Source organism: Pan paniscus, chromosome 21 (assembly GCF_029289425.2).
Source record: "Pan paniscus chromosome 21, NHGRI_mPanPan1-v2.0_pri, whole genome shotgun sequence".
Lineage (NCBI taxonomy): Eukaryota > Metazoa > Chordata > Mammalia > Primates > Hominidae > Pan > Pan paniscus.
In genome coordinates, this window is record NC_073270.2 from 44,687,159 (window position 1) to 44,831,337 (window position 144,179).

General features: G+C 44.6%; 1 protein-coding gene and 1 pseudogene across 4 annotated transcripts; one reads left to right on the plus strand and one right to left on the minus strand.

Annotated features, from left to right (window-relative positions):
- The first annotated feature begins 318 nt into the window (after positions 1 to 318).
- DHX35 (DEAH-box helicase 35) lies at positions 319 to 77,911 on the plus strand. Of its 4 annotated transcripts, XM_003825890.4 has the most exons (22): positions 319 to 491; positions 7,166 to 7,299; positions 10,606 to 10,698; positions 21,931 to 22,008; positions 27,039 to 27,143; positions 29,673 to 29,734; positions 30,575 to 30,644; positions 33,030 to 33,089; positions 39,923 to 40,035; positions 40,965 to 41,061; positions 41,941 to 42,099; positions 44,357 to 44,567; positions 48,492 to 48,616; positions 53,093 to 53,147; positions 57,014 to 57,109; positions 60,061 to 60,155; positions 61,909 to 61,986; positions 63,450 to 63,579; positions 66,617 to 66,698; positions 68,906 to 68,977; positions 72,417 to 72,528; positions 76,689 to 77,911. In XM_003825890.4, exons 1-22 carry the CDS (start codon positions 323 to 325, stop codon positions 76,731 to 76,733), a joined length of 2,241 nt encoding a protein of 746 aa, XP_003825938.2. In that variant the 5' UTR covers positions 319 to 322; the 3' UTR covers positions 76,734 to 77,911. The 4 variants fall into 4 exon arrangements, with proteins under 4 accessions (XP_003825938.2, XP_008949524.1, XP_063457308.1 ...); XM_008951276.4 differs by lacking the exon at positions 61,909 to 61,986 and having other exon boundaries at positions 378 to 491; XM_063601238.1 differs by lacking the exon at positions 41,941 to 42,099 and having other exon boundaries at positions 394 to 491.
- LOC134729707 (nucleophosmin-like) lies at positions 15,604 to 21,913 on the minus strand (annotated as a pseudogene).
- Positions 77,912 to 144,179: the final 66,268 nt, after the last annotated feature.

Below are 144,179 nucleotides of genomic sequence, written 5' to 3' on the forward strand. Positions count from 1 at the left end.
AGTTGAGGTAGCTTGTGACATCAGTATTTCGTATTTAATCCAGAAAGCACTGCTTCAACGCCCAGTGCGTGCAAGGTTCCACTCTCGGGCCAGCGGTCCTCTCCCAAAGCCCGTTCTTCCTAAGTGTGCGGCCGCCATCCAGGAAACGCCACGCTCCTAAAATGTCACCTGAAGCATATACCCTCCACGCTCAAGAGGCAGGCGGAGGAGCGCGCCCTTCTCTCCAAAATGGCTGAGCAGGGTCACGTGGGCTCGGGGGCGGGGCCGGTGCGCTCGCCGGAGCCTGGCAGTGGGTCACGTGGCTCAGACGGGGGCGGTAGCTATGGGGGCGTGGCCGTCACACGGCGCGATCCGTCTGGGCAGCGGCTCTTCGGGGGCCACGCCCTCCGGGCCCTGGGGGCCTAGTGCGCGACGGTGGGGTGGAGCTAGCCTCGTGACCTTTTACCCCAACATGGCTGCGCCCGTGGGACCGGTGAAGTTCTGGCGACCCGGTAAGGCCCTTGGTGGAACGCTGGGCAGATGCGGCGGCCTGACTTCGGTCTTGGCGCCGCGGCCGGCGCCCTGGGGCCAGCAGACCTGCTCGCAGGCCTGACCTCGGCGAGCTGGGCGCTGCCGCCTCTGTGCGGGGGAACTCTGGCTCAGGCTCCCTAGTGGTCCCGAGGGATTTGAGGGTGCTCCCCTAGCGTGAGCAGAAACTCTGTGTGACCTTGTTAAAGTGGTCCAGCCTCCTCAGGCCTCGTCTTCCTCGTTACTGATGCTTGTCCTGCCCACCCCGCGAGGTGGGGAATCCTAAAGCTCCCCCTCGTGTCTCGTTACCGCCCTGGGGTTGCGTTGTGGCCCGACAGACAATGCTGCTCGCTGCTGGAGGCTTGCAAGCCCAAGTTATGGAGTCAGACTGTCCGGGTTCGAATTTTCGTCTCTGCCTTGTAGTAAGGTGACCTTGGGCGAGTCACTTAATGTCTCTGAGCCATGACTTCTTTACCTGTAAAGTGGGCAGAACAATAGCTTCTATCCTGTGGGCTTAAATGACAAGCACAACGCGTTGTCAGACTTAGAATAAATGCTCAAAAAAAGGGAAAGTGTGTTATTTTCTTTTAGGATAATTGTTGTCCACTCCGAATGTCTACTAGAAAAGGGAACAGTCCTTCATATTGGCTGCCAGCCACTTCCTCTCTTACAGACTAACACGAATCACAATCACAAAATGCTTTACTTGTTTTGTCTTGATATTTACTAATTAATCAGGTTTTTACTGAATGTGTATATGCCAGACCGTACTAGATGCATTACTTCCTCTCTGCAAACAGTTTCTTGTAAAAAACAAAAGTTTTTAGATTACAGCTACCAGCTTGATTTTTTTTCTACCACCTGCACCCCTGCAGGTCTGGATGTGCAAAGTATATTGCAGCAAAAATGAAATGACACCAACAATGTAATATAAGCAAAGCTTTTAATTTTTCAGTGGTTCCCTGAAATTCTGACCATGCATATAAGTGATGTGAGAGATAAACCCAAGCAAGAGATGTGTTTAATGCTTTTTAAAAATTTGTAGTTTGTCACTTGACAGTTTTATGATTCAGCATTTCAAGTCATCAGCCAATTATCCATCCTGAGTTTTATTTGCATCCCAAACTAGGAACTTACTAAGTAATGAATACTTTTAATTTATTCACGCTTTTAGTAACAGGTGAAAGTGTTAGGTATAATAAACAGCTGAATGAATTGTTTGAAATCAGACCAGGGTACTATTTTGGTTAAAGAACGTGGAATTACTCTAAGAGTTCTATTTCATTATTTAGTTCATCCATTGAGGGTACACTTATTGAAAACCTAATCCTGTGTTCAGGAGACAAATATAGATGCTCAGGGCTCTGCTCTCAAGTTACCGTCTCTCTCTTAATTGAATATAAAGTTAGATGTCCTCTAGAAGAGATTTTACAATGAGGCAGAGTAAGGTGGTGGTAAAGAAGATGAGCTCTAGAGTCAGACTGCAGTGCCCATCATGTCTACCACTTACTAAGTTGATGACTTGATAGTCACTTAAATTCTCAAAGTCTCAGTTACTCCATCTGTAAATTGGGTATAATACCTACCCTACCCAAAGTATTGTTGTGAGGTTTAAATGAGAATAACACACAACAGGATCTTGGCACTAGATAGGTTACTATTATAATTATATGGAAGTATGGAAGAGGGAGGGAAAGTTGAATGTATGGATAAGAAATACTTCATTAAGGTGGTATTTTTGGAGTGAACATTAAAGGATGAATAAGGTTTTGTTTTATAGAGAAATGGAACTCGAAGCAAAGGGTGCAGCATGAACAAAGGCAGAATGGGATTTGTGCCTTTAGAATGTCCAGAAAGCCAAAATAACAGAGCAGTGTGATGGTGTTAAGTGCTAGGGTATATTTTGGGGTATGACAGGAGATGAAGCTAGAAAAGTAGGTAAGGGCCTCATTGTGAAAGGTCTTCATGACAAGTTAAAAAATTTAGACTTCACTGTTTTTTTGTTTTCTTTTTTTTTTTTGAGACGGAGTCTGGCTCAGCCGCCCAGGCAGGAGTGCAGTGGCGCAATCTCGGCTCACTGGAACTTCCACCTCCCAGGTTCAAGCAATTCTCCTGCCTCAGCCTCCTGAGTAGCTGGGACTACAGGTGTGTGCCACCACACCTAGCTAATTTTTGTGTTTTTAGTAGAGATGGAGTTTCACCATGGTGGCCAGGATGATCTCAATCTTTTGATCCCGTGATCCGCCCACCTCGGCCTCCCAAAGTGTTGGGATTACAGGCGTGAGCCACTGGGCCTGGCCTGACTTCAGTGTTTTTAAGCAGGAACAAATCAGGTTTACTTTAGAAAGATAACACTGGCAGTGGAGTAGAGAGTGGATGGAGGAGGAAATTAGAGAAGGTACTACTGAAATCCAGGAGGGATGTTAAAAACCTTAATTCTGACCTGGGAGCTTAGAGGAGGTGCCTCTTGGAGAGACATTTTAGAGGAAGATGTGGGAGAAGATGAAGTCAGTAATAACTCAGATTTCTGGGCTGGGTGACTGTCTAGGTTAGTGATTCTCTAATTTTGCTTTATAGTTGAATCACTTGGGAAGCTCTGAAGAGTCCTGATGTGCACTTGCACCTCACAGCAATAAATTAGAACTTTGGAGGCCTAGGAGCCAGGCATCAGTGTTTTTTAAAGTCTCTAAGGAATTCCAGCATGCATCAAAATTTGGGAACCACTGGTCTAGGTAAATTGTGTTGTCATTAGTTGACATGGGAATAGCTTTAGTACACAGTTATTGGGCCCTTGCTTTGTGTTAGTCACTTTCATTTACACATCTTATTAAACAGTCACAGTATCTCTGTGATGACAATAATACTCTTATTTTAGTGAGGAAATTCAAGATATGAAGTAGGTTGTGGGAAATGCAAGGTGAAAGTCAGGGAAGCTGATATAAGGCTAGACATTCAAATCATGAACATCCTGTAGGCCTGAGCCTGTGATTACAGAGGTCTTTCAGACAGTCTAAGTGAGTGAAGTTGCTTACTGGAGGTAATAGGGAGTGGTGGGGACTGTGGCAGAGTGTGCATACACTGGATAGATATGTACAGTGGAGATCTACAGTAGAGCTTACATATGCTTTCTAAAATAGGGAGCTGTACTCAGGTCCACCTAATTGTTATCATATGGGTTCAGAGTTGCCCAATTTTTTTTTAAAGAAGCCTAATATCCAGATCTGAATGGGAAAATTTTATGTGTTGTTTTAAATGAATGATTTAAAACATTTTAACAATAGCATGTCCGGGTACCTTAAGATACCCATTTGTGGTGTCTACCTTAGGAGTGTGACTTAAGGGCCTTGTATGACCTGCCTGAGAGTTTTCTACAAAAATATTTTACTTAATTTGCAAGTACACGTGGATCAGAAGGGCCTGCCCATTTTCGTTTGCTCATTTGATAAATATTTCATGATTGTTGACCATGTGCATGACGAAAACTTTACAATAGCTTTTAAGCTTTTTTTGACTTGACCCACAGTAAGATATAGCACACATACGCAACTGAAGAAAAAGTTGTTCATAAACAGTATTGCTTTCTGGAATGTGCTCTGATGCTTTCTATTCTATTTCATTATTTAAAAAGTGCTGGTATGACATACTACATTGATTTCATAACCCACTAATGGGTCACCAGTCAAATTTTTAAAAACCGAGTTAAAGGGAATGAGGAATTAGGGATATCAGCCTTGTTAAGATAGGGAAATGAAGATGTTCATAGTTTGCAAAAGTTATAAAGTTGTTACTCCCTTAAGCATAGAGCATACGCTCAAGGAAAATCAATCATAGGCAGCCACAGAGGGGTGTTTATAGAGGGAAAGCAGCCCTGATGTTCTGGTTTGGTTGAAGGAAGTCTTTTATGAGGAGAAGGTATACTGTTTATCAACTGACATAGCTGTTCTTATAAAAGAGCTCAGCTGGGCGTGGTGGCTCATGCCTATAATCCTAGCACTTCGGGAGGTCGAGGTGGGTGGATCACCAGAGGTCAGAAGTTCGAGACCAGCCTGGCTAACATGGTGTGACCCTGTCTCTACTAAAAATACAAAATCAGCTGGGCGCGGTGGTGCGTGCCTGTAATCCCAGCTACTCGGGATGCCCAGGCAGGAGAATCGCTTGAACCCGGAAGGTGGAGGTTGCAGTGAGCTGGCATCTCGCCACTGCACTCCAGCCTGAGCGACAGAGACTCCATCTCCAAAAAAAAAAAAGCTGATAATAGAAGAGATAGATTGGGGCTGTAGGTTAGAGACAAGGGAGGAATGCGGTAGTACAAAAGACATGTTAAAATATTCCAGAGAGGATATGAAGGTTTAAAACATGATTTGAAAAGGCAGGAATTAAGGACAAAAACACAGCAGAAGAGGATAAGGTATTCTTTGTCATTGTTTTCTTGGGTAACAATTACAAGGAATTATTAAGATGTAGTGACAAGAAGGGAAGAAAAGAAAGGAAAGAAAGCCTGTCTCTTTGAGGACAGGCATGGTTCCAGGTCCTGTTCCATCTTTTATCTTGTTGAAAGGAAGGTCAACATTTTGGCAAAAGCAACATAACAGTGCCCCACTTACCTGATTTTTGGCCATCTTGAACCTCTGAAACACAACTCTGTTCCTGGAAGTAAATGGAAAAGGGTCAGAGATCTAAAGCAGTGATTCTAAACTTAGCTCTAGGGGGTCTATGGACCCCCCAAATTTTATATTCTGGTAAATTCTGATGTGTTTTTTAGGAGAGGGAGTTCATAGCCTTTATCAGATTGTTGAAGCAATCTGAGAACCCTAAAAAGTGTAAAAGTAAGGCACTGAGCTGAATATTCTTGTTACAAAGCTCCTGTGCTTTCACATAGCATCACAGATTCTGAGTTCAGAAGACCTAGGAGATGATGGTTATTGGTTATTATCACTGTAGTGCCCCAGCAGGAGGCTGTATAGCATGTGTTTGATCTAGGGAGGATTTTTATTCATTTACAAGGCAGCAAACTCCAGTGCTGAAAAGTGTGACCTTTTGGAAATAACTTCCTTACATTGAGTTGAATTCTGAACCCTGTGTCATTTACTTATTACTCCTAGTTCTGTCCTAGAGTTACAGCAGCAAATCAGCATGAAAAGTTATGGAAGCTGCTCACAAAATTTAAAGTTATGTTTCTCCTGAGTTGTTTTTCTGTTTGAGCTAAAACTGTATGGAACCTTCAACAGGTTTTCATGATGGGATATGGCTTCCCTATTCTTCACCATCATGAGCACCAGTTTGTCATTGTTCTTAGCAAGAAGCCGGGGTGAAGATCTCTTGTTTAATCTGCCCAGCATGGCAGTTTCTAAGAATAGCATTTCCCATCTATCCACTCCCGATTCCATGGTTCCAATGGGGACTGTCATTTACCTCATCCCATTCCACTGGCCATGGTTGATTGTATTGGGGTGGGGATTGGACCTAAGCTGGGAGAAGTCAGTCCCTGTCTGTCCAGTATAAAAGAGCCTCCCCCACCCCCCATTACAACACATACCTGGGACTCCCAGTCCCTCTTACGGTGTCTTTATTTCTCTCCATAGCACTTATGACCACTTCATGCACCAAGTTACTTTCCACTGAGAGGAAGAATTAAAAAAGCAAGTGAGCTCCGTGAGGGTAGGGCTGGCATCTGTATTGTTCACTGCAGTGTTTCTAGTGCTTAGAGTGGTGCGTGACATGGAGTGGGCCTTTGGTCCATCCTTACTGGTCCTTGCTGGACCATGATGAATGATTGGTAGAGGAGTTGTAAGCGTGAACCCTGGCACTGCCGGCAGCCGTGTTTCCAGCTCCTGTACAGTAGCCAACCTAAGGGGCTGGAAGGAACCTGCAAGACGTGCCAAGATGAGAGAAGGAGAAAGCCATGGCTGCTTCGAGTGCCCAGTTTCTGTCATCTCTGAGCCTTATTGCCATCCTACAGTAACAAGATTCATCCTTTTACCTCAGCTAATTCCCACTGGGTTTCTTTCACTTCTGTTAAGAATTCAGTAATAACATGGACATGGAGGCCAGAAGTAAAGACACTGTGCTCTGTAATACACAGTTCTGAGTGGCCAATTTGGAGCCCAGTGGGACTGCCATCTCGTTTCTTTTTTCTGTTTTTTGGAGACAGAGTCTTGCTCTGTCGCCCAGGCTGGAGTGCAGGGGCCCGATCTTGGCTCACTGCAACCCCTGCCTCCTGGATTCAAGCAATTCTCCTGCCTCAGCCTCCCGAGTAGCTGGGACTACAGACACACACCGCCATGCACGCCTGGCTAATTTTTTGTATTTTAGTACAGGTGGGGTTTCACCTTGTTGCCCAGACTGGTCTCGAACCCCTGAGCTCAGGCAATCCGCCCTCCTCGGCCTCCCAAAGTGCTGGGATTACAGGCGTGAGCCACTGCACCTAACCCTGTCTTGTTTGTTTTTGACACTGCAGTGAAGCTTTTAGGGAAGATTTTTAGTTCCTCGTAGGCACTTTTCTGGATTCTTTCCTAAAGTTAAGGTTGAATACCTTTGAGTAGTTTGAGATAAAAAGTATTGCTTCTCCTGTATATCTTCATCTTTGAAAGTTTATAACCTTAACACCTTTTTCTGTTCATTGTATCAGAGAATCTGAAAAAAAACATTTCTGCTGCAGGTACAGAGGGGCCAGGTGTAAGCATCTCTGAAGAGAGACAAAGTCTGGCTGAAAACTCTGGGACAACGGTTGTTTACAACCCTTATGCTGCCCTTTCCATAGAGCAGCAGAGGCAGAAGTTGCCGGTATTCAAGGTACGTCAAATAATCATGTTCAACCTGTGGGCTTGAATCGTGTGTCTGCATTAGCTTTATGCTCAGCACTGAAGGGAATGATGTCCTCTTTCTAGAACACAGTGAGCTCAGAGAAACCCTTATTGTAAGGGATGACTTTTCATACTGTGTATTTTTTAGTTAACCGTATAAATCTTGAAAGTCCTTAAGATTTTTTCAATTGCATCGTACATACTGGAAAACTGGAAGAATTAGAATGACTTTTGTTTTCCCCTTTATTCCTTTCAGCTATGGACAATTTCAGACATACAGAAAAGTAGAGAAAATAGCAGTTAATTTCTATACAACAGATTACCAACATATGGCCCATTTTTGCTTTATTTTTTAAAGTCACTCCTTTAAACAAGTTTAATTGGGAATATGAAGTTGTTTCTGCTGAAGATACCAGTTAATACTCTGACTTCCTCTGAGACAGTGACAGGATTTTGGTATGGTTACTACTTACCAAGTGCACATCCAGACCCTCAGTTTTATTAGCGCTCACGAAATAGATGCGTGCTCAGCTACAAGAGACCAAAGTGCAAACTAGAATTCATTCAGAACTGTTCATTTATGGCTAGCGATAATTCTCCAGTACAGATGGACACAGTTGACATATACACTTTCTCCCTGTTGGCACATCCACATGGGAAGCCAAATTGTAATCAGGAAGTACAGAGCCAAGACAGGTTACGGAAATGTCATACAGCCCCTGATGAGGGGTGAATTCTCCCTGCTCCACAGGATGCCCCTGGAATGACCCGAGTAGGTGTGGCCACCAGCATCTGTGTCTCTTTCTTTCTCCTGGACGGTGCTGGGTGAAAGTCACCGTGTTCTATCTGTCTGTCTGTCTGTCTATCAGATAGGGTCTTCCTATATTGTTCAGGCTGGTCACGAACCCCTGAGCTCAAGCAGTTCTCCTGCCTCGGCCTCCCAAAGTGCTGGGATTACAGGTGTGAGCAGCCAAAAGGTGCCAAGTTCTTATACTCATGGAGTTCTTTTGACTAGACTGTCCTGATAATTCCTCTTCTATTAATGTGTTCTTTCTCCAAATAGATAGGCAACAGCAGCCTTCTTAATTTAGCCAGATTGCCTTACTTGGAGTTTTATGTGGCTCCCAGTATTTTAGTCACAAGTGAACTGACTGTCTCTGTGTTTCTTCCTCAAGTGACTAACACATTCACTATGTATGAATGTTAGCAAGTTTGACTTTCAGGAGATGAGATGGTAGGTTTACTATTGCTTTCTCACCACTGAGGGACAGTTTGAGCTGTGATGAAGTCTCCGGACTCTGGAGCTAGACTTCAGGGTTCAAACCCAAGCTTCACCGTTTGTGTGCTGTGTGACCTCACTTCTCCATTCTGAGCTTCTTTTCTTTATCTGTGATGTAGGACTACAGGAGGACCTACCTCATAGGACTGTTATGAGGACCAGATGAGATCATCCATGCAGAGCATTTAGCAAGATACCTGACATGTAGTAAATGCTCAAGTACAAGGGAAATTACTGTTTACTCAAGTATTTAAATTTTGGCCTTTTCTTGACTATTCTTTGTCTCCCAACTGTACTTATAAGATAACATAAATGAAACAGCAAATGAAGAAAAAAAAAAAGAAAAGCAACAAGAAGTTGAGAAATGTTTATGAAATTAAAATGGTAAGAAGAAGGGTGTAAGTTACTGATATAAAGCAAAGCAGAGTTTAAGTACAGTTGAGATCTTATAAGATGTTAAAGATAAATTGAGACAAAAAGGAAAACAAGTTACCTCTACACCATCCTTTTTCCCTTTCAAACAAAAAGTAAAAGTAGCTTTAAAAACAGAAATTGGAGGCTCGGTGTGGTGGCTTACGGCTGTAATCCTATAGGCTTTGGGAGGCTGAGGCGGGTGGATCACTTGAGACAAGGAGTTCGAGACCAACCTGGCAAACATGGTGAAACCCCATCTCTACTAAAAATATAAAAAATTAGCCGGGCGTGGTGACACATGTTTGTAATCCCAGCTACTTGGGAGGCTGAGGCAGGAGAACTCTTGAACCCGGGAGGTGGAGGTTGCAGTGAGCCAAGATTGCACCACTGCACTTCTGCCTGGGCAACAGAGTGAGACTCCATCTCAAAAAACAAAACAAAACAAAACAATGTTGGAACTAAAGCAGCAACAGATTGTTAAAGATCACTGCCTCTTCCCCAGCACCATTATGAGGCCACCTGTTCCCTTGTCTGCCTTCTTTAGGCTGCTGTATAGACAATAGTGACTCTATCTTGGATGCAAGTCTGCCGTGTTCACTTCTGATTAGACCCAGTCTTATAAATGCCTCCTGATTTCTGCTTTGTATATTGTCCTTAGTGTAAGAACATGTCAACCTCTCTGGGGGCAGCACTATTGACAGCTTCTTGTTTTGTTTTGTTTTTCCCCAAAAACAATCTACGCATAAACAAGTAGATACGTGTTTGCCCTTAGAAAAATGCAGTTACTAGTGTATTATTCACACTGTTCTACATCTTACTTCCTTTTCTTAACATATCTTATAGATCATTCCATATCAGTACAAGTAGATATTTCCTCTTCTTAATAACTACAAATTATTCCATTATTGGAATATTTTATAACTGATTTAACCAAACTTTTGTTGATCAACATTTAGGCTGTTTGAATTTTTGGCTATTATAAACAACTCTGCAATGAGTATGCTTGTATTTATGTCTTTGTACACATATAGTATGTAGCAGTATGTCTATAATTTCTTGTTTTTTTTTGAGACACAGTCTCACCCTGTTGCTCAGGCTGAAGTGCAGTGGCATGGTCTCGCCTCACTGCAGCCTCCCCCCGCCTGGGTTCAAGCAATTCTGCTGCCTTAGCATCCTGAGTAGCTAGTATTACAGGCACTTTCCACTGCGCCCAGCTAATTTTTGTATTTTTAGTAGAGACGGGGTTTCACCATGTTGGCCAGGCTGGTCTTGAACTCCTGACCTCGTGATCCACCCCTGGCCCTGGCCTCCCAAAGTGCTGGGATTGCAGGCGTAAGCCACCCCACCCGGCCTATAATTTCTTATAAGTGAAAATCGTAAAGGGCGTATGCATTATGTATTTTGATAAGTGTTAGCACTTTATTGCAGTTGTATTCGCTCATACTGAGAGGAACAGTACCTGAGGGTTAGAAATACATTTTAATGTTCTACTTAAAATTTACTTTCCTTTGAAAACAGCTCATTTCACAATGTTTAAATATTGTTGTTTAGGTCTTTTGAGACAATGTATGGCTATTTGCAAGGTGTGTTATTCTTTTTCAGCTTAGGAATCATATTTTATACTTGATAGAAAATTATCAGACAGTGGTGATTGTTGGTGAAACGGGATGTGGGAAGAGCACACAGATTCCGCAGGTGAGTACGTATTTAATAAGTGTCTTTACACTTCAATTTGGCTGGAAGAATTTTGTAACTTGAGAACTCTCTTTACTATCATTTACATTTTTAAGGTCTCTTTTCAGGAAATGTTCACTTCAACTAGATATTTTTTATTAAACTTTTAGGGCTTATAATTTCTTTGGTGAGTACTAAAGTAACAGTTTGTCTTTGATTTATTATAATTCCAAAATAGTAATGGAATAGCCATCCTCTGAAAGTTACAATGGAGATTTATTCAAAGATGTGAATATAGAGTTTTTATCCTTAAATAGTTACAGTTGAAGAGGTGGGGTAAAATGAATTTTGCTGTAGTTGTAAATAAAAATTGGCTGTTATAGTATTATGCAGTGCTATGGAAGAACCCTTTCTTACTAGGAAAAATCCTATGTGATGTGGATAGGAGTAGAAAGAAGGATCAAGAAAGGCCTTGTAAAGGAATTGGCGTTTGAAATTGACCTTGACTGGGAGCTGACTGAGAAGATATTCCAAGCCAGTGAATATTGTGGTTAGAAATACTGGGGTGGAGAAGTGTAGGGTGAGTTCAGAGTGTGTCTTAAGAACCTTAACCTGAAGAGTGAAGACTGACTGAGCTTGAGAGACCTTGCAGGTTCTTAACTTCCTTTTTTAATGTTAATTTTCTTGAGGTATGACATATATGTAGGAAAGTACCTATATCATAATTGTACACCTTGATACATTTCTGCAAGTGGAATACATCTGTGTTACCAGCACCCAGATCAAGAAACAGAACATTACCAAAACCTCAAGAACTCTTCTTCTGTGTTCTGTTCTCATCTCTAACTGCCATGTCTGTTTACCCCTACAATCATGAACACAAGGGTAGCTCTTATTCTGGCTACTAACCTCATAAATTAGTTTTGCGTATATTTGGAATTTTATAAAGGAGTAATATAGCTGCTTTTGTCCAACGTTATGTGTGAGTCTTCCTTGGTGTTGAATTAGTTGCAGTTTGTTCATTCTCATTACTGCATAGCAGGGTTCGGCAAGTCACAGCCAGTGGGCCAGATGCAGCCCACTGCCTGTTTTGTAGAGAAATCTTTGCTGGCACACAGCCACTCCTACTTGTTGATATATTGCCGGTGGCTCCTTTCAGGCTACCACACAGGGTTGAACAGTTTTGACAGAGACCCTACGATCCTCAAAACCTAAAAATTACCATCTGGCCCTTTACAGAAATGTAAAATGTAATGCTAACCCCTGCTAGTTAGTATTCCACTCTATGAGTATTCTGTGGTTTGTTTATTTTTCCTATTGTTACTGACATTTGAGTCATTCCTAGTTTTTAGTTATGGATAGTGCTGCTGTGAACATTCATGTGCTTGTCTTTGGTGAATGTATGTGCACATTCTCCTGCTGGGCTCTACCTAAGAGTAGCATTGGATCCTGTGTTCAACTTTAGTAAATAATGTCTAAGATATTCAAAGTGGTTGTGTCCTTGTAGGGTTTGCAAGCAAGTAAACAATATGGCAAGCTGAGCTTTAGATAAATGATTATATTGAGATATAAGGTGACTTAGAAACTGGAGGAGACAGGCCATAGAAAGTTATTGCAGTGGTGTGGAGAAGGATGGCGTAACGGGGTCCTCAACCAAGAGGTGATAGTGGGATAATCTGGTGAGGATAGGAAGGAGAACAATTTACAATTTTAGCGTTAGGGTCTGTAGACATTAGAAACTTAGGTTGGTGCTTTTGCACCAATCTAATAGATGGATATTTGTGATGACAAAGGGGAAGGGACAAAGGTGCACAGTGACTGATCACGACTTACTGCCTTGGTGAACAGTGCTAGTATTAAATGTGATAGAAAAGTAAAGATTGTTTTTTTGAGGGGAAATTAATGTGTTTGTTTTTAAACATATTTATTTTTTCCTATATTATTGATGGCCTTTGATGACATTATTAGCAGGAAGTTTGGAATGGGAATCTGAAGCTTGGCAGAGGTCAGACGTAGAAGGTGTGGACATAGGGATTGAACATCCTGATACATGCAGGAAGGAGATGGAACAGAAATAACTGAGAAGAGGATTAAGGACAAAGTCCATGGAGCATCAACATTCAGGAGTCAGGAGCAGAAAGGAGATAGAATGGCAGCCAGGGAAATGACAGAGGAACCAGGAGACTCTTCATGGTTAGAGAAAGCAAAGACAGAGTGAGGTTTCTGGAGAGGTGGGTAGGTGGCAGTTTCAGCCAACAGAGCGGCCAGGGAGCAGGAGAACTGGTTCAGTCCTGGGTTGTTCATCTTGGAGATAGCATGTCCAGTGGTAGGGTTTTAGGGTTAAGGGTGTCTAAGGGAAAGATGATAAAAATCCCTTTGCATATTTGAATATGTTAACGATGTGTTGTTGACTGTTTGGTCCAGACTTGTGGTCATGCCAGGATCTGTGTAGATCTTTTTTTTTGTCTGCTCCCCAACTCCATTTTGAATAATGGGTTTATTAATAGGTTGGGACCCAGATGTAGGTATTTTTTTAAAGTTTCCCAATAGACAGCTAGGGAAAGGTAGACAGACCTAGTAAAGGTAGATGACCTAGTAAAGGACAATTTGAAATGCATGCAGCAGAGGAAATGGTGGCCTGGAGGAAAAAGATAACCGTATATGCAGATGGAATTGAGAGCCTAGTAAGTTACTCATTTCTTACAGGAAGAAACAGGAGAAAGGTTAAATTACTGTGTGATTGTCATTTAGAGAGTAATATAACGATAGTATAACAAGTAATAACAGTAATAAGTGCTACATAAAGTGATTTTACACATGTTGATCTGTTTAATCCTCAATGACCCTATGAAGCAAATACCATTATTATCTTCATTTTATAGGTGAGGACACTGTAGAGAGTAATGAGGTTATGGAATATAGAACAGAGGTAAAAGACCACATGATGTTCCAGAATTGTTTGGGAATTAGTCTGTGACGTTATGTAGTCAGCTTAGGATAAACTATGTTCTGGTAACAGAACCTGAAAATCTCAGTGGCTTAAAAACACAAAGGTTTATTTCTTGCTCATACTGTGTGGTTATCTTGGGTTGGCTTTGAGATTCTATCACATCATCATTGGGCCTTAGGCTGATGGTACTGCTCTTATGAGGCACTTGTTGATCTTGTGGTAGATGGCAGAATCATGAGACAGCTCTTAAAACTTCTGACCAAAAGTGGGCCTTCTGCTCACATTTCATTGGTCAAAGCAAGTTATATGGCCAGGCCTGATAGCAACGGGGTGACAGTGTATATAATCCTCCCGTAGGGATGGGTGGCAGGTATTTGGAACAGTGATAAATATATCACAGTGATTTGGCCATTTACTCCTGCAAGGCTTAGCTGCCAGGGAACAGAGAGGGCCTGCTGTGTTACTAAGTCCAGGGAAAGCTGGTGGGAAGGATAAAGAGCAGAGGCTGAGGATCTCGGCTGGGTAATGTGGGCAAACAAAGGTAGTTTTTTTTTCTTTTAATTTTAAGATTTGAATATTTTTAATATTTTTGAACATTAATAGGTTCACATGATTTAAAATTCAAAAGGCACAAAGGGACATACAAAGATTTCCTTCTGCCCTGTCTTCCTGGTACTCATTTCCTTTGTGCAGTTATAATCAGTATTATGAGTTTCTTGGTAGAAATTTTTTCATGCATTTACAGAGAAGTGTCTGTGTGTGTGTGTGTGTGTGTGTGTGTGTATGCACATATATGCCCTATTTTAAACATGAAACATCTATACATGTTTTAGTATCCCTTGACTTTTTTTTGTTTTTACTTATTCTTTCATTTTTAAAAAAAACTGTTTTGAATTGACACAATAACTGTGCATATTTATGGGATTTAGTGTAATGTTTTGATATATATATATGTTGTATAATGATCAAATCTGGGTCATTATCATATCCATCACCTCAAACATTTATCATTTCTTTGTGGTGAGAACCTTCAAAATCTCCCTTAGCTATTTTGAAGTCTATGGCACATTATTGTTAACTATAGTCACTCTGCTGTGCAGTAGAACACCAGAACTTATTCCTCCTATATAATTATAACTCTGTGCTTGTTGACCAACCTTTTATTCTCCCTACTCCCTGTTTCCATCTTCCCTCTGCAGCCCCTAGTATCCACTGTTCTAGTCTCTACTTTTGTAAGATCAACTTTTTTAGATTCCACATGTGAGTGAGCTCATGCAGTATTTGTCCTGTGCTTGGCTTATTTCACTTAACATCATGTCCTCTAGGTTCATCTGTGTTGGCGCAAATGACAGGATTTCATTCTTTTTTATGACTGAATAGTATTCTATTGTGTATATATATCACATTTTAAAAACCATTTCATCTGTTGTTGGACACCTAGGCTGATTCCATGTCTTGGCTGTTGTGAATAGTGATGGGAGTGCACATGTCTCTTTGATGTTCTGGTTTCCTTTCCTGGGAATAAATACCCAGTAGTGGGATTGCTGCATCATATGGTAGTTCTGTTTTTAATTTTTCGAGAAACCTCTATATTGTTGTCCATAGTGGCTGTACTAGTTTACATTGTCACCAACAGTGTGCAAGAGTTCCCTTTTCTCCACATTCTTGTCAACATTTGCTGTCGTTCATCTTTTTGATAGTAGCCATTCTAACTGGGGTCAGGTGGTATCTCATTGTGGTTTTGATTTGCATTTTCCTGATGATTAGTGATGTTGAGCATTATTTCGTATATATGAAATAATACACTGTTTGTGCATCTTCTTTTGAGAAATGTCTATTCAGGTCTTTTGCCCATCTTTTTCTTAACTTTGTTAAAATACTGAGTTTTATTTCACATTTATTTTCCATATTTTTGTCTCCCCACCATTTCCATGTCTGACCACCACTACTATTATGTACTATCATGACATTCCATACATACCTAAAACCAAGCAAAGGGTGGAGTTCCATCTTTAAAAATGAAACAGGCATTTTGGACAACGCAGTCTTGGCAATGGAACCTGGACAACATTTATCAAACACGGTAGGGAAAGTTCTAACTCTGCATTATAAAAAGAACAGCCAGATATCAACTGTTGCAGAAAAGAAATAAGATGGAAAATTTTAAACATATTGTTTAAACTATTTTCTTAAAGAGACTTCCTCCACTACCAGAGATCTTGAATAGCCTCCTGGTCAATCATCCGGAAGCAATTCTTCACATAATTGATGAACTCGGCTTCCACTTTGGGAAGAGAACCACCTTTTTCTATACTTGCTTGCATTTTTGCTTTAGTGTTTTCTACAGAACTTTTGATATTTTAGGAATTTTTTTCCTGTTTTTTGAAGGATTCTTGTCCTTTTGATCTTGGTGTTGGTGGTATTGAGTCTTTTCCATTCTGATTTGACTTTTGTGCATTTTTTGGCTGGAGTATCTTGTATAGCTTTCTTTACTGGGGCTTTTTCTTCAGTTTCCTCATCATCAAAATCATCATCATTAGCAGCAGCAGCAAGTTTTACTTTTTTCTCTGGAACGTTGCTACCACCTCCAGGGGCAGATCACCTTCCAGATATACTTAAGAGTTTCACATCTTCTTCCTCTTCATCTTCTGACTCTGCATCTTCCTCTACAGCTACTAAGTGCTGTCCACTAATATGCACTGGCCCTGAGCCACACTTCAACTGTAAGACCACCGGTGGTATTATTTCAAAGCCCCTAAGGGAAATCATTGGCTGTACAGACATTTTCAAAGTTGCCAGTGTTACTTTAATTGGACTGCCTTCGTAATTCATTGCCTCTGCTTCAACAATGTGCAATTCATCCTTTGCACCAGCCCCTGAGCTGACCATTCTTAAAGATAACTGGTGCTCATCTTCATCATTATCCACCTTAAAGTGATGATCTTTGATGGCCTTTAGTTCACAACCAAAAAGATAGTTCTGGGGCCTCAGAGGGCTCATGTCCGTGTCCATCGAATCTTTCATGGGGTGGTGGCACGTACTTAGGTGGGAGAGAAGGCGGATGGAGATAAATGACTCCTGCTCCAGAGAACAGCTGTGCAGGGCGGAATCACACCCTTTTGCTCATTTTAAATTGGATTTTCAGTTTTTTGCTATTGAATTGTTTGAGCACCTTATATATTCTAGATATTAACTCTTTATCAGATAATAGTTTGCATTTATTTTCTCCCATTCTGTAGGTTTTCTCTTCACTCTGTTGATTGTTTTTGTTGCTGAACAGAAGCTTTTTAATTTGATGCAATCCCGTTTGTCTATTTTTGCTTTTTGTTGCCTGTGTTTTTGAGGTCATATCCAAAAAATCCTTGCCCAGACCAGTGTCATGAAGTGTTTCCCTTCTCTTTTGTTCTGGTAGTTTCATAACTTTGGTCCTTTCATTTAAGTCTTTTATCCATTTTGATTTGATTTTTATATGTGGTGAGAGTTAGGGAACTGATTTCATTTTTCTGCATGTGATTATCTAGTTTTCCCAGCACCATTTATTAAATAGATTGTCCTTTCCCTAAGATGTGTTCTTGGTGCTTTTGTTGAAAATCACTTGACTTTAAATGTGTGGATTTATTTCTGGATTTTCTGTTCTGTTCCTTTGGTCTGTGTGTCTGTTTTTATGTGAGGACCATGCTGTTTTGTTTATAGCTTTGTAGCGTTTTTTGAAGTCAGGTAATGCCTTCACACTTGGTCTTTTTTTTCACATAATGTATTATTGGTTTTTTTTTCCAGTAACATAGATGCTAGTATGTGAACATAATTTACCGATCCCCAATTGATAGACATTTAGGTTGTTTACAGTTTTGTATTATCACAATGATGCAGTGGAGTCAGTTTGCACATAAATCATTTTGCACACATATAGATTTTTTATAGAATAAATAAAATACTTATGGGGTTGCTGGCTCAAAACACACGTGCATTTGAATTGAATTATTTTAAGGAATTGCATTTTATTATAAACCTTTTAAAAATAGGAAATACATTTACATAGTACAAAATTCAAAAAGAACAAAGGAATAAATGGTGAAAAGTTAATCTCCTAAGCTTTGCTGTTGAAAATGACTAGATCATTGTAATAGATTGTATTATTGGTCCAAATATCTGCTACCCCTCCTATGGAGTATTCCCTTTTCTCCTAGCCACTCAGTTCCCCGTCCCTGAGACAGTCACTGTTTCCAACTTATTGTGAAGCTAAATTTGGGCTATGACCTAGGAAAATTGGAATGGCTGAGGAACTAAAGGTTACAGCAAGGATACAGAGCAGGTTTTTCTCTCTTGTTAGATTTATATAGTACCTTTCCTTGGGAAAAAACAACGTGCAAAAGCACTAGATACTTAATAATTTTGAAATTCTACAAACTATATGTAGAACCTAGATGATTTTTTTTTTTACTAGAGTTCTGTAAAAAAAAAAAAAAATAAGGGCTATGAACACAAGCTCTTCTTAAGTACAGTTTTTATTAGTACTGTTATTGGTGGAGTTCTTCCTAATTCTGTCCTTTAGCCAGAAGCCCAGATTTGGTGATCCTTAAAAAGAGTGGAGAACTCAGATGGACTTCAGCTACGTTTTAGTGATCTCCCTCCGTGACTCTCCACTGCCTCTTGACGTCAGCACTACACCTGCTTTTTCAGTAGCTTTAAATTTCCACCTCTCAGCAATCATAAGCATGCCATAGAAGTCTGAATCACACAGGGTATTGAGGTGACTAGCTTTATGAACAGGCTTATTTTTATGGAAATTGTTTTTCTTTCACTTAACACTACTGCTAAGAGATTGGCTATGTGTGTTTGAAGTTGGATAATATGTTGTGTTCTGTTTATGTGTCATGACTTTGGTTTGCTGAGCTTGAAGTCCAGGACACAGATTTTTATTTGTTTCCTTGGACAAATTATGTGGCCTCTTTGTTTCCTCATCTGTGTATTGTTGATGATGATGTTACCTTCCTTATAGAATTTGTTTTGAGGATTAAATGGGTTAATGCATATAAGGCACTCAGCACAGTTCCTGGCACTTAATAAGGTACTCATTGACTTTTAGCTATTATTCTTATAGTTCTGTTTTTTTTTTTTTTTTTTTGTATTTGTGTTGATTGGGGTGGTTGGTAGTATTTTGTGTATGTATTTAATACAAGATAAAGTTTATAGTTTTTATAGCAAAAACCCTACGTTATCTTCAACCCTTTGTTTCTTACAGTCATTTTCTAAACTTTATTTTTAACTACTTTTAGACTAATAGAAAAATTGCAAAAAAAAATACAGAATTCCCTTATACTCTTCACTACTAGTGCAGAGATTGAAAGCAGGACATTAACATTGGTACAATAATAGTAATTAGACTATAGGTCTTATTTAAATCTCATCAGTTTTCTTACTAAGGTTCTTTTTTAGTTCTAGGATCCTACATTGCATTTAGTTGTTGTTTCTCCCTAATCTTTTCTAGGTTGTGCGAATTCCTCAATATGTCTTCATCTTTCATGAACTTGACACTTTAAAAGACTAATGGGATTTACTTTGTAGAATGTTCCTCAGTTTGGGTTTATGTCATGTTTTCTCATGATTAGAAGGAGCTTATGTATTTTTGGCAAGAATACTACAGAAATGATATTGTATCCTTAGTGCATCATTTCAAGGGTTCATAATGTTGATATGTCTTGTCACTGGTAATAGCAACTTTGGTCACTTGGTTAAGGTTCCAGCTTTTGCCTGTGAAACTACCGTCTTTCCCTTTTTAGTTGATATGTATCTTGGGGGACATATTTTCACACTGCAAATAGTCTGCTTTTCTTCCAACTCTCACCTACTAAGTTTAGTATCCCCCTCAGTGGATCTTGTCTGTAGCAGTGATGATTTTCTTTTCTCCTCTTTCCCTCTATCTTTATTAAATGTAATTTTCTGTAAGGAAGAACTGTGCTTTCTTCCTCACTTATTTCTTAGATTATTTGCGTATATCAATATGGATTCATAGATACTTATTTTTTTCTATGTGTTAAAGCCCAATACTGTCATTATTTATTGTGTTGCTCAAATTGTTTCGTCTTTGAACGTTAGAAGCTCCTTCATTTTGGCTCCTGTTTTCTTTCTAAAGCTTTCATTTTTTTGACCACTTCCTTACTTTCTAGTACTACAAGATGTTTCAGGCTTGTCTTATATTTTTCCTACACAAGCCCTGGTTCCTTTAATTGGAGAATGATGTTTAGAAATCATGATCTGGGGCCGGGCGTGGTGGCTCACACCTGTAATCCCAGCACTTTGGGAGGCCAAAGTGGGTGGATCACCTGAGGTCAGGAGTTTGAGACCAGCCTGGCCAACATGGCAAAACCTGGTCGCTACTAAAAATACAAAAAATTAGCCGGGCATGGTGTTGCATACTTGTAATCCCAGCTACTAGGGAGGCTGAGGCAGGAGAATTGCTTAAACCCAGGAGTCGGAGGTTGCAGTGAGCTGAGATCACGCCATTGCACTCCAGCCTGGGCAACAGAGCGAGACTCTGTCTCAAAAAAAAAAAAAAAAAAAGAGAAATCATGATCTGGATGCTAGAGGGCTCATTGCTACGAGATGTCATTGCTGAGTCTCAGTGAGCAGACTTAGGAAATATATGTATGAATATTAAGCCATACATTATAAAAACATCTAGCTATCTGTATCTGTCTATCCATCTATATCTTAAACACCATGAGTTTATGCAAATGCTTCTGATTCCAATCTAATACCATAGGGCTCTTTTGAGCCTTTGTTTATTTATAACTTCTCTGCAACAATGAGAAGCTTAGTCCTCATCATCTACAGTATATTTGTGGATTCATTAAAATAGTTTCAGAATTGCTAACTTGTAACCTTGTTTGGATATTTACTAACTAGATTACAGCATTTATGTACAGTTCTTTCTGTCTTTAGCCTTACAACATCCAGTCAAGATATATTTTTCCATCATTACTTAGATAATTTCTTTTCTTCTCCACCCCCTGCAGTGTGGTTATGTTATTCATTTGTAGTATAGAAAGGGTCATCTGTTAGTGTTTATATTTCCTTTAGGTTTCCCTCCACATCCTGGTTGGTTTTATTTGTCTTTTGGGTGTTTAAAAAGTACGTGAAACATGCATGGCTATGATTCTCAGAGTCAGAGCTACACAAAAAGATCTATTGAGAGCATTGACACGCCCTCTTTATCCCTGCTCCCCTCCCTCCATTTCCCCTTCTTTCTACACCTTTCCCACCCATTCCCTGTAGACAACCATTTCTTAGTATCTATATTATCCTTCCTTTATTTCTTTTGAACACATGAGAAGGTACACGCAATAACTTTTAAAATCTTTTTTCTATTGTAGAAGTAATACATGTTCATTGTAAAACTATTAGATGTTAGAAAAACATGTAACTGATAACCACTGTTATCCATATTGGATTTTAAGTGCATATAATCAAATAAATACATAGATATTAAATAAGTAGGTAACTCAGATAAATACAGTTAATCAAATTTTTTTTTTTTTTTTTTTTTTTTGAGACAGAGTCTCTCTCTGTCACCCAGGCTGGAGTGCAGTGGCAGGATCTTGGCTCACTGCAACCTCCACCTCCCAGGTTCAAGCGATTCTCCTGCCTCAGCCTCCTGAGTAGTCACGATTACAGGCATGTGCCACCACATCCACCTACGTTTTTATATTTTTGGTAGAGACGGGGTTTCACCTTGTTGGCCAGGCTGGTCTTGACGTCAAGTGATCTGCCTGCCTCAGCCTCCCAAAGTGCTGGGATTACCGGCATGAGCCGCCGTGCCTGTTCAATCAAATTTTATATATGTGTACTAATCTAATGGTGTATAGTCATATATATAAAATCCAGTTGTTTTATTTAATATGGCTGAAATGTGTTGTGTGGTTGATATTTATATTGAGCCATCTCTATATGTGTTAAAAATTCTTTGTTCTACAGATTTAGCACTGTTTTGAGTGACCTGTGGATAATTTTTTGTTCCCTGAGGCATCTGTAGTACATGGTGATTTTCCAGGACTGGGGTGTCAGAATGCTGGAATTGTGCCTTAGTTCTTCTGTTGATCAGCTTTGATGTGAACTTAAGTAAATTACCTAATATTACCAAGCCTCAGATCCTCCATCTGTAAAATAATTCCCAAAGTTCTGCTGGGACAAGAACTGTACTTTTTCCTTTCTTAGTGATTTTAACACAATACGGGAGCATCTTGGGGGAGATTGCTCTGGAAAAGTGGTATCATATGTATACTTAGATGTGATTTTGTTTGTAGTACCTTGCAGAAGCTGGCTGGACAGCTGAAGGAAGAGTGGTAGGAGTGACCCAGCCTCGAAGAGTGGCTGCTGTTACAGTGAGTTTCTTTTTGTGTTGGAAAGATTCTATCTGCGTTGTCTACATTTGTGATTTGTTTACATTTCCTAAAGGCTTTAAATGAATAGAAGTTGCTCCTTAAGAGTTTAGGTCTTCAGTTTTTATGTTTTTTTTATTTTTATTTTTTTCCTCAGACAGAGTCTCACTCTGTTGCCCAGGCTGGAGTGCAATGGAGCTATCTCAACTCACTGCAACCTCCACCTCCTGGGTTCAAGCAATTCTCCTGCCTCAGCCTCCCGAGTAGCTGGCATTACAGGCATCTGCCAGTTCGCCTGGCTAATTTTTTTATATTTTTAGTAGAGACGGGGTTTCACCATGTTGGCCAGGCTGTTCTCAAACTCCTGATCTTGTGATCTGCCTGCCTCAGCCTCCCAAAGTGCTGGGATTACAGGCATGAGCCACTGTGCCTGGCCAGGTCTTCTGTTTTAAAAGAATTATGATTTGAATATTTTTGTTAAATTGATCCTGCACATTATGAACGTTTTAAACAATAAAGTGCTGAGGAAATAAAAAAACAATATATTTTTTAAACCCCAAATTTCACCATCCAACATAAACAATGTGAACATTTGTGAACATCATTCCAAGCTTCTCCTAAAGATGAAGATGAATGGTTGACTGGCTGGATAGAAATAATTTTATAAAAATGAGATCATATTTAATATTTATTTTTTATTGAATTTAACAAAATAGGAAACTTTAGTGAAATAGGAGTAGCGACTGTACTTTGGATAAATGTTCACTGCAAGAGAATTTATTAAAGCTTGAAAAGTAAGAAAAAAGAGTACAAAAAAATTCAGGATGTTACCTATATTTCAAATTACGCCTTATAGTTTCCTGTTATGAAAGAAGAGGAAATTAGCACATGTACTCTTCTTTCCACCTTCCCTTTCTCCATTTGTTGTAGATACAGTCCTGTCATTTTCATTTCAAGATTTATAATGTACATGTTCTTAATCATAATTCTCACAGGTGTTTAACCTTAATTCTAGCTTGAATGGATTCAGTACTCATCATTAGTTATTTTCTGTGGTTTTGCTAACCTTGAATTGCTTGTTTTGCTTTTATTTCTTGTATTGGCTGAATTTTATCATTCAGCTTTTTTTTTTTTTTAATATGCTTGAGAATGTTCAGTTGTGGTTTTTGTTGATATAAAATTCTTGATTCACACTGTCCCTGTGAACTGTAGACTTTGCTCACTGCCTTTTGGCGTTGAGGATCACTGTGTAGAAGTCTGAGCCACCATAAGTTTTTTGTTGATAGTATGTTTGAATTCTTTTGTTGTTTTTAAATTAGCTCTGAGAGATTGGGTATGGTGGCTAATGCCTGTATTCCCAGCACATTGGGAGGCCGAGGATTGCTTGAGCCTAGGAGTTTGAGAACAGCCTGGGCAACATAGCAAGACCCTGTCTCTACAAAACAATTTTTAAAAAAATTAGCTGGGCATGCTGGCACCTGCCTGTGGTCCCAGCTACTTGGGAGGCTGAGCCAGAAGGATCTCTTAGCCCAGGAGTTAAGGTTGCGGTGAGTTATGATCGTGTCATTGTACTCCAACCTTTGCCCTATCTCCAAAAAAAAAAAAAAAAAAAAAAAAAAGCTTAAAGAAAAGGAAGTAGGGCCTTTAGTTTGCGGCCTTTACCTGGACAAACAATTAATTCTATTTCCCCAAGTTATTTTTGTTCTGTACTGAGTTTTAATTATTGTGTCGTCGTTTTGCCCAAAGTTCATTTTCTAATGGTGCTCAATTAAGAAGTTATACAGTTTTACAAGTTATGTGTGTGTGTGTTGTGTTTTTGTATGAAAATGGGGCTAACAGTTTGGAAACCAAGTTGCAAATGCTGCTGGAGTTAATCTTTTTTGTCACTAAAAGATGACTCAGTTACCTAAAATTAGAGCAGTTTTTCCTGTTTGTGGTTTGGAATCCCAGCTCTTAATCAGTTTGCATTTTAGTTCCAAATTTGTAGCCATGGATAACTTCCATGAAACCACAGCTTTCTCTTGAAAGAGCAAAGAGCATGTAATATATTAATAGAGCTGTCAAATTTGAAATGCTACATCTCAGAAAGTACTTTATGTGCAGACTAAAATCTGCAAACAATCTCAGAGCCTAAAAACAGATTGCATAAGCTGTTGCTTGATCTCTGTGAGAGGCAATTAGTAGTGAGTATGCTTGTTGAACTCATGTGGTCTGGGTTTGACTTCAAGACCAGGTAGGTCCTCCCTGACCTGTGATTCAGAATAAGCTCTAACACCTGTCTTATTTCAGTTTCCTCATTTGTAAATACAACAGTGTCTTGTCTACCTCATGGGCTGTGTGTCTATTTAATGAGATACAAATTTGTGAAAGCTTAGAGCACAGCACTTGCCAGTAGTAGGTGCTCAGTGATTTTTTTTTTTTTTTGGTCTTTTACCTCCCTTTCCTTTTGGTCTGTCAAAAAGATAGTATTTGTCCAGTCTAGTTGATGAGGTTATTGGGAGCAGAACTAAAGTGATAGAGATAAAAATCTATTAAAAAGCCAATAGAATATAACCTTGTGTGATTATAAATGATAAAAATTTAAAAATAGAGTTTGAAAATAAAAATACATACTTTTTATAGCAAATGTATTCAAATAGTGAAGGAGTAAGAATAAACAGGTTTGGCTTTTACCTTATAGACCCATAAAATGATTATATTTTTACAGAGATTTGTTAATTTATGCTCATTTTTTTAAATTTAAAATTTTTGTGGGTACATCGTAGGTGTATATATATTTATGTATGCTCATTCTTATAAGCCTATTTTCTCCATAAGTTCCTAGTATCTCTATGCACACATTCTCTACCTGTACCATATTCTGAGATTTATAATATAACGACATGTAGGGTTGAAATTGGAACAGTAACAATAACAAATCTGTCCTGGTGAAATGCTGATCATTGGGAAATACAACCACCAGAGGCAGAGCAGTGTAGATAACTTTCTGGTTTCATAAGATGTTTTGAAAGCCTACATGATATAGACCAGCTGCCGGATGATTGATTTGGTTTTGGCCTCCCCATTCTGTAATTTCAAGTCACCAGGCAGAGCTGCTTCTGATCCTCATCTGCTCTTCAGTGTCTTAAACACTGATGGGCAGGAAACGCCTGGGTGTGCCTAGCTCAGAAGCTGAGGGCAGGGAGCCTCTGCCCCCTGAGCCTGGGGCTGCTGGGGTGGAAAGGCTGGAGCAGTAAGCTCTGTCTCAGGACACCACATGTGCCAGCCATGTTCTAAAGTCAGGACTTGGGAACTGCGTGGGTGCTGGGGAGGTTGTCTCACCTGTGAAAGAGGGAGACTGAACTCGTTCCTTCTGTGGGGATTGGTGTGCTGGGCCCTGGGAAATCTCTATTAATATTGCTTCCCTTTGGTTCTTTTCATTTAGGTAGTTTATGTGGTGGTGAATACTAAACTTTCTTTTCTTTCTTTCTTTTTTTTTTTTGACACAGCCTCTTTGTCACCCAGGCTGGAGTGTAGTGGCGTGACCTCGGCTCATTGCAACCTCCACCTCCCCGGGTTCAAGCGATTCTCCTGCCTCAGCCTCCTGCGATTAGCTGGGATTACAGGCGCATGCCACCATGCCCAACTAACTTCTTGTATTTTTAGTAGAGATGGGGTTTCACCATGTTGGCCAGGCTGGTCTTGAACTCCTGACCTCAGGTGATTTGCCTTCCAAAGTGCTGGGATTATAGGTGTGAACCACCGCGTCCGGTCCTATTTTCTTTTAAATTAAACTTAATGATATTCATTATTGCTCTTCCACTTTTATGCTTGTTCATTCTTTTAAATATTTTCTATTAATAAGTTAACTTTTGAATAGCCTTCTTGGGGTAATGCAGAGATCTTGCTGTTGGATTCATTTTTCTCTTTCCTGCATTCATTTTTTATTTTTTATGTTTTGATGGGTGAAATTTTGTCTATAGTTTATGGTCTTCATAATGTATTACATATTTTGTCTTTCACTTTATTATGCTACCTTGGATTTTTTATTGATCTTCTCATCCACTCATCTGCCCCCTTTGTTTTAAACCTGAGTTCTTGTCTGTATTTCCCCTCTCAGTGGCTTTGGCAGCTGGGACACAGTTGTAAAGTGTTTCAGGTATCTCATTCTTGAAACTTACCTTTTTGCCTTCAATAAGAAAATGAAACTGGCCCAGCATTGAATATGGTAATTCCTGTTCTGCCTTCATGGTCTTGGGGGATGGGTTTTCTTTTCGAGCGTGGAGATGAAAAGTTGTCCCTGGTTAGTGTGCCCTTTGTTTAGGAACAGGGTGAATCTTGTCATTTCTTTTACTTTCCTTTTTGCTTTGGCCACCAAATTTAGAGCTGAATTTGTGGCTCAACTTGAATAATTTTGGCATATCTATGTTTAACATTTTCTCATTGGCTTTGATCTTTTGAAATTTTTTCTGTAATTTTTTGGATCTTGATCCGTAACATTTTTATGTGATTTGTTTTTCATTGTGTATGTTCTTATAAGTTGCCCCAAGACCATTATAGAATGAAGTGAGATATATAAGTTAATAATTGGCTGGGTGTGGTGGCTCACACCTGTAATCCCTATACTTTGAGAGGCTGAGGCGGGCAAATTGCTTGAGGTCAGGAGTTTAAGACCAGCCTGGCCAACAAGACGAAACCCCATCTCCACTAAAAATACAAAAATTAGCTGGGCCTGATGGCGCTTGCCTGTAATCCCAGCTACTTAGGAGGTTGAGGCAGGAGGATTGCTTGAACTTGGGAGGTGGAGGTTGCAGTGAGCCAAGATTGTGCCACTGCCCTCCAGCCTGGGTGACAGAGTGAGACTCTGTCTCAATAATAATAATAATAAAAATTGCAAAAGTTATTATGCTTGTTCTCTAATAACTTGCCTCTTTTCATTTTTCATTGTGTTCACATACTATTTAAAATATAAATGACCTTTAGATTTTCCATAGTATGTGCGCTGTGCAGTAATTTCTGTGTCTCTATTTTCAGCATGATCTTTCTTCCCAAAGGTTGCAGGGAGAGTAGCTGAAGAAAGGGGTGCAGTGCTGGGCCACGAGGTGGGCTACTGCATCCGCTTTGATGACTGCACCGACCCGCTGGCCACGAGAATTAAGGTAAAGTGCTCAAGCTGCTTTTCCTAGTGGAAATAAGGAAGAAGGTTATTTCGGGAGAATTAAAAACATGTAGTCCTTGCTGCTGTACACGACATTGATACCATGGCAGAAAGTGAAGAAAAGTATCCTGACATTCAGAGACTTTAGTCAGCTAGAAGACACAGAGCTCTTTCTTTTTTCTTTTTTTTGAGACAGAGTCTCGCTCTGTCACCCAGGCTGGAGTGCGGTGGCACGATCTCTGCTCGCTGCAAGCTCTGCCTCCTGGGTTCACGCCATTCTCCTTCCTCAGCCTCCCGAGTAGCTGGGACTACAGGCGACCGTCACCACACCCGGCTAAGTTTTTTTTTTTTTTTTGTATTTTTAGTAGAGACGGAGTTTCTCTGTGTTAGCCAGGATGGTCTCAATCTCCTGACCTCGTGATCCACCTGCCTCGGCCTCCCAAAGTGCTGGGATTACAGGCGTGAGCCACTGCACCCGGCTGACACAGAGCTCTTTCAAAGAGTCCTGCAATCTTAGCCCAGAAAGGAGCTTGGAAGTCAGGTTTAGTCCTTGGTTCCAAAGATGAAGAGGTTAAGGGCTTGGAAGGTTGAATGACTTGCCTGATATTATATGCCAATCAGTGATAGGACCAAGACTCAAAGCTGTCTTTTCTTATGTGTATTTTATTGTATTTTCACTGACTCAAATAGCTATCGAAATATAGAAACAAGCCTGTAAAAGGCTTAAAAATAGAGTAGTATAAGTTGATGAAGTGTAGAATTCATGAATCTTGTTTCACTAATTAGTACTTTTCCATTTTCATATGAAAATGGATTTTACATGTGTGTTCTTTGGCCTTGTTGCTAATATTAAAATAATTAGTATCAATAGTAATCAGTGTATAATCAACTCAACAGGGTGTGTACTACCTACCACTGTGCTAGAATCAAAGTCTAATCAGACAGTGCAATAAAACAGTGAATGAAAATAATCTGATGAAATGAAAATTGATTATTAGAATCTCAGTTACCTCTTAATTTGCAACAGAGGAAAATTGAAAATCAGATGAGCTGAATGACCAATGTAGTGATTTGTAAAAATATGGACCTTATTTTCCAGATTGCCATATTTTGTTATATTCATTTTGCTAGGTGAAGGGAATATTTTTCTGTACCATCAAATATATTTGAACTAGCTAATTTTCAGTGGTTTGCATAACCATAAAAACCTTTGAGCCGTCCATAAAAACCTTTTGTATTCCATTTGGTCACAATTTCAAGGTGCTCAGTTCTCGACTGGTGATTTGTCATTGGTGGAAGTTCTCACTTTCACTCTTACGTATGTATGTGGCAGCTAGTACCAGGTCCAAGAAAAATATGATGGCAATGCATCCTGCTCTTAAAACAAAAAAAGTAAAAAACACCTAAGATACAGCATGCAAGGGAGATGGTTTAACCTGAAAACAAATTCAGTACGTTAAGAAGGCTGTTACTGTATGTGTCTGAAGCATTTTATAAAGATTCATTAATCTGAAATAATATTAGCTGACTTTTCTTAAACACTGCTCTGTCCTAGGTCGTATGCTAAACGCTTTACATGTACAGTCAGTCCTCCGCATCCTGCGGGTTCTGCATCCGTGGATTCAACCAACCTTGAATTGCTAATATTACAAAATAAAAATAAAAAATAATGTAAATTTTAAAAAATACAGTATAACAACTATTTACATAACATTTACATTGTTTTAGGCATTCTAAATAATCTAGAGATGATTTAAAGTATATGGGAGGGTATGCATAGGTTACATGCAAATACTATGCCATCTTATGTAATGGACTTGAGCATCTGTAGATTTTGGTGTGGGTTGGGGGGTTTCTAGAACCAACCCCACAAGGATATCAAGGAACTACTATACTATCTTATTTATTTTTCACATTAACTTGGTGAGGTAAATACTTTGATTACCTCATTTTACAAATGAGCAATCAGGGACAGAGAAGATGAGTAACTTGTCCAAGGTTCACACAGCTTAGTAAGAGGTAGAGCCAGGATCTGAACTCCCAGCAGTCTGACACCATAGCCCATGTGCTTAACCATGATCCTGTCTAGATTCTGTAAAATAATATTAATTGAAGTTTAAGTTAATAACCTCAAGAACTGCAATCTATAGTCTTTGGGACATTTGAAGAGCAATTATCTTACACTTAGGGTGTTTCTTTGGGCAGATACCAGTTGGTCTTCACTGCCTCTTTATCGATAGTACTGGTGGTGCAAGCCCAGAGGAAATGGGGCATAGCTGATGTTCCCATAATAAAGGCAAGTGAAATTCTGCTCAAAGATTTGCAACTCCAGCTGAGGACCCTGTGTTTAAAGCCTTTTTTGAACAATTACATTGCTTGATAATGAAAATATGGGGGCATTTTCTCACAGTCCTTTGTGGGAATTTACTTGTACACATGCTGGCAAAGAGGTTGCACTTGAACTTAAAAAATACCATTAATATATAGTGTAAGTGAATTATTTCTAAAGCTTTGTGTTTTTATTTTTTAGTTTCTTACTGATGGAATGCTGGTCAGGGAAATGATGGTTGATCCGTTGTTAACAAAATATAGGTAAATGTGTTTTTCTTATGATAGCTTTCCTAGTTTCCAAAGTCCCCAGGTAGATGGAGAAGCAGGTGTGTTAGTAGCTGGGATTCACGTCTGTGTTCAGCTGCCCCAAAGCTTTTCTCTTGACCTTGGCTGTTGGGACCCTTGTGTTTTTCTCAGAATTTAAATAGTATGGCCCTTTACAGACATTCAAAAATGGGCACATTAAAATTCCTATCATTACTTAGTCTGGTGACTTGTCCTTTTTATTTTGCCTTGTCACACTCTGGTATTGATGGTGACTGCAGAGAACTAACTGCCCTGTGTTAAATGTAATATACAGAGTCCAAATAATTTTTTATCACTTTCCCCCTCCTTGTATATCTGTCTGTCACTCACAGCATTAAAGCTGTCCTACCTAGGCTCTGGTGTTCTCGAGGAGGGTGTCACATTTGACTCCCTGGCCCACGTGTGTCACAACTGTAGTCAGCTACCTCTTTGACTGTTGTTATAGCTTAACAGTCTTCAGATGGTTGGGCTTTGTTCTGATTTTTATGTGTTCTGTGGGGTTATAGGTTGGTTATGTTTTCATTTAAAATCAGATATTAAATTCTGTCAGAATTCAGTGTGGATGGTAAAACGCTTAAAGATAACAATAGTACACTTTTTAAAATTCAGGTATGTTAATGTCACCATTTTTATTAACCTAAGAATTGCCTCATTGTCAAAGAAGAGTGACTTAGGTTTACTTTTGATTCAAAGTGATTGTATGAGGACTAAATACCCAGAAGCTCTTTGATGGTCTAGATGAGATGATGTGTGGCTTTTTTAGAGGCTCACTGAGAGCTTCTCTTTGATTCTTAGTGTCATCATGCTGGATGAAGCCCACGAGAGGACCTTGTACACTGACATTGCCATTGGCTTGCTAAAAAAGGTATGACTTCACTGCCAGCTTTTTATTGTGTGTGTTTATTTTATTGCCTGATTACAAAAGCAACTGTAGCAACTTGGAAAGTACAACAAAATACCAAGGAAGAAAATTAAAATCGTCCATAATCCTACCCATTCAGAGAATATCAGTGGTAGAATGTTGGTATATTTTCTTCTCTTTTCTGTGTGTGTGTGTGTGTGAGTGTGTGTGTACTTGAATCTGTTTTGGCATACTAGGGATTGATTGAATTATATATACTAATTTGTATCTTGCATATTTCCCTTAACATTACATTAGGATCATTTTTCTGTGTCATTTAAATATTCTCTGAAGATATTATTTTTAATGGCTATTTAATCACATCTCTATCATAAAGTATTTAACTTCCCCTACTGTTAGCAATTTATATGGCTTTCAGATTTTAAATATTATAAATACTGTTGTAGCAAGCACCCTTGTAATTGAATCTGCTGCATTTCTGTTTATTTTCTTTAACTTTTTATTATTAAGGTTTCAAACATATCCCAAAGAAGTGTATAATGACCCCCATGTACCCTTCATCTGGCTTCAACAATTACAACTCACAGCCAATCTTGTTTCAATCTTAACCTCCACTCTCTCCTCCCTTCCCATATTTTCTGATTGTTTTCTTTGGACAGATTCCCAATTAGAGTCTAGAAAGAAGTGGTAGAACAGGGTGATTAAGAGCATAGGCATTGAGTCAGACTACCTGGGTTCAAATTCTGGCTTTGCTGAGTTTACTTATCTCTAAAATGGGGAAAATAGTAGTCTCTATATCTGTGCTGGTATACTTTCCTTTATGGTAGCCACTAGCCACCTGTAGCTATTGAGATAAAAGTTAATTAAAATAGAAGAAAGTAAAAAAATTCAGGTTCTCAGTCACGTTGGCTATTTTTCTTTTCTTCTCTCTTTTTTTTTCTTTTTTTGAGACGGAGTTTTGCCCTTGTTGCCCAGGCGGGAATACAATGGCGCGATCTTGGCTCACCGCAACCTCCGCCTCCCAGGTTCAAGCGATTCTTCTGCCTCAGCCTTCCCGAGTAGTTGGGATTACAGGCATTTGCCACCATGCCTGGCTAATTTTGTATTTTTAGTAGAGATGGGGTTTGGTTCCTCCATGTTAGTCAGGCTGGTCTTGAACTCCCAACCTCAGGTGATCTGCCTGCCTCGGCCTCCCAAAGTGTTGGGATTACAGGCGTGAGCCACTGTGCCCGGCCACATTGGCTATTTTTCTTTTCTTTTTTTTTTTTTTTCTTTTCACATTGGCTATTTTTCAAGGGCTCTATAGCCACAGGTGGCTAGTGGCTTATGCATCGGACAGTACAAATAAGGAAAGTTTTCATCATTGCAGAGAGTTCTGTTAGACATAGGTGCTGTATATTGTGATTTGTTATGAAGCTTAAGTAAGATAGCAAAAAACTTTTAGGTTGGTGCCTGGCATAGGGTCACAGCTAGACTGTGAGGTTCTTTTGTGCAAATTAGAAAAAGATGTCCCCTCTGGGAGGATGTCTAGAGCTAGGTAGGAGGCAGGTAGGCTGGATTGCTGAAGCCCCTAGCCCCCTCAGCCAGGCATCTTTGCACAGTGGGTACACTGTGTACCTGTACGCAGGGCCTCTGGGCTAGCACATAAGTTAGTCTGTATTAGTTGTTATTGTTATTATTTTCATTGTTATTTTATTCCATTGCCAAAGATTTAGACTTTTTGATACTTTAAGGGAATTATTGTACCATGTTATTACCTTTTTCAGGAACGGTATAATAAGAGGGCCGATTTCACTGAATCTTTGCCAACACTGAGTATTAGCCTTAAAAAAATAAATCCTTGCCAATGGGATAGATGGGGAAAAAAAATCTCATTGTTATTATATATCTTAGCTGTAGCTCATTTGGTCACTTCTCCAATGCCTGTTGATTATGTGTTTCTTTGAGTAAATGTTAATATCTTTTATCTCTTTTTTTTGCCATATTTCTGTCTTGGTGTTATCATTTATTGTTTGTTTGCTTTTAATATACTTTTTCATACATAGATTCAAACTATCTTGAGACCCAGGTGTCAGGAAAAATTGGTTTTATTCTCAGTAAATTCAAATTTGGGTCTTAAAGCTTCTTTATAGTTTTTATAATTTAAAAAAATTTACTTTGGAAAATTGCATATTTACAAAATTGGAAGTAATAATGTAATGACCCCCCCCCTTTATTGACAATTATTAATTTGTAGTCAGTCCTTTCATCTGTAAGCTCCCTTACCTCCTCCTCAGGCAAAAAAGAAAAAAAAAGACACTGAATTTTTGAAATACATTTCAGATATCAAATGATCTCATCCATAAGTATTGCACTATTATCATTATTTCCAAATATCTTCTTTTTTAGATTCAGAAAAAGCGAGGGGATCTTCGATTGATTGTAGCTTCAGCCACTCTGGATGCAGACGTAAGAGCCTTGCCTCCCCTTTCCTCCTCTCCTCACAAACACTTTTGTCCTGTATATCCTTGGGAAGTTACCTCTAGCAAGAGCTTATCTTTGGCAGAATGCCCTGTCTTCTTTATGGGACCATCTGATGTCCTAGATTTCATATAATCAGAGGTTACTCCTTTTCAGCTTGTGAAATTAGACTGTAATTAATTGAGCTCATAATTACCTACCTGTCTTGTTTATCTACATACTGTCTTTCTCCCCACTTACGCAGCTTCTTTTTGTTGTTTTTTCAGTATAAGCCTGTATTTCTTGAATTTGTTTATTTATGACTATACTGTATAGATTTAGATTTTTCTGTGCAATTGAAGTTTCTCCTGGGCTGGGCACAGTGGCTCACACCTGTAATCCCAGCACTTTGGGAGGCTGAGGTGGGTGGATCACTTGAGGTCAGGAGTTTGAGGCCAGCCTGGCCAACATGGTGAAACTCCGTCTCTACTAAAAATGCAAAATTAGCTGGGCTTAGTGGTACATGCCTATAATCCCAGCTACTTGGGAGGCCGAGGCAGGAGAATCGCTTGAACCTGGGAGGCAGAGGTTGCAGTGAGCCAAGATCGCTCCATTGCACTCCAGCTTAGGCAACAAGAGCAAAACTTCATCTCAAAAAAAAAAAAAAAAGTTTCTCCTGTATATATAATAATTTCCATGTTAAAGTTTTCTATGGCTAGGTTTACATTATTTTTCTCTCTCGTGGACCGATAGTTTAAACAGCAGCTCAACTCAACAAATACTTTTGACCACTTACTATATTTACATGCAGAAATAGATGTTTGCAGTTCAGTGTGTTCAAAGTTCTGAGGCAGCTAAGGAGGGAGCCCTTAACTCCAGCCAGCTGGGGGGTGTCCAGAAACTTTCATAGAGGTGGTGACCTACCAGCTGTGCTTGAAAGATGGACAGCCGTTTTCCAGATGGATGAAGGTGGGGAAGGGCACCATAAATATAAGTGAAATCACAGGGACATGACCATGAGTTCACGGAGCTTCGAGTCTTATCTTACCTGCCAGGCCCTCATGGGTGAATTACCCTTGAACTCCCTCTCTAACTTTATCTTCTTCCACTTTCTCCAGTGCTCCCTACATTTCAGCCTCACTGGTCTCCTTGCTGTTCCTCAAAACAACCCAGGCATGCTTCTGCTCTGGAGGAACCCTCTTTTTAGACCATTCCTTCCCCGGACAGCCTAAGGTTCTCTCCTAATTTCATTCCAGTTTTGAGCATTTATTATCTCCTCAGAGAGGTGCTCTCTAAAACAGCACCCCAATTACTCTTTATTCCCTTATTCTGATTTTTTTTTTATGTTTCTCACTTGTCTATCACTACTTAACATTATATGCATTGTTTATTGTGTGTCTCCTGTCACTAAAATATAAGCTCCATGAAGATCAGGACTTTGTCTCATTTTATCTCTTCCACCTAAAACAATGTCTAGCACAGAGTAGGCACTTGGGTTGAATGAATTTTGACTGACTGGGAAGCAATGGAAGATTAAAATGGGGAGGTTGGGGTCAGATGACGGAAAGCCTTAGAGGCTCAGCCAGAGAGGATGAACTCCATCCTGTATCTGGTTGGGAGCCATGGGAACATGTGAGAGAGGGCAGTGACTTCATCATGTTTAGGCTCTATAAAGATCATTCTGAGTGCTGTGTATAGGAGATGAGAGTAGATATGGAGTCTCTAGTAAGGAGGCCAGTTCTGAAATCCAGGTGAGATGTGGTCCCTGGCTCCTGGCTCCTAGTCTCCCTGTGGCTTCTGGGATACACAACAACTTGGAGAGAGAGAAAGCTCACCATAGCGAAGGTAAATGTCCAATGTGTCCCGAGACTGGTTTCTCAGACCTTTCCACAGGCTGTAGGAGTCTGTTGTTTTAGGTCTGCCCATGGTAACTTTTGGGTTAAAGCTCCTCTGTTGCCCTGTTTAATTGTCATCTCCCTCACCCATGGTATCTGCTGGCATGCTATTTTGTGGACTGTGGCTGACTTCACCTCCAGTTAGCTCCTCTGTGGCTACATTACACAGAACATCTCTATCTCTTTTTCACCCTCCACCTTAAAAATTATTAAATTAAGTTAAAAATTATTCCAGTTTTTATTATGTTGAAAACTATAATGTCCAAGTCTTAGATTCATTTTATTTATTTATTTATTTATTTATTTATTTATTTTTTGAGACCAAGTCTCACTGTCTTGCCCAGGCTGGAGTACAGTGGTGTGATCTCAGCTCACTGCAACCTCTGCCTCCCAGGTTCAAGTGATTCTTGTGCCTCAGCCTCCCAAGTGGCTGGGACTACAGGCATGAGCCACCATGCCTGGTTAATTTTTGTGTTTTTAGTAGAGATGGGGTTTCATCATGTTGGCCAGGCTGGTCTCAAACTCCGGACCTCAGGTGATCCTCCTGCCTTGGACTCCCAAAGTGCTGGATTTACAGGCATGAACCACCACGCCTGCCAGATTCATTGTTAATTAATACTTACTAATTGTTCACAATTGCCTTTTATTGTCTTGGTGGAACACAGAGATGAAAAAAAATAGCTTCTTTCAGTTCTGTCTATGGTAGTTGATATAGATGACTTTCTGGAAGCAATTTTGTAAGCGGGAAGGCAGCATGTAGGAACTTTGTCATGCCTTGCTCTGCTGTGGTACAGGACATGCTGGACCTTTGGTGAGCTGGGCCATTCCTTCTTATCCTGTACTCGCTGCTCAGCCAGTGCCTCCTGTGTGAGGGGAACGGTGGTTTCTAAGTGTCTGAATGGGGGATCTGTGTGTGTGAGTCATCTCTGTGTGGGTTGTGGGTCCGTGTGTGAGGGGCCTACGTGAGGTATGGGATGTGAGTTCGTATGTGAGTGAAAGAAAGAGGATATAAGTGGGCGAAAGAGGGCAAGAATAAGGAGGACTGTGTGGGAGTGGCAGGGGGGTTGGGTGTGGCTTAGGAAACATTTTGATCTAGAGGCGTAGGGAAGTCCAGAACTCATCCCCTGTCCCCCAGCGGCTGGGTCTGTGGGTGACAGACTAATTTCAAACCTCCTAGAGCTAGGGCTGCTGATAGGCCACCTGCCGTGGTTTCTCTCAGGGACTGGGGTGGCCCAGCCTGCAGACAAAGACGGCAGTGGCTGCAGCCGGGAGGCAGAGACCTGCAGAGCATGATGGGGCTGATCAAATAGCTGCTTTGGTTGCTTTAGCTGCTTTCTTAATGTAAGCCCAATTAAATGAACAATTATATAACATGACTGGATATAATTATGAAGTATTTATTGATCCTGTATCACATGATGATATTGCTTTTCTTTTATTTGCGTCCAACTGCATGGCAGAATATATGGTTGCTGGTAGCTCCCATAGTTTTTTTGTCATAAGTCCAGCTACTTGAAGAGAGACTAATTTCTCTTTCCAGGTTCTTAGAGAAGGAACTTAGGATCAGCTGGGGTCAGGTCCCCACCCTGGACCAGTCTACATGGGCCAAGGGCTGTTGGCCAATCACGGGCGTGTTGGGTAGACATAGCTGCTTGGCAGCCACTCCAGTGGGTTAGGAAGGAGCAGGTACCAGGGAAGGAGCCTATGGTGAGCTAGAAGACAACCCTGCAGATGGCCATGTCATTTACATTCCTTTCATAGACTGTCCCCTGCCTTTATATGATGTATGCTTCTTACCGTGTCTGTATGTCAATGTGACCCCACCTCTTTCAAACCTGACTCAAACTCTTCTTTTCTGGGTGTGTTGAACTCATTTTACTCTTCTTGTTCCTTGATTCTGCCTCAAGATTCTTGCATTGTTGGTACTATATTTATTTACTTTTTTATGTATTTTGTATTTCCAAATAAAGATACAAGATAAAGATCTTAAAGGTCTTGTGCCTTCTCAGTAAATGCTGAGTCTTAATTCTTTTTGTTTTGAGACAGAGTTTCACTCTTGTTGCCCAGGCTGGTGTGCAATGGCGTGATCTCGGCTCACTGCAACCTCCGCCTCCCAGGTTCAAACGATTCTCCTGCCTCAGCCTTCCTAGTAGCTGGGATTACAGGTGCCTGCCACTACGCTCAGCCAATTTTTTTGTATTTTTAGTAGAGATGGGGTTTCACTATGTTGGCCAGGCTAGTTTTGAACTCCTGACCTCAGGCGATCCACCCGCCTTGGCCTCCCAAAGTGCCACCGCATGAGCCACCGCATCCGGCTGAGTCTTAATTCTTGAAAGAGTAACTCTTTACTTTTCAGTACCACATAGTCCTTAACGGTAAGGTTTAGGCATCTACTCTAATAAAATTGTCAAGGCATCATCTTCTTCCTTGTTCTGCTTGCTTTTTTGGTAACATTCACCCCTGTCCAAGTCCTTTGGTAAAATCTTCCTCCTCCTCCTCCCATAGCTCCTGGGGCCCTGCCGACTCCCCTCTCCTACCTCCTTGTTGGCTTCCTCTTGGGCCCCTTCTCTGTCTGCTCTTCCTCCTCGAGGCTGCACACCCCTGTGGTCCCTGGTTCAGCTGAGCCTTCGTGCTTGTGGCAGTCTTGACTGTGTGCTTGCACACCAGCCTTAGCTGTCTGGCAGCTGGCTAGCCACAGACATCCTAAACTCATAAACTTGTGACTCTCAGATTCTCCATCTCAGTCTCTTTCTCATGATCATAGTCATTTAGGCCAAGACCTCCATTGCTTTAAGAAGTTTTTATCCCCAGTCGAGTAAGAGTCACTCCAGCCTTCTTTCCAATGTGCATGTGTGTGCAGTTTGCCAGTTCCCACCAGCTGTATCTCTGGAATGCTTTGCCCAGGTTCACACTTTGTCTCCCCTGCACTATTATGATAGCTTCATTAATTAGTTTGTTTGCCTTGAATCTCTTATTTCCTCTGCCCTCCTCCAAAATGGCCACTGGAGTCTGGGATTCAGCTCACAGGTCTGATAATATCATGCCCATCCTCACTGCCCTTGTCTTGCCCATCGAATAAAGTGCCAGTGCAGCTGAGCACTTGGGTCCCTTCAGAGTTATGGCTGACATCACTTATTGAGTGCCATTCTAGGCTAGACGTGTGTCACAACTATCCCACATAGTTTATTTGAACCTCACAGCAACCTTGCAGGGTGGATAGCAGTTTGTCCATTTTGCAGATGAGAGGGCTGACTCAGAGATGAGGAGGCCTGCCCTAGACCTTGCCTCTGTCCTCCCTTAGGGACCCCTTTACATTTTAGTCCACACTGTGCTATTGTCCTGGGAAGGGATGTCTCCCTCTTCCCAGCCAGTAATAATCCTCCTTAGCCTTTACAGTGCAGGCAAGGGATACTGCTTTCTCCATGAAGCTCTCCCTGAAAGCCGGTAGTTCTTAACTTTTCATTCTATCAGATTGCAATCTGCAGCTCTTTCCTGGTCACAGGGTCAGTCTGCCTCAGGGATTATTTTATGATCAACTCTTTGCACATCTGCCTTCTGTGAACTGTTTACTCTTTTGGGGCATGGGGTGTCTGTTCCCACTTGTTTGTGTGTTACTTCTAGTGTACCTGTGCTGTGCATGTCATAGGGTTGCAGGAAGGCTGAAGTGACTTGAAGGGAATTTACCCAAAAGAAAGTGAACAGGAGTACTGTGTGGAATTCTACATAGCAAAACATAGTTTTGTTGACATGAGGCACTTTTATGTCTGTGCTTATTCTTCTCAATTTTGAGGTTAATATATAACATCCCTGTATTTTGTGGTTAAATCCAGTTTACTCTTTTAAAAGTACCCCTCAGAGCCCCTTCACTTAGCGTTTGATGCCATTCGTTAGCACAGCTCCTGGGCTCCTGGATTTCCTGGAGCAGGATGGGCATGTTTTGTAAAGGTACATAGGGAAATAAAGACAAGCTTTGTAGTTATGTAGCCAGGCCTCAGGGAAATGAGTAGAGGTGGGGAATGGAAAGGGCACCCAGATTCAAATAATGGAGCACTCCACCCGACGGGATATCCATGCCCCCTCTGCAGTGGGCACCAGCTGCTTCCCATCTGGTGCTCACTTGCCTGCCTGCATGGTCACTTAGCTCTTCTCAGTCTCAGCTTCTCTGTACCTTAGGGTCACATTCCCCAAGAGAGGATCTTTGGTGGCGTTTCCTTCCCCCATCATTGGCTGGAGCCCTCAAGACAGGTCTCCTTGTGGGCTGCAAGTGGTGGTCAAGTACCATTAAATAGGATGTGAACACCTGTTTGGCAGAAACTGCCAAGAGACACTTCTCCCAACAGGGTACTGCACGAGTGTTGGGGAAGTACATGATTGATGGCCTACCCCATACAAAGCCTTGCACTCACTACTGTAGGGCGTGTAAAGATGGAGAAGACACTATCCCTGCCATCAAGTGGCCTAAAACCAGTAACAATGGGGCCGGAAACACACCTACTGTTCACAGAAGGAAACGTTTCCTATAGAATGATCATATCTGTGTTTTCCAGATAGAGTTACCCACCAACCTGATCTAACCTGTACTGAACTTGAATCACACCTTTGACCTAATTTTTGCTTAAATGAAATACAGAGGATAGGAATAATATAAATAATACTAAAGCTACATGTTAACTCAGATGCTATACTGAATGCAGTTTTGAAATCTAACCTTTATTATTTTTATTAAAACTTTAGTAAAGACACTGTCATTGAAATATGATTCCCCACAATTACAGTTAGAAAAATGTGAATTTAAAAAATGTATTTTGCAACCCATAATCTGTATTGCACATATATAATCTTGCTACTCACCTGTCTTTGGCAAGTTTTATATTATTTTTTCTTTCCATGAATCTCTATGAACCTTTTTTTCTAAGAGAAATGAAGAATTAATTTTTTTCTTTTTAGAAATTCCGGAATTTCTTTAATCAAAATGAAACCAGTGATCCAGCAAGGGATACATGTGTGATCCTTACAGTGGAAGGGCGAACATTTCCGGTGGATATCTTTTATCTACAAAGGTTTGATGATGCTTGAATTCTGGATGATGGTGTTTAGAAAACTCGGCCTCTGATGTAGAATGTCAGAACTGCATTTGCTTACAACTCTAAAGGATGGGGAGGAGCATGTTTTGTGTCCCTTGTCATTGGTCTAGAATGTTCTTACCCGGCTCCGGATCACTGCTGAATTTAGTTTAAACTCTTCACACTGACATGCAAGTTTCCGTAAGTCTGTGGCCAGTAGCTCAGCCAGAGAGAGCAAAAGTGGTGAAAGGTTTTGGGGAGGGAAGCTTGATAGTTTTCAGAACTGGGGTTTACAAGGCTGCCTGTCAGCAGGGGCAGTATTGGTGATTTGAATCATTTGGCTCTCAGTTCTCTACATCCCTAGCGAGAAGGCCCAGTTGGCACTTTTAGGAGTAGCCTACTTGGACAAGGAAGGGGCCATCCTAATTCCTGTACTAGTCACTGGACAAAAAAAGACCAGGAGCCTGTTCCAGTGGCTGATAAATCCAGAGTCGTGGACTTGATTTCTGAATCGTTTTGTTGGAGAGCTCATCCATCAGGGCCATCCAGCTGACCCATAGATGCTGCCATTGGTTAGGAGGGAAAATGGGCTGGGAAGAGCGTGGGCTTCAGCACTGGGACCACAGCTCCCGATTTTCACTGGTCCGATGTCTTTGCATACTAAAGATAGCACATCTATTTGTATGGGTATATCATTTTATTTCTTTCCAAATAAAGCTAAAAATCATAGTTGACATATAATTATGGATTATTCTTGAATATTAGATTTGAAAAAAATGAATATTTATTTTGTTTATCCTGTGCTAATTACCTACTGGGCAGGCCCAAACTCACTTTGATGAGCTTTGCTGCCAGATTATTAGGGTAATTGATCTGTAATTAACGAGCATATTCTAGTGATGAATTCATTCCATTTGTCTTTTCAGTCCTGTTCCAGATTATATCAAATCAACTGTCGAAACTGTGGTGAAAATTCACCAGACAGAGGGAGACGGAGACATTTTAGCATTTCTTACTGGCCAGGTAATGCCATTGTACTTCTCTGATGAATAGACATGTTAAGACAGCACCAAAAGTAATACAGAGCCTTGTTACTTTACTCAGCCATGTATTTCATGTTTTGTTGTATTTTGTGGTTCCATAATTGTGTAAAAAATTGATTTGATGTCATTCATCTACCATCTAGATTGTCAGGGACTCATTAGCCCCTGCCTGTTCTGTCTGCAGAGGGTTAAATGTTTTTTTAAATGTATTAGCTGATTCCAAAATAAACTAGGTAGTTGAGTGAGGGCTATTTTGTTTGCCAGAATTGGATACTACATTAGGTCCATGTCCTGCACACATGTTGCTGCTGTGTACCTCTTTTTCCAGTGACACCTTTACAGCTCATCCTGGAGGTGATAAGTGGCCATATTACTGGTAAAACAACTGAACAGACCCAAGTGCTCGCTGACGGTGGCCAGCACTATTCAGACTTGCCCTCCAACTGTAATCTTTTCCACTGCCAAACACTTTCCATGGTTCAGTAATCTTTTTTGGAGAAAGCTTATAGTGATTTTATATGCTTCAACTTGTCTATATGCATGAGATGCTTGTTTGACACTGTATATGTATGCTGGGTAAAATAGTCATCTTTTTATTTATTGGGAACTCTTCCATTCATTGCAGATCATACCGATTTTTTAGTAACTAATAGTGTAGTTGCAAAATTTCACCCATTGTCATCATTGTGTATTAGCATTTAATTAAATACCATCCCAGAGTGGAACATGACGGCACTGAAATTCTTGAATCTGACCAAAATTAAAGTCCAGATCCCAACTTTTATTTTCTTTCAGTAGGATAAAATAGCATGCTTCAAATTGATCTTGGTTTCTTTGGTTCCTGGTTCAATGTCTTTAGGAAGAGGTAGAAACTGTTGTGTCGATGCTCATCGAGCAGGCTCGAGCACTAGCTCGCACTGGGATGAAGAGACACCTCCGAGTTCTCCCCATGTATGCAGGACTGCCTTCCTTTGAGCAAATGAAAGTGTTTGAAAGGGTGTCACGCAGTGTCAGAAAGGTGAGACTATCCTGATGACCAAGGGTGTTGGCAACCGTCTATAATCATAATGATGCTCCTTTACTTGTTTTGAAACTTGCTAAACACAAGGCAGACTTCTAGGTCCATATTTCTGTGTAGTAGATCTAAAAGCACACAATAAATAATACATTGTGAAGATTTCTTTTTTTTTTTGAGATGGAGTCTCGCTCTGTTGCCCAGGCTGGAGTGCAGTGGCGCGATCTCAGCTCACTGCAAGCTCCGCCTCCCGGGTTCACGCCATTCTCCTGCCTCAGCCTCCTGAGTAGCTGGGACTACAGGCGCCCACCACCACACCCGGCTAATTTTTTTTTGTATTTTTAGTAGAGACGGGGTTTCACTAAGTTAGCCAGGATGGTCTTGATCTCCTGACCTTGTGATCCACCCACCTTGGCCTCCCAAAGTGCTGGGATTACAGGCGTCAGCCACCGCGCCCGGCCTGTTGTGAAGATTCTAAACCTGTCCCACTGAAGGATCACTTTGACAGTAGTTATCAGATCAGGTGACTTCTCTTTTCTTCTCTTCTGCCTTCCTAATATTTCCCACGACACATGCTTACTTTGGCTTAAGGGATTGTTTGGGGGGATTGAGGTCAGTCAGGAGCAATAGAAAAATTGGTACACATGGTTTCTAAATAATTTGTTTTAAGTATCAGCTTGCCTATTTTAAAGGGCCAAGTTTAAATCAATTAATTCAAGCTGTGGCTTAAAAATGTTTAGCCTTGAAGTGAGAATGAGGAAGGATGTGGTGGAAAGCATTGGTTTGAAGGAGCTGGCAGGCAGCCAGTCCGCCTGCTGTTCATGGTGCCCCTGGGCCTGACTCTGCCTTTTCCTTTCATTAGATGAGGACTGCACAGAACCAGCCCGAGGACAGCTTTTACTGTAGTAGCTATTTATCAACAGATGGCAGAGAATAGAGCAGGTGAGGGATGGTCTGAGGATCCACTCCCAATTTCAGACCACTTGGAAGAGGGTGCTCAGCCTCTTGACCATTGGGATGGAGCAACTTGAGTCTGCCCTGTCAAACATTAATTGCAGCCAGCCAATCAGGAGACCTGGATTCTGCCCCTGAGCTACTATGTGCCTTGGGACAACTGACTTAACCTCGAATCTGAGTTTTTGCAGCTGTAAAATGTAAATAATAATAACTTTCAGATAGGTGGTTTTATAGCATAACATCTTAATCCCAACTACATAAAAATATTAGGAAGACTATTTTATAAAATGATCATTTATAAAATAATTTTTAAAAAATGATTTATAAAATGTAAAGTGCCTGAAAAAAGTTCTAACTGCTATATATATGTGTCCCCTGCTACTTAAACCCTTCAGGGGCAGCTCCCAATGTACTGGGAATAAAATTCAAATACCTCATGGTGGCCCAGAGACCACATATGATTGCATATCTGTCTCCCTCTGCAACCTCATCTTGTACTTTGTATTTTGGCTGCACTGGCTGTTTCTCCTTCCTTTGAACTGTTTCTTCTTCTTGGATCTCTATAGGATTGGCTGCTGCTTGTTACTCAGGTCTCTGCTCAAAATCTTTCACAGAGGCTCTGCCTGGCCAACAAAAGTAAAGTAGCATGCCCTATTATTACAATAATATATAATATACATGTTATATGCTACATCATATCATATTGCCTCATTGTGTTAATATTTTCTTTATAGTATTTGTTGTTCTCTGAAATTATCTTCTTGTTTATGTTCAGCATGTCTTCACCCCAAACACTCAAACTAGAATGTAAACTCTGGCAGAGCAGGGGCCTTGTCTGTCTTGTTTATCCTACATCCCAGCACCTTGAACAGTGCTTGGCAAAGTGCACACCCTCAGAAAGTAATCATGATATGAATGAATAAATGACTATACCTGCGCAAGATGGAGGGTGATTTACTTTGGTTATGCCAAAGGGAAAAACTAACAAATGCTAGGCTCTGATCACTTTATATATTAATTGTTTATAGTCCCTTCAGTAGCCCTAGGGGAGGTGGTAAATCTTATTATATAGATGAGGAGACAGGTTCAGGAGGTTGAGTAACTTGTCCAGGATCACATGATTAGGGAGAATTCAAACCCAGGGCACCCCCTGACTTGGAAACTCACAGTCTTTCTAGTATATTAAACTGCCTCTCACAGATTCTGCAATGTTGGAAATGTTAAATCTTTTAGGATTTTTACGAGTTTGTTAAAAGCAAAAAGAATAAAATGAGTTTTATTCTTCTTTCTGTGGGGAACGTAGGTGATAGTGGCCACCAATGTGGCAGAAACCTCTATCACAATCAGCGGCATTGTGTATGTGATCGACTGTGGCTTTGTGAAACTCCGAGCCTACAATCCCAGGACAGCTATTGAATGCTTGGTGGTGGTGCCAGTCTCCCAGGCATCAGCTAATCAGCGAGCAGGACGTGGTGGTCGTAGTCGCTCGGGAAAATGTTATCGCCTTTATACAGGTTAGTGTGGCTTTCCCTAAGGGTTTTCGACTTTCTTATAGTCAGCCTGGGCAACAGAGTGTAGCAAATGTTTACTCCTAATGGTAGAACTTAACATAAAATACAGGCCTTCCTCACAAGGCCCTGTGTAATCAGATCCCCACTGCTTTCCTCACTCTAAATATGGTGTTTCTTTGTTACTAGTCCCCATTGGCCAAAGCTGGCCTGTGAGTGACTGCTTATTTGCTATCCTGTTCTAACCTAACATCTGGGCACAGGCCTGTGTAGCCATTTGTCCCTAGGGTGTGGGCTGTGTGTCCTGGAGCCTGTCTTTCTTGCCTTTCTTTCTTGACTTAATGTGCTGTTTTTGTATTCCAAGATCCCTGAGTCTTGCGGAGCCTCACATTGGGTTCCCCTTTTACTTCTGGTTCAGAGCATCTTTGCCAAGTGAAAATGGAAGGTCTGTCCCGAGACTCATTCATAGAAAACAAATAGTTGGTGAGCTCCTCCTCTGTGCTGTGCATCATGCTAGGCTCTGAGGGAACAGAAGGCAATTTTAATACTGTCTCAGCCTTTCTGGAGCTTTCTATCCAGCTTGAAGACAACCTTACCTATAGACAGTGATGGACCCAGAGCTGCTCTTTCTCTGCACTTCTCTTCTGTGGGGAATGCTGCTGAGATTTTCCCCAGTTGTCCAGACTCAATTTCCAAGTCATTGTTAATTCTCTTCTTTATCCAGTATCCATCTGCATTCACTTAACCAGGCCCAGGGTTTTTTTATTTTGTTTTGTTTCTTCTGGTGTGGCTACCCCTGAAGAAGGTCCAGGGGTTTTAGCTCTGCCATTTGTCTCTTCCTTTCTGGTTATTATTGTCCTTGTTCAGTCTTTGATGTTGATCTTTCTTTTAGCAGATGTTTGCAGAGCACCTGCTGTATGCTGGCCACGGTGCTAGAGCTTGGAGATCTGGGGCTAGTAACCATGGTCTGTGGCCACAGTGGCTGACAGTCTGGTGGTGGAGGTAGACCTCAAAACAGATCAGCATATTATGGTATGATAGGGAGCCATCCATAAAGAATCGGGAGCCTTGGAAGCAGAGAGCAGAGGCTTTTCCTTGGGCTGTTTTCCTTGCCCAGCAGATCTTCCTTATCTTTCAAATCCTCTCTCAGATGGCAGTTCCCTCATGAAGCTACCTTAGATGCCTTCTCCTAGAAGCTGGTGTTATCCTTCTGGGGATTTGGGGAGTGCTTCACAACCAGGGTGTTGTTTGAGCCTGATCTTACTGGCAATACAGTCCTTATCTAGGCAAAGAGGTGATTGGGGAGATTCAATTTCAGCGCACCAGGCTGAGGGAATGGAATGTACAAGTACTTGCAGGGAAGGAAGTGGGTTTGGAACATTCACAGAAGGGAGGGAATAGGCAGAACCCAGGGCCTGAGGACCAAGGGCAACCACTGAAGATGCTAAGAAGGAATGACTAGAGTGGAAAAGGGAGAGCCAGGACTGAAAGGGATTCTGACATGCAGAGAAGGTTTCAAGACATTTTTCTCTTCAAAAATTATTTATTGGGGTGAAATTTACATAACACAACATTAAACACATTAAAGTGAACAATTTATTATATTCACAATGTTGTGTGACCACTGCCTCCATCTAGTTTCAGAACATTTCAGCCACTCCAGAATAAAATCCCTTATGCTTTAAGCAGTTTCTCCCCATTCTTTCTGGCTACCAGTCCCTGGAAATCACCAACCTGTGTTCTTTTCAGTGGATTTCTCTCTTTTGGATATTTCATATAAAAAGTCATACAATATGTGACCTTTTGTGTCTGGCTTCTTTTAGCATAATGGTTTTGAGGCTTATCTACATTGTAGCATGTACTTCATTCCTTTTTATTACTGACTAATATTCTGTTGTATAGATAAACCACACTTTGTTTATTCTTTATTAGTTGTGGACATTTGGGCTGTTTTTGCCTTTTGGCTATTGTGAATAGTGCTGGTATGAACCTGCATGTACATGTACTTGAGTAGGTGTTTTTAATTCGTTTTGGCTATTACAGGGTTATATGTAATTTTGTTTAACTTCTAAGGAGCTCAAGTTACTTTTAAAGAGGCCAGCATTATCTCATGTGCCAAGAAATCATGGACTAAAGATAGGCAGGTGGATTTGGGTGAAAAGTCACTGAATCCCTTCGCATGAGCAGTTTAGTGGAAGTGGGGTTGGGGAGGGCCCCTGACTGTAATGAGTGCATTGGTGTCCAGCCTCTAGGCCTCCACAGGAGCCTCCAGACAAAGTATTGCTTTGAACAGGGTACCACCTGCTCAGACCCTCCACATTTTCTCAAACCATCCAGGATTTTTCCTCAGCTTATCTTCTCCTACTAACCACTGCAAATTGCTTCTCAGCTGAACTACTACACGACATGCTCTCTGCATGAGAAACGCTTAGATACCTTTTCCTTGAGCTGTTTCCTCTTTGCCCAACAGATCCTCCTTGTCCTTCAAATCCTCCCTCAAATGGCAACATGCAGCTTCCCTGGAGGACTTCTTCCAGCCACCCTGCTTCCTCCTTCCCTGAGCCTCCATTTCTCTTTGGGAGGACCACTCCTTGGGACTTTTCCTATTTCTCCTTGAGGGTCAGCTGTTTCTGGTCCAGGTCCCAGGCCCCTGCATATCACTGAAGCTTTTCAAGGGGATTGCCTGTGACTCCTACAGCTTCTGGCCCCATGCTTCACACACTTGAGTCCTCAGGAGAGCTTGCGTGTCATTGAACTTTTAGGAAACACCCACTTCCTGTGAGCTTTTCAGCAGGGTGGTCCTCTTATGTGGTAACTTTGTTTCTCCTTTGGTTAGTAGTGCGCTTGGAAAATGGGGTTATCCTATCAAGAAGCTGTACCCCAAATTCTCTTGAAACTAAAGGAAGTAGCTCATTTGGAACTTCCTGCTGTTGGCCGTCATCCAGAACCTTCTAGTTAGACCCAATTTGTATCAATTAGTCCACGGAATATTGGTTGTCTGTTTTCTCAAAGAAAACCTTTTTGAAGTTTTTCGGGGATAGTAGTATTTCTTCATGGCACTTTTTTTTTTTTCCTCTAGTTAACTAAAGCTTTATGATCTAAATGGAAGTTGGGTCACCCTTGTATTGTTTAAGAAGGGTGTACATCAGTTAAAATGTTGACTGATGTGGGAGGTTTTGGTGGGTGGAGCATTCTCTATATAATCCTTAAGCTTTCTGAATATACATGAAAATGAGTTAATCTCTTCCTCTTTTTTCCCCACCCTTCCTGCCTAGCTTTTATAAAAAGGCCTTCTTCCAAAGTTTCTTCTCCTTCCCCCTCCCTTTCTGCCCTTCCTGTCTTGGGATCTCTGTGTCTTAGGATGCTTTTTCCTGTGTAAGGTCACCTTTTCTTCCTGGTAGGGCATGTAAACATTCATTTCTTGGTTTGGGGCAGCATTGGATTCTGGGAATGATATTGTGTACCTGGCTTGTTGATTTAAAAATTTGATTTGGACAATTTTTGCTCTTTATAAGATTTGGTCATTTGTTGTATTTTGGTGATTTATCTTGAAATTGTTCTTTGCTTGTATGTGAAGCTCTTGCTTCCTTGACTTATTCCAAGCAGAGATGGTGGCAACTGGGAACTGATAGTGATTCAGCAAGTACTTGTTGGTTTGATTTAATGTTTTGCTGACAAAAAACATTAAAAAACAGAATTTTAGATAAAGTTTTATAAAGATGTATTCAAATATATTTATCTAAGGCATTTTAAAAATAGAATGGTCTTTCCTAAGTATAAAAATAACTTTATATCATGGTATCATGTGCATCTGCTTCTAGCATCCTAGAGCCCCTTGTTCAAGATAGAGAAGAAAATTTGTCCCTTGGCATAGTGATTGCATTTGATTGTGACATTTGGTCCCAAACAGTTCTGATTTCCTATCCTCAGAGGAAGCCTTTGACAAGTTGCCTCAGTCTACGGTTCCTGAGATGCAGCGTAGTAATTTGGCACCTGTCATCCTGCAGCTGAAAGCACTAGGTATTGACAACGTCCTCAGGTTCCACTTCATGTCGGTAAGTCCTGCCTGCTGTCTGGGGTCATAGGGAGGCTAGGGAGCTCACAGGGGGATGTCAGGACATTGTCGTAGGGCATGCCATCTTTCTTTTTTTCCCCTACTCAGGTCATGTGTTGTGTGTCTGCTTTGCAACCAGGCCCTGTGCAGGACGTAGGGGAAAACAGCCAGACAAGGTAGCCTCAATTCCTATTCTTACATAGTTCCTGTTCTTGTCTGCTGGGGAATAGAGACAAGTAAGTGGGTAATTACAGAGCAGTGTGCCCAGGGCTCTGAGAGACAAAGGAAGGGCCTCCCAGGTGAAACCTGAAACCCAAATAGGATCTCACCAGGTTAGGAGTGGAGAGTTCCAGGACAGCTGGTCTTTGTAGAGGCCTGGATGCAGGAGTACCATGATTGGGGGGTCCTTCCTGCAGCTTTAGATAGAGCTGCAGGAAGACCCTTGTGCCTGATTGCTTCCTGAGATGATTTCTAGGAGTGGAATGACTGGGTCAAAGGGCCATTGTCCTGTTTAGGGTCCTGTTACATGGCCAGATTGCTTTACCAATGTCAACTCTAGCAGTGCATGAATGCCCACCTTGTGGTACTTCCATCCGCGCCATGTTATCTTCTTTAGTTTTGCTGATTTGATTGGCCAGAGAGAGGAAATTACCTTTATTATAATTATTTTTAAATTTCTCATAAGATAGATTTTTATAAAAACATTTATTAGTCAGTTTGTATTTCTTCTGAATTGTTAAGCTATTTATCTGTTAGAATTTGTGTCTGTTAGTGATTTTCAAGAGTCCTTTGAATATTAAAGACATTAATTTTTATAATATTTCTTACAAATATTTTCTATTTATATTTTACTGTTTTTTTTTTTAATGTGTGAACATTCTAAACCTATTCACAGTAATCTGTTTTTGCCTTTATGATTTCTTTGGCTATTCTTTTTTTCTTTCTTTATTTTCTGAGACAGTCTCACTCTGTAGCCCCGGCTGGAGTGCAGTGGTGCCATCTTGGCTCACTGCAACCTCTGCCTCCCAGGCTCAAGTGATTCTTGTGCTTCAGCCTCTTGAGTGGCTGGGATTACAGGTGTGTGCCACCACGCCTGGCTAATTTTTTATATTTTTAGTAGAGACAAGGTTTTGCCTTGTTGCCCAGGCTGGTCTCAAACTCCTGAGCAGGTCAGGTGATCCACCCATCTGGGCCTCCTGAAGTGCTAGGATTATAGGCGTGAGCCACCACCCCCGGCCTCTTTGGTTATTCTTGCCCTTATGAAGTACTTCTTATATTTGGGTCAGTTAATACATATTCACTCATATTTTCTTCTAGAATTTTTATGATTTGAGAACTTTGTTTTTTCCCAACTGTATATGATATGACAAATCTGGAAAGTCTGGATTCTTGGATAGTAAAGTCCCTAATGTCGTATGTGATGGTAAACTAGGTGAATGAAAGAATAGAACATACAAATATCAACTCCCCCAAAGAAAATTGTGTACTTACCATAAGTATAGGGAAAATGGACCCTTTGATTATTGGTGTAGAGTAGAAGATATTATAAAGAAAAGATAAACAGGCTGAGCGTGGTGGCTTATGCCTGTAATCCCAGCACTTTGGGAGGCCGAGGCAGGTGGATCACTTGAGGTCCGGAGTTCAAGACCAGCCTGGCCAACATGGTGAAACCCCGTCTCTACTAAAAATACAAAAATTAGCCAGGCATGGTGGCATGCGCCTGTAGTCCCAGCTACTTGGGAGGCTTGAGGCAGGAGAAACGCTTGAACCCGGGAGGTGGAGGTTGCAGTGAGCCGAGATTGTGCCACTGCACTCCAGCCTGGGTAATAGGGCAAGACTCTTTCTTAAAAAAAAAAGAAAAGATAAACAGTATGTGCTGATTTAAAAGCTTATGAAAAGCCCCACATGTAAAATTAAAGAAAAACATACAGTGACAGAAATGACAGATCAGTATCTCAAAAAATACGAAGAGTTTTTATATGTACATCATTTACAGTAAATATTCACTAAATAAAGTTAAAGGAAAAAAACAGCACAAATTCAAATTTCAGCATCATTAGGACATGTTGAGCTTCTCTAGGAGAGAGGTGACTGCACGTTGATATAGCTATAAAGGATGACTTTACACTAATTTTTTTTTTTTTTGAGACAGAGTCTCTCTCTGTCACCCAGGCTGGAGTGCAGTTGTGCGATCTCAGCTCACTGCAACCTCTGCCTCTTGGGTTCAAGTGATTCTCGTATCTCAGCCTTCCAAGTAGCTGGGACTACAGGAAAGAGCCACCATGCTCGGTTAATTTTTGTATTTTTAGTAGAGACGGGGTTTTGCCGTTTTGGCCAGGATGGTCTTGAACGCCTGACCTCAGGTGATCTGCCCACCTTGGCCTCCCAAAGTGCTGGGATTACAGGTGTGAGCCACTGTGCGCAGTTGACTTTACACTAATTAAATGATTGAGTATAAACAAAAATGGTGAAATCCAAAACTGCCACAATTTGGGAAAGTAAATTCCTCCTGTGTTATACCGTTTCTGTCCCCATGGAGGACTTTCTGACAACATTTAATGAGCCGTAGAAATGTCTGCTATTTCTTCTCATAAAAATTTCTCCTGAAAAAATAATTCAGAAGAAGAAAAAAAGCTTACATATATGATAATGCTTATAGCATTTATATTACATTTAAAAATATAATGAAAATTATCGTTAAACTTTTGGACAGTTGAAAAATGAAAAAAAAACATACAAATTTATCTTCACATATTTCCTTCTGGTTATTATCCCCTGAAATTGTGGTTTTTATGATTGAAATTACAGAGTACATATAATTTTGTATATTTAGCAATGTTATTTACAATGGTGAAAAACTGGAACAATTTAATTGCCCAGCAATAAGAAAATTGACTTTTTTATGGAGTATGATTGTCATAGAGTATTATGCAGCCATCCGAAGTAGTTACTGTGAAGTTTGTATGGGTGCAAGAAACAATGAAAACAGAAAAACATGTAGTGAGAAGACCACACTAAAACTATACATAAACAGTAATTCCAGATATGTTAAAACAGTGTTTCTGTGTTATCCCAAATCAGTTGAGGTCGTAGAGAAATACTAGTGAATGTGATTAGATGAAAATACTATGGATAAGATTTTTGTGGAGAGGGGGATAAGTTTTTTTTGTTAATTGACTGGAAATCGGGCCAGGAATTGAGTCAGAGCTGACCTTGTTAGCTTTTTCTGTAACTGTTAAAAGCCTAGTTCAGAGATTGCTATTCCTGTTACCTCATCCACTCTCAGTATAAAAGATCCCAGAGGGTTTAAGCTCCTTCATTTAAGTGTTGCCCATTTTGCCTCTTTGTAGAGAAAGATGTTGTAAGCACCAAGGAAGGGCTAGTGGATCATTTACATGATTTGCTCAATGGTGATTTGTTGAATCCTCTCTGTGTAATGAATCCAATAGGTTTAGTTCCTGCCCTCGTAAGTGTGTTCACCTGTGTGTACGGTCACTACAACTTTTAAAAAAGTTTAACTTTGGTCTTTGGCAAACAAAGTAGGGAAGGTAGACTGGGAAAAATGAGGCCTGAGTTCAGCTTTGCCACCAACTGCCTATATGACCTTGTTCAGCTGTCTTTTCCTTATTGCAGTTCAGTTTCCTCATCTGTAAAACTGAGCTAAAACAATGTGATGATTAAAATACATTTGTTATTTGAATGCATTTAGAAAAAAATGCTATGTGAATTTAGAAAAAATGCGTTTAGAAAACATCCTATGCAGTTTAAAAATGTACTATAATTTTATTACCTGGGTTATTAGAAACCACATAATTTAGAGAGAAAAAATATGATGCCTGGCACTTAGGTGCTCAGTCAAGATTTGTAGAAGGAAAGGAGGTAAAGATTTGGAAAATCAGACTGAGGCTCACTACATCAGCTTTGCTTATGAACTTTAAGTTCTCTAGAACTATTATTTTTTGAAATTCAGATTCAACATATGTTGCAGTTTCCAGACAGGGATTAAGAAAAAACAAATTCAGCGTATGTTATTTACCCACCACGGGGCCTGGAGTGGGTCTATGGGGGATGCAAAGATAAATCATCCCCAAGCCCTGAGTGCTGCAGTGTCCTGGGGCCCCAGTGTGGTAGAAGGTTGAGTCTGTGAAGTAAAAATTAGAAATGTCTCAGGACGGTTTAAGGAAAATGAAGAGGTAGTTTAAGATAGGGACCTATCACGTCTGATGGAGGGGAGGATGAGGGAGCACTTCAAAGGGAAATGTTTCATCAAGCTGAGCCTTAAAGGCCAAGTAGTACAAGGGTGCCTAAAAGGACAGGAAGGACATTTCAAGAGGTGCCAACAGCAAGAACAGAAAAATGGAGGCTGGGAAGAATGGGGCATGTTAGAGGGGAGAATGGATTTGAAAAGGAAACAGCCACATTTTAATGTTTGTTGCCCAAATAAATTGATTTAGGAAGATTTTTATGTTTTTTCCAGCCCCCTCCAGCACAGTCAATGGTTCAAGCCTTGGAGTTACTGTATGCTCTGGGAGGTATGCCAGTTTCTCTCATCATTCTCTCTTATTATTATGTGTTGTCTTTTGCGATATTAGTGAGGTCGTATTCACTTTAGGGCTCTTAGTATCTTCAGGAATGGGATTGGTTCTCCCCATACATATAATCCCCCTAATGATACTTTATTGAAATAGGAAGTTGGGACCATAATTAGACACATGAAAGCTAATTATGACAGCCAGTATGTAAAACATGCCAGTTCATCAGAAGCTAGTAGTAAGAATCACCAGGGCTACACTCCTAAGAGATGTCTAGAGATCAGCAGTTCTCTACCAGGATGTCAGATCTTACCTCCCCAGACCTTTTTTCTCCACCCAACAACCACATCCTTAAAAATCGTGGCTCAGTATTCTCTCCCTAAATCCTCTTCATTTCATTCCTGGAGTTGCTTGTGGAGAATTGGGAACGTTATCAGCTTCTAACACCATGTTATGGGGGAACTTCTATGCAGTTGTCGATTGAAGATGTTATTAGGTTGGTGCAAAAATAATTGTGGTTTTTGCCATTGAAAGTAATGGCAAAACCCGCAATTGCTTTTGTCCCAACCTTAATAGTGTTTATCTTGACATAGAGAAAATCATAGTCTGAATTCACCTCTTTGGGGAGTACTGTCTCTTCTGTGACTGGTACCACAAATGAATATAATTTCCAATTTTGAATTAAGTTTTAGTGGAGATTTTGCTTTTTGAGATTTATTTTGAGTGTTACTTTTTTTTTAAGTAGCTGTATTGAAGTATAGTTTATGTACTATACAATTCACTCGTTTACAGTGTACAAATTCAGAGGCTTTTAGCATATTTTCAGGGTTGTGCAACCATCATCACAGTCTAATTGTAGAGCATATTCATCACCCAAAAAAGAAATCTTTACCCATTAACGCCGAACTTCTCATTCTCTTTCCCCCTAGTCCCCCAGCCCAAGGCAACCACTCTCTGGTTCAATCTCTATAGAGAGTTTTTATCTCTATAGGTGTGCCTTTTCTGGACATTTCATGTAAATGGAATTGTATAATACGTGGTCTTTTGTGATTGGCTTCTGTTTCAGTCTGTCTGCTGTTGCTATAACAGAATGCAAGAGGCTGGGTAATTTCTAAAGAGGTTTATTTGGCTCACCATTCAGGTGGCTGAAAGCTCCAAGATTAGGCAGCTGTATTTGAGGAGGGCCTCAGCCTGCTTCCACTCAAGGTGGAAAGCAAAAGGAGAGTGGGCAGGTGCAGAGATCACATGGCAAGAGAGGAAGCCAGGAAGAGAAACAGAGGAAGCCAGGCTCTTTTAAGAACCTGCTGTCATGGGAACTAATCCATTACTCACCCTGGGTAAGGGCATTAATCTGTTCATGAGGGATCACCCTCATGACCCATACACCTCCCAGTAGGCCCCATCTCCCAACACTGTCACGTTGGGGATCAAATTGCAACATGAGCTTTGGTGGGGACAAACTACATCCAAACCATAGCAGCTTCTTTCATTTAGTATGATGTTTCACAGGTTCCTTCATGTTGTAACGTATATTCATACCTTATCCCTTTTTATCGCTGAATAATATTCTGTTGTATGGATATACCACATATTTTTTATCCATTCATTAGTTGATAGACATTTGGGTTGTTTCCACTTTTTGGCTGATATAAATAATGCTGCTATAAATATTAGCATATAAATATGGTTTTGGTGGACATTCCCACCAGCAATGTATGAGAGTTCCAGTTTTTCCACATTGTTGCCAATGCTTGTAATTGTCTGTCTTTTGTTTTATAGCCATCCTAGTGGGTGTGAAACGGTATCTCTTGGTTTTGATTTGCGTTTCCCTGATGAGTCATGATGTTGAGCACTTTTTCGTGTGCTTGCTGCCCATTTGTAAATCTTCTTTGGAGGAAAGTCTGTTCAAATCCTTTGCCCATTTTTATTTGTGCTGTTGTCTTTTTTGTTTTTTTTTAAATTGAGTTGAAGTTCTTCATACATTCTGGGCACATATTCTTATCAGAGATGTGGTTTGTAAATATTTCTCCCATTTTTGTGTTTTGGCTTTTTACTTACATGTACTTACTTTTTACTTATTAGTATTGTTTGCAGTACAAAAATTTTAAGTTTTTGTGTGGTTCCATTTATCTGTATTTTTCTTTTGTTACGTGTGCCCTTGGTGTCATGTCTAAGAAACTTGCCTAACTTGTAGTCATTAAGATATTCTTCTAGGTTTTATAGTTTTGGCCCTTACATTAGGTCTGATCCATTTTAAGTTACTTTTTTGGTGTGGAGTGAGGTAGGGGTCCATCTTCATTCATTATGTTGATTTTACTTCTCTGTGAATAGCCAGTTACTGATTTAAAAGATCTCCAGTGATTTAAAAGACCTTCAGCTGAATTTACATAAGATCAGCCTGGAGTGAATGTGTGTTGGAGAAGGTTTCCACCCCCTCTTCTCAAGCATGTAATAGGAACTCGAAAGCACATTTCCTGGGCTGATCTGTAGTGAGGATGAGAGAATGTTGACAGCATAGGAGTTTTTATTTGGGCTGGTTTTTCTCCAGTCAAACAGAATGAAATTTAAAATATTTCCTATTTCTTCAATACCCTAAATAAGCTGGAAAAGATAGAGGGACCCCCCCCCGCCTCCAGCTTCATTTGATTTCAAGCTGAATTACCACCTTTAAAGAGATGTCTTACTGAGCTCTGCCTTACTGTGAGATCTTGCAGCGTTTAAGTAGTAAAACAGTAGTCTATATCTTGGGAATCCAATACCTGGATATTGGCAAGGTATTGCCAATAGAGGGCAAGAAGGGCAGGTGGGGAGTTGAAAGAGTCAGCCCAGTTCAGCAAAATGCTCAGGAGGCAGTTGCATGAACAGGGCTGGTGTTGGCACCAGAGGGATCTGGGTTAGTGTTTAGATTCCAAGTTGCTGGCCCTGTAGTTGCTCATTGTTGTTCTCATTGTGGCTAATAAAGAGATACTCAAGACTGGGTAATTTATAAAGGAAAGGTTTAATGGACTCACAGTTCCACATGGCTGGGGAGGCCTCACAGTCATGGAAGAGCAAAGGCATGTCTTATATGGCAGCAGGCAAGAGAACTTGTGCAGGGGAACTCCCATTTATAAAGCCATCAGATCTTGTGAGACTTATTATCACGAGAACAGTATGGGGGAGACTGCCCCTGTGATTCAGTTATCTCCACTTGGCCCTGCCCTTGACATGTTTACAATACAAGGTGAGATTTGGGTGGGGACACAGCCAAACCATATGACTCATTTAGTATGAGAAGGGCACAGGACACGGGATGCCATCGATACCATCCTGGCACATCTGTGGCCTGTCCGGTCCTGGAGGTGGAAGAAAGTCCAGACAGTGAGGGGGCAATGGAGATGGCAGAGAACCAGGAGAGTCGGGGGCCAGGAGCTGGCGAAGAGTAGTTCCAAGAAGCAGCGGCCAGCAGAGCCGAGTGCTGCTGAGGCCATCAGGAAGATGCCTTGTGTTTGGTGCTACCCAGTTGTTAGGTTCTTGGGAAGAATAGTCTCTTCGGAGTAGTGGGAACAGGTGAGGCTCTTGTGGATTGTGGAGAGGGTACAAGCAGGAGAAGGCTGCAGGGGGATTTCCTTATAATTAAGTCCTTGAATAGAAATCTTTAGAAGTATCAGTTTTTTTAAAAATTGGGTATTCAAGAGCTCAGTGGAGATCTTTTCTTCTTTTAATGTAATGGCATTCTAGTGTCAAATGGAGTTTGGTAGTGCATGAATCATCTTTTGGATACTTTCTTCTTTTTAGCATACATTATCTTTTATTCTCTCAGCAACTGTATGCCTTCCAACACAATAGTACCTGCCTTCTGATTTCTTTTGTTGTTCTTATGGCAGGTCTGGACAAAGACTGTCGCCTGACTGAACCGCTTGGCATGAGAATTGCAGAGTTTCCTTTGAATCCCATGTTTGCCAAAATGCTGCTTGAATCAGGTGGGTAGAGCCTGATAGCTTGAATTGATTTTATTTTGACTGTCAGAGGTGTTGTTTGCCTGAATTCTGAGCACCCTGGGGAGAGGGTACAATATGGTAAAAAAGTATATATATATCTGTAACATAACATTTATTGTTTTAACCATTTTATGTGTGTAGTTCTGTGATACAAAGTACGTTCACGTTGTTGTGCAACCATCAGCACCATCCATTTCTAGAACTTTTTCCATCTTTTCCATTGAAACTCCATACTTGGTAAACACAAATTCCTTATTCTCTCCTCTGCCCCGCCCCTGGCAACCACCACTACTTTCTGTCTCTATGAATTTGACTGCTCTAAGAACCCTCAGAAGTGCAATCACACAGTATTTGTCCTTTGTGACTCTCTTGTTTCTGTTAGCATAATGTCTTCCAGGTTCATCCATGTTGTAGTATGTGTTAAAATTTTCTTCATTTTTAAGGCGGAATAGTATTTTATTGTCTATCTATACCATGTTTTGTTTATTTATCTGTTGACAGACACTTTGGTTGCTTCTAACTTTTGGCTATTGTGAATAATGCTGCCATGAACATGGATACACAAATATCATTTTGAGTCCCTGCTTTTACGTTTATTGGGTATATAGCCAGAAGTGGAATTACTAAATCATGATAATTCTTTAATTTTTAAAAATGTATTTTTAATTGACAAATAATAATTGTATATATTTATGAGATACAGTGTGATGTTTTAATCTATGTACACATTGTAGATTCAGTCAAGCAAATTAACATATTCACCAACTCACCAACTTATCATTTTTTTGTGCTAAGAATTTGTGCTAAGAATGTTAAAATTCTATTCTTTTAGCAATTTTGAAATATACGATACATTATTATTAACTGTGGTCACCATGCAGTGCAATAGATCACTAAAACCTATTCCTCCAGTCTAACTGAAACTTTGTACCCTTTGATCAACACCTCCTCTTTCTCCATTCACCCCCTGACCCAGGGGATCTCCCAGCCTCTGGTAACCACCTTTCTACTCTCTGTTTCTATGAGATAGACTTTTATAGATTCCATATATGAGTGAGATCATATGGTGTTTGTCTTTCTGTGCCTGCCTTATTTCACTTGGCATAATGTCCTCCAGTTCCATTTATGCTGTCGTGAATGACAGTGTTCTCTTCTTTTTTTAAGGCTGCATGTTATTTCATTGTGTGTGTACATATTTATATAAACCACATTTTCTTTATTCATTCATCCAGTGAATGGACACTTGGATTGCTTCCAAATTGTGGCTGTTGTAAATAATGCTGAAATGAATATGGGAATGCAGATATCTCCTTGAAATACCAGTTTCAGTTCCTTTGGATATATACCTAGAAGTGTGATTGTCAGAGCATATAAGTCCATTTTTAGTTTTTTGAGGTAGTGCCCTACTATTTTCCATTAATAGGTATACCATTTTGCATTTCTGCCAGCAGTACACGAGGGTTCCAATTTCTTTGACTTCTTCAGATTTTTGTGAGCACATGGGTTCTAGGTTAAAATATCTGGAAGTCTTCTCGTAATTAGAAATCAAAGTCATCTAGAAAGTATAATTTGTTTTTTTACCTCTGGGAAAGACAGTTTAATTTTTTTCTTGGTTTTGTCTAACTTTTATGTCAACTAGCAATTTATGAAGATGTACTTTAGACCCAGTATGGGGAAAGCTAACTAATTATGTTTTGGAACAACCACTTGTCCTCAGCCTTCCATTTAGAAACAGGATTCTTTTTTTTTTTTTTTTTTTTTTGAGACAGTGTCTCACTCTGTCGCCTAGACTAGAGTGCAGTGGCGCAATCTCAGCTCACTACAACCTCTGCCTCCTGGGTTCAGTTCAAGCGATTCTTGTGCCTCAGCCTCCTGAGTAGCTGGGATTACAGGCATGTGCCACCATGCCCAGCTAATTTTGTATTTTTAGTAGAGATGGGGTTTCACTATGTTGGCCAGGCTGGTTTTGAACTCCCGACCTCAGGTCATCTGCCCGCCTCGGCCTCCCAAAGTGCTGGGATTACAGGTGTGAGCTACCACACCTGGCCGAGAAACAGGATTCTAAGTGTGGACTGGAGAAGTGCATCATTCATGAGGTGGGAGGCGGTGGGGAGATGGGATGAGCAGTGTAGTGTACTCTGCCTTGTGCCCTGGAGTGGTGATTGGTGATTGCTGGTGACTGTTTCCAGGTGCTCCAGCAGCCCCCAACGTGCTTTGCTGGTCTAGTTGTGCCTTGGGCTTCCCAGATGAGATGAACCCTTTTGAGAAGGAAGCCACTTCACAGAAGGGGTCAGGAGCAGAGAAACAGCAGAAGGGGCACAAGCCGCTCATGCCCTGTCCCCTCTCGGACTTCCTGCCAGGATTCCAGATGTTCCCACAGGAGGATAGGGAGCAGGTGTGGAGCTGACCTGCCCTTAGTGATGGGGCCAGTCTTGACCTTGGCTTATAGTCAGAGTCCCTTGTATTTCAGCTGCAGAGGGCAGTAACACCTCCTTTTTTGGAGTCCTTCAAGGCTACTATTCATCTGGGTTACATATGGGACTTCACATTTGGCTGAGCGAAATATTTTTATTTTATAAACTTCATTTTTTTGTTTTTATTTTTCTGAGAGAGGGTCTTGTGCTGTCACCCTGGCTGGAGTGCAGTGGCGTGAACTTGGCTCACTGCAGCCTTGACCTCCCGGCTTTAAGCAATCCTCCTGAGTAGCTGGATCACAGGCACATACCACCATGCCTGGCTAATTGTTTAATTTTTTGTAGAGATGGGGTTTTGCCATGCTGCCCAGGTTTATATACTATACACTTTAAAAATTAAGCTCTAGAAAAAATATGATCTTAGTCTTCAGTGTGGTGCAAGGAAAGTATCAGAAAATGTCTTTCACTTCTTGTTGACACATTATATGGTTGAAACCAAACATGCTTTTTGTTTTACAGGAAACTTCGGCTGTTCTCAGGAAATTCTAAGCATCGCTGCCATGATGCAGATCCAGAATATCTTTGTGGTCCCCCCAAACCAGAAGTCTCAGGCAGTAAGTCAGCTCTGTCCCCAGGCTGTCTGTACCAGTCTCTTTTGCTTTGAGCTTTCCTTGTCAAAACTGTACTCAGGAACTGCTGAAGACAGAGCTGTACAAATGTGATCTGCTCATGTTTTGAGTGTTTATTCCGTGCTTGATGTTGTGTCAGGTGTTTTGCAGGCATCATTCCACTTTATCTTCATTATAAGCCTGGGAAGTAGATATTATTATCATATTTTATTTATTTATTTATTTATTGAGAGGAAGTCTCGCTCTGTTGCTCAGGCTGGAATGCAGTGGCGTGATCTCAGCCCAATGCAACTGCACTCTGCCTCCCGGGTTCAAGTGATGCTCGTGCCTCCCATGTAGCTAGGATTACAAGCGTGCTCCACCACGCCCGGCTAATTTTTGTATTTTTAGTAGAGATGGGGTTTCACCATATTGGCCAGGCCGGTCTCGAACTCCTGACCTCAGGTGATCCGCCCGCTTTGACCTCCCAAAGTGCTGGTATTACAAGCGTGAGCCACCGTGCCCGGCCTATTATCATGTTTTAAAGATGGAGGCATAGAGAGGTTAGGTAACTCATTCACAGTTGCACAGCCAGAATTGTTGGCTCTGGATTCACAGTCCAGAGCCCCACACCTTAACCATTGAACTACCAACTTCTAGTTTCTGTCAGGGAAATTGTCATTCAGACTGCTCTGCTAGAAACCTTGGTGGGCACATTAGTGACATAAGAAGTCAGGTGCCAGGGTATAGCAGGCTGATTCTGGGCACCACACGACATCATGGTCATGTTGCAGGTGGACCATTATAAGCTAAAGAGATCCAATCCCCACCTAAGGTGCAGGCATCAGCAATGACTGAGTGAACACTGGAAAGATGGAAGGAAAAGTTTTGATACTGAAGAGATAGATACTCAGAAGTAAGGTGTGCCGATAGAGGTAGGTCAGAGATGAGTTCAAAGTCAGTTCCTGTTTGAAAGTCAGAGAATTAGCAGCCTTATGCATGGAGGGGCTGAATTTGTGTGTGTAATGAGGAGGAGAGAGACTTTCTTAGGGATTGTTGGGATCCTCCTTGTCAGTTGTATAACTATAGATTACAGAGTTTTTCTGCCTCTGTGCCCAGATGCTTATGTCTGTTTTTGTTTAGTTTTGTTTTTAATTAACCTGGAGGAGGAGAGAGACAAGAACACTAACATTTTATCAAATTTCTTTGCCAGATACCTTGTAGTAAATTATCTTAATCCACAGCAATCTTGATAGGTTTGGTTTCCTGATTTTACAGATAAGGAAATCAAGGCTGACAGAGGTTAAGTAAACAAGCTGAGTTCTTTCAAGATATGGCAGAGCTAGAATGCTGCAAACTAGGTCTTTCTGAATCCATAACCCACACGCTATTCACCATGCAATATTACTTCCCAGTGCAAAGTCAATTTCTTTCTTTCTTTCTTTTTTTCTTTTTTGAGACAGGGTCTCGCCCTGTTGCCTTGGTTGGAGCGCAGTGGTGCAAACATGGCTCCTGGGCTCAAGCGATCCTTCCACCTCAGCCTAGTAGCTGCGGCTTAGAGGCATACACCACCATGCCCTGCTGATTTTTTTTTTTAGTTTTTGTAGACATGGGGTTTACCTATGTTGCCCAGGCTGGTCTCGAACTCCTGGGTTCAGGCAATCCTCCCACCTTAGCCTCACCAAATGCTGGGATTATAGGTGTGAGCCACCACACCCAGCCAAGAGTGAAATTCTGAATGTTGCTTCATTCTTTCCAGATTCGAGTGCACCGTAAATTTGCTGTGGAGGAGGGCGACCACCTCACTATGCTCAATATATATGAAGCATTTATCAAAGTAAGCACAACTACTGCTCGAAGTGCCGCCTCAACACACCACCCTCTGGAGGTGATCTAGGAGGGAGGATCCCAGAAGTTCAGTTCGTAAAGGAATGTCCAAGACAGCCCTTGATTTTCCTGTTAGATTTATTGCCAGTACTTCTAACTGGTGGGTCGGGCTTTCTGCCTGAGTTTGTGGTGAGGTATTGCTGAGAAGAACACAGGAATCATTCATTGCTTTCCCTTGCTTCGAGATATGTTACACTAGTGGCAGGCCAGTGGCCCAGCCTCACGTCATCTCACATCCACTGTGCAGTAGACAGAAAGGCAACATTTGAATAGGAAGTTCTGTTACATTTTCTGCCAGGTGAATGAGGCTGAGAGCAACTTGTAGTCCTGGGTTGAATCTTCAAAGCTGTCCCAGCTGCCATGAGAAGACATTTAGTTGAGATCTGTGCATATTCACATATCCCACCCATATTTAGCTATAAGTGATGTTAATTTTTTATTGTTAATATTCTTTAAAACTAAGCAAATAATACAGCTTAAAGTTCTCATGAAAAATTGTTAATAAAGGTGATGAAAATGATGAAAAAAGAAACCTTACATAAAAGAAAGGGTATAATATTTCAGATTTTTAATATTCATTTCTTAAATACTCTTTTAGAAGTGAAGAAATACTAAATTTTTGTTTACCAGTGATTTGAGGAAGATTATTCAGTTGGTGAAAAGTTTTCAGAAAAAAGAAATTCATCTCTTTTTGAGACTTATGGCTTAAATCAGTTAAAATTCATTTGTACAGGCACAATGTATCATCTGCAGTCTGAAGCTTTCTCTACCAGTAGAAAGTGGGTATAGGTCTACATTGTATTATTCTATGGTTGCCTTCTTGGAATATCTTCTATTAATTACATTTTCTTTTTTAAAGCACTTTAACTTACAATAGAATTTCAGAGGTACATTTCCATAGCAATAATTTACTCTAAGACATAATGATCATACTTATGAATGCAGAAAAAATTAAATACTGTTGATAGAAAAATCATGCTTTGGGGACAAATAATAGTAATTTGTAAATTATTTCTACATTGGCAAGTGTCATATTGTTGGCTTCTAGTATAATAAAGTGATACATTCAAGCATGCCAAAGAAGAAAAGTTGATTTACAAAGAACCACATGGAGAAATGGTTCTTTCTGATAGTTCACATCTCATGAAGGTATGTAAGATTGAAACCGTCTCTGCGTGTCATTAAGTTCTCATTTGCCCTTTAGTGTAAAGAGTGAGGTTGCAGAGCAGTCAGATGTGTGCAAGGTTGTTAACATCTGTTTTGAGAGATGGGGCAAAAAAGGGCCAGTTCCCATCTTTAGATCTTATGCCGTTGAACAGCACATGGGGGAAGAGAGAAGAATGATCTTTACAACACAGCCTTAGTCGAGAACATGTCTGTTTTCTAACTCCCTCTCTCTGGGTTGTTCTGTAGCACAATAAGAACTCTCAATGGTGTCAGGAACATTTCCTGAATTACAAGGGTCTTGTCAGAGCTGCGACTGTAAGAGAACAATTGAAAAAGCTTCTTGTCAAGTTTCAAGTGCCCAAGAAGTCTAGTGAAGGTGAGAAGAAACTGTCCCACCTGGTGACCTCCCTTGCTTCATTCTGTTGAGTTGTCTTCCTAAAGTTCTCATGCTGGGCTGGTGTGAGGCAGCGTGGCGTGCTCCGTACCAACACTGGGTTTTATATTTTGAGTTGCCTGCATCTGTGAAAAGCTGAAGGTCAAGTTGCGTATTTTTTCCAAGGAGGTCTATTTTTCTTTCTGATGGGCATTCTTACTAAAGGAATTTCATAGCCCATGACAATACTTAAGAATCACTAACAGTCACATCAGTGCACATCATGTCATTGATTTTCCCATGTAGGCTTTGCAAGAAAAATTACTTTTTGGTCAGTGATATTAGTAGCTATTACATAAAAATTAAATTTTATATTCAAAGACAAGTATTATTAAAGCAAGTGCTGGTAGCCTAGGCAGTCACTAAAGGTAAGACAGAAAAGTACTATGTAAGACATAGTCTCTGGCCTCTAGCAGTGACAGTGACTACTATTAATCAGGGACACAGTAGGTTACGCTGTGGCAGGGGTTCTCCAAATATTCTCTTGCTCAATCTCGCACTCTGTGAGGTGTTGGTAATGTTATCCTCATTTTACAATTAGTCATAAGATCCTAGGGAGAAGTTAGATTAAATTCAGGACCACACAACTGGTAAGGAGGAGAGCCAGATCTGTATGTGGCTCAGAAGTCTACGTTTTTAAGGAAGTGACACACCCGCCTCAGCAGTCAGCCTGGAAGCCTAGTGTGCCAGGTACTCAGCCACATCCTCAGCACCATTAGTACTTGGTAACATTTCCTGAGTGCTTATAAGTGGCTAGACAGTGCACTGAGTGTTCCATGTGTTTATTAATTTAATGCTCACAACAACGCTGTGAAATGTGTGCTCTTTTCCCCATCTTATAGGTGAGAAAAGCGTGGCTAAGAGGTAAAATGTAACTTGCTGAAGTTACACAGTGAGGGTATGATGGAGTCAGAACCTGAGCCCAGGCGGTTCCATTTCAGTCTTCTTTTGTCTTTATACTAAGAGCAAGTGATTAAACAATGACGGAGTCTTGGCTTTTACTCTAAGGGAACAGTGTAATGAAGGGAGAGATTCATATGGATAGACAAAGTACTAAGATTATCAGTCCTCTTTGAAGTTAAAGTAGTAGATACTTTAGTAATCATAGAAGACGTGCTGGCAAATGTGGAAGGAATGCCGGGAAGAAGGAATCCAGAGAGGGCTGGCTTGGGAAGTCTTTCAGCTTCCTTGAGGTATGGTGGGAGTCCGGTCAAGCTTTGGGGTCTGGTTGAATTAGAAAATGGTGGCAAAGAGCACTCTAGGGAAGGAGGACTGGAGACAAGTGCTTGGAGTGAGTAGTACATGAGACGCTCAGAGAATATTTGATGGGTGAATACACTCACGAGAGAGGGAAGAGTTGAAACCTGGGCCATTGAGCCATGTTGGAGTCATTGATAGAAACAGGACGCTTACAAGGAGCACCTAGTTGGAGAGCAGCTGGTCAAACGCCTGTCACCCAGCAGGTAGATGACAGCCTTACTTCAGCAATTGGTGTTCTTCACCTGTGTTTCATTATCAGACCCCTGCCCAGGAGAAAAGTTAAATTTAAATTCTACCCAGCCTGAGAAATTAAATACTAAGGACTAAGATTTTGTAGGGTAGGATTGAGCTTTGGAGGGCCACCGGCCATTGTAGTGTCTAAGATGCTCCCCTCCCCCTGCCTCCAAGAACCAGTTTCCACCCCTTTGGAAGTGATATCACCCCTGTTTAGAGAGCATATTTTACATGGAAATTTCTTATGGACAATAGGAGAGAAGAGACTGGATATCGGATTAGATCATATTTAGACATGTAGATTTGAGATTTGTCAGCTCAGTGCTTAGGAACAATACAGAAAATCATGGAGACTAAATAAATTACATGCAAATTTAAAACATCTAAGGGTTAAAAAATAGCAATTAGTGAAAGATACTTTCAGCAGTCATGAGATAAATAATAAAGATTAAAAACTTTATTGTAGAATGATTTTATTTAATATATTTAGGAAAAAACAGTTTTCAGGTTGATAAATGGGCTAAGGATTAGAACAAAAAATTCACAAAAGAAGAAATATGCCGATAGTAATCAAATAAATGTAATATAAAAGAAGGTAACACTTTTTGCCAAAACATTGCTAGTAAGAATGCAGTGAAACTGCCATTTTTATATATTGTTGATGGCTTTGGAAATAGTACCACCTTTATGGAACTTACTTACCAACATGCTTTATTCCATTGGATCTAAGATACCATCATGTGTAAGAAACATCGTTATTTTATGTGTCACCAAAGAAAAAAATGCTGCCAGTTATCATTGTAAAATGCTATCCTAATTTCAGTGAATTAAAGTTAGAAAAAGAGCGAGTCTTAAAATTGATGAGATGTGATATGTCATTAACCATAAAAATAACATTAGCCTTTTGCACAACAATTTGGAATGTATCCTATGGACATCATCTAATAGTGGGGAAGCTTTATTCATGGAAGATGTTAGCTGTAGCAATAGAAACACCAGTTAAAATGGAACATTTGAAAAATTTGAAGAATTACTTCAATTTTCAAACACTAGCTCATAACCACAGAAGTAACGTTGTATAGTATTTCCAGTTTGTGTTTTATAGAAAGAACATCATTGCCATATGACACTCTTTTACAAAGGAGTTCTGAGGTCACTGAGCAGCCTGCAGAGCAGCACTCTTAGGTTCTGGTGCCCAGCCATGGTCCAGTCATCTGTGGCTTAGGGGAGGTTGGAGGGGTCCCAGGTTCAAGGAGCAGACCAGCATTGTTCTCAGCAGCAGTTGTGGGGAGTGGGACCTCCTTAGATGGTGCTGGGGCAGGCATCCAGCATTGGGAAGGGTAGGGCTGGAGCCATTTCAGGAGAGGGTTTCCAGGTGTCTTGAAGCAGCCTGGGGTGGTGCTGGGAGTGGATCCTGTGCATTAGAGCACACGGAGCCTAGGGCAGGCAAGGGTTTCACCTGCCTCTCTGTTGGCTGCCTATGTAGGTGACCCGGATCCGGTTCTGAGGTGCATTGTCTCCGGCTTCTTCGCCAATGCAGCAAGGTTTCATTCTACTGGAGCTTATAGGTAACATGATACTTGGTGAAGTCATTTGTTAAAGGAACAATCTTACAAATGACCCAAACCCCACAGAAAGCTGTGCAGAGATAGTAATTGCATAATTATTTGTAATTTCTACCATGTCTCCTTCCAAAACTGAGTTGAGGTTAGCGACATAGCTTTAAGCAAAATATCTTGACTTTCTAAAATTGATTCTCACATATTCAGCTCATCTATATGTTGTATGTTTTAGAAGGATGACAATTATACATCTTGAGGCTGGTAATATTTCAATTCTAATGATAGAATAATGACCTGAAGAAACTATTAAAAATAATGTTTCTCAGAGAAGTTATTTTACAATTGGCTAGTTTATTATGTCTTCAGAGATCTGCACGACTGAAGTCCCCTCCCACCCTGGTATAGTGTGGCCACGTCTGGTGTCTTTGGAGGTAGCCAGGTGTTTCTCATGTGCTGGATGTGCCTCCTGCTACATAACCTGATTCTTCCAGTTCCATTTTCTAGGCATAGGAAATCACTCATTGATGCCTTCCTAATGGTCTTTACTATATTCAAATGCAGTGAAAACTAAGCATAGCTTAGGCATACTGTAGCCTGTCAGTATCATGATTCTCCAAACTAATCATTCCAGTGCTTTGAATTGTTACTTTTATTCTGTCTTTTCTGTCTTTGGCTCATTTTAGTTTCATAACCTCACTGTAGCCTCCTAAAAGTGTAGCTATCATCATTTTCTGTTCTTTAATAAGAGAACACTCCAAAGAATTTCTCCCCAGCTCTTCTATGTATTATTTTGTCATTAATTTTTTTTCCCTGAGAAAATATTACTGCCCTGTTATCTTGAGGTCAGCCAAGATATCCCTTGTCCTGGGCTCCTGTTAATGAGTCCAGAGTTGCACTGAGCCTTTTTTAATTTTGACAGCCAGATCTGCTCCATCTAGTATCCTAGTAGCCGACTGTTGGAACTGCAGGATAGCACTTTACATTGATCTCTAGTGTGTTCTCTTTGTTACTCCAGGCATGTTGTAGCCTGTCAGTATTGTGATTCATTTGCCCATTGTATGAGCTCACCTCCCCACCCTGAGTTGTCTGTATTTGAGGCAACTTGTCCATGTGGAGGCGACCCCCACAGTGGCCCCAGATCTTCCCTGAGGAGTGCTGCCAGCTTGTCATCTTGATTGCTCCTACTCTCCTGGAGAGTTAGCAATTTTGACTAGCGTTTGGAAAATTCTTTTATCAGTGTCCTCAGCAACAATGTGGGCTACCTAAGAGGTTCCAGGCTAATCATTCCTTTGAGACAACATTTAGTGTTGATCAGCTCACCACCCCCTGGTAGGACAGCCCAGGACCCCAGGACGCTGGCTTTATTACAATGCCGACGAGGCACTCCGTCACAGCACTTGAAGCACTTCCCCCAAGAAACAGATCATTCTACTGAGTTGGAATTGGAAGTACTATTTCAGAGAAATTAATAGTCCAGTATTGAGCTTTTTTTTTTTTTTTTTTTTTGAGATGGAGTTTTGCTCTTGTTGCCCATGCTAGAGTGCAATGGGGTGATCTTGGCTCATCGCAACCTTTGCCTCCCAGTTTCAAGCGATTCTCCTGCCTCAGCCTCCGGAGTAGCTGGGATTACAGGCATGTGACACCACACCCAACTAATTTTGTACTTTTAGTAGAGACAGGGTTTCTCCATGTTGGCCAGGCTGGTCTTGAGCTCCCGACCTCAAGTGATCTGCCCGCCCTGGCCTCCCAAAGTGCTGGGATTACAGGCATGAGCCACCATGCCTGGTTGTGAGCTTTCTCTTTTCATTATCATTACGTCCCCCTATAGTCATTATCTTTAGTATTTAACTTTGCTTTTTAGATTATAGAAGAAATCACAAGTATTATTTCCATTCCAAAGGAAATTGTTTTGAAAGAGCACCTGCAGAAGATACACATAAACATAGGCAGAGCATTTTATTCCTAAATGTTTTTTCTAAGTGTCCGCATGTTGCTTTTCTCCTCTTTGCTTTTTCCACATGATTTATTCTTGACTTCTGGGGTGGCAGCCAGGAGAGGGATCAAGAAAGGTTGCAAGAGAAGGTGGAGATAATTGTTTTGCTTGTGACAAGTTCAGTCTGCATGCTTTTTTGGTAATATTAAAAATATCTGTGGGAAAGTCTTGCTATAAGTATTTAAAATGTGCTTCAGACAAAATTCTTCTATGTTCCAAGGACCATCCGTGATGACCATGAGCTGCACATACACCCTGCATCAGTCCTCTATGCAGAGAAGCCGCCTCGCTGGTAAGCTCATCCTGCTGCTTAGCCTGTGCCTGCTTTGAACAGGGCCATGTTCTTGTTTTTCTCCTGTACATGTTTCTTGACATTGCCTCTAGAATTGCTGCTCTGGGCTGGGCGTGGTGGCTCACGCCTGTAATCCCAGCACTTTGGGAGGCCATTGTAGGCAGGTCACCTGAGGTCAGGAGTTCAAGACCAGCCTGGCCAACATGGTGAAACCTCGTCTCTACTAAAAATACAAAAATTAGCCAGGCGTGATGGGCACGTCTGTAATCTGAGCTACTCGGGAGGCTGAGGCAGGAGAATTGCTTGAACCTGGGAGGCAGAGGTTGCAGTGAGCTGAGATCACACCACTGCACTCTAGCCTGGGTGACAGAGTGAGATTCCATGTCAAAAAAAAAAAAGAGAATTTCTGCTCTGGCAAAGAGCTTCTTAAGCAAACAGTGATATTTGTCTACTCACTCATCCACTCAGCAAACGTTCATTTTCACCCACTGACTGGAAGCTTAGCCCTGCACGAGGCACAGCTATGCAGAGATGAATTGGGATCCCAGCTCACGGTTCTTTTTTTTTTTTTTTTTTTTTTGAGACAGAGTTTCGCTCTGTCGCCCAGGCTGGAGTGCAGTGGCGGCGCTATCTTGGCTCACTGCAACCCCTGCCTCCCAGGTCCAAGTGATTCTCCTGCCTCAGCCACCTGAGTAGCTGAGACTATAGATGTGTGCAATCACGCCTGGCTAATTTTTGTATTTTTAGTGGAGATGGGGTTTCACTGTGTTGGCCAGGCTGGTCTCCAACTCCTGACCTCAGGTAATCCACCCACCTCGGCCTCCCAAAGCTCTGGGATTACAGGCATGAGCCACTGTACCCGGCCCCAGCCCACAGTTTTGACATAGAGACAGACACAGAGTCAACTACCTTAGGGGAAGGGCTTTACTAGCAGCATGGATGAAGTGCTGGGCTCAGCACATCATGTGCCAGTGAGAGTCAGGGCAGGCAGGCTTCATGGAGGAGATAACATTCATTCTGAACCTGGAAACAAGAGTGTTCAGTCAGAAAGGACCCGGAGGGTATTCCAGGTAGAGAAGTAGCAGGGGCAGAGCCATGGAACATAAAGGAACCTCATGCATTTGGGAAGTGGGGAATCATTGGTATGAGTGGCCCATGCAATGGTGCTGCTCTGTAACACTGCCTGGGAAGAAAGAGGTAAGCACAGAAGTCTAGAGTAGGCCTTTAGACATCTTTATAACATTTCAATGGTTAAGTTTATGTTTCTCCAATTTAATAATAAAAATTGGGGGCTTATATTTTTCTTGTTTACAATTTCATTTTTCTAGAATTCATTTATATTGTATTTTACCAATAAAAAGTACTGATTAAAAGTACTGATCAACCATGGATTGGATTTTGTTTTTTTGAGACAGTGTCTCACTCTGTGTTTTTGAGAGTGTCTCAATCTGTTGCCCAGTGGTGTGATCTTGGCTCACTTCAGTCTCCACCTCCGGGGTTCAAGTGATTCTCCTGCCTCAGCCTCCTGAGTAGCTGGGATTACAGGTGCATGCAACCACGCCCAGCTAATTTTTGTATTTTTAGTAGAGACGGGGTTTCGCCATGTTGGCCAGGCTGGTCTCAAACTCCTGACCTCAGGTGATCCGCCCACCTCAGCCTCCCAAAGTGCTGGGATTACAGGCGTGAGCCACTGTGCCTGGCCCAGATTGGAAATTTTAAAGACAACAACAACTTGTCCTTCTCCAGTTGGAAGATGGAGAAGCCCTGGGAAAAAGGGTGGGGTGTGTGTGAAGAGAGGGAGAGAAGATAGCGGTAGATTTGAAGGCAAGAAGGTCTGTGGTCAAACACTTTGTACCCTAGAATTGCAGCTTTCAAAATGTGGTCTCCAGCCCAGCATCAGTATCACCTGGAAACTTGTACAAAATGCAGCTTCTCAGGCCATGCCAAGTCCCATTCAATCAGAAACTGGACTAGGGCCTAGGACTCCATTTTAACAAACCCTCCAGATGTTTCTGTTGGGCAGTAAAGTTTGAGTTCTATTTCCCTAGACCAAGGAATCGGATTTATCCTGTAGCCACTGCAGACCTAGAAGTTTCTTAGGTTGAAAGCACCTTGGTCGGTTCTGGGTTTAGAAATGTTACCCAGTGACCACACTAATGTGGTCAGGATATGCACACTCGTGTGCAGGATAATTTGAAGAGTGCCCACGCCTGTCATCTCAGCACTTTTGAGAGGCTGAGGCCAGAGGATTGCTTGAGGTCAGGAGTTCAATACCAGCCTGGGTACCATAGCCAGACCTCAACTCTTAAAAAAAAAATTAGCCAGGCATGGTGGCACATGGCTGTAGTACTAGCTACTCAGGAGACTGAGACAGGAGGATCGCTTGAGCCCAGGAGATTGAGGCTTCAGTGAGCCATGATTGCACCACTGCACTCTAGCCTGGGTGACAGAGCAAGACCCTGCCTTTAAAAAAAATTTTTTTTTAAATCAAGAGAGATGCAAAACCTCAATTTTAGATCCTTTTTTTGCTGACTTTTGGGTGGTTAAATTTGGGAGTTGCTTAAAGGAGAAAGGCTTTTCTTTTTCTTGCTTCATTCCTAAGGAGCTCTGAAGGGCAAAGAAAGGTTGGGGAAATAGAGCCAGCCTGAAGCCACGCCATACCATTCAGGTGGCAAAGAAAGTGCCCCCCAATCACGGCCTCTTTGCAGGGGGGCCCTCCTTTTTCCTTTCATCAGCTGAGATTCACTTACTGGTTTTTGAGGGGTGGGGAACCGCAGTATGGCTGGTATGTTTATAGTTACATGGGAAGCCCTGAATTAACACTTTGGATGTTTCAGAAACTGATATCTACTCATATGCACACCTAAAATCAGGGGACTGGATGTTATGCTCTTGGCTCTTTGGTTGTCTATTACCTGAGCCTCAGAAACATTTTTTCCCTTAAATAAAGGTATAATTTATTTACAGTGCAAGATGAGTTTTGACAAATGTGTATACCCATGTAACCTGGACCCACATAAATTATACAATATTGTGATCATTTTAGAAAATTCCTTTGTGTCTCTTTACAGTCAGTTCCCAGCCTCTTTCAGAATCAGGCAAGTCTTTGCCTCCATTTCTGCGTTTTCTAATAAAGTCATTAGGCTCAGTTCAGAGTTCTGTAAATGCAGATGAAGGATCCAGAAAGGTCCTTCACGGATAACTGAGATGTCCCAGAAGTCACTGAGGATTTAGAGTCTCATCTGAAAAATGGACACACCATTACCCAGCACTTAGGTCTTGAGGCTGTGGTGAGCAACATAAATGCATGTGTTTAGCACAGTGTCTGGCACATAAGAGTAGAACCTGTTAAAGGTTAAAGGAGACAGCATGTCTACCTGTGGTTCCTGACTGTCATCACAAGAGGGGGAAATTAGCTCATGTTTCTTTCTCATTTCAGGGTCATCTATAACGAAGTTATACAAACCTCCAAGTATTACATGAGAGATGTGACTGCCATTGAATCGGCCTGGCTGTTGGAGCTGGCTCCACACTTTTATCAACAAGGAACGGTAGGAATGAACTGAGTCTGTGCCCCAGCCACCTGTTCGCAGCCTCTCCATGTTTTCAAATGTACTTTTTTCCTCCAATTTAATGTCCTATGTGTGTTCCCCCTAGTGGTGCATAGGGTGGAAAGGCCATAACCATATCCCCAAAACATTCTGGGAAAGCACTCTAGCGTTTAATTCATAGTGAAGTGCAATTAAAAATAAATCCCCCTAATCTCATAAGAAAAAAAAAAAAGGTATCGCTTTCTTTCTCCTTTTGCTCTTCCAAACTATTTTTTTTTTTTGAGACAGAGTCTTGCTCTGTCACCCAGGCTGGAGTGCAATGGCACGATCATGGCTCACTGCAAGCTCCGTTTCCCGGATTCAAGCAATTCTCCTGCCTTAGCCCCCATGTAGCTGGGATTACAGGTGTGTGCCACCACGTCTGGCTCATTTTTTTCTTTTTCTTTTTTCTTTTCTTTTTTTTTTTTTTGTATTTTTAATAGAGACAACGGTTTCACCATGTTGGCCAGGCTGGTTACAAACTCCTGGCCTCAAGTGATCCACCCACCTCAGCCTCCCAAAGTGCTGGGATTACAGGTATGAGCCAGCAGGCCTGGCCTGAGCTAATTAAAAAAAGTTTTTTTAGGGATGGGGTTTCACTATGTTGCCCAGGCTAGTCTCGAATACCTGGGCTCAAGTGGTGCTCCTGCCTTGGTCTCCCAAATTGCTGGGATTACAGGTGTGAGCCACCATGCCCACCAGTTCGTTTTTTATTTTTATTTATTTATTTTTGGGACAGAGTCTTGCTCTGTCATCCTGGCTGGAATGCAGTGGCACAATCTCAGCTCACTGCAACCTCTGCTTCCCAGGTTCAAGTGATTCTCCTGCCTCAGCCTCTCTAATAGCTGGGATTACAGGCGCATGCCACCATTCCCGGCTAATTTTTGTATTTTTAGTAGAGACAGGGTTTTGCCATATTGGCCAGGCTAGTCTTGAACTCCTGACCTCTGGTGATCCGCCCGCCTTGGTCTCCCAAAGTGTTGGGATTACAGGTGTGAGCCACCACGCCCAGCTCCTTTTTTAAAAGGGTTACAGCCCTGTGCTGTTTGTGGCCTGAAAATACTTGCTTTACATATTTTGCCCAAGTTTACTGTTGTTTACAGCAGAAGAGAAAGTCTGAAACCTTTTTCTCCATTAGGGCCAGAATTGGACTACACAGTGTTTCCAAAGCGATATTTGAATTGATTGCCACATTTAAAAATTGGGAGATTTCATATTAAACATGAATTTCTGGTTTCTCTTGAAAGACATGTTTAGTCTGGCAACACTAGGCTTGCGTTCCTACATGGTGGCATCACAGGGGCTTAGGGGTGGCTGCCTGCTGTCAGTGACATCGCCAGGTGCCGTAGTCCCACGTCACTTGCTTACTTGCCTGCTCCACTCTTGGAGACATTTGAATTTGTGACCCTGTAAATGGAAGGATCTCCTCATCTCTCCTGCTCCAGCAAAGTCAAGGGAAATTGCCCTCTCAAAATTTTATAATATTTAATTTTTATCTAATCAAACAAAAACCATTTCACACCTTTATAGTTCTTCACACATCCCAATTCAGATATTTCAGCTAGAAAGCAGATCAGCCTGCAGGGACTGATAAAAATGCAGTGTGTGTTGTCTTTGCTGAATTAGGTTGATAAGAATAAACCTGGTGAAAGAAAGGCTTTTCCTTCAAAACCTCTCAGGTGGAAAGCAGCAGACTTCAGGAGTGAAGAGAAGGGATCAGAAAGGTAAACTAGAGGTTGAAAGAGGAATGATGCAGTGGTCAAAATGCCTGTTAAAGTAAGAAGATGCAGACAGCCAGAGAAGGATAAGCCTGAAATTGTCTTGGATTCATTTAGACTCTTGGAAACAGAATTAGCCCAGAAGCTGAGTCATTTTCCTTTCTCAGCTCAAAATTCCAGTTTCTTTAGGTCAAACCCACAAAGTTAAAGAGCAAATAGCTTCAGAAGTTTGAAGAAAATAACAAGCCCAAATTTCTTCATTTGTCTCTTTTCTCCAAATGGCTTTTTTATTTTTAAGCCCGTCACCTCCACTGTCATCGGAGTATTTTTAGAGAGGCTGGGACAGACCTTTAGAAATCACCTAGTGCGGCCGAGCACAGTGGCTCACGCCTGTAATCCCAGCACTTTGGGAGGCTGAGGTGGGTGGATCACATGAGGACAGGAGTTCGAGACCAGCCTGGCCAACATGGTGAAACCCCGTCTCTACTAAAAATACAAAAATTAGCCAGGCATGGTGGCATGTGCCTGTAATCCCAGCTACTTGGGAGGCTGAGGCAGGAGAATCACTTGAACCCAGGAGGTGGAGGCTGCAGTGAGCCGAGATCACGCCACTGCACTCCAGCCTAGGCGACAGAGCAAGACTGTCCCAAAAAAAAAAAAAAATTACCTAATATAACAACCTCATTGTATAACGATGGTCCCCAAACCACAGAGAAACTTGTGTTGTTTCTTAACTGTATAGTCCAAGGGCACTTCTACTATTAACTTGTCCAAAGCAGATTGATTTCTCAAAGAACCTCCAGATCTGCAGGGGTTGCCCATGTATGGTAGATGTTCCTTTATTGAACACAGTGCAGCACCTCACAACCTTCCACAGCCCACAGATCATTCACGGCTCTGTTCCTGGCACCTTTGGAGACTTTCCGTCACCGCTGTTTTTTGGAATGTTGCTCTCACCCTGTGTGGAGGCCTGAAATGGTTCAGAGTCAACTTTGTTTATATTCAACATTCTTCCCAGAAAAAAGCACCAAAAATGGCCTCACAGGCACAATGGCATCATCTCCCATCCCCAAGCTAAGGCCGTGGATATCTAACATTAGCTGTAGGGGTTATATCAGGTGACGTGTAGAGAGAGAATTCAGAGAAATTCAGCAAGACCTACAGCTAGACGGGAAGAATGGGGTGACCTATTCAGAGATTTGCCTTCTGGCTTTTAAATTATTTTTCCTTATTCTCAGAGATATCTTCATTATTAGGGAAAACCCTTTTAACATGGCCTTTGCAAGAGCCTGTAGTAGTCCTCCCTCAGGTGTAAGCAGATGGAAAGTCTGAGTTCTTGTAGCTCGTTTAGACCCGGGTCCTGTTCGCTCTGTTGTCTCTCACGTCATACCTGGTGGTGCGCTGTGTCTTCATTCACGCCCTCCATTTTTTCAGGGCCTGCAGTTCTCTCTGGGGGCGATGCGGCTTGATGTTGTGGGGCCATGTGGCTGTGCTAAGAAGTGGGCACACCAGCTCCGGAGCAGTCAGGGTGGGCATTCTCATGTGAGGCTCCCACTGTGTATTAGTTGGCACGGCTTAGGGATCTCTTGGTTATTGATGATTAGTAATGGGCTGTCGGGTATATCCCAGTTGATGAGTGGAGGGAGGTCTTTCATTAAAAGCTTGTATTTACACACTCTGCCTCAAAGGCATTTTTAAGGATTTCTGCCACTTTTGGCTTTGCTTTAGAATGTAAAAAATACTTCATTTTCCAATCCTATTATCTGATGCCTATGATTATAATATTGTGTTTCATGTTATTCATAATGGTAGAAAGTGACATATCTGGGGAAAAAAAAAAAGTGTCACTAGGAGGTGTCCTTTCTGTTTTCCCAGCAAGCTTGTACCCTCCATGTGGGCAGAGGCCGTGTCTTTATCTCCATCCTTGAGCATGGGTACCTGGCGTGTTGAGACGCTTGGTAAATTGACTTCCTTGTTCCTAAAGAGAGGATAATTTTTCTTGACTATTGTCAGGAACTTCTTGGAGATTTGAGGTCACTTCCAGACTGAGCCCAGTCTCCTGAGCACAGTTGTCTGGCTGCGGTGCTGTCCTCTAGGCTGGGGCAGAGGGTGAGTCGTGTCTCAAAAAGAAAACCTTTCCTTGACAGCTTCCGCAGAGCCCTTATAACCAGTTTCAGCCGCTGTGGCTTGGGCCTCGGGTTGCTGGCGGCTGAATTCAGGTCGGCCTCTTCATTGGCCACTTGGGCTTTTTCCTTCCAGGCTATTTCATGAACAGCGCAGCATTTACTGGGAAGGTGTGGACCAGATGGAAGATTTGATGTGGTCATTCATATGGGGATTATGTTGCAGTCTGGTTTCTTTGTCTAATCAACGCCAACTGTAGTGTCTTCTCTTCTGTTGCAGCACCTGTCTCTGAAAGCCAAAAGGGCCAAGGTCCAGGACCAGTGAGAGGAGCCCACAGCTACAGCTGCAGGGACTGCTGGCGTCCTCTCCTCCATGCTGCTGCCCCTGGTCCCAGGTGGGGTGAGCTGGCACCAGCTCCTGTGGAATGTTTGGTTGCTCTGAAGGGGGCTGCGGCCTGTTCATTAGTCCTTTCTTCCTGCTGCCCACAGCATTTGCATCCTTGCTGGGATCCTGGAGGACTTTGTGCATGGGCAGGCATCCTTCTGTGCTGCAGTGGGCCGAGTGGGAGTTGGCTCACTCAGCACGCTCACTAACCCAGCATGCCACTTCCAGCAGGCACGCAGTCCTGGCCCAGCTCTATGGGAAACAAGGAGGAAAGTTAGCCACTGAAGGCCAAAACACCATGTGGGGTGGACAGAGGGTTTGCTGGGCTGGCTTTGCTTTCCCTGCTGGGGCCACGACTGTGTTAACCAATGAGGCGTGCTGCCAGGTGTGAACAAGCGTGTCTCTACGAATGAACGAAACATTGGGGATCTCTGCCGAAACCACCAAAGGGCATGTCTGATGGGCACAGGGGCTCCCAAACCCAGTGGCTTCTGTCTGTCCTTAGCCCTTGTCCCTGTTTATCTGCAGCCAGGAGACTTGCAGGGGATTGGTGATTGATGGAGAGGACTCGTGCGCAGTTTTGTGTTAGCGGAGGATTTGTGTTTCACAAGTGGGCTTAGCGTCCTCTCAGAGTGTAGTGCCAGGTCCTGGTGCCACGCTAGCTGAGCACTCAGGAGAGTTCATCAGCTCAGATCCCACAGGGCCTCCTCTTTAGCAGGAATTCACAACAGTTTGGATGCCCTGAACTTCTGTAGCTCAGGAACATCACTGGTGTATTTGTTTTTTTGTTTGTTTGCTTGGGTTCTTGCAAGAGCGCGCGGGGGCGGTTCTTCCAGCAGGCACTGGTTTTGTTGCCCCAGGGCTGCTTTGCTGTGATGATGATTGCATTTCAACACATGCCAGATGCAGATTTTTTCCCCCTTACTGTTTCAATGACCTTTATTTTAAAAACACATAGCTTGAAAATTTATTTTTATACCGATATTAGTTTGGATGTGCCACTTTTGGCACCAAATGTGTATGTCATTTTTATTTCCATTTTATAAACATGTAAATAATAGTGATAACTTGTTAATAATAGTAAACCTTTATACCTAAAGTAAATGTCTTCCCTCCCACACCTGGTTTTCATGTCTGTATGAAAGATGTTCTAATGAATCTTCCCTCCCACACCTGGTTTTCATGTCTGTATGTTAAGATGTTCTAATGAATCGTTCGAAGTGAGGGCCTGACATTAGCTAAGAAACTTAATGCTGTGGCACACAGCAGCTTTGGGATCTCAGGGACACAGGAAGCCCCTAAAGCAAGATGACATGACTGAATGACCTCAAGACCTGATTAGAGTAAACTGTGGGACATTTAAAAGAAGTCCCAAAGAGGTGCTAATTCGTGGCCAGTTTCCAGTTGGGATCTTCCTGTAGAGAGGTCAGAAACATTATTTTTCAAGTTTGGCTTTAGGACTGGGGCTGATCCTAAAAAGCTTATATGGTGGTGGAAGGGGAAAGGTACAGGTTTCACACCCTCAGGTTGGAGACCAGAGTCCACTGGGAGCCCGGACAATCTGGAGGGAGCACCCAGAGGCAAGCCTGTCCCTGCACGCTGCCTCTACCCCTGGGCCCCTGATCCTGAGCACATGCCTCCCCTCTGTCCCTCCACCTCTCAGAAGGCAGCCCTCCCCAGGCGACACCCCCCAGTGTTGTGTCCTGTGTTACGTCACAGTCTGTGATGGGCGGGACAGGTCCTTGCTGTCCGAAGCAACTGCAAAATCCTGGGCCCACGGGGAGGCCCCTTTACAGTAGGGGTGGTTAAGGCTGGGACCACACAACTCACCAGGGAGTGGGGCCCGGCCTGGGTGAGAGAGATGAGAGCTTTTGACTTTGTCTGTTGCAGGTCTGTGTCCCTGTTCCCATTGTCAGCCCACAGATGGGACAGCAGGGCCTAGTACCTCACAGACTGTCCCCCAGTACTTCCACAGAATTAGTCCCCTCGGGCTCCACACAGGTCTTCAGATACTGCTAGTAAAATTCCCCACAGCATTGCTGTGTCTTTCCTTTGGAGCAAGTGAGAGGGCAGAGAGAAGCTGGCACTGGAAAGCATGGAGGCGGTGGTGCCCTGTAGGCCAAGAGATGGCAGCTTTCTATGTTGGTGGCTTGCAGAGACCCTGCCAGTTTTCTGCCATAGCTGGCTTCCCCTGGGGTTGGACATTGTCGTCACAGGGAGCCCCTGGTTCAGCCAGTGCGCCGCTCAGTCCAGCCAGCAAATGTTGAGCCCTCAGGCCATGTGCATGGCACAGGGATGAGGCGGAGACACTTGACAACAAGTAACCAGATGAGTGGACCAGGATGGAGCTGGGCGCGCGAGAAGGACAGGGTGGCAGGAGATGGCAGAGGTCCAGTAGGGGTTGTTAAGGCCAGGGCTGTATCCACAGAGACTTCCTCACGACAAGATGCTTTCCTGGTGAAAGGACAGACCGCTCTCGTGTTCTTCCCTGGCCATCCCCGCACTGCTGAGCATTTTCATGTGGGCCATGAACTTGGAGAGCTGCCTAGTGCCCCAGCTCCATGCTCCCATCTCCACTGTTTTGTCCTGGTGTCAGCACAGCCTACTACCAGTGCTGCTCCAGCTTCATGGGCTGGGCCCTGCCATTCAGTGCTGGGTTGTCCCCAGCACCCCAGCCCTGCCTTCAGCTCTGTTTTCCAGGGCCCGGCGCTGACAGTGTGGCTGACACATCTCCTAGCCTGAGCAAGAATGTCTGCTGCTGACCAGACGGAGGGTTGGGTGGCTGGGGGAGGGAGGCGCAGGCCAAGGGGCCTAAATCTGGAAAACCACGAGACTCCGTCCTGGAGCCACAAGACTGGATGTCTGGCAGTGAGGCCTGGGAAGCTGTAAGTTGTAAAAGCCCCATCTCAGGTGGTTCTGATGAAGTGGTGGGCTTGGGAATCCTGGGGACAGGAGTTGAAGATGTGAAGACATGCAGCCCAATGGACAGATAGCCCCCAGCGGGGAGATCAGAGCTTCGAGATCAGAGCGTCAGGTCTGAGTGACAACTGATAAATTGTTTCTTCACAAGTGTGCTTAGACCCCAGCCCAATTCCCCTTACGTGTTTCCCCAGAACACAGATCTGTGGGGTTGGGATTCTTCCCCAGGCAGGTTGTGGCAGCAGGCATCAATGTCAGCTCACTATGAATTTTCCTGAGTCCTGCAAAGATGAGGAATGTGTAGTAATGAGCATTTTATAAAGCTTAAGTTTATTCTCTATAAAAGACCATCCTTTAGTGTTTTTTATTTTTTATTTTTTTTTTGAGTCAGAGTCCTGCTCTGTCACCCAGGCTAGAGTGCAGTGGCATGATCTCGGCTCACTGCAACCTCCGCTTCCCGAGTTCAAGCGATTCTCCTGCCTCAGTCTCCCAAGTAGCTGGGATTACAGGCACCTGCCACCACACCCAGCTAATTTTTGTATTTTCAGTGGAGACAGGGTTTCATTGTGTTGGCCAGGTTGGTCTCAAACTCCTGACCTCAAGTGATCTGCCTGCTTTGGCCTCCCAAAGTGCTGGGATTACAGGCATGAGCCACCTTGCCCGGCCATCCTTTAGTCTTGTCTTGGTGCTAAGATGCTTTTAGGAAACAATGGTGATAGTAGATGGTGGTTTTATTTTTTAATGTTTTCTTTGGAAAAATAAAATGTCAACAGTCGTTCATCTATCACCCAATTAAAAACCAATTCAAAATGATGAAACAAAAACTGATATAATCCTCAAGTCTGGGAACTACTGGGTTGTGGCTGAGTGGGCCGGGCAGGGCATCTGGCAGCATCAGCACCAAGATCATCATTCTGGGAAGTGGATCTGAACTGCCAAGCACTCACCTGGGTTTCAAGTGAACTTTGGCGCCGCTGGGGGACATTTCTATCCCCTGGAAGAATTCGAGTCTCAGCCCCATATCCCTTTTTCACCTCAAGATAAGGTCAGATATTTTCCACTCTCCAATGATTCATCTGAATTTTCTCCTCAGCCTTCTAATTTGTGATGAAACAGGATGATGGAACTCTGGATTTCTTGTCAGTTTAATCTGTTTTTTTTTTTCTTTTTTTCTGAGTCATTGGAACTGGAAATAGCCAATCAAATAATTGCACCAACAGCTGGCTACTGTGGATGACCAGGTGGAATTTGCGTGGCAGACGGTCTGGAGAGGGCTTGTCCCTGGGTCCTCACAGTCATTGCTCCCTCCAGCAAGCAAGGATGACACGTTGACGTCTCTGGTGAATCCTGGCGGTGTTCCCTTTTGCACTCTTGGGTGGCATTGGACTTGCTGGAACAGGGCGTCTCCTTGCCTGCTTAAGCGCGGCCAAAGAGATTCCCAGCGCAGCGTTCCCCCAGGCCCTCTGGCACACATGGCCACCGCTCCCACTTGTGGGTTCTCCTGAAGGCAATGAGCAGGCTAGGGAGGCTGGGAGGTTCACAAGGGAGGGGTGGTGCAGGCACAGGATTTAATACCCCAGGATCTCCATAGCCAGGTGAATGACCAGCACAGGCTACTGCCCATGGCTTCTTGACCGTGGCCTCATCAGTGGCTCCAAGTATGAATGTCCTAGCCAGGTTCTTTGCTGGCCTCAGCCTGATGGGCGGACCCATATAGGACCCAAAGGTCGCCTGAGTTCCTTTCTGCGTCCCCACCACTGCCATCAGCCTCTACATCGCCCTGGACCCCAGGAGAGCAGGAGCTGGCTGATAAGGCCTTACCAGCTCACCCTCAGGCTGTTTATTTTAGCCTCGTTCTGTGGTTGCTTTTCTTCCCCGCATTTTAGGCTTGTTCTGTTTTCAAGTGCGGTCTTCAGTTTGCTTGGTGTCTGCTGTCCCTGTGTTTTCCCTTTGCTGTTGTTTTTTTGTTTTTCCTCATGGGTATGCCTCACCCCTTTAATCTCCACCTCTCTGACCTCTGCATTATTTTCCTTTTTACTGCGAAGTTTTAAAAAGAATGCAGTTGTGTTTATTTTTAATGCTCTTCAAAAGTATTTTTTCCTCGACATTTATGTTAACGTCTTGGTCTTTTTTGTACTCTGCTTGTTTGTTTAACTATTATTTTGGACATTTAGGTACAAAAAGCCTCATTTAGTTTTGTTGTTATGGTTCTATAAATATTTTCTTCTGTGATCTTCTTTTGTTTCTTTTTGTTTTGTTTTGATACAGAGTCTCGCTCTGTCACCCAGGCTGGAGTGCAGTGGTGCAATATGGGCTCACTGCTGCCTCGGCCTCCTGGGCTCAAGTGATCCTCCCATCTCAGCCTCCCCGGTAGCTAGTAAAGACGGGGTTTCTTGATGTTGCACAGGCTGGTCTCGAACTCCTGAGCTCTAGTGATCCACCTACCTTGGCCTCCCAAAGTGCTGGGATTACAGGTGTGAGCCACTATGTCTGGCCTTTTCTGTGATTTTCATCTTCCACTTTAGTGTATTAGTTTAAAACTCAACAGTTGACTTCCCATTTTATTTTACTTCCTTTGCGCCCCTTCTCTTCATTTCTTTTTTCTTTTTTTTTTTTTTTTTTGAGACGGAGTCTCGCTCTGTTGCCCAGGCTGGAGTGCAGTGGCATGATCTGGGCTCACTGCAAGCTCCGCCTCCCGGGTTCACGCCATTCTCCTGCCTCAGCCTCCTGAGTAGCTGGGACTACAGGCACCCGCCACCGTGCCTGGCTAATGTTTTGTATTTTTTAGTAGAGATGGGGTTTCACCGTGGTCTTGATCTCCTGACCTCGTGATCCGCCCGCCTTGGCCTCCCAAAGTGCTGGGATTACAGGCGTGAGCCACTGCACCCGGCCTCTTCATTTCTTATTATGCTTAATTTGCTTTAGTGGTTGGCAAAAGGCCTACCTGTAGGTGTGGGAGCTGGGGGAAGGTATTCCAAACAAAGGATTAAATGTCAGGAATGTACAAGGAGCTCCTATAAATCACCAGTGAAAAGACAACTCCAGCAGAAAAAAATGGGCAAAGGGAATGGAAGGCAATGTATAGGGGCAGACCCAAAACTCCACCAAACCACCGAAGAGATATTCAAAGTTAGTCATCAGAAAAACACAAGCTAAAGCAACAATTAGACATCACTCTGCACCAATGAGATTAGCAACACAGTGGAAAGGTGGCGGATGGAGATGCGGCGGCCTCTGTGCACAGCTGGTACAGCAGTCCTGGAGAGCCACCTGGGACTACTCATGTGTGTTCCTGCCCCACAGCCCAGAAACTCTGCTTCTGGGAGTGTGTTCCCAACAAAATTCTCACCCGGGTCCTTAGGAGACACATGTAAGGATGCTTACTGGTGTGATGGATGGGGTGGGGACTAATGTCCATCCCTGGGAGGTGTGCAGGGACAATGTATTGGATGACACTGTGGATCAGTACAGAGCAGGTTCATAGAACACAGACCTGAGAAATAGCTGAGTGGAAGAATTAAGAAACTGCTGTAATCCCAGCACTTTGGAAGGCCGAGGTGGGCAAATCACAAGGTCAAGAGATTGAGACCATCCTGGCCAACATGGTGAAACCCTGTCTCTACTAAAAGTACAAAAACTAGCTGGACGTGGTGGTGTGCACCTGTAGTCCCAGCTACGCGGGAGGCTGAGGCAGGAGAATCACTTGAACCTGGGAGGCTGAGGTTGCAGTGAGCCAAGATCGTGCCACTGCACTCCAGCCTGGCAACAGGGCGAGAGTCCGTTTCAAAAAAAAAAAAAAAAAAAGAAAAAAAAAAAAGAAACTGATGTGATAGTCCTGTTCACGGAGACTAAAACTACATGCACACAAAACCAATACGATTGCAAAAATATGTACAAACAAGATGTGCATCAGAAGTGTTGCTTGTGGGGGTGGGGGTAGGACACAAGGATTGGCAATAAAAGAAAATGTAAAATGAAGTAAGATGGGGAGAAGGAGCCTCAAGTGTTCATCTGGAGGAGATGTGGATTTTAGGACACATAGCCCTTCTTGTCTAAGGTTTTAGACCTGCTCACCAGTGGCCCCGGGATGCAGGAGGTTGTGGAGTTGGCTTCAGGAGCCTGCCTCCCACCTCCAAGCTCATATTCTGGCAGGAACCACTTCTACCCTGGATGGAGTGAGTCGGCCAACAACATGAGACATTTTGATGCTTTTTCTCCCTATCACAGCGCATTTTTACTCAGATACATGATCTCCTTGGGACACCCTTTTAACTCGTGTTTATTCTACATGCCCCATGGTACAGTTAATTTTCATCGGCAATCTGAAAGCCAGCAACAGCCGCAGAGCTTGTCTAATCACCAAGGAGTCAAAGGCATGCAGCCCCGTGGCCCCTTTCAGTAGAGGTGAAGGAACTCACTGGAAAAGCCCTCCCCAGTTTATGATTAAATAGGCTACTAAAATGGAGGGTAGCTTATAGGATTTATCTGGGCAGAGCGCCTTCATACTTCCAAGGCAGGAACCAGTAGGACAGACAGTGTCATTTAAGTCCTTCCTGCTGATCAGTATCCTTAGGTTGGAATTTATGCTCTCAGCCCATAGGGACTCTTGTTCCCTCCACTTCGGCACTTGGCACTGTGCTTCTGAGCCTTTGGCCTTCAGGAGGCGAAAGAGAACTGGATACACCAAGGCTTTGAAGATCCTAATGAGCTTTTGCCATCCGAGGAGCATGTAGACTTGAGCTGTGTTTGCTACACCCAGATGTGGCTCCCTCCTCTCTCTTGGGCTTACTGATCATTTAGAACCAGTTTAATTAGCACTGGTGTCTGCTTTTCCAAAGATTGCCTGGTAGGAGGCAGAAATCTGGGCCAGGTTAGTGAGGCAGCATGCAAACTGGAAGAGACCACCAGGGAACTTGTTCAATGTAAGTCTTACTCCAAGCTTTCCATTGCTTGGAGAAGGGTATTCTAAATCACCCTTGGTCTTCCCGACTTCAGTTGCAGACTCAGAAGGAGGGCAGATTCTGGGGCAATTTCCTGACCCAGTGGTGATGGGGTCGTGGGAACTCAGCTTCTAGGGAGACAGGGTAGGTTTCATGTCCCCAGATTAATAAACCAAGGTCACTTCTCCTGAACTGTGATGATGCCTGGCCCTGTTCGTAGTGGGCATAGATGGAGTTAACTTTTTTTTTTTAGAGGCGGGGTTTCACTATGTTACCCAGGCTGATCTCGAGCTCCTGGACTCAAGCGATCTTCCCGTCTCAGCCTCCCAAAGTGCTGGGATTATAGGCATGAGAGTTAAATTTTTCACATAGGATTTTTGCCAATTGATTAGTCTGTTGCCCCAGCCAGGATTAGGACAAAAGGGCTTTGCATCCCCACAGCCTCTCTTGATTGAACTTGTTCATGCACAGATGGAATTCGGACACCCTTTGGGTATGCGAATAACCCTTACAGGCCACAGGACCCAGATTAGTGACACCACAACTGGGCATCATCTGAGTAGGGAGGACAGGAGCACTGAGCTCCAAGTCAGAAGATCCGAATTAAAAAACGACCACCTTTAATGAGGTATAATTCACATGTAATAAGTGCACTCATTTAATTGGATAGTCAATACGTTTTGACAAATCAATACACCACAGTGACCACCAAAATCAAATATAGAACATTTTCACCCAAAAAGTTTCTCATGATCTTTTGTAGTCAACAACCACCCCGACTTTGCCCCCAGCCTCAGGCATCACTATTCTGCTTTCTGTCACTATGGGCTAACTTTGCCTTTTCTAGAATTTCATACACATGGGATCATTTAGGATATACTCTGGAGGAGACCTGGTTTAAGCCCCACACCCAAAATTAGATAACTTTGTGACCCTTGGCAAGACATAATTTTGTCTTCAACTCAGTTTCCTTACCAGTGCAATGGGGTGGTAATAACTTAAAACCAGCAAGCCTTCCTTCCTTCCTTCCCTCTCCCTCCCTCCCTCCCTCCTGTCCTTCCATGTGCACAGGTGCCACAGTGAGCTCCATTGTAAAATTCCAGAAAGGAGCTGGGTCAGGGGTTGCTCAGGAAACAGGAGCCTCTGCTCCCTCCACGTGTGTCACAGAGGGCACCCGCTGCCCCTCCCTCCATGCCCATCCCAGCCTCCCTGGTGCTGTGGTGTGCAGGTCCCCGCATCTCCTTCAAGGTGGACTCCTTTTATTTAAACAATGGAGATAGGAAGTCACCCCGGAAAGAACCAGATGCGGTGATGAGGGCCCCCACTCTCAAGATGGGCAGAGGCCAGAGGTGACCAGGACCTAAGCAGAGGGGAGGACCATGTCAGGGGGTGGGGGTGCACAGAGGCCCGGAGTGGGGCCTGCCTGGCCCTGGGGCTCGGGACACTGGAGTTTTCAGGGGGAGCAGTGAGTGGAAGGCCCGTGGAGCTGCTGGACACCAGATGAGTGTTGGCATCAGGACACACACACTGCTCAGAACCACCCAGGAACAATCTGATGGACACCTTTGTGCCCTTCACAACACAACTCATTGACACTGGACACCCAGAAGCACTTGCAGATAAGAGACCACTGCACACAGAGCACAGTCCCTGCTTCCCTGGAGCTCACGTGCTAAAACATGACCCACATCCAGGCTGCAGCCCGTCCTTAGTCAGGGATGTGGAGGGTCCTGAGTCTGGTCCTGTTAAGTCCTGAGTCCTCCAGACTGGCCCTGCCAAGTTGCCAGGCATCTGATGCAGCAGAGCAGCGCTATGCTGCCCTCTGCTGGCCACATGGAGGCAGTGAGTCCCCACACTGCTGTCCACTCCTGGCAATGGGCTCAGGGGAAGTGGACCGTGTTTCTGGTCCCTTGCTTCTGACAACCTGACAGAGCAGATATGGAAGGGCAGAGGCACTATAAGAACTCTTCTCCCAGTTCCTTGATTCCCCCCCATTATTCCTTGTGTGTCCCCCACTTCCCCTCCCTTCCCTGTGTCTGGATTTAAGAAATGACAGTTGAGGCAAATCATGTTGCTTTTTCGGCCATCTCCTGCAGTGTCCCCTTTCCATGGCCTCATCCTGTCATGGCCCTGAGCTGTTGCAGCTGGTTCAGGGAGGTCTCTCTTGGCCATCTTTCATCCAGTGGGGATGGAGAGACCAGTGCCATTTCTGGAGGGAGCACCTGAGTTTGGAGGTGAAACATAGGTGATACCTTATCCAGGTGAGACCTTCCCTAGGCCACAAAACCATAGTTTCTAGATGGAGCTGGGCATGGTGGCTCATGCCTATAATCCTAGCACTTTGGAAGGCTGAGGCTAGAGGATGGCTTGAGGCCAGGAGTTTGAGACCAGCCTGGGCAACATAGGCCCTGTCTGTACAAAAAAATAATAATTTAAAAAATTAGCTGAGTGTGGTATGTGTGCCTCCAGCCCTAGCTACTCATGAGGTTGAGGCGGAAAAGTCACTTGAGCCCAGGAGTTTGAGGCTGCAGTGAGCTGTGATCAGTTGTACCACTGCATGTCAGCCTGGTCAACACAGCGAGACCTTGTCTAAAAAAAAAAAAAAAAAAAAAATAGATGGACTGGTGCCGTGCCTTTTTTTTTTTTTCCTCACAGATTCTTTGACATGCCTCCCATGCAGAGGTGGGGTCTATGTCCCTCTCATCAATCTGGCCAGGTTGGTAGTGGTTTTGACCCAGGGTTGTGTGAAGTGATGTGGTGTGACTTCTGAGGCTGGGTCACGAAAGGCCATGCAGCTCCTGCCTGGCTTGCTGGGACACTGCCACCCGAGCAAGCCAGCTACCTGATACCAGGATGCTGCAGAGGCCACTCATGGGCTGTGGTCCATGATGCCATCTGAGAAGTGGGTCCTCTGGCCCAGCTCTTCCAGGGCCCAGCCTTCTGGGTCACTGTCAGCTGAGGCCCAGACATACAGGAGCATAGACAAGCTGTCCCTCCTGTGCCCTGTCCCAATTCCTGACCTGGCTTCTGGAGCTTGGTTTGGAGACGGAGCCCACCTTGACAATGCTGTTTCCCTGGGAGAATGGGCCCCCTCTTGGCTGGCTTGCAGGAGCTCTGGGAGTCTCCTTCCCCTGTGACTCCTAGGGGCTTGGTGGCTCTGAGATGGGCAGCTCCACATTCTCTCAATTTCATTCTGTCTGATCCATGTTAGTTTTATTTACTTTTTATTTATTTTTTATTTTTCTGACATAGAATCTCGATCTGTTGCCCAGGCTGGAGTGCAGTGGGGATCATGGCTCACGGTAACCTTCAACTCCTGGGCCCAAGGGATCGTCCAGCCTCTGCCTCCCAGAATCCATGTTCGTTTTAATATGAAAGCAACGTTTTATGCGACAACCAGGAGCTCTGAAGGGTTTTCACGTGGATGAGCCACACGCGGGGATTTGGAATTGCGGGAAGTGTCCAGCGAGTAGGGTAGGAGGAATGTTGGGGGTGGGACTGGACTAGAAGGGAGGCTGGGACGTCGTCGAGAACGAGATTGCAGGGACGCTGCGGTGGGAGAAGTCGAATTCCCACCCTGTTCGTCCTCCGCAAAGAGTGAGGCTCAAAAAGCCACAGCCTTGCCCAAAACGGATGCAGCGGGCGCAGGCACGGTCCACACCCCGAAGCTTGCCGATGCCCTCGGCGGCAGCCCGTCCTGCAGAGCCGCGTTCCCTGCGCCCAGCAAGGTCGGACCCCCACCGGGATTCCCGGAACCGGGTGTCCCGCGCGTCCCCAGCGCAGGCAGAGACGGCGAGACTTCCGGGTCGGCGTTGCACACGGCGGCCGGCAGGCGGCGCTGGAGCCCCGCGTTTGCGCAGCCAGGACGCCCTTGCGCCGCTTCGGGTCCTGCGAGCGCCCAGGGAGGGGGTGAGTGCGGGGAGGGGTCAGACCCGTTTCTTGCCCGGTGCGAGCTCACCGCCTGCCCACCGGGCACGCCCACAGCAGCTCAGTCCCGGTCTGAGCGCCTCGGAGTGAAAAGAGCCCCCGCACCTCTCGTGACGGTGTCCCCTTCTCTGTCCACGTTGCAAGAAGATATACTGTACTCACCAAGTCTTTAAATCTTGACCACTTCACCAAGGAAGGTATGAACCTCTCCATTTTACAGGCCCAGTTCAAAAAGCAACGACAAAAATCAACACCAGCAAACCTTTATGGAGTTCTAATTATTGACCTGGCCTGCCAGGGTCCTTCAGAGTGGAGTTGGGGTGGGTGCGGGAGAGGGGTCAAAAGCCAGCCCTCAGGAGGGGGCCACCCGCGCAGCCCTCTCTCCATCATCAGGGCTCTTGCAGACCCGAGGGCCTGCCAGGAGGAGCAGATGGGCCATGGTAAATCTGAGGGGCCATTGGGATGCCCAGACTGTCCTAGGTCATCCCATTTCTGCATTTTTGTTCGTTTTGTTCAGGTGGCCCTGAACGTTGTGCCCTCTCTTGGGAACTGTAAGTAATACAATCTTCCTTTCAGGCAGTTGACTCTGTGTCTGTCATCTTCCCATACCTGATTACAACAAAATCATCCCATGTACATTTTTAAACAACTGTCTAAGATTGTCGCAGGGCTCAAATGACTTAACTTTAAGTGCTTACAGTGATGCCTGACACATGGTAAGGCTAATCGAGGAGTAGCTATTTTTACATCTCCTTCTCCAGCCTCTTCCTTCTTTGCACCAACTGCCTCCCTCTGAGCAATTTTGAGGGAGGTTTATCTCGAGGTGCAGCCAATCCCAGCTGCTAGGGCCAAGATCAGCCAGATGCTCCTTTCCCTTGGCCATGGCTTTGAACACTCCAAGCTGACAGTGAGTGCCAGATGAGGGGGCTGCTAGGAGCCGGCAGGGGGGATCTCACCTTTGTGCCACCTATGTCCCTAATCAGGGACAACCTCCCCAAATCTGCACCCCCAAATCCCCCCCCCAGCTTGACTGGAGAAATCACTCTAACTCCCAATGATAGTAACTCCAAATCATAGCAATAATAATTTACTGAGTGCTTACAGTGAGCCAGGCACAGTGCTAGCATCTTGTACCAGCAGTTCTCAAACTTTTTGGCTTCAGGAACCCTTTACACCCTAAGAATGATCAAGGCCCTCAAAGCTCATGTTCATGTGGGTTGTATCTATCACTAATTACCATTTTAGGAGTCAAAACAAATTTTAATAATATTTATTTATAATTTATTTAAAATAGCAATAATAAACACTACATGTGAGCATAAATAATATATTCCTATGAAAAATAACTATATTTCACAACACACAAAATTTAAGGAGAAGGAAGTGTGGCTTTGTTTTATATTTTTGCAGATCTCTATAATGTCAGCCTTAATAGAAGACAGTTCGATTTTTATATCTGCTTCTGCAAGTTTTTGAGATACCACATGTCATGTAGCCCCTGTAATATTCCACTGGGAGTTTTAAAAAGCTTTCACTGAGAGCAAAAAACCCCACAAATAACATCTTTGTATTATTGTCAACATTATTCTGACTTTTATGGACCATCTGAAAGGGTCTCAGAGACCCCAGAGGTGCCCATAATACACTGTGGAAACTGCTGCCTGATATACATGATGGGTAGCTTCCAATATTGCCCCAGTTTTACATATGAGGAAACTGAGGCACAAGGAGATTAAAGTGACTTGTCCAAGGTCATGCAGCCAGGCATCAAAGCTAGCTGGGGAGTCACTGGGAAAAGACCTTGATTTTGGTGTCCAGGGTCCCAGCACTGAGCCCTGAAAGAGAGGGTAGGAACTGGGCACAGACAAAGCCGGAAGGGCAGGTTGGGCCATGAGTGGGGGAGCCGGGTGTGCAGTGAGGGGCGGGGGTGGGAGGGGCCCGGGGGATCAGTTAGTCACCAAGTGGTCCCGGTGACAGGGCTGGAGATGGCAGCTGGCGGCGGATGTAGCCTCGGGCTGGAAAATCAATAGGTGATCAGCGGTCCAGGGGCAAGCTGTTCATCAGGTGCGGCAGAGGGGCAGGGGCAGGGGCGGGGGGGCCGGGAGGAAATATCACTGACCCCCGGCAGGATTGATCAAACAGCCAGACACCCAAGGCCAAACTCACTAATAAAGTGAGACATTCAGCTCAGCCCGGCGGCTGCTGCTGAAGGTCTTAAAAAAACCACTTACTGGGGAGTTCTTGATAAACTGTCTTTGTTTCTTGAGGCAAGTGGGAGGGAGGACAGACTGTGGGGAGGCCTGGCTCGGCTGCCGTTTGGCCTGGGACTCATGGTTTGCCCCAGGTCTGGACCACAGAACCCTGGTGCTTGTATGGCATGTGTGCTTGCACTACAGTACATGCCATTTGTACAGGGCATGTGCACACACATATGTGCACACTATGTCGCACACATTCAAATGTGCCTGCACATGTCTTTGCACGCCCGTGCACATGCTACAACCTACATTTGCTTATGGTATGTGTGCACACATATGCATGTGCTACAGCACACGTGTACAAATATGCCTTGCATGTGTGCATATACCTGCGTGCACCGCATCACATGGCATTTACACATGCATATGCTACGGCACATATGTGGGCACAAATGTGCCTTGCATGTGTGCGTATACGTGCATGTGCCGTAGCACACAGAATCTGCCTTTGAGGGGTGAGCATGTGTGCTTGGGGGTTAAACTCTTTCTCCATTGTTTCACTGATATCACCACTTTCTCTGCCTGTAGTCCCAAAGGTGCCACATTTGTAATGACAGTCATGATTATTGTGGGGTGGGGAGATGGACGGAAAAGTAGGGACTGGAAAACTGTATCTAAAAGGCTAAGCTGTACAACAGAGAGAGGCAGGTGTGAACAGGAAGAAGGAGGGGGAGGAAAAGTGAAGGGCCGGCATGGTAAGGGCTAAACATCGTTTGGACTGGGAGTTGAGGGAGAGAAAATGGCAGGATTCGGGGGTGGCTGGGTAGCTGTTGGGGGAGAAAATTAAAGAATAAAGGATATGCAAATATAATTTTTATTGATTTATTTTTTTTTAAGACAGAGTCTCATTCTGTTCCCCAGGCTGGAGTGCAGTGGCGTGATCTCAGCTCACTGCAACCTCCACCTCCTGGGTTCAAGCAGTTTTCCTGTCTCAGCCTCCAGGGTAGCTGGGACTACAGTCTCATGCAGCCACGCCCGGCTAATTTTTATATTTTTAGTAGAGACAGGGTTTCACCATATTGCTCAGGCTGGTCTCGAACTCCTTTCCTCAGATGATCTACCCACCTCAGCCTCCCAAAGTGCTGGAATTACAGGCATGAGCCATCGTGCCCGGCTGCAAATAGAATTTTAAGAACTGTGTTGGGTAATGACATCCTTTGACATTCTTTCAGGAATCCAAGTAAAGAGTAGAACCTTTCCTGATCACTTTCTGATTGTTGGACTGTGTTTTGTTAAATGTGCTACCATATTAGACTAGGCTTGTGCATACACTGAATTTATTTTGATTTAATAATTACATCACTCACATTGAGAATGAAATTTTATTGGAATGCTTTTGCAGATGAGAGGTTTTATTAAGAGCTTTTCCATGTGTCATATACTAACTCAAAGGTATGGATACTACTTTTATTTCCATTTTTTGGATGAATTCATTGGAGCTCAGAGGCTTAATCACTTGCTTAAGTCAGGTGGCTTATAGGAGGTGGAACTGGGATTTGAACCCAGCCCTCTGACTCCAGAGCCCAGGCTGCCTTGGCCATTATTCCAGAGTACAGTGGGGAATCTGGGGGGTCAGACAGGTAGACCAATGGAGGAACATTTGCCATCCCTGTATCTTGCCCCAAGATAGGTGAGTAGAGCCCTGAGGAGAGGGGCAGAGCATTTGGCTTGCACACCATTCAGACCCTTCACCCACCAGCAGTTACAGCCCATCTAGCCCCAAGATCCCTCCCCCAAGATCCCCTGGCTGGGGATCATCTGCTCGCTTGATTGCTGAAGGGTGCATGGATGCATTGGAAGGGGCTGGGAGGATATACCAGGCTCTGACTTTACGATGTGTAGACCTTAAACCCCCAAAGCCTTTTTGGTTTTATAAAAGCACAGAACAAAGTCATTGAGAATGATCAAGGATCGAAACCATGGGAGAAATATAAAACTATATTTTCTTAAAATGTGGTCATTGAAACACCTGCATTGGAATCACTGGAGATATATAAAAATGGAAATTCCTGGGTGCCTCCCAGATCTACTGAACCAGAATCTCTGAGTCTAGGGGCCAAGGGATCTGCATTTAAAAAAATGTCTTGAGTAATTCTTCTGCACATTCTAATCTGATCCTTTGTATTTGCTGTTCCCTCCACCTGGCATGCTCTCCCTGTAGCTCTCTCTTTGGCTCCCACTTTCACTCCTTTAGATCTCTGTTCAAATATCCTTTCCTCAGAGGGGTCTTTCCTGCTATCTTACCTAAAATAATACCCCTGGCATTCTCAATACTCTTGCTCTGCTTTATTATGTTATTATTTTTAGCTACATGGATGCTAACTATATATAAATAAATAATATATAGTGTACAGTATAGATAACAATACATGATAAAGCCATTTAATCCATATCAGCCTTATCAATGTGCTTATTTGCACCTTTTGGTCTGCTCCCTGAGAGGCGAAGCTCTTGGAGGGCAGGGCTGGCCTGCCTTGCTTAGGGTTGCACCCTCAGTGAACTGTATTGGGTCTAGGAGAGGTTGATATGGGGGAGGGGATAATGCATGCAGAGTGCCCAAGGCTTAGTGGGTGCTCAACATAATGACTGTATCCTAAGCGTGGTGTATACTATGAAAACAAAAAGCCGTAAGCTTCCTTGTTCTGGTAGTAATTCCCTACCCCTCCACCCTAAGGACCAGTGAAACTGTTATGAGAGTGACCAAGAAGAAACGTCTTCTCTTGTCCTCTTCAATGTCTGAATTCTGCATCCAGCACATTATCTTCGGTGTCTCCCCCATTTACTGCCCTCGCCTTCTTCCTTAAGGAATATCAGCAATGATAATCCCAGCGACTGGCCAGGCACGGTGGCTCATGCCTGTCATCCCCGCACTTTGGGAATTGAGGTTGGAGGATCACTTGAGCTCAGAAGTTTGAAGCTGCAGTGAGCTATGATCGTGTTGCTGTGCTCCAGCCTGGATGACAGAGTGAGACCCTGTCTCAACAAAAAACAAACTCAGAAACTATAGGTACTGGTAGACATGCTAATTTCACATCTTAAGTAGACTCCTTAACTGTTTCTGTTGCACTGGCTCTCAGTCAATTTTGGGGAAATCTCTCTGGGAGGGGAACTCTCAGGTCCAAGGCTGGCAAAGGACCAATTAAGTTCCTCTTCTGGAGGACTGGGTGACACAGACACTCAGGTCACTGTGTTTGCCCTGAAGGTGGATGGCAGATGGGCTCCAAAGATGCTGGGGTACAGATCCCCTCTGCCCTTGGTGAGAGGCTGGGGAGGTCTGGCCCTGGTGGAGCCCCCAGGCTGGGACCTTTGGACCAGAGCAGCTTCATTTGTGTACCCAGTGAATCTTACAGATTTTATCACATTCTCTGTGTGCCATAATGTGAAGAACATTGAGAAGCATTGGTGTAGGTGCAGGGGTGAAGGCAGTTACATTGGGCCATGAGGCCATCTGTGCTTTGTTTGCTGGTCTTGGACCAGCCTCTGTTTGTGAGTATGAGCTTGTCTGGGTCTCTGTTTCTTCAATCAGTAGCACTGTAACCAGGACACTACAGCAGATATAGCTCAGGAAGGGGCCAAGGGTCTTGAAAGGGCAGAGGCAGCGGGGTGGGGATGATACAGGGAGTCTGAACTGGGAAGGGCCTTGCTAAGAAGAATCTGAAGGCTAAGTTGAGACAAGAGATTATTCGAGAGCTTGGAGCATTGATATATGAGTTGGGTATGATTGTCCCCATGTTTCAGACAAGGAAACCAAGGCTCAGAGTAGTGGAAAAGCTCACCACAGTCAACGGCAGAACTAAGTGGGCCTGAGTGCTTTCTTTTCTTAATGCTGCCCCTTGTAGTGCAAGGAAATTTGATGAAGAGTGTTTTGAAACTTCAGCTGGCTCTTGACAAGTGTTTGTGTGACATTTTGGTGGGAGAGATGGAGATATGTCTGCTGGTATTTGGGGCAATTGGGTATATCGCATCAGTACCAATGGGAATAGAGCAGCCTTGACATTTCACCATCTGAGGAATGGCAGGAGGACTGAGACCATTCTGTCGGAAGAATAGAAAACTTAGGGGGTGCGTTGAGTTGAATGATTTGCCCCAAAAGATATGTCCACTGAGAACTTGTGAATGTAGCCTTTTTTTTTTTTTTTTTTTTTTTTTTGAAAAAGGAATGGCCAAGCACAGTGGCTCAAACCTGTAATCCCAGCACTTTGGGAGGCCAAGGCAGGTGGATATCCTGAGGTCAGGAGTTTGAGACCAGCCTGGCCAACATGGCGAAACCATGTCTCTACTAAAAATACAAAAATTAGCCAGGTTTAGTGGTACACGCTTGTAATCCCAGCTACTTGGGAGACTGAGGCAGGAGAATTGCTTGAATCTGGGAGGTGGAGGTTGCAGTGAGCTGAGATTGTGCCACTGCACTCCAGCCTGGGCGGCAGGGTGAAACTCTGTCTCAAAAAAAAGAAAAAGAAAAAGAAAAAGAAAAAGAAAAAAGAACAAGAACAAGAAAAAAAAAGATAAAAGGAGTTCTTGCAGATGCAATTAAACTAATGATCTTAAGATGAGATCATTTGGGATTATCTGGGTAAGCCCTAAATGCAGAAGAGGAAAAGACATAGACAGAGGAGAAGCTGCTGTGGAGACAGAGGCAGAGACTGGAGAGGTGCAGCTGCAAGCCGGAAATGCCAAAGACTGCGGGCGGCTGCAGGAGCTCAGAGACAGGCATGGGACAGGTTCTCTCTCGGACCCTCCAGGAGGAACCAACCCGGCCAACACCTCTATTTTGGACTGCCCTCCTTCTCGGAACTGTGTGAGAAGGAGAAATGTCTGTTGTTTGACATCACCAAGCTTGTGGCCATTTGGTACAGCAGCCCTGGGGAACTCATACTGGGGGGTAGGATGCCGTCCTCGAAGAAATGAGGGTTGTCATGTGGAATAGGGACCCTACTCACTCTGTGTCCCTGGAGGAATGTGAGCTTTCCTCTGAGCTTCTAGGTCCTTAGGAAAAGGGCTCTGTACAGTCAGGGGGTTCAGGGATGGAGTGGGCTGCACTGGGGAGGTGTGAGCACCCCATTACTGATATGCCACCAGGGAGTTTCAACTGGCATCTGTTGTGTAGTTGAACTTGACCATTTGTGAGGCCCCCTCCAGCCCTGAGAATCTATGCACTGGTGCAAAGAAAGAGGTAAATGTTTAGAGAGGTGACAGAGGACCTAGAGCTAATGTCCAGGATGCTGCCCAGGGGCCTGAGAGATGGTGACAATAGTTGGTGGGGATATGGGTCTGTTGGAGAGGAGGAGGAAGAGGAAGAGAGCCTGACTGCCAGGCAGGCAGGGGTATCTTTGGGGCTCTGGGAGCCCCAGCCTCTGGGTTCTGCCCTCAGTGAGCTTTGCAGACCACCCTACCATACCCCCTCCCTGCTTTCTTCTGATAGAGTCGTTTCCATTTGGATATTGCCTTGAACATGATGTTCACAATCCCCAAAGGGAAGAACATCCCTCAATAAGCCACACAATTTTCCCAGCCAAGAACTTGCTGTTCCAAATTCATTAAAATTGCTGTGATATTCTCTTCCCATTTCTGTGCCAAGAGCCGTTGTGGACAGAATTCATAATACCATGGAGTGGTGGATGTAACCGATTGTGCAGTCAGAAAGAAGTGAACTTATTTTATTTTATTTTTAATAAAAGTGTACCTTTCAGGTTGGCAACAAATGCGTGTGTGGGTATGGGGAAATGGCACACTGATGTGTTTATTAAGGGAGCACAAATTGGTCCAACCCCAATGGATATCAACTTGGAAATGATATAAGATGCAAAATGTGCATGGTAGTTTTGAGTTTTTTAGTCTCTAAAATTCAGGTGGGCGGCCGGGCGCGATGGCTCAAGCCTGTAATCCCAGCACTTTGGGAGGCCGAGGTGGGCGGATCACCTGAGGTCAGGAGTTCGAGACCAGCCTGGCCAATATGGTGAAACCCTGTCTCTACCAAAAAATAAAATTAGCTGGATATGGTGACATGGGTTGTAGTCCCAGCTGCTCAGGAGGCTGAGGCAGGAGAATCGCTTGAACCTGAGAGTCGGAGGTTGCAGTGAGCCAAGATGGTGCCACTGCACTCCAGGCTGGGTGACAGAGCAAGACTCTGTCTCAAAAAAAAAAAAAAAAAAAGTGAAATTCAGGTGGGCAAGATATGTCAGTTTTAGTTAGTCTGTGATTGAATTTGTTTTTTGTCTCAATACCTCCCTCTCCCTCCCTAATATACATACCTTTCCACCAGAAGGTAGAAAATTAATTCTAGGTAATTCAAGATAAACTCTCCATTTGAGGGGGTCTTCAGCCCATTAAGATCTCTTCTCTTACGTTCCTTCCTGGGGGATTTTTGCTTTACCTTAGTAAAGAACCTTTCCTTGCTTCCTGGGGGGCGGGGCACTGTATTTGGGGGTGCTTATGTAGTGAGTCCTTGCTAGGCTGTGACCCCTCACTGCAACAGTGGTGCTGGTGAAGGTGTCTGTGGACCAGCGCTGAGTTATCTGCGCCGTTTGCTCCTTACTGTGCAGCACTGACAGCCTTTCCGGTGTGGGTCCCAGCTCACTTTTCTGATCTTCTCAGGTGCACACACTCATTCAGCTCTTCCTCCGTGCTACTTTGGAGCTGTGAACATATAGGGGAGTCGCCTGCGGCTGCGTATCTCCCCCACCATCTCTGCTAGCATGGCTGAAGATTGCAGATGGGAGCTGGCTGGGGCCCAGGTCACCTCTACTTTCAGATCTCCAAACTCATTCAAGGCACTATCTCCCCCATCCCATACTCAGCACCTACCTGAGCAGCATACCAACCCACACGGCCTTTCTCTGGAGACCTTCATCCCTAGTCTGTTCTCGACCTCCTCCCTCCAGCTTAGAATGTTTCCCTTGTTTTGATTCCCTTTTTGCAGGAAGAAAAGCTCACTCAACAAGCACTCTTCTGCATCTTACCTCTTGAACCTCAAAGCCAGGAACATCCCCACTTTCCTCCTCTATGCTCCTCCACATCGCTCTTTCTGCCAGGCGGGTGCCTAAATTGGAGTGAGTTCTGGGAGAAAAAAACCAATGGGGGCCAGGCACGGTGGCTCACGCCTTTAATCCCAGCACTTTGGGAGACCGAGGCCGGTGGATCACCTGAGGTCAGGAGTTTGAGACCAACCTGGCCAACATGGTGAAACCCCATCTCTACTAAAATACAAAAATTAGCTGGGCATGGTGTTGCGCGCCTGTAATCCCAGCTACTCAGGAGGTTGTGGTAGGAGAATCGCTTGAACCTGGGAGGCGGAGGTTGCTGTGAACCGAGATTGTGCCACTGCACTCCAGCCTGGGCGACAAGAGTGAAACTCCGTCTTACAAACAAACAAACAAACAAACAAACAACCCAAAAAACAATGGGGCTCATACAACACTTGTCCTTTTGTGTTCTTCTTATATGAAATATATAGACCAGTCAAATTCGTGGAGACAGTGGAATAGAGGTTACCAAGGCTGGAGGGAGGGGGAAATGGAGAGTTATTGCTTAACAGGTACAGGGTTTTGTTTGGGGTGATGTAAAAAGTCTTGGAGATGGATAGTGGTGATGGTTGCACAGCAGCAAGCATGTATTTAATGTCTCTGAATGAACTGTACATTTCATCCTTAAAACAACCAGTGTTATGTTATATATACATTATCATAATAAAAATAGTAAAAAATAAATAAATGCCAGCAACAGAGCAGAAAATAAAAATCCCGCATCACATCAGCCAATACTTGACAACAGCTTTCTGACTTTGACCCGTTGTTCCATTTAGGGGTCTTGAGTCTGTGGAAACCCTGGCCAAGGTGTACCCAGCTCGAGTGCAGGGGGGTGCGTAGCAGCAGCCTGGCGTGTCATCGTGAGACACGGGAGACAACCTGGGTATCCATCAATGGGGGACCAAGTGAATAAATGGTGGCAGAGCCACACAATGCCATGCTGTGCAGTGGGATGAAGAATGTGCCCTGTTCCGTGTATGTGCTGACGTGGAAGATGCCCACGATGTATTGTGCAGGGAGCAGAATAATGTGTGTGGTAGCATCTTGTTTGTGTAAAAAGGCCTATATATATGGAATGGGTATGAATTTGCTGGACATTTGAGGTAAAGGAAATGCGACCTCCCTCTCGGCTCCCTCCCTTTTTTCTCTCTTTACCAGAGAAGGATTTATATTTGCTTTCCTTACTTCTTTTTCCTCTTTCCACAACTGTGATTTTCTAATCTACGTGTCTACTGTGCCTGACAGTCATTTTCATCTTTTTTTTTTTTTGGAGGGGGCCTGATTCTCGCTGTGTTGCCCAGGCTGGAGTGCAGTGGCATGATCTCTGTTCACTGCAACCTCTGCCTCCTGGGTTCAAGCGATTCTCCTGCCTCAGCCTCCCAAGTAGCTGGGATTACAGACGGCTGCCACCATACCCAGCTAATTTTTGTATTTTTAGTAGAGACGAGGTTTCACCAAGTTGGTCAGGCTGGTCTCGAACTCCTGACCTCAGGTGATCCACCCACCTCGGCCTCCCAAAGCCCTGGATTACAGGCATGAGCCACAGCACCCAGCCTTCATCTATTTTTAACATGTAAAAAATTTTGAGAGATAACTAATATACAGAAACGTGCATAAAACAGAGATGTCTAGTTTAAACTTATAAACACCCACGTATCTACCACCCAGGCCTAGACATTGAACAGTGCTAAGCCCCCGCCATGTGCCCTCCCCAGTTAACTCCCTCAAGAGGTAACTGCTCTTCATTTATAGTAACAATCATTGCTTTTAAAAACTCATTTTATTACCCCTGTAATCCCAGCACTTTGGGAGGCCGAGGTGGGCGGATCATGAGGTCAGGAAATCGAGACCATCCTTACTAACACGGTGAAACCCCGTCTCCACTAAAAAATACAAAAATTAGCCAGGCGTGGTGGCAGGCGCCTATAGTCCCAGCTACTCGGGAGGTTGAGGCAGGAGAGTGGCGTGAATCCGGGAGGCAGAGCTTGCAGTGAGCTGAGATCGCACCACTGCATGTCAGCCTGGGCGACAGAACGAGACTCCATCCCAAAAAAAAAAAAAAAAAAATTCATTTCATTTTGAATAATTTAGATTGATAGAAGAGTTGCAAAAATAGACCAGAGAATTCCTGTATGCCCTTTGTATACTCACATACCCTTCACTCGCCTTCCCCTAATGGAAACATCTTACATAACCACAGCATGTTTATCAAAACTCAGAGATTGACACTGGTCCGACACTATTTACCGAACTACGGACTTCATGGATGTTGCCAGTTTCCCATGAATGTTCTCTTTCTGTTCCGGGATCCACTCCAGGATCCCATATTGGATATAGTTATCATTTCTCCTTAGTTTCTTCCATCCATGACTGTTTCTTAGTCTCTTCTTGTGTTTTCATGACTTTGGCACTTATAAAGAGTGCTTGTCACAAATTTAAGTAGAAAAGTAAGAAAAGCCAGGTAGAATCCTTGCTTTTCTTTGTAATTTTCCTCTCCTAAGTATATATCCCTGAACAACATAGTTAGGTTTGGCCTGTTTTGAATTTTATCTAAGTGAACTAATACACACATATTCTTTTGTGTCTTACCTTTTTCATTTAACATTATGTTTTTGGGGGAACCATTCATGTTTTTGTGTGCAGCTGAAGTTCATTTTTCTTGCTGAATATTATTCCGTTGTATGGCTATAATAATAATAATGCAATGGCTATAATTCTGGATTGTTTCTAGGTTTTGGCTATTGCAAACAATGCTGGCTGAAGCATTGTTTCTTTTTATTTTACTTTAAGTTCTAGGATACATGTGCTGAACGTGCAGGTTTGTTACATAGGTATACATGTGCCATGGTGGTTTGCTGCACCTGTCAAACTGTCATCTAGGTTTTAAGCCCCGCATGCATTAGGTATTTGTCCTAAGCATTCTTTTTTTTGAGACAGGGTCTCACTCTTGTCACCCAGGCTGGAGTGCAGTGGCCCCATCTTGGCTCACTGTAATCCCTGCCTCCCGGATTCAAGTGATTCTCCTAGTTCAGCCTCATGAGTAGCTGAGACTACAGGTGGGTGTCAACATGCCTGGCTAATTTTTTTGTTTTGTTTTGTTTTGTTTTGTTTTCAGTAGAGATGGGGTTTCGCCTTGTTGGCCAGGCTGGTCTCAAACTCCTGACCTCAAGGGATCCGCCTGCCTTGGCCTCCCAAAGTGCTGAGATTATAGGCATGTGCCACCACGCTCGGCAGATGGCCGAAGCATTCTTATTACATATCTCCTGAAATAGTTGGGCCCACATTTCTCTAGGAGAGGAAACCAGGAGATAAATATCCAGGAGAGGAAACTTTGGCTGAAGAATTTCCATGTCTTCAGCTGGACTAGATACTGCCAGACTCTCTTCCAAAGTGGTTTTACCAATTTAAACAGCCCCACCTGCAGCGTCAAGTTCTCAGTGTGCCCTATCATTATTTTTTCCCCTAGTCCTTAGTAACAGACATCATTATTTTTTGAAATCAAAATAAATCAGTCAAGATTCTGGCAGGAAAGAGATGTACACAAAATGCTTATAACAATGCTAGGGTTCTATTTAAGAGCATTTAATAAAGAGATTATTTATACAAGAGTGGCCAGGATGAAAGGAACCAATAAGAAATGCTGAGACACCCAGGCACTAGGGCAGCAGGAAGCTGTTGCTGCCTCTGGGGCTGAAGGGACAGGAGGGAGAAGAGGGGAAAGCGGAGGTCCCTGCCTGGGCTGTAAGCACACATCAGTGTTTCTCAACCCGTCCTTCCTTCCTTTCTTTCTTTGCTTTCTCTCTTTCTCTCTCTCTCTCTCTCTTTCTTTCTTTCTTTCTTTCTTTCTTTCTTTTCTTTCTTTCTTTCCTTCCTTCCTTCCTTCCTTCCTTCCCTCCCTCCCTCCCTCTTTCTTTCTCTCTCTCTCTCTCCTTTCTTTCTTTTCTTTTCTTTCTTTCTTTCTTTCTTTCTTTCTTTCTTTCTTTCTTTCTTTCTCTTTCTCTCTTCTTTCTTTTATGAGACGGAGTCTCACTCTGCAGTAAAGTGGCACGATCTTGGCTCACTGCAGCCTCTGCTTCCCAGGTTCAAGCGATTCTTGTGCCTCAGCTCCAGAGTAGCTGGGATTACAGGCACCTGCCACCACATCTGGCTAAATTTTGTATTTTTAGTACAGATGGGGTTTCACCATGTTGGCTAGGCTGGTCTTGAACTCCTAACCTCTAGTGATCCACCCACCTCAGCCTTCCAAAGTGCTGGGATTACAGGTGTGAGCCACCATGCCCGGCCTCAACCTGTTTTTCATCATGACACCCTGTTGCATGTTGAATTGTGTCACCATCCAACATATGTTCAAGTCCAATATCTGTGAATGGGACCTTATTTGGAAATAGGGTCTTTGCAGATGTAATCAAGTTAAGATGAGATCTGTCTTAGCTCAGGCTGCTAGAGCAAAGTATCATAGACTGGTCTCGAACTCCTGACTTCAAGTTATCCTCCCGCCTCAGCTTCCCAAAGTGCTAGGATTACAGGCATGAGCCACCATGCCTGGCCCTGTGCTGTGGCTCTTTGGAGGGTGACAAATTATTGCAATATATAAGGTTATGACTCCCCAGGAACCAGTGGTCACCCTCTTGGGGGCGTGATTGCTCTTGTTGAGGCTGCAGGAGCCAGAGGGAAGAGCCAAACTGAGGGGAGGCAGAGAAGGGACCAGAGAACAGACCCCCTTCCCTGTCTTTCCACCCACCCCTGGGTGGCCTCCTGCTGGCTGGACTTAGCCAGGAGCCAAGGCTGAGGGGGTTCAGGGGTGCTGCCTTCTGAGATCAGCCCTGGGGAGCAGGACAGGGCTAAGAGGGGCAGAGAATGGGTGCAGGTTGGGGCGCCCATGAAGAACAACTCAGTTCACAGCCCCAGCTGCTCCCAGCGTCTGCCAGTCCTTCTGGGGGCTGTCCTTCCTCTGCTAGAAAAGTAGGAGACCCCCCCAAGGCCAACATGGCCCAGAAAAATGGGAGGAGAGGCTGATTTTCCATCCAGATGGCCTCTCCAGGTGATCCTAAACCACATGACCTATCTGAAGCTGGGCAGCTGCACTTCCTCTGTGCCCAGCCAGGATGAGGGGCTCTTCACGAGGCTCTGATGTTGTGGCAGTCAATACAGGCCTCCCCCAGCACCCCACAGCCCTCCTGGGTGCCATGGAGGAATGCAGTTCAGCATCCCTGGCTTGCAGCTCCCCCACCTCCCCACCTGGCCTCCCCACCCCCTCCTCTTTAACAAGCCTTGGAACCCTTCCCCTCCCAGACTCTTCAGGTCTATTTCCTCAGGGAATCGAGGTTTCTATAAAGAAAAGCATAAAACAAGATGAACATCAGCATCTTAGGGATGATCACAGACAGCAGAGTATGGGAGATTAGTTTGGGTTCTGGGCCAGGTTGCCTGGGTTTGGATCCTAGATTTGCTACTCACTGGCTATGGAACCCTGGTTAGGTTACCTAACCTCTCTGTGCCTCAGCTCTCTCTCTGAAAAGTGGGGATATGACAATATCTGTCTTACAGGGTTATTCTGAGCATTAAATGAGCTAATGGATAGAAAGTGCTTAGAACAGTGCCAGGCATATAGTAAGTGCTATGTAAGAGTTAGATCTATTATTACTTTGCTAGGTGTGTCTCTATTTTGAATGTGCCATAGAAAGTTCTAGAGTTGGCTGGCCAGGCATGGTGGCTGATGCCTGTAATCCCAGCACTTTGGGAGGCCGAGGCAGGTGGATCACCTGAAGTCAGGAGTTCGAGACCAGCCTGGCCAACATGGTAAAACACTATCTCTACTAAAAATAGAAAAAATTAGCCGGGCGTGGTCATGTGTGCCTATAGTTCCAGCCACTCAGGAGGCTGAGGCAGGAGAATCACTTGGACTTGGGAGGTGGAGGTTGCAGTGAGCCAAGATCATGCCATTGCACTCCAGCCTGGAGTGCCAAGAGCGGAACTCCGTATCGGGGGGGGAAAAAAAAGAGAAAGTTCTAGAGATGGCTAATGGTGCCACCTCACGGGAGTAGAGCTGGGCCTACAGGAGAAAAACTTTCACTTTTTAAAAATACTTACTTTATGTTATTGAAAAAAATTTTTTTGAGACAGGGCCTTGCTCTGTGGGAGTGCAGTCTCAGACTGGAGTGCAGTGGGGGAATCATAGCTCACTGCAACTTCAAACGCCTAGGCTCAAGCAGTCCTCCTGCCTCAGCCTCCCACATAGCTGGGCCTATAGATATGAACCACCTATAGACATGAGCCACCCCACCACACCCAGCTAATTTTTATTGATTTATTTTTGGTAGAGACAGGGTCTTGCTATGTTTCCCAGGCTGGCCTTGAACTCTTGGTCTCAAGTGATCCTCCCACCTTGGCCTCCCAAAGCTCTGGGATTACAGTCATGAGCCATAGTGTCTGGCCTTATTTAAAATTTTTAAAACAAGCAATTGTAATAGTATTTAGGAATAACATATTTGCTCTAGAAATTTTAACTTTTTTTTTTTTTGAGATGGAGTCTCGCTCTGTTTCTCAGGCTGGAGTGCAGTGGCAAGATTTCCGCTTACTGCAACCTCTGCCTTCTGGGTTCAAGCGATTCTCCTGCCTCAGCCTCCCAAGTAGCTGGGATTACAGGCACCTGCCACCACACCTGGCTGATTTTTGTATTTTTAGTAGAGACGGGATTTCACCATGTTGGTCAGGCTGGTCTTGAACTCCTGACCTCAGGTGATCTGCCCATCTCGGCCTCCCAAAGTGCTGGGATTACAGGCGTGAGCCACCGCACCCAGCCTCAGAAATTTTAACTTTTTAATGTAAAATATAAGTTTTTGCAAAAATATGAGAAGCTTTGCACCATTTAGTGTGGAATATAAGACATGACAGATTGTCGTCAGTCTCCCTTTCACTGCATGTGAGCTTCCAGAGAAAAATTTATGGGTGTTCATGGGATTGGGGTTGGACTTGCCTAATTCCCTAGATTGGAAGTTCGGTAAACTTCTCCTGCTGGACGTGGAGGAGGGGCTGAGCCTTGGGCTGCATTCTCTGCACCCACCTCTAGTGGGCCTCCCAGGACCACCCACCGCCTAGCACCTGCCCTGGTTGCCAGGGAAACGGCCCTTTATTGAGTGGAGCCATCCCCAACTCAGCCCAGTGATTTGTCCTTGTCTAATTATTATTACTCTTTGCATTTTCCTTTTGGATGAGTGATGGGGGAGGGTCGGGGGGTGGGAGGGTGCAGGAGCAGAGGAGCAGTGATTTGTGGGGCTGGCAGCTTATCTTTGAGAGGAGGACATTTATCTTTCTGGAAGCAGAAAACCGCCCAATGGAGACAAATTCAGCAGTTGCCGAGTGGTTCTGTTTGTGGATTCACACACTGATCTGGAGTTACCGACCTGGAATTTGGGGTGTGGGAATGTGCGCACGTAGCAAGCAGACCTCTCAGAGTGGCTCTGTCCAGAGCCACAGTTCTGTGAGCGTGTCTGTGGTTATTGTGTGCTCACTGTGTACAGCTCCTAAAATGGTATGTGCACACGTCTGCATGTGTCTGAATGTGTGTGCACACTTTGACTAGACTAGGCAACCTAGGTGTGCCTGCTTGCATGCACTCATGTGATAACATGTGGCTGTGTGTGCACATTGTAGACAAAGCAAGGAAAAGCTGGGTGGGTACAGATTGAATATGTAGCTATCAAATGTGTTTGTCTTCATGGGGCTCTGTGTGTAGGGCCTGAGCACATGTGTAGCCAACTTCTGAGCAGGCCTGCACGTGAACATTGTACACATTGTTATGAGAACCAAAAAATAGACCGTAAAATCAGGGTGCTGACCTAAGCCAGAGACACCTGAGATGAAGGCATAGGGTTTGGATAGTATGGAAGATATGCACACTGCACATTTTAGTAGCTGGGGTAGATTGCAAAAACATCCCCACTCATTTGTCCCTGCCTGAATCCTTGCCCTTTCAATGTGACTTTGCAGTTCCTCCTAATAGAAGATAAAGTCTATTCCCCTACCGTCTTGACCTGGACTGGACTTGAAACTTGCTTTGGGCAATAGAATGAAGTGGAAGGGACAATGAGTCAGTTCTGAGCCTAGGCCTCAAGACAGCTGGCAGCTTCCACTAGCTCTCTTAGAACTGTGCCCAGCTGCACATGAACAAGGCTCAGCTAGGCTGCTGGAGGATGAGGGACCATTAGAGACTAGGGGGAGAACAGCCCCAGTTATCCTGGCTGCAGCCATCCTACACCATCTTAGAGCCAACTGACTTGCAAATACATGAGAGAGTCTGGCCAAGACCAGCAGAGCTGCCCTTCCTAACCTTTAGTTGACCACAGACACATACGTGAGCCCTGCTGACTCACAGACATGTGAGCAATTACAGTTGTTTTTAAGTCTCGTGAGTATTGGGGTGATTTGTTATGCAGCATTATTGTTGCAGTGCATAACTCATTACTAACTAAATACTCAGCATACACACAGATGATGTACACACACAGCAAAAGCATATACCATAGACATACACATAGGATTGTTGGCTCTGTGTACTAAAAGTATTAGTTAGTTATTTGTTGCTGTTACAAATTACTCCAAAATTTAGGAGCTTAACACACAAACATTTATTACCTCATAGTTTCTGTGTCTCAGGAATCAGGGCATGGCTTAGCTGAATGTCTTTGGCTCAAGGTCTTTCATGAGGTTACTGTCATATTATTGGGGCTGCAGTCTCATCTGAAGACTCAACTGAGGGAGTATCCACTTCCATTTTCACTCACAGGTTGTTGTCAGGATTCTGTTCCTTGATGGTGATTGGTTGGGGCAGGGTCTCCCTCAATTCCTTGCCATGTGGGGTTTTCCACATGGCAAGCTTACAACATTGCAGAGTGAGACAGAGAGAGAGACAGAGAGAGAGAGAGAGAGAGAAGCAATGGTCTTTTTGTAACCTTATTGCAGAAGTGACATCCCATAATTTTTGCCATATTTGTTAGAAAAAGTCACGAGATCCAGCCCACACTCAAGGAAAAAGGAGAGGGGATTACATGAAGTGTGAAAGGAGTGGGGGGATCACTGGGGACTGTCTCAGAGGCTGCCTACCGCACAGGGTGTACACATAAATAGGCTCACATTCAGCTGGACTAGCTGTACAAGATCAGCCTTTTTTTCATGGTTTTTGCTCAGCCAAAGACACTGAGTGTCAGAGAAAGTGGGTTTTGCAGGTTCTAAAGACCCAGGTGTTCTATTCTTTTGGTCCTGTCATTGGAGCTAAGGCTATTTTGCCTAGAAAGGAAGCTCTCTCTGCTGTGGGATGGGAGAGGAACACTTCACTCCAGACCTTCCAACCAGGATTCCAGAAATTCACATCCTGAAGTTTGAGGAGGGACAGGAATCCTCAGGTTCTCAGAGAGGAGGAGCCTTTACTTAGGGTGTGGCTGGAGGTGGAGATGCTTGAGACCCTCTAGGGGGCAGATGCTGAGAGCTTTCTCCTTTTTGGGCATCTGACCTGGAGTAATGTGGTCTCCCTGTGGGATCTGATTTTCCTTCCAAGCCCTTTCTCCTCTGTGGTCTCAGGGCTGGGCTGTCTATGAACATCGCAGACCCAGACTACACTTCCCCGAGATGGGCAAGCCCAACCTCTTCCTCCTTAGAGCTCACCTGCCCTTTCCACTCCCTTCCCAACCTGCAATTTCAGGTCCCTTTGTCCCCTCCCCACACCCAGAGCTGGATATTGATGACCTGGGACCCTGTACACTGCAGCAGCACTGGGCAATGCGCAGCTGTGTGTGTGTGTGTGCACATGTGTGCGTGTGTGTGAGGGTGGTGGGACTGAGGTGGGGGGGGTGGATTTCAGTCCCCATATGAAGCCTGCTGCAGATCAAAATAGGCAGATGAAGTCAGGAGTGGTGGCTCACGCCTGTAATCCCAGCACTTATGGAGGCACAGGCGGGAAGATCGCTTGAGCCCAGTAGTTCGAGACCTGCCTGTGCAACACAGCAAGATCCCGTTTTTGTTAAAAAAAAAAAAAAAAAGAAGGGTAGATGTCCTGCCCTGTGAACCAGCCTCATGTTGAAACCTTCTGTTAGGAGAGTGGAGGGCAATGTGTCCTCCCAGAGTCTGTGTGGGGCTCCAGCCCAAAGCTGGGACCCACTGCCCTGCAGGTATTCACCCCTCTCCCTGCTTAGAGCTGCTCACTGCACTGCCCAGGGGGCCAGACTGTCCACCCCCAGGACAAACTTGGGCTAAGGGTGAAGTCACGTTTCCCAGCTCAGAGCTCTTGAACTGGAGAGTTTTTGAGCCCCTTGTGTAGGGTCCCAGTCCCTCTGCTTTGAACAAACTTGTGCGTGAGGGTCTTGACATGGTCCAGGGAGGGATGATGGAGTTTGGACTGGGGGGGAGGCGGTGGGGATGGAGAGAAGTGTGGGTGGGTTTAAGAGACATTTAAGCAGTCGGGCTGACAAGCTCAGAGGATGTAGATATGGTGGCTGGGTGAGGAGATGGTGCAGGAGGGAGGGGGATGAGGAAGAATGACACACAGCATGTTTTCTGTGAAGTTCACTGGGGATAATGAGTGCCTCTGGCATTTGAGTAACAAATACAGCAGCTTTAGTCTCCTGTCCGGGATTGGCTCTGAGGCACTAATGATACCTAATGATACCTGCATGCAGAACTTCCAGAAGGGCAGGTAGAAACTTAGCTACAAGAGGTTGCTTTCTGGGAAAAGAGGCAGAGTGTATTCCCTGAAGGCTGTGTTTCCCTAGGAAGTTGGAAGTTGGGCATCCTGAGACTCTGCGAGGACAGTCCATGTCCACCCCTCCCCTCCAAGCCCCTACCCACTCAAGGTCATCCCTCAGGACTGGTTCCTCCCTGCCTTTTCTCCTTACCCCTACCCTTTGCTTCAATCCAGCCCCGTTTCTGTTTCTGTTCTCTGAGCTCTGGACTCTGTATTTGTCAGGACTTTATTGACTTGGGTAATGAGACACTTAGAGATATATCGGCTTTCAGGAAGCGCTGGATCCAGGAGATTGGCCAGTGGTGTCAGGTGTCAGCTGTGCTTTGTCTTTCAATGCTCCTTTCCTTTTCATGTTCTTTGAAAAGTTTTTTATGAAAAATTTTTTTTTTGACACGAGGTCTCACCCTGTCACCCATGCTGGAGTGCAGTCATGCGATCATAGCTCACTGAGGCCTCCAACTCCTGGGTTTAAGGGATCCTCTCACCTCAGCCTACCAAGTCTCTGGGATTACAGACTGAGCCACTGCTCCTGGCTCTGTGTTCTTGAGTCTCAGTCTACACAGCTGCTGCAACCCTAGATTTTCACTTTCATGCTGAACAACCTCAGAGCAAAGAAGACCTTTATTTTCAGGACAGTTCCAGCAAAAGCCTCAGGACTGACTCACTGGTATGAACCAGTCACTGGCCCAGCAGGACGTGGCAATTTGCCTGGCTGGGCATGTATGGGTGCTCACTCTGAGGGTTGGCCCAGCCCAGCTCAAACCACACAGCCTGAACGTGGGAGAGGGGTGGTCCTCAGAATGAAATTGGGGTACTAAAAGCAGAGCAAAGAGGAATGGAGGCCAGGCAGAGAGGACCCTTGGAGACTGACCTCAGACCCTACCTTGTCTCTGTCTCCTTCCTGGCATCTTTGACTTCCAGTATTGGGAACTCACTCACTCATCCAACCCCAGGTTTGTCTCTGACACTGCTTTGGTCACCTGGGGTAGGAAATTTTGCTCTGGACTCACCAAACCTTGTTCTTTTCCTAACCACTGAAGAGGAAGCAGTGTATAAGGGTCCTCCAGAGAAGCAGGACCAATAGGATGTACATGTACACGTGGAAACAGATTGATTCTAGGGGCATGACTCCTGCGATGATGGAGGCTGACAAGTCCCAAGGTCTGCAGGGTGAGTTGGCAAGCTGGAGATCCCAGAGAGCTGGTACTGGAGCTCCTGCCTGAATGCTGGGAGAGACCCAGGAAGAGCTGATGTTTCCATTCTAGGAAGAGTGCAGGAAAATAGGTCAATGTCCCAGTTGGAAAGAGGTTAGGTAGGAGGAAAGATTCACTTTTACAGCAGGGAGGGTCATCCTTTTTTCTTCTATTCAGCCCTTCTACTGACTAGTGAGGCCCACCCATATTATATGTGGTGGGGGACAGTCTACTTTACTCTGTCCATTTAAATGTTAATCTCATCCCCAAACACCCTCACAGACACACCCAGAATAATGTTTGAACAAATATCTGGGCACTCCATGGCCCACTCAAGTTGGCACATAAAATTAACCATCGCAAGCACCAAGTAGGTCATCTCTGACCCTCTCTAAGGCCGGGTCAGAGAGCTGGTCAGAGGACTGGGCTGAGTTGGAACTCTGACAGGGCATCCTCTCTGTGCCCCGAATGACCTTTTTGCCTACCTTGGAGCAGGTTGTGTATTTCATCTGCCTGTACCTCATTCCAAAATATTATCTTCCTTGGTTACCATCAGGGCGGGGGACCCAGGCGAGGTCTGTTGCCAAGTTCCCTCCATAGGCTCCAACTCTGTCAGGACGGGGTCCACTCTATCATCTCCACACTGTCCTGTGCCCCGGGAAGCCTGACTCCTGGGGGCCGGGGCTTCTGGGCTCCAGGCGGGGTGGGTCCTAGGAGCCCCCTTGGGATCGGAGAAATGGGGGAGAGCTGCCAGGGGTCGGTTCCCCTGCTCCTGCCACAGGTGTCCCTCTTCCCTGGAGGCAGCCCTCCCTGCGGCTCCCCCGGCACAGGCTCAATGACACTGCCCTTCTTCCTCTCACCCTCAGGTACAGGGACATGGCTGCTCCTGCTGGTCCTGGTTCCAGGGGGCTCCCCTCCCCTGTTGGGGCCCTCGACCCTGCCCACACCTCTGACAGTCCCCTCATTTTATCTCTGCAGAATCCCAGCAGGCTGTGTTGAGAGTAGTGTTCCTGTGGGAGCCACCCAGGGGGAGTGGGGGCCAGCTTGGCCCTGAGAGGCTGTGTTGGGGGGACCGTCCTACCCTGTGGGCACTACCAAGTCTATCTAAGGCTTTGTGTCCAGAGAAGGCTCAGAGCAGCCAACAGGGTTATCCTAAGCGAATCCTACCCTCCATCATTGGTATGATGAATTTGGGCAGTTAACTGAGCCTGGGTCACTTTCTTTCATCGCCTCTCATTCGTTGTGTGACCCATAGAAAGTCAAGTCAGGTGAGCTTTCTAAGCCTCAATTGCCTCATCTGTAAAATGGGTATACTAAGACCTCCCCCAAGGCCACTCTCCATGGCTTATTTCATCCTGCACAGTGGACTTTGTCTTTGGGGAGAATTAAGTTTGGCCCCAATTTCATTCATTCATTTGTTCATACATTCAGGGACTGCCCCCTGGACTTCACAGCATGCTAGAGGCTGGGTTGGACCCCTACCCTTCAGGTCAGAAGCAACTTCTCTCCCTTCTCTCCCTTTCTCCTTCATAAAGATTTTTTTTAAAAAAAATTGACTTTATTGAGGTATAATTTACATAAAATTTGTATATTTCAGGTTTATAGATCAACCACCTTTGACAAATGTATACACTTGTGTAATCTGCACCCCAACCAAGACATAGACCATTTCCATGAGTCTGGAAAGTTCCCTGGAGTTTTGTTGCAGTCACCTGCCACCCACCCCCCTCACCATCAAGCCACATCTGATCCAGTTTCCATCACTATCTCTCAGTTGAAATTTTCATTTGCTTTCATTTTGCCTGTTGTACCCTTTCCCTTTCCCTTCCCTTTCTTTTTTTCTTTTTTTTTGAGATGGGGTATTGCTCTGTTGCCCAGGCTGGAGTGAAGTGGTGTGATCACAGCTCACTGCAGCCTTGACCTCCCAGACTCAAGCAACCCTCCCACATCAGCCTCCAGAGTAACAGGGACTACAGGTGTGCACCACTACTGGCTAATTTCTAAATTTTTTATAAAGATGGGGTCTTGCTATGTTGCCCAGGCCTGGGCTCAAGTGAGCTTCCCACCTCAGTCTCCCAAGGTGCTGGGATTATAGATATGAGCCACCACACCCAGCCGTGTTTTACACAAGGAGAGCACATGTCTCCTTGGTAAAACAATATTCATTTTCCTATAACCTATCTTTTTCAACCATTGCCAATAATGGCCAGATAAAATACATGAACACAAACACAGACGCGTGCACATACGTGTACCTATGTACACACACAATCCTCTCACATATGCACATTCACAGTTACACACATACATGCATTACACAAACTTACATATATGCATACAAATATAGGTTAAGGAAACTTTTTCAAGGCTCAAAAAGATCTAGGCCATGGTGAGACAGAACACAGTTGTGTTTTTACTGAAACCCCTCGTGATAGTGCACACATGAACACACATGCACACAAGCCCCAAAGCTGAGAATCATTTGCCATCACTTCCTGCTCCCCTGTCAGAGTCAGCGCAAGAGGAGAAAAATCGGAATTCTTTCCCTGTCTCAAAAGTAAAAGGGACAAATTAGTTTCTTGTCAGTGCACTGCAATAAATACATTGTCATTTTTATCCCCCAGTGAATCATAGTCTCCATTTCTCCCGTAACTATTATACAGTCTGCTGGCACTATATCATTTTTTGGTAATTTTATTTTCACCAATTGTTTTATGAAATTTTTGAGTTTTATGGACACTAAAACAAATCTAGCCTGCGAGTGTTATAGCCCTTTAAATCATCGGCAGGAAATCTCAAGGTTCCTCCAGACTGTGGTGGAAGGAGGCTTTAGGGAAGAAAGATCGCCCCTAGCTTATAAACTGAGCAAAAACCCAGAGTTAAGTTTGTAAAAGGGACATAGATCATGGCGGGTGAAAACTGGGGTGTAAAACATCTCCCTGCTCAGCTCCTATAAGAATAAAAATGGACTTTTATTTAGCAGAAACACTAAAGTAGTTGGGGAGCAGGAACACATGGTCCTATCTCCTCTTTCTTAGCCACAAGAGCCTGTATTTCCCTGTGGGTCAGTGTGAGCCTAACTCCAGCAGCTCACAGCCAGGAGGGTAACCAGGTTAGGGACCATCTCAGGGAAGCCAAGAATCCCCGTGATGTTGGCACAAAACACAACCCTCTATATGAATGTCAAGGTCATATCTCTGATGTCAGTGGAAAAAGGGATAAAACTGACTCTAAAGCACATGGGAAAAGGAAAAACAACAATCCAATCCAACAAGAGGAGAAGAGCTAAATTGATGTGAAAGAAGGTTTGCCTTACCAGCTATTAAAATGCATTATAAAGCTACAATAATAAAAGCAGCATGTTACTGGCATACGACTAGACAGACAAATCAATGGAATGAAATAGTCCTAAATAAAACTCAGTCCATGAAAAATGAAAGATCACATATCAATAGAAGAGGGATGGATTATTCAGTAAGTGCTATCTGTAAATGTGGTTATTTGGAAAACAGTCAATTTAGATATTTATCTCATTCAAGAGTCCAAAAAATAAAAACTAGACAGATGAAACATTTGAAACTAAAAAATTAAACAATAAAATGCTGGAAGAAAGTATTAAAAAAGTATTTGATTTCCAGATGAGGAGGCCTTTATCCATGACTTTGGGTAGAACCACCAAGAAAAAAGACCAACAGATTTAGCTTGCAATATGTTTACATGCCTGCATTTCAAGACATATCCCCCACCTAGAGGCCAAAAGAGGCTGGGCATGGTGGCTCATGCCTGTAATCTCGGCACTTTGGGAGGCCAAGGCAGGAGGATTGCTTGAGCCCAGGAGTCTAATATCAGCCTGGGCAATGTGGCAAGACTCTGTCTCTACAAAAAATAATAAGAAAAAATTAGCCGGACATGGTGGCATAAGCTTGTGATTCTAGCTGGGAGGGTAAGGTAGGAGGATCGCTTGAACCTAGGAGATTGAGGCTGCAGTGGGCCATGTTTGCACCACTGCACTCCATCCTGGGCAACAGAGCGAGAGCCTGTCACCAAAAAAAAAAAAAAAAAAATGCTGAAAGATAAGCTGACCAAATCTTTTTGACATACATGACAGCAAAAGGGAAATCTCTTGATAAAGAAAATCACTAGGACTTAATGGAATGGGCAGAGGATACAACCCTACAATTCATTGAAGAAAAAACAAATATCTCCTAAGCGTAGGAAAACATTTCCCACCATACTAGCTGTGATGGTTCATTTTATATGTCAGCTTGTGCCCAGCCATGTGGCCAAACATTATTCTGGGTGTGTCTACTTCTGGATGAGATTGACATTTGAATTTGGGTAGACCAAGTAAAGCAGATTCCCCTTCCTCATGAAGGTGGGTCTCATCCAATCAGTTGAAGGCTTGAATAGAACAAAAAGGCTGGCCCTCCTGCGAATAGAGGAGCTCCTCCTGCCTGACTATCTTCAAGCTGGGACATCAGGTTTTTTTTCCCCTGGGTTTGGACTCAAATGGAAACATTGGCTCTTCCTGGGTCTCAAGCCTGCTGGCATTTGGACTAGAACAACACCATTGGCTCTCCCGAGTATCTAGCTTGCCCAACTGCAGATTTTGGAACTTAGCTTCTACAATCACACGTGCCAGTTCCCTCTACTGAATCTCTTTGCATATCAATATCATCTCTATCTATCCATCTCTCCTCTTGGTGCTGTTTCTTTGGAGAACTGTGACTAATGCGCTGGGCATCAAGGATATACAAATTAAAATCCCACTGATATGCTAGTTTTTCTCATGACTCTTGATTTTTTGAGAATTCTCTGGGATTCTCCTGATCAGAATCTAGACAAAGCTTATCCAATGTGTGGCCTGTGGGCTGCATGCAGCCCAAGACAGCTTTAAATGTGGCTCAATGAAAATTCATAAACTTTCTTAAAACATTATGAGTTTTTTTGCTATATATATATAAGTTCATCAGCTATTGTTAGTATTAGTGTATTTATGTGTGGCTCAAGACAGTTCTTTTTTTTTGAGATGGAGTCTCACTCTGTCACCCAGGCCGGAATGCAATGGCTCAATCTCAGCTCACTGCAACCTCCGCCTCCCGGGTTCAAGCGATTCTCCTGCCTCAGCCTCCCGAGTAGCTGGGATTACAGGCGCGCACCATCATACCTGGCTAATTTTTGTAGTTTTTTCTTTTTTTAGTAGAGACAGGGTTTCACCATGTTGGCCAGGCTGGTCTTGAACTCCTGACCTCGGGTGATCTGCCCGCCTCAGTCTCCCAAAGTGCTGGGATTACAGCCGTGAGCCACTGCTCAGCCTCAAGACTGTTCTTATTCTTCCAATGTGGCCCAGGAAAGCCAAAAGATTGGCTATCCCTGATCTGGACATTCTTAAGTGTCTCCCAACTTAAAAAATGATCTCTCTTTATTCCCACAGCTGTGTCAAATCATTAGCTCCTCTTGTCCCTCTCACAGCCCACTTTCTTTAAACTGCTCTCAAGACCTGCCTCTTCGTCTCTTGCCATCCAGTCGTCAAACCCTTCCACGTGGCTTCCCACCTGTCTCTCCTGCGGAACCTCATGTCTGGGTCCTCATCAGGGTCTGCCTGTCCACCACTCCAGGGGCGCCGTTTGCAGGACTTTGATGGGGGTGATGCCCTGCTGTGTAGTACAGCTGCCCTGCTGCAGATCTCTGGGAGCTTGCAGCCCTTTCCTTATCAGAGCTTTCAGCCCTTTCCTTATCAGAGCTTTCAGGTACATTTGACTCGAGGCTGGTAGAGGTGAGGTTTATGGGAGGAGAAGAGAAGAGAGCCTTCCACGGAGTTTTTAACCTGCATTTCTGCCCCACTCTTTGGAAGTAAATGAGTACATGCTATTTCCTTGCTATCTCAGGTAGGAAAAACAAGCTCCAAAGAGTCATCCTTTTCACTTTTATTTAACTTTGTGTTTAAAAATGTAACAGATACTCCGTTAGCCCTGAAAATCTGAACAAGTCTTACTAGTTCTTTCTACCCACCCACCTTAGCTTGCCTTATTATTATTATTTTTTCTGATGGGGTCTCGCTCTGTTGCCCAGGATGGAGTGCAGTGATGCTATCATAGCTCACTGCAGCTTCAAACTCCTGGGCTCAAATGGTCCTCCTGCCTCAGCCTCCTGAGTAGCTAGGACTACAGACATGTGCCTTCATGCCCGGCTAATTTTTCTTATTTTTTGTAGAGATGGGGTCTCACTATGTTTGCCCAGGCTGGTCTTGAACTCCTAGCTTCAAACGATCCTCTTGCCTCGGTCTCCTAAAGTGAATTCGCCTTATTGTTAATGTGCAAATCGTAGCATCTGGCACATAGGAAAAGGTATAGGACCTGTCATTTGAACCCAGGTGTCCTGGCTTCACAATTTGTCATTTATGTCCTGGATGCTGGTTGCCTCTAGCCTGTTCTCCCCCCAGCAGCCAAAGAGAACATTCTAAGACTAAAATTCTATCACTCTCCCAGTATAATAGAAGCCTTCAAAGGCTTCTATTTGCATATACAATAAAAGTCTTGCCTGGCCCCTGCCTGTCTCTCCAGCCTTTCTTTCCCACCTGTTCCTTCGATCACTTTGGTTTAACCACAGTGACCTCATTTATGTTTCTTTTTTTTTTTTGAGACGGAGTCTCGCTCTGTCGTCCAGGCTGGAGTGCAGTGGCGCGATCTCGGCTCACTGCAAGCATGGCCTCCTGGGTTCACGCCATTCTCCTGCCTCAGCCTCCCGAGTAGCTGGGACTACAGGAGCCCGCTACCACGCCCGGCTAATTTTTTTTTTTTGTATTTTTAGTAGAGATGGGCTGTCACCGTGTTAGCCAGGATGGTCTCGATCTCCTGACCTTGTGATCCGCCCGCCTGGGCCTCCCAAAGTGCTGGGATTACAGGCGTGAGCCACCGCGCCCCGCCTCATTTATGTTTCTAGAACACTCAGCACTTGCTCATGTCAGGACCTTCGGCTGAGCCGTGCCTTCTGCCCTGTCAGCTCCTCCCTGCTGGGTTTCCTGTGGCTGGTTCCTGCTGTTCCTTCTCCTGGTTAGGCTTCAGATTAACCCCCACCTCATCAGAGAGGCCACCCCTGGCCACAGTTTAAGGAGCCAGTGAGTGCCCCTTTTATTAGTTATCCCAGTTGATATGGTCTGGCTGTGTCCCTACCCAAAATCTCATCTTGAATTATAATCCCCACAATCCTCAGGTGTCAAGGGCGGGACCAGGTGGAGGTAATTGAATCACTGGGGCAGTTTCCCCCCATACTGTTCTCGCGATAGTGAGTGAGTCTCACGAGATCTGTTGGTTTTATAAATGTCCGACATTTCCCCTGTTGCACTCGCTTCAGTTTGCTGCTTTGTGAGGGAGGTGTCTGCTTCTTCTTTGCCTTCTGCCATTATTGTAAGTTTCCTGAGGCCTCCTCAGCAGTGCAGAACTGTGAGTCAATTAGACCTCCTTCCTTTATAAATTACCCAGTCTCGGGTGTTTCTTCATAGCAGTGTGAGAACGGACTAATACACCAGTCTTTTGCTGGTTTCCTTTTCAGCACTTTTCATAGCTTGCAGTTTTCTTATTTTATTTATTTCGTTTTATTCTGACAGTCTTCTGCTGTCACCCAGGCTGGAGTGCAATGGCGTGATTTCAGCTCACTGCAGCCTCCATCTCCCAGGTTCAAGCAATTCTGCCTCGGATTCCCAAGTAGGTGGGGTTACAGGCATGAGCCATCACGTTGGCTAATTTTTGTATTTGTAGTAGAGATCTGGTTTCACTATGTTAGCCAGGCTGGTCTTGAACTCCTGGCCTCAAATGATGCACCCACCTTGGCCTCCCAAAGTGCTGGAATTACAGGTGTGAGTCACCATGCCTGACCAACTTGCAATGTTTAAAAGTTGATTTGTCTGCTTGCTTTGGCTCTTGTCCATTAGAAGCTAAGCTCCATGAGGACAGGAGCTCCCTGCCCTGAGTGTTGTGGTGTGCCCAGCCCCAAGCACAACGCTTGGGACATAGAAGACACTTAGAATGGAGAACTATCCACCAAATTCTCCCCTCTGTCCCACTGAACAAACAGCACTGTTTCCCAGAGAGGTGGAAGGATAACAAGTGGGAACTTATCTGGCTGAGACTGGTAGCAGCTGTAGATTTGTGAAGAAGGGGGCAGCTTGTTTACATTCGCTTATTTATTTATTTATTTATTTATTGAGACTGAGTCTCACTCTGTTGCCCAGGCTTGAGTGTAGTGGCTTGATCTCGGCTCACTGCAACCTCTGCCTCCCAGCTCAAGCGATTCTAGTGCCTCAGCCTCCCGAGTAGCCGGGACTACAGGTGTGAGCCACCACGCCCGGCTAAGTTTTGTATTTTTAGTAGAGATGGGGTTTCACTGTGTTGGACAGGCTGGTCTCAAACTCCTGACCGCAGGTGATCCAACTGCCTCGGCCTTCCAAAGTGCTGGGATTACAGGTGTGAACCACTGCACCTGGCTAACATTGGCTTATTTTTGGCTCTAGATTGATGCTTTGTGAACTCTAACATGCACAGGCAATCACTTGGGATCTTGTTAAGATGCAGATTCTGATGCAGTAGGTCTGGAGTGTGGCTTAGATTTGGCATTTCTAACGAGCACTCAGGTGATGCTGATAGTGTTGGCTGCTTTAGGGGGTCACATGTAAAGAAGCAAGGGCCCGGTTCTCAAATTTGGCTGCATATTGGAATTACCTGGGACCTTTACCTAGAAATTCTGATGTAATTGGTCTAGGGTATGGCCTGGTCATTGTTTTTATTTTTTAAAGTGCACATTAGTGCAGCCAAGTTTGAGGACCCCTGCTCTGGACAGTGTTTTACTTTATACATAATTGTGACCAAATAAAGACATTTGACTTGTCAGAATTCTTTTCATGAAGAGCATTGCATTTTTATGCCAAAGGAAATTTCCTTGACAAGCTTGCCTGAGTCACAGCAGAGCCTGAAAGTGGGAAGAACTCTTCTGCAAAGACAAGGTAGTGATAGGGCTCTGCCTGCCTTAGGGAGAAGAGGCAAGGTGGAAACAGAGCCGCAAGCTGGTGGGTAACAAATGGAGGAAGGCCTCCTGCTCCTTCCCCTTAAATCTTCAGAAAGTTAAATAGTGAAATGCTTGAAAATAATGGAATTTATTTTAAAGGATGCCAGTGAAAGCAGTAGCAGTTCCCAGGCATACTTGCAGATTTTAATTGCTTTTAAGTTCTTACAAAAATTCCAAATTAGCTCAAAATCTCAGGGTAGGACACAGGCCCCAGAACTTTCTGAAGCTCACCTGCAGATTCCAACATGCAGGCATGTTTGGGAACCCCTGGGTTCAGATGATGAGCCTCCTGCAACCCAGGCAGATGAATGCAGGGTGCAAAGGCAGAGAGAAGCCAGTGTGAGGCATTGCAGGAATTCCCCAAATGCAGAGAATGTTCTGGACTCTAAGCTTATGAAATCAGGATTCAAATTCAAGTGGAGCCAGAACTCCAAGCCAGGAGGGTCCCAGCCAACACCCGCTAAGGAGGCACTTGGTTTGAGAGAATGGCTTCATTAAGCCTGTTTCCTTCCCTGTTAAATGGGAATAATAACACCTGTGACTAAGAAATGTTTTGAGGAACAGAGGAGAAGATGTGGATAGATTTGCTTTGTTATGTGCTGTATAGAGAGGCAGCTCCATATAGCTCTTTGAACGTGGTTTGCTACTTTACAGGGTACAGCTTTTGATAGAAAGGGATAATGGAGAATAATTTGTGAATCTAGGGTGGGAAGTATCCACCAGTACAGGAAAGAGAGGCACTGGCTGAATCGCCACCTTGTGGTGGAAACTTGAGTTGCAGGAGTGGGAGCCAGAGGCCTAAAATGAGTAGACTTAAATCGTACTAAGCCTAGCAGGGTTTCTCACCCTCTGCACTATTGATATTTTGGGCAAAATAATTCTTTTTCGGGGGATGTTTTGTGCATGGTAGGCTATTTAGCCGCATCCATAGCCTTTTCCCACTAGCCACACCCCTCCCCTGCAGCTGTGACAACCAAAAATGTCCCCAGACGTTGCCAAATATCCCTTCCCAGGGGCAGAATTCCTCCTGGTTGAAAACCAGGGTGCTATAGAAAACATCAAACAACAACAATAACAACAATAATAATATCTTCTAGCAGTTTTTGAGTGCTTAATATTTCTAGTGCTTTGCCTAACATGCTTACCACTTTACATCTATTGATTTCTTTGATCCTCACAACATCTCCCCATCTCCAATTTGAGGAAGCTGGCCGGGCATGGTGGCTCATGCCTGTAATCCCAGCACTCTGGGAGGCCGAGGTGGGTGGATCACCTGAGGTCAGGAGTTTGAGAGCCTGGCCAAGAAACCTCGTCTCCACTAAAAATACAAAAATTAGCTGGATATGGTGGTGCATGCCTGGAATCCCAGCTACTCGGGAGGCTGAGGCAGGAGAATCGCTTGAGCCCATGAGGTGGAGGTTGCAGTGAGACCAGATTGCGCCACTGCACTCCAGCCTTGGTGGCAGAGTGAGATTCTGTCTCAAAAAACAAACAAACAAACAAAAAAACCTGAAGCTGGAGAGGTCATACTTTCCTGGGATATTCCCATGCTTAGAGAAATTGAGCTTAGTCTGGAGTAGAGGGTGTCTGGAGACCAAAATCTATATTAGTTTCCTAATGTTGTAAAAAAATCACAATAAACTTTGTAGCTTAGAACAACACCAATGTATTATCTTACAGTTCTGGAGGTCAGAATTTCAAAGTGGGTCTTATGGGCTAAAATCAGGGTGTCATAGGGCTGTGTTCCTTCTGGAGCCTCTAGAGAAGAATCTGTTTCCTTCTCTATTTTAGTGTCTAGAGCCTTCCTTTGCCCATGCCCCTCCATCCATCTTCAAAGCACGTCATTCCAACCTCTGCTTCCGCAGTCATGTCTTCAGACCTATGTGGGCTGCGTGTCTGAGGGAGGCAGCCCCTTCCTGGAGCCCTGGAGAGCCTTGCTGAGAAGAATTCGAGGATCTTACAGGAGGCAGATATTAGCTGATACTGAGAAGAGATTTCTAAAAAGCATTCTTGCCCAGGGCTAGGCTGGGTTGTGTAGGGATTTGACCATGGGAGGGAGTAGCTGAGATGGATGAAGGTGGAGGTCCCTGGAGATGGGGAGGTAGGGGATGCCTGACAGCCAGGATGATGGATGGGTTGTCTAGGTGCAAGGCGACTCTCTTAGGACGATGCTGGCCGTTGGGTGAACAGGAGCCTGAGCAGTGGCCAAAGTCTTCAGTGTGTGAGGGGATGTGGCCAGAAGGTCAGAGGCTGGGAGAGACAAGGAGAGAAGGGTGGTAGATGGGGCCAGCTGCATGGGCGTGCTGCCAGGGCAGTCCCACAGGCTTGGAAGGGCCCCGTGCTTCATGGTCGCTGTCTTGAAATTCTTCATGATTTTATACTTGAATTTGTGTTACAATGGAGAGTGTGTGCCTCTGCCTGTCATTGCCTCCCCAGGGCAGGCACCCACACCCTCACCCCCTGCCACTTGGTCCTGTTCTGATGCACACTTTTTTTCCTATTGACTGAATGATGCACACTTTAAAACTGGGTAATTGAGAGCAGTTTAATGAAGGGGCCATTTATACTCATGTAGGCAGAGGGAGGGAGTCACAAGGGATGAGGCGGTGTCCCGAGCTAGCAGCTGTAGGGAGCCTTTAGCATCTCCAGGCAAAGAGGCAAGGGGCTGGTGGTTACCAGCACTCAGAGCGGGAGTTGTGTGGAGAGAGCTCCTTGGGTAGAGGGACACAGCCAACCCATGGTCACCCACAGGGACCCTGCAGAGCAGGAGCCAGAGGATGAGTCCTCAGCCTCATTCTCCCTCCTTCAGGTCTCCTGCCAGTGCTGTCTAGTTCAACCAGGAGCCAGAGGGCAGGCGGTCCATAGGTCATCCTCTCCGGCCACCTAGCAGTGGGAGGAGGCTCTTGAGTGGACCTGGAGGGGCCAGGGGGCTACTGCTGGGGGTGCAAAATTCTGAAGAGAGTCAGGTTGGGGGGACGTGCCCAGTTTAGGCCTGGCCTGGTGATTCGAGGTGCATGGAGAAGTCTGGGAAAAGCTGGAGTCAGGATGGGAGGGCCTTCAGCATTTTGATCGGGTCCCTACCAGTCTTGCACACCCAGGTTGGAGCAGACCCAGATGTGGAGGGGGGCTTGGGAGCCTTTGCAAGTCTGTTCTGTGAAACTCACTTTCCATTTTGCCCGGGAGGAGCAGCCTCTGGCTGGGAAAGGCTTACCCTGACCCCAACCACCCGCTGCTCCCTTTTCCCAGTCAGGGCTTTCGCCCCAGCCCCAACCCCGGGGGTGGGTAGTTTTGTCTTTCCCTTGGCCCCCGGCTGGCCTGGCCAGCAACAGCTCTGTCTCCTGCTGTCAGGGCTGCCAGAATGTGACAAGTGGCAGATGGGCCTCTGATCAATGGACCCCGTCCCCAAGCAAGGACAGTGGGGCTGGGGGCAGGATGGGGAGCGGCCGCTAATGGATGGGCCTGAGAGCAGTGACGGATGGGCAGGAAGAAGCTGCCATTTGTCTTGGAAGTGAGTGACTCCAGGGGGGAGGAGAAGGGAGGGTGGCTGTTGGGCTCCAGGGTGGAGAGAAAGCAACCAGAGCCAAAGCCCAGCAGGGCTGGGGGGATGGGGCCTGAGGGTGCCCTGGATGGGATGGGATTGGGAGAAAGGTTTTTCCTACCTACCTTTAACGAGAGCTCTTCAGTCCTAGCCAAGAGGGTCCTGACATGTTGAGTGGAAGATCCAGGGGCATCCTATAAAAATGGAAACTAGATCATGCTCTCACCTGGGTCTCATTCAGGGTGAAGTCCTATCCTTGCATGATTCTCCTTTAAGACCCTCCAAGGTCTTCCTCACCTTCTCCTTTTCCTACCTGACCTCACCTCTCATTACCCTCCTCGCTCATGCCTCTCAAGACAATTTACTTTCTTGTTCTTAAAGGTCTCTAGGCCTTTGCCCCAGCGGTCCCCTCTACCTGGAATGCTCTTTCCCCAGATATCGGCACAGTATTTATTTTTTGAGACAGAATCTCACTGTGTCACCCAGGCTGGAGTGCAGTGGAGCAATCTTGGCTCACTGCAACATCTACCTGCTGGGTTCAAGCGATTCTCATGCCTCAGCCTCTTGAGTAGCTGGGATTACAGGCGTGGGCCATCACACCTGGTTAATTTTTATATTTTTTGTAGAGATGGGGTTTCACCATGCTGGCCAGGCTGGTCTTGAACTCCTGGCCACAAGTGATCCACCCACCTCAGCCTCCCAAAGTGCTGGGATTACAGTTGTGAGGCACCACGCTTGGGAGGATATCTGCACAGTATTCTTATGTCCTGAAGGTCAGGTGTCAGGGCAGCCTTCCCTGGGCACTCCTTATAAACAGCAATGTCTCCCTGCCCCATGACCCCGTCTCCATCTGGTATACATTCTCACTCCACCTCTGCCTTGTTATTTTAAAATTTATTTTGTAACAGCCACCATCTGAAATGTCATTTATTTGTTTACTGTCTAAGGTCTGTCTCTTCCACTAGATTGTAGATTCCATGAGGACAGGGCGTTGTCTCTTCTCTTTGCTGCTCTATTTCCAGAGCTTAGAGTAGCACTCAGATGGGCTCAACAAATACTTGTTGCATGCATGAATGAAAGGGTTCTAACTCCAGTTTTGATGCTTCCTGGCTTTGTGAGTTTGAACCATCTCCTGAGCCTCAGCGTCCTCATTTGCAAAAGGAGGGGGACTGTCCTTCTTCCCAGAGCCCCTGTGAGGATTATGCAAGACAATGTGCATCAGCCAATGCCCATATTTTAGAGAAATCTAGAAGGCCTGGGACTTGTTGAGGTTGGAAAAGAAAACTGCCTCATATCTCCAGTCACCCAGCCAGTAACAAATTCTCAAAGTAAGATAAGACCTGGGTCTAAGGATAAAATTAAGGATGTTGCTGTAAGACCCCTTGTTAAACCCTCTGAAAGACTTAAGGTGGTACTAGCAGGCCCTTTAGCTAGACACTGTGGTTTCTAAGACTCTTAAGGGTCCAACAGGAGGGAAGAAGAGAAAGAGAAGCCTGTTTCAACTGAAATGAACCTCAGTCAGATGCATAGAAAACCCATAACATTTTCAAGATATCTGTATCAGTGAAAACACTGTAAGTGTGTACAAAAAGTGACTGCAACTTTTCAAAATAAAAACAGGCCTCTGAGTCTCCAATTTTCTAAGAGCAGAAAGCAGGCTGAAAAAAACTATGTAGCTATAAATATCAGCCATTTCTTACGCAAACAGAAGGATGATTAGGAGAGGAGAACCAAGAGTCCAGAGAGGAAAGTTAAGAGCCATAGAGAACAATGGACTAGGGAATCACTCCAAGGCAGCAGAATTGGACCCGAATCAAGGGCTGTTCCCTGCCCCTGGAAGCAGAGGGAATTGACAACCTGTGCTTTGCTGGATTTTGATGTTTCTATGAACCAGGGACCACTAAGTACCTCCGGTTCCTCCCCTTTTTGTCTGGGAATGCCTATTGCGAATATCCTGTCCCTTTTTCATCTTTATTTATTTATGTTTGAGACAGAGTTTCGCTCTGTTGCCAAGGCTGGAGTGCAGTAGTGCAATCTCAGTTCACTATAACCTCTGCCTTCTGGGTTACAGTGGTTCTTGTGCCTCAGCCTCCTCAGTAGCTGGGATTACAGGCAGGCACCAGCACGCCCAGCTAATTTTTGTGTTTTCAGTAGAGTTTTCTCCATGTTGGCCAGACTGGTCTTGTACTCCTGGCCTCAAGCAATCCACCCACCTTGGCCTTCCAAAGTGCTAGGATTATAGGCATGAGCCACACTGCATCCGGCCCTCTTTTTCATCTTTATATGTTGAGTATGGGGGTGAGTAGTAGGAGCTGCACCTTATGAAGCCCATCTGCCTCTGTCCCTGATTCAGTAGTGCTATCAACTGAATTGTCTCCTCCCAAAGTCATAGGTTGAAGCTGTAACCCTCAATGTGACTGTATTTGGAGTTAGGCCTTTTAGGAGGTAGTTGAGGTTAATAAGGTCATAATAGTGGGGTCTTAATCTAATAGTATTGGTGGCCTTATAAGAAGAGGAAGAGAGAAATCTCTCCCTTGCTTCATGCACATGAACCAAGGAGGGCCATGTGAGGACACAGCAAGAAGGTGGCTGTCTGCAAGCCAGGAAATGAGCCCTCACCAGAACCTGACCATGCTGGCACCTGGATCTTGGACTGCAAGCTCCAGAACTGAGAAAATAAATTTCTCTTGTTTAAGCCCCCCAGTCTATGGTATTTTGTTATGGCAGCCTGAGCTAAGACATGGTTTTGCCATGTTGCCCAGGCTGGTCTCAAACTCCTGAGCTCAAACAATCCACCCCCATCAACCTCTGAAAGTGCTGGGATTACAGGCATGAGCCATTGCACCTGGCCTGTTCTGTTTCTTGGTGGGGAATTAATTCCATTCTTTCTAGGATTTTTTTTTTTTTAAATCTTCCTTGCTAAACCAGAGCATGGCGGAGGCTCCCAGGGACCCCTCATTCACTATCATTCAGAGTAGCAATAACCATCCATTAAGCATGATGCTATGCCAGGGCACTTTACCCTCATGAACTCTTTGAATCTCACAGCAGCCCTGACAATATTATAATTCTCATTTTACAGAGAAGAAAACGGAGAAACAAAGAGGTTGGTTAAAATGCCACAGCCACACGGTTGCTGGCTGTGTTTGAATTCAAACCTGGACACCTGTTGCCATTCTGAGGGTGTTCTGTAATAACATGCCTGAATCAGAGTTGGGAAGATGGAGCATGGGGTGAGGACAAAGGAGAGAAGTCCAGAGGCTGGCTAGAGATGGTAAGAGTCCAGAGACAAGACCCTGGTGTTGCTGTCCTCAGCCTCTTTTGAGAAGTTCCTGTTATCTTTAGGGGAAGACAGGAGGGGATGGAGAAGAGAACTTCTGGGAGACCCCTTGAATGTTTCAGTTCCAAGACAGTACCTGAGAAGTCCACTGTGAACAGTTGCCCACGTTGTGGACTGCACAGCTCTAGATGACACCATTCACACTGTAGTCAATGAGAATAGACTGTTTAGGTACCCTGTAGGGACATGCATTTTGCATCCTATGTCATAAGAGGACTTCTCAGCAGTACTGGCTAGAATGCTGTGGGGACAGGGAGAACCTTTCTCACCTTAGAACAGGGTCCCTGGGCTCCTGCTGGGTAGAAAGATCAGAAAGGGACAGTCCACAGCAGGCCATTGAGTCTACTGGGAAGAATGAGATGGGAGGTATGGGCACTGTCTCTCCTAGCCAGCTTTTCTGGGTCTCTTTACCCTATTCAGATGCCTATTCAGAAACACCTGGTGGTCTCACCCTCTGCTCCCCATTCATGAGGCTGAGGTCCCTGCACACCCAACCCTGGAATTGGAGCTGGAGCTCACCCTCCCTGCAGGGATGCCAGCTTTCAGGGCCCTGCCTCCAGTCCAGTACTGTGAGTAGCTTCTCTGTCTGCTCTCCTGGATGGCTTCTTCTGGGGACAGCCTGGGGGCCTAACTTGCCCATTTCCCAGAATCCTTCCTGCAACCAACTTGAGAGTTAAGGTAGCTCAGGGTGGTTAAAGGTTAATGTCTGCCCAGCCATTTATCTGCTTTGAATTGACTTATCCCTAAGAGTGTGCCTCTTTAAAATGCAGGAGAGTCTTGGAGCCACCAAACACTCTCATTGCCCAGTGTCCTCCCGCACCCACCCCCGTGTATAAATCCCCAGTCCCCCTCCCCTTCCTTGTCAGGAACCGATTTCAGCCCACAATGGAGATGGTTTATTACAGCTCACTTCCTGCTGTGAGTAAATAAGTTTGTCTCCTTTAAATTCCCTGGGCAATTAGGAGAATGAAAGACTGAGCTTTGGATTAGCATTTATTTCCTCCAAACGTTTATATGAGGCCATTTTCCCACTGACAAATTGTGGGGCAAATTGTTCTCGAGAAACTGTCTGCAGTAAAGGTGCTATGATTAAACGGCCGGTGTAAATTTGGGGCCATAAATCCTTTCCCTGAGTTAATGGGATTTATTCACAGCAACTGCCATTACAGGCTCAAAGAAATAATAATAAATGAGGTTGATTTTGCACCTGTTTCAGGGTAATTAATATGCACACTAAAGGGAAAAGAGGTTGTTTTTACAAACTGCCTCGCCTGTGGCTCAAGATTTGGAGTCCTTCTGGGGTCTTCAGGTCAATGGCCAGCCTCTTTCAGGACAGAGAGCTGGGAGCAGTTGGGAAGGGGCTTGAGGCAGGGAGAGGGTGGTCTGGGGTGTGACCTGAGACTCTTGCGTTGCACGTAACGGAACTTCCTCACGCTGGCTTGAGTAGTAGGGGTTTGATATGAGGGCAAGGGGGGTGAGTAAGACATTCATGAAACTCAAGTGTGGTAATGTTATACTGAATACATTGGTTGCAAGTGACAGAAACCCAAGACAACTGAACTCCTAGGACTGAAGGAAGTGTTCCAGGAACCCTGGGCCCCAGGGATTGGAATGGAGACTCGGGACCACCAAGTCTTTCTCTCTTGTTCTCTTTCCTCTCTTTCTCTCTCATCTCTGTTTCTCTTTGTTCTTCCAGAGTTGACGCCAAAGTTCTCCTAGATGGAAGGTCAAGGTGCAAAACCCTCTTACATTCTCCAGTCTCCCTCGCATGGGATAAAGGGGGTGGTGGTTATTCCTGAGGCACCCTGGAGGGGCCCAGCCCTTCCAGACCCCACTTCAAGCTCATCCTGGCCAGAAGGCCTCCCCATCCTCTCAAGGAAGCCACTCACCTTATACCATCCCCACTACTGGCACCACTGCCTGCCATTTTGTCCCTATGCCCAGGTGACCTGTCTTCTGCTCACAGAGCTTGCCCAGCTCTCCAGCCCCAGTGTTGCAGCCCAGGATCCCTCCCCAGCCCTGGTCGGACCGCTCCCTAGGAACCCTGACCCTGTGACTCCAGCTACTGCCTGCAGTATTGTTCCCAATGGATTCCCCCTGAATCCTGGGATCTGAGCTACACCCAGGTGGGGCCTCCTTGGAGGGGCATTTGGACACTGGACTTCTGATTCGAAGCAAGATCTGATCCCCTCTGCCTGTTTCAGTTCTGTCTGGTCCCGTTCTCCTCTCCATTCCCTAGGGAGGGCCTGGGCAGTTGAGGTCCTAAGGGGCTTCTCACTAGACCCTCATAGGACAGCAGCTAGAGCAATCTGTCCAAACTCAAATTCAACCACCCCGTTTTCCTGAGAGGCAGTGGAAGTACAGTGATTATGAGCTTGGGCCCTGGAGCTGCATGCCTGGCTTTGAATCCCAGCTCACTGCTTCCTTGCTGTCTGATCCTGGCCAAGTCCTTTCACCTCTTGGAGCCTTGGTTTCTTCTTTCTCTATGAAATGAAGATGACAGCAGTGCCCAGCTTGCCTGTTTTTTTAAAGTGTAAGTGAGATGGATTTTAGGCCTATGCTTTGGAAGAAGGAGAAGGGAACGGTGAAGGAGCGGAAGTGGGAGTGTCTCTGATCCTTGAAGCCTTACTAGAAAGACAGGATAACTGGCTAACTTGGATTCAGCCCCTGCTTCTAGAAGCTCCTTAGGAAGTCTGGAGAGTGGCTGATCCATCCTGGGATGGATCATGAGAAGCACTCATGGAAGAGAGGACATAGAAGATGGGGTGTTGCGGGTGAATAGGAGTTCTTCAGGTAGAGCCAGGGAGAAAGGACATTATTCCTGGCAGAGAACAGCTCATGCAAAGTAGTAGAGAAAGAGCTTACTATGTGTTCAGGGAATGACTTGGAGTCAGTGAGAGGCCCTAGAGGGATGTGTTAGTTCAAATATGACAGAAGTATCTAATTAGATCTTTTCCTTAAATCAATTAAATCAGACTAACCCCTATCCCCCATCCATTGAATTAGCAGGAAATTCAATTTCAGTCACTACCAAGGCCCTGACCCTTCTGGGGTCCCAAATCCAGGTGCATCTGGCAAATCTCATCTGTTCTCCATGCAGATGCCACAGCTGCCATCCTGCTTATCTGAGCGCACAGAGGTTCCTGAAGCCCATGACCCTCTCCCATGAGGTCCAACATCTGTGTCCAGGCGGGACATGCCAGGGCCTGGGGTCTTGCTCAGTGCATGGTGTGGCTGCCTCTTGGGTGTCTGGGGAGGACAATGAGTTGTGATGAGTCCTCACTCCTGTCTTGTCTGTGTAGCCTGGGAATAATTCCTCCTTTTTGGCCTAGGCCCTCTTTTCCTGATCCTCTGGCTCTGGGTCACCCCTCCAAGTCTTCTCGGTGGCTCTGAGCTTACTATAAAAGCCAGGAAGAAAATGGGCAAATGCTATTTTTTGTTCTACAAGATCCCAAGAGCAAGGGCATTCAAAAGGCTCTGGGTACCAGTTCAAAATGCGGAGAAAGAAGAAGAGGGAACATGCACAAAAATCAATCTCTAAAAAAATTGGCTGGGCATGGTGGCTCACGCCTGTAATCCCAGCACTTTGGGAGGCCGAGGCAGATGGATCATCTGAGGTCAGGTGTTTGAGACCAGCCTGGCCAACATGGCGAAACCTTGTCTCTACTAAAAATACAAAAACTAGCCGGGTGTGGTGGTGGGCCTGTAAACTCAGCTACTGGGGAGGCTGAGGCAGGAGAATCACTTGAAGCTGGGAGGCGGAGGCTGCAGTGAGCAGAGATTGTACCACTGCACTCCAGCCTGGGTGACACAGTGAGACTCTGTCTCAAGAAACAAAAAACAAATTATGCTGCCATGGTATGATGCAGGAGGATGAGTGCTGTGGTCTGAATGCTGGCATTCCCCTAAATTCGTATGTTGAACCCTAATCCCCAATGTGATGGTATGAGGAGATGAGGCCTTTGGGAGGTGATTAGGTCATGAGGGTGGAGCCCTCATGAATGGGATTAGTATAAAAGAGGTCCCAGAGAGCTGTCTTGCCCGTTTTACCATGTGAGGACACAATGAGAAGATGCCACCTAAGGGCCCCATTTCCTGGCTCATGCCTGACTCCAAATCTGCCAGTGCCTTGATTTGTACTCCCTAGCCTCCACAACTGGGAAATGAATTTCTCTTGCTTATAAGCCACCCGGTCTGTGGGATGTTGTTATAGCAGCCCAAATGGACTACAACATAGCAGCTGAGCAGGGCATGATAGCTGAAGCCTCAATCTGCAGGGGTTTAAAAGTCAGGCTATCTAGCAGTGAGGACTTGACCCAGCTAGGGGAACCATGTGGTCAGATATGGGGCTTAGAGGTGGAGCTGAAGAAGATTCTGGAAGGATCATTTTAGTGGCTTCGGGATATTATAGTCTCTGAGACTGTTGATCTCTGGGGCAAAGACAAAGCCAGGGCTTAAGGTCAAAGCTCTTGAAGCTAAATCCTAAATCCCTCTATCTTTCTCTTGGGATTATCCTGGGAGAATGCTGGAATAATAGAGATACCCAGAGGCTACTATTGCCATTCTGTATCTGCAATATGTGTTGATGTCTCAAATCTCCTGTATTAGCTTGCTAGGGCTGTTCTAATCAAGTACAAGAGCCTGGGTGGCTGACCAGAGAAATGTATTTGTCTCACATTTCTGGAGTCCAAAATCAAGGTTGTCAGCAGGGTTGGTTCCTTCCGAGGGCCAGGAGGGAAGGATCTGTTCAGTTCCAGGCTTCTCTGCTTGGCTTGTAAATGGCCGTCCTCCCCCTGTGTCTCTTCACCTAGGCTTTCCTCTGTGCATGGATGTGTCCATGTTTCTTCCTCTTAGAAGGACACCAGTCATATTGGATTAGAGCCCACAGCAATGACCTCATTTTAGCATGGTGACCTCTGTGAATATATATTTTTTTTCTTTTCTTTCCTTTTTTTTGAGACAGAGTCTCGCTCTGTCAATCAGGCTGGAGTGCAATGGCGTGATCTGTGCTCACTGACACAACCACCTCCCAGGTTTGAGTGATTCTCCTGCCTCAGACCCCTGAGTCGCTGGGATTACAGGTGTGCACCACCACACCTGGCTACTTTTTTTTTTTTTTTTTGTATTTTTAGTAGAGACGGGGTTTCACCATGTTGGCCAGGCTGGTCTCCAACTACTGACCTCAGGTGATCTGCCCACCTCAGCCTCCCAAAGTGCTGGGATTACAGGCATGAGCCCCACCGTGCCTGATAATTTATTTTATTTTATTTTATTTTTTTTTTGAGACAGGGTTTCTGTTGCCCAGGCTGAGTACAGTGGTGCTATCATGGCTCACTGCAGCCTTGGCCTCCTGGGCTCAAGTGATCCCCCTGCCTCACTCTCCTGAGTAGCTGGGACTAAAGGCATGCACCACCACCCCCAGTCAATTTTTGATTTTTTGTAGAGACGAGGTCTCGCTATGTTACCCGGGCTGGTCTCGAACTCCTGGATGCAAGCAATCCTCCTGCCTTGGCCTCCCAAAGTGCTGAGATTACAGGTGTGAGCCACCGAGTTCGGCCTCAACCTCTGCAAAGATTTTCTCTCTAAATAAGATCACATTCTGAGGTACTGGAGGTTAGGACTTCAACCTATGAATTTTGGGGGATGCCATTCAACTCATAGGACCTCCAAACAAGCCTGCAAAATGCAGAAGTGATGACTATTTTATAAATGAGGAGTTCCAGGTTGAGAGAGGTCAGGCAACTTGCTCAGGGTTTCAAAGCCAGTGAGGAATAGATGGGACTTAAACTCTGGTCTGCTGAGCTGTGCTGCAGCTGGGTGGTTCCCAGGGCCCCTGTGGAGGCAGAGAGCTGGATTCCTGCTGAAGCTGGACCCTGCTTGTCCCCTCCCCTGGATTTTTCCCAGGGCAGGCTTCCTAGCCTGCTGGAAGAAGGCAGGGAGGAGAGAGGAGGGATGTCATTCTGAGCATCACTTGCCCAGGCCTTTTGTCTCTCTGTTCATTGCCTGAAATGTGCTTGCATCTTATTACCCAAGCTAGGTAGATTTTTGCTTGGCTGAGCTGAGATCAAAAAGTAATTTTTCTTTTTGCAACAGCCAATTAGAAATTCATTTATTTTCACATTATGGACATTTGGCAAAAATTTCTTTGGCAATTTAGCTCCATTTATGTAGTCTGCATAAAGGGAGACAGTGAGGCTAGGAGAAAAAAAAAGGCAAGGCCCCGGGCAAAAATTAAATGCCGAATCATGTATTAGAAATGAGATGTATTTACTATTGTTTTTGAAAATTAATGGTGCATTTTTAGCTTTTATAATGTAATTTAATGATGCAATTCATCTAATAAAAAAGAACACATTTTAACTCAGTCATACAGACCTACTGGGGCACAGGGCGGAACACCTTTTCCATGGAAAGGGTTTGGAATGAAATGCTTGGGGCTTTTCTCTTTCTCTGTAAGGCAAAAAAGGAAAAATGGTCTGTCTGTGTCTGTCTGTCTCTCTGTCTCTCTCTCTCTCTCTGTGTGTGTGTGTGTGTGTGTGTGTGTGTGTGTGTGTGTGTGTGTGTTGCCATTTGGAGTATCAGTGGGAATCTAATAAAAAGGACATTTTTCTTTTGCCATATTGGTATTTGTGCTGTGTTATAGAAACAGCCTTTGATTCTGGAATGTTAGAGGGTGTTGGCTGCCCCAGCCTGCTAAGCCCTAGATGCAAAGACCCTGGTGGGTGGGGAGGAGAAAATGGCCTTGGAGCTGTGTCGAGGTTGGTCCCCCCTGGACTCTGAGGGGGTGTGGGCAGACCGGGCATCCCTCCGGAGGAATCGGCCACACTTGCTGGATTTGGAGCCCTGTGGGCCTCCTGGGTACAATGCATCTCTCTCACTTTCATGTCCAAGGGCCTGATTTTCACTTGCCATTGCTCCCAATTTTGAATTAAGGCAAGAACGTCACTCTTTTCGCAAAGAGGATGACTGGAAGAGAAACGAGGGCAGGGAGGGAGGAGGGAGGGGGAGGCAGGGAGGGAGGTGAGGCAGGCAGGCCCTGACCGAGCTCCTAGGGTGAGTTGGGCACAGTGGCCACTGCTTTGTTGCGCTCCCACCGTGCCACTAGAATGTCAGCTCTTGAGGATGGAGTACATTTCCTGTCTTGTTCATACCGATCCCCAGCCCCACAGTATACCATATACACTCATTAGATACTTTTTGACTGCAGAGTGGCTGATAAACCCTGGGTTAAATACATTATGTAAGTGTCCGCTTAACTCTCACTCCAATACCATGAGAAGGTGGGTACCACGACTACCTTGTTTAATAGGAGGGGACACGTTGGCTCAGACAAGTTAGGGAACTTTCTCAAGTTCACTCATCTGTTAAGTGGCAGGGCTGAGACCTAACCCATGACTATCTCACTCCCAAGTACTTGCTCTTAACCACACCAATGTATGCAGTGAATGAAAGAATGAATGTTAAGTATGAATGACGGGAGGGCTGGCCTTTCTGAAGGTTACCAAACCAAGGGGCTGGGATTTGAATTCAAATTTTTTGATTCCAAGTTAAGAACTTCTTTCTGGGCTGGGCACAGTGGCTCACACCTGTAATCTCAGTACTTTGGGAGGCTGAGGTGCGCAGATCACTTGAGCCCAGGAGTTCGAGACCAGCCTGGGCAACATGGCAAAACCCCGTCTCTACCCAAAATACAAAAATTAGCCAGGCATGGTGGCAGGTGCCTGTAATTCTAGCTACTTGGAAGGTTGAGGAGGGAGCATCACTTGAGCCCAGGAGGTTGAGGCTGTAGTGTGGAGGATTGTGCCATTGCACACCAGTCTGGGCAACAGGAGCAAGACTGTCTTAAAAACAAAACAAAAAAACAAAAAACTTTCTGCCACCCTATCTACCCTCAGCAGGAGGGAGGAAGCTGTGGATAGGAAAAGGAGTTTGGCAGGAGTTCAAGGTTACAGTGAGCTTTGATCGTGCCACTGCACTCTAGCCTCGGTGACAGATTGAGACCCTGTCTCTTAAAAAAAAAAAAAAAAAAGAAAAGGGGCTTTGGGGCAGGGGGAAGATGAGGGCCATTAGTGTGGGAGGCCAGGGGACACATAGGCCTAGGGGTCTTCCAGGCATGGCGATCCCTGAGGGAGGTGACCAGGGATAGGGTATATAGTTATCCCAGGGGTCAAAGGAAATGCCCAAACCATTTGTATTCATTTGTTCAGTGACTATTTACTGAACATCTATCAGATGCCTAGGACTCACCTGACCTTTTGCAGCTTGAATTTCCTCACTTGTAAAACAAGGTGAATCCTTCAAAGTATTTCTTGACAAGGCACACTGTTGGTGTTTTGAATGGAACAATCTTATTCCTCGGTCTGAATGGCACTTCCCCACCCTCCCACACACGTGGTATTCTCTGATCATGGGGAGATTCCTAAATGCTCCCAGACACCCTCCTCGAATGGAAACAGAGGCTTTATAGGGCTGCTGGGAGGACTCAACGGGACAAGCTGCAGGAAGGCGCTGTGAACAGCCTGGTGCACAGGAGGCTTGTCATGCTTCCTTTGCCATCTCCCTTTCCCTTGCCTCTCTCCCTTTCTCCTTCCTCCAGCCCCACAAATCTGCTCTGAGCATCATTTTGAGCCATTGACCCTGCTGCTACCCAGCCAGGCTGTCAGTCAGCTCCCTCCTCCTGCCTCCACCTCCCTCTGCTCCCCTGTCCTCGCAGACCTGCGCCTGGCTGCAGTCCCTGCACGTGGGCTCAGCAGCTGTGGACATTCTGCCACCCCAGCCACCGGCCCCAGCATGACCCAGGCCCTGCCCTGTCACTGAACCTTGGTGGGAAGGTCAGTTATTTCCTTCCTTTTTAGGAGGAGAGCTCTGCCCTTTGGGTGCCTGCCCTGGTGCTGTACCAGCCTCGGATCTGGGATTTTTGCATTTTGGGGCTGCCTAGAGAAGTTGCCAAGCAGGCATGGTAAATAGGCCTCTGAGTGTTTGGAGTCTAGAACTCCACTGTCCGATTTGGTAGCCACTAACTGTATGTGGGTCCCGAGCACTTGCAATGTGAATTGGGGTGTGCTGTAGTGTAAAACACACATGGAATTTGAAGGCTCTAGTGCCCTTGGGGTGCAAGCAGCTGAGTGTCACACCTCTTTATTTTCTTGGATTTGATTCGGGGTGGCTGGCCACTAGATTGGCCCAATATCAGTTACACAGGATGATCCCTTCCCCTGTTTGAGCCATGTAAATCCATAAACTCGGATATATCCTCACCAGACTCCCAGAGTTGGGATTCTGATTGCCAGCCCTGTAACACCAGAGCCTCCCCACTTCCAAGGAGCAGAGAGGGCTTCAAAAGGGAACATGCACACCCCCTCCCTCTTCCTAGGCCCCAGGACTTCTAGGGAAACCCTTTCCGTCCCCTGATGCCCAGCTGAAGAGCCAGGGATGGGGATCGAGGGCTTCTTCCGTGGAATCTCAGAGCACTTGACAGACCCCGTGTGTTTCGTTCCAGACTTTTTGCCCACTGCCCTTCTTGGCCTGAGCCCCTGGATGGCTGCACACTGCCCGATGCACTTTTGTGCCTCCCTGGGCCAGGCACAAGTCTCACACCCAGTGGTGTGGTTCAAAGTGAATTGAGGTTGTCAGTTCTGCAGAGGCATTTTTGCAAAGGCCCTGCATGGAGGTGCCAGGTACGAAACTGATTTAAATCACATCCTGGAGCCCCCAAGCAGGTAAGAGCTGGTGGCAGAAGTTTCTATTTCTTAGTACAGGGCCTCTGCCTCTGACACACATGCTGAGGGACACCTATGTGGTGATTCAAGGGAATCTTGCACCCACTGGGCTCTGTGCTGCATGCTTTATACACATGTGCTCACATTATCTTCTCAACAACTGTACTTGGTAAGGCTACAATGATCCTTACTTTGCAGATGAGAAATTGAGCTCCAGAGAGGTTAAAAAAAACTGGCTGAAGTCACACAGCTGGCAAGAGGCAAAACTAGTATTGGTCCTCAAGTTGTGTGACCCTAGAACCACAATATATCAATTCTGCTTCTCACAGGTACACATGTACAGACCCAAAGACACATGGAAATACAAAGACACATAGGTATATATAGATGAACATGCATATATAAAATGCAGAGATCCATATAGATATGCGGACAGACATATATGGACATACCCACGTTCCCATGGCTACTCAGATATAAAAATACACCTATGCATGTACCCACATTCATACCTCCATGTATACTATGCACATACCTATGCATACACCTCATATACAAATATACACATGGCTACTCTGACATAAAGGTATACACACATGCACACACTACACATATTTGCACTTGGACATGACCACAAATATGCAGAGTTGAAAGTCCCCCCTCCTACCACACACACAAGCATATAGTGAGGCTTGTATACCCAGATATTTAACTCCTGCAGAAACACACACACACAATCTTGACACACTTCTAAGAACGCCTGTCCCCAGGTATACAGAACAGCCCCTCCCCCAGTATACACTCACAGGCACTCACTCAAGCCCAATGATCCAATTTAAACTGAAAAGGGAAAACCAAGTTGAAAATTAGAGGGGAAAAAAAAGTCCTTCAGAAAGTATAAAGCTAATAGGCTGCAAGTGGTGAGCCTGCTGCCTTCACGATATCAATAACTCAGTATTGGGTTTCCAAAAAGACATCACATAATTTTTCAATGAGAAATCCATGAGCCCTGGAGATGCTGTTATGGTGTGAATTACAATGCACACGCTTGTCAGCCGTCCCCGTCAGCACTTTCTCGGATGCCTTAACGGGCAGGAAGTGCTGTGGCTGCAGCAGGGATGGTTATTGTTATTATTTCTTCCTTTTGGAGCCTCAAATTAAGAACCTGGGAAGCCAGCAGGTCCCTTTCTCCTCCCTCCCCTCCTCCAATTGTACCCAAATCAAGAAGTTTTCCTGCTTGATATATTCTTTAGTGTATTCTTCAGCTCTCAGCCTCCCCTCCCCTGTCCTGGAGCCTTAATTCTGGGAGATACTGACTCCTGGGGCTTAGGAACTAGGGTCAGGATACGTGGGTGGGGGCCACCCTCTCTATGGAGCTCGGGCTTGTTTAAGACTCCCTTGAGTGTTGTGGAAATGATAAAAACTGCTTTTCCATTTCTGTCACTTGGACCCAGGGATTTTTTATTGAGCAGAATCAGCCTATTGGGCATTGCTTTCTCCTGAGGTTGCCTTCGGGACAGGACTTTGGTTCAGTAAGAAGAGCAGGGGTCCATGGGAGGGATGTCAGGAATGATATGGACAGAGGGCATAGGGCATCTTTCCTGAGCATATTTAGGAGGAATTTGGGTGGCCAAGAGAAAGGATCTGAGCAGACCACCCAGAAGTAGGAAAAGGGGGCTTGGGCACTAGGGGTGGGGTTGGGGTGGATTGTGGAAATTGTTTTATTCAGCTCAACTCTCCTGGGCTTTTCCCATTCACCATGAAAAGAAGATCCTCCAATTAGTCACTGGTCCCAGAGTGTGAGCCCCATGGAACATACCTGAAAATGACCTGCAGTCAGGAGCAAAGCCAGTCCTGCTGACTGCAGACCCATGAGTATTGTATACCGTTGAGCCACTTGGGGCTGTTTGTTATGCAGCATTATGAAACAGAAATCTGATGAGCACAGGGACTTCTCCGTACCTTCATGACCCCCTGGGCTGAGCCCACTGTAGCACTGTGGCTCGTGGTCTAGAATCACCTCTGTCTCTAACTAGTATGAGGTTTAGGGGTTAAGAGTGGAAGCCCAGTCTCTGGGTTCAACTTCTGGCTTTGATTATAGTATTGGATAAGTCATTTAACTCCTTTTTGTGTCACTGCCCATTTCATAGTCTCCCGTTTCTCCATGCATCATTCGGGTGGGGACCAGAGGCACCTAGCCCTCAAATCAGGAAAAGGGTGACTCCTTCCCTGGCAGCCATCCCTCCAGCCTGCTCAACAGCCAGACTAGCTTCACATGCCTTTTTGTGCCTTCAGGCCATCGCTCAGGTTGTCCCCTTCCTGAAGCTTCCTTCTCACCCTGACAGCTTCTCCAGATCCCTTGAGGCCTGGATTCAAATGTCACCTCTTTTCCCTGAGCATCCTGAAGCAGATGACAGTTGCCCAAACCTCTCCTTGTCACTCCTGGATTGTGCTGTGCTGTGGTTATTTGCTTGTTGCCTTCAGGCCTGGGTGGGCTGGGACTGATCAGTTGACCCTCTGGCTTCTTGCCAGAGTTTTTAGCAGGAGACACACAGCATCCTGTACCCTCCATCTCTTCCTCCCCTACTGAGACTTGATGCACCCCTCACCAAGGGAAGGTGAACTGATCCTGCCTGCTAAGTTGCTCAGTACATAATTACATACCTGTCACGGCATGGGGCTTTTCGGTGTACTTATCCCAGCCCTGATCTCCAGGGTGGGTATGCGGGATGGAGGCAGGGAAGAAGTGCTGAGCCCTTGCCTGTGGGAAGGAAGAGGAGGGTGATGTCAGGAGGCAGCAAGGCCCTGAGGAGGAGGGATGGGGGGTCACCTGCTGGGTGAGCTGGCCTGGGGTTCCCTGGGAGCTTGGGCCCTTCATTAACAGTTTGAGGCATGGAGACCTCAGGTCTGGACTGCTTCCACCACTGACTCACTTGTCTGGCTTGAAGTCTACATTCAAATATGTTGTTTCCTTTCCCTGAGCATCCCAAGCAGATATTAGCCCTGCACCTGAAGCTCCCAAGTTCCCTCCATATCTCGGTGACACTCAAGTACCATACTCTGAAATGGCAGGGTGGGATGGGGGGCCTCAAAAGACACTAGAACTTTGATTTCCAGTTTTCTACATTCCATAGGCAAGTAAAATAAAACAAATGAAATACCCAGAGGAGATACCCTTATGTAAAGAGCAGGCCATGTCTTTTCTAAGTAATGATGTATAAAACAGCTATCTTCTTTTATTATTACTATTTCACAAAAGAAAGAATAGTTTAATAGTAAAAACTGGGAGAAAGATATGGTCTCAGAATTAAGCTTCTCCCAAGAAAGGAGAGGGAGCAATGGTGCACAAATGTGAATATCATCTATATTGTGGAGAAGATGTTAGAGCAAAAGAGAAATTGCTAAAGTATTCAACAGAGAAATATCAAATGCCCCTAAATAAAATGTATAGATTGGAGGAAGAAATTTTCAGTGTGTGCAGAAACGATGATGACAATGATGATGATCATGAGGATGATGGAGGTGATGATGGTAAGGACGATGATGATGAAGATGGGGTGGTGATGATGAAGGTGGACATGGTGATGATGATGGTGATGAAGATGAAAATGGTGGTGGTAATTATGGCGATGAAGATGTTGGTGGCTATGGTGATGATGGTGCTGGAGATGGCGATGGTGATGGTGCTGATGGTGATGATCATGGAGATGGTGGTGATGTTAATGATGGTGCTGGAGATGACAGTGGCAATGCTGATGATGGCAATGGTGATGGTGATGATGTCTGACCTTTGTTGAGCTCCTACTGGGTAATAGGTACTGTACTCCATGGATTATCTCATTTAAGACTTAACCCCATGTATTATATTCCTGAAGCCGCCACAACAAATTACCACAAACTAGGTGATGTAAGACAACAGCAATTTATTCTCTTATAGTTCTGGAGACCAGAAGTCTGAAATCAACTCTGGGCTGCAATCCCTCTGGAGGCTGTAGGGAAGAATGCTTCCTTGCCTCTTCAGCTTCTGGTGGCTGCCAACATTCCTTGGCTTCCTTGGCTTGTGGCCACATCACTTCAATTTCAGTCTCCTTTTTCACACTGCCTTCTCCTTTGTGTATGTCCTCTTCTGACTCACATAAGGACACTTGTCTCTGGATTTAGAGCTTATTCAAGGAGTCTGTGGTGATCTCATCTCAATATCTTTAGCTTAATTTCATCTGCCAAGGTCTTTTCTCCAAAAATAAGATAATATTCACAGGTTCCAGGGACATGGACATATCTTTTTTTTGGGGGGTCATTGTTCAACCCACTGTATCCCATTTTATAGGCAAGGAAGCTGGATGTCACATTCTTTAAACTAGGTAAAAGTTGTACAATGATCAAATGGCAAAGAAAGAATCTGAATCTGACTCTAGAGCCTTGGGACTTCATCCTTATGGAGACAGGGCAAAGAAGAGAGGCTGTGTGGAACATTTACCTCCCATCTGTGTGTGGGGGAGAGGAGCTGCTTCAAGGCCATGTCAAGCTCTTCAAGGCCATGTGATGTAGGAGGGCTGGATTTGGTCTCAGGTAACAGGCTCCAAGGTTTAGAGCCAGCAGGTCACAAGCAGAGGAGGTAGGGGTTCTGTGGAGGGGGGTGGGTAGTTAGAGAAAGGGCAGATTCATGATTTGGGGGGCTTCTTAGGGAGCAGAATTACAGAGTGTATGATGATGTCACCAAGCCCAGATGAGAGATGGCTTAGAGGAGAGCAGATTATAGAAATCGAGACGGAAAATGGGGAAGGGATAAAAATGAGTCAATTTGGTCTAAAAGCAGTGGACAAAGTATCCATAATGTATGAGGAAGTAAGTAGATATCTACCCATGTGTCATTTATAAATTCTTTCTATAACAGAGCACCTACCTGGATCACATGAAAGGATGCTAAAATTGACAGAAACAGGTAAAGAGGCATATTTTGGGGGTAAAGAACAGCAATATTCATTTGCTCTGTGGGACATTGCTCACATTTACTCACAGTAGCTTCCTGTGAATACTTACCTGTCTCCTGTGAGATCTTATGGGGGCAGGGTGGGCAGAGTCAACTTAGACATGTTGAAAGCTGTCCACACATCTTCCCTCTGGGGCTGGAAACCTCAGCTTGAGAAGGAAAGGAGAGAGCTGGGTTTATAACATCTTGGGATGGTTCAAGAAGGAGCTCACGCTTCCTGTCTTATGCCCAGGGCAGGTGTGATCTCTTCTGGGTGTCTCCCTAGAGACTCAATTCCGCCTTTGGGGAAATAAGATGTTGTCAATGCCATGGGGCATATGTGCCTTGTCCATGAGGCATGGGTGCCCTGTCCATGGGACACAGGCACCCTGTCCATGGGGCATAGGAGACCTGTCCATGGGACACAGGCACCCTGTCCGTGGGGGCATAGGAGCCCTGTCTGTGGGACACAGGCACCCTGTCCGTGGGGCATAGTGACCTTGTCCAGGGGGTGATGCTGTATTCTCCTTGTCTTCAAGGATTCTGATGCCTACCACGGCAGACTGCATACTTTGGTTTCAGCTGAAACGTCTCCACCTTTATGTGTTGGTTTTCACATAAGAATTTATTTAAGACAAGAGATGAACAAAGTTTCCAGAGTACAGCATGATAATGATCTGTCTGGGAATATTTATTTTTCCTGCCTGACGCCAGGCAGACCTAGGGCCTATCCAGTGTGGTCACATATAGTTACAAAGGCCATGCCCTAATAGCCCCTGGGGTTCCCCTTCACATGTCAGCAATGTGAACTGCACTGCCAAGAGATGTGAAGTGTGCTGGTCCTGGATCTGCCTCTAGCTTTGACTGTGCACCCCGGGGTCCCCAGGCTTGGTGCTCCCTCTAGTGGCGGGGTAGTTGTCTGTAAGCTCTCAGTCTTGTGATGCCATCAGGAGCTCCAGAACTGGGAACAAGTTTTGGGAAGCCTGCATCCCTGGTCTGACTTGAGCATTCATGAGTTCATGCCCGTAATAAATACTGAGCGCCTTACTGTGTGCTGGCATTGTGCTTATCACAAGAAGAAAAGATCCCTCCCTCCTGAAGGAGCATCTAGTCTACTGGGAGAAACAGACTATGAGGAAGAACACGAATAAATGTGTGATTAAGATTTGTGACCAATGCTATGAAGAAAACAAATAGAGTGCTGACATAGAGACAAGGGGTGGGGGTGACAACTGAGACAGGGGCATTAAGGGAGGCCTTTCTGGAAGGTGACCTTTGAGCTGAGATCTGAGGGATGAGGTGATTGCCATGAGAAGAGGTAGGTAAGAGTGTCCTAAGCAGAAGGAACAGTGAGTGCCAAGGCCCTGGGACAGAAGAGGGCATTGCATGTCCAAGGAGCCACAGGAAGCCCATTGTGGTTGGAGGGTCATGGGTAGGAGGGCCTGAAGCTTCAGAAGACATCCAGATGAGGCTGCAGTCAGGTGGATGCAGGCATCCAGATGAACCCTCATGCTCTGTCTCTGAATCCCTACCAGTGGAACCGAGTGTGAGGAGTTAGGGGTTAGCAGAGTGTTAGAGGGAGCCTAGAGAGGAGGGCTCTTAACATTTCCAGGGAATTACCAAATGTCTCCCACTGAGCTGAGGAGATTCTGGGCCGTCTCCAAAAGTATATTCCAGAAGGGAAGCTACCTTAACATTAGTTAAGGTAATTCTATTTCCTGTAACAGAACCCCCCGCCAGATCTCAGTCACTTAATATCCTAGAAGTCTAATTCTCACATTAAGTCCACTTTGGTGTTTGGCAGGTGACTTTCTCTGTGGTGATGCAGGGACCCAGGCACCCGCCATCTTCTAGCTCTGCCATCTCTTAGGATCTTGGAGTCCTTCCCTTCCATCTGGCGAGCAGTGAAAACAGCATGTAGAGCTTTGCACAGGAGGTTTTTGTGGACTGGGTTTAGATGTGTCTATGACTTGCATTTGGGTGTGGCCAAGTAATCCAGTTACTGAATTACTGCGAAACAGAATCTACATGGATGCCCTCCAGGTAGAGGAATTGGGTGCTGGTGAACACACAGTCATCTCTGCCCCAGGCCTCTCTTTGAGTGACAGCAACAGTATGGACCAGAGGCTTTGTGCCGTGGCTTCACATTCAAGCCACTTGGGCGGCTGCCAGCCTCCTATCCCAACTGATTAAATCAGATTCCCCGGGAATAGGGCCTGGGCATCTGTATTGTTGAAAGCACTCCAGGGCGTTGCAGCACACAGCCGAGGTTCAGGACCACCCTGAATGGTGGAGAGAGGAGCTTCTGGGACAGCAGTCACAGCTGGGCCCATCCTTCTTCCTGCTCAATAATCATCATTATGCCTTATTATCTTCTTACCAGGTGACAGGCTAGAGTGGCAGGAAGGAAGACAAAAGAAGTTATTTACAAATAAAATGGTCGGTCTTCTGCATTCTAGGGCAGGGGCTGCCTTCATCTCAAATGTGGGAGGCTCTTTGGCTGTGGGCAACAACTTTAATGGCTCCTCATGGTTGAGACAGGTGAACCTTACCTTGGCAGGTCTAGATGGTGAGAGCAGGAGAAACAGATAACTCCATTGTTCAGCTTGGGTAGAATTATGAGATTCCCAGGAAATAATGTGAGAAAGAGAAGGTAAGGGTTCCATGTTAAAAGAGTAGAAGGAAGATGTCAGAGAGTGGGTCGAGGGTAGGGAGACAGAGAGTGAGAGCGAGTGAGAGACAGAGAGATTGAGTCTCTGGTAAGCAGTCATGGCTCATGGAAAGAGGGGACAATGAGAAATTCCCTGTGGCAGGAATGACCAATATACTCCTAGGAAGTGTCATGTCCAGCATTAAATTTGAAGTTGTTCTTTGTTCTATAATTGTTTTCCTACCCATAAACGTTTAATAAGTCTCCTATGTACAACAGCCTTGTATTAATGAAGTCTTGAAGGACTGAAGGAAGGAAGAAGTGTGCAAGTTAGAGTTCTTATTTAGCTTCAGGCAGGGAAAAATGGAAAAATGGATTCTGACTAAGCAGCAGACGAATTTATTATCGGGTAAGCCAGTGACACTGTGACACAGGGACTCATACAAGTCACCCTTCAACCACTGGGTGGATGTGGCTGGCCTTTAGATAACCTCTTACTCGGTCTCTTCAAAACATCTCTTTCCTTCCGTCCTTCTGATATGATGCGCAAGAGCAGATGAGGGCAGGGATGGCAAACGTGAGCCCTTCTACTTCATCCTTGGCAGACATCACTAACTGATCTCTGTGCAAGTTCTTATGGAGCTCAGGGGCAGCTCCCTGGACCCTTTATATTTCCTGTTCCGGGCAGTCATTACTAATAGATCACAGATGATATGTGAAATACAATTTACTTCTGTTCCAGGGTCCATATGACACCTCTTTCAAGGCAATGTGTGTGCAATTTAAATGACACTATCTGTCTCTCAGCCCAAAGCAGCTGAGGATTCCATGTCCCAGGGACAAAGAGTTGCCCATCCTGGGGGCCCACTGCTACTGATCTTGCAGAAGCTCAAAGGCTGCCATTCATTCTTGGGATACTAGTCTTGGGGCAGAGCGGGAAGACAACTCGCTTGGGTGTTACAACCTCCTGACCCCAGCTTCCTTTGGAATGTGGCACCCCAAGCCTGCCTCTCCTGACTCCCAGTCTGTGGGTTCCACTCTGCTCTGATTTCATGATGCATCCTGACTTCATGGGTTCTAAAAACAATTATTTGCTAGCTTTGTGCCCACCCC

Excerpts from the sequence above, each read along its gene's own strand:
- DHX35 (XM_003825890.4), top strand. The coding sequence starts at position 323 with ATGGGGGCGTGGCCGTCACACGGCGCGATCCGTCTGGGCAGCGGCTCT. Across the intron at positions 30,645-33,029 it reads CCATTGGCTTGCTAAAAAAG|ATTCAGAAAAAGCGAGGGGA; the intron begins GTATGACTTCAC and ends CTTCTTTTTTAG. Across the intron at positions 66,699-68,905 it reads CATTCTACTGGAGCTTATAG|GACCATCCGTGATGACCATG; the intron begins GTAACATGATAC and ends CTATGTTCCAAG.